The 137,132-nt window shown below is 42.2% G+C and overlaps 14 protein-coding genes across 26 annotated transcripts in view; 6 read left to right on the top strand and 8 right to left on the bottom strand.

Moving 5' to 3' along the window:
- Positions 1-6,628, bottom strand: part of ids (iduronate 2-sulfatase) — a 7,615-nt gene extending 987 nt beyond the window's left edge. Inside the window, exons 1-13 of the mRNA XM_028416745.1 lie at positions 6,392-6,628; positions 5,920-6,056; positions 5,658-5,835; positions 5,482-5,570; positions 5,156-5,356; positions 4,305-4,475; positions 4,091-4,217; positions 3,499-3,669; positions 3,036-3,142; positions 1,453-1,569; positions 966-1,076; positions 652-777; positions 1-575 (exon numbers count right to left, since the gene is read on the bottom strand). The exon at positions 1-575 is cut by the window's left edge and continues 987 nt beyond it. Of these exons, the coding sequence (XP_028272546.1) occupies positions 450-575; positions 652-777; positions 966-1,076; positions 1,453-1,569; positions 3,036-3,142; positions 3,499-3,669; positions 4,091-4,217; positions 4,305-4,475; positions 5,156-5,356; positions 5,482-5,570; positions 5,658-5,835; positions 5,920-6,056; positions 6,392-6,467 (1,737 nt within the window). The 5' untranslated portion in view covers positions 6,468-6,628 and the 3' untranslated portion in view covers positions 1-449. The remainder of the gene's footprint in view (positions 576-651; positions 778-965; positions 1,077-1,452; positions 1,570-3,035; positions 3,143-3,498; positions 3,670-4,090; positions 4,218-4,304; positions 4,476-5,155; positions 5,357-5,481; positions 5,571-5,657; positions 5,836-5,919; positions 6,057-6,391) is intronic.
- A 565-nt stretch (positions 6,629-7,193) lies between these two features.
- dcps (decapping enzyme, scavenger) lies at positions 7,194-9,085 on the top strand. The gene is made up of 6 exons (XM_028416462.1): positions 7,194-7,409; positions 7,937-8,087; positions 8,168-8,313; positions 8,399-8,512; positions 8,594-8,704; positions 8,812-9,085. Exons 1-6 carry the CDS (start codon positions 7,215-7,217, stop codon positions 9,076-9,078), a joined length of 984 nt encoding a protein of 327 aa, XP_028272263.1. The 5' UTR covers positions 7,194-7,214; the 3' UTR covers positions 9,079-9,085.
- A 1,393-nt stretch (positions 9,086-10,478) lies between these two features.
- Positions 10,479-41,090, top strand: LOC114442327 (uncharacterized protein KIAA1211). 4 transcript variants are annotated; one of them, XM_028415774.1, is made up of 17 exons: positions 10,539-10,636; positions 24,280-24,329; positions 26,333-26,415; positions 29,209-29,383; positions 29,891-30,017; positions 31,554-31,694; positions 31,795-31,854; positions 34,235-34,390; positions 34,785-34,896; positions 35,310-35,586; positions 35,676-36,168; positions 36,249-37,467; positions 37,554-37,657; positions 37,984-38,146; positions 38,298-38,416; positions 38,502-38,595; positions 39,813-41,090. In XM_028415774.1, exons 2-17 carry the CDS (start codon positions 24,280-24,282, stop codon positions 40,247-40,249), a joined length of 3,810 nt encoding a protein of 1,269 aa, XP_028271575.1. In that variant the 5' UTR covers positions 10,539-10,636; the 3' UTR covers positions 40,250-41,090. The 4 variants fall into 4 exon arrangements, with proteins under 4 accessions (XP_028271576.1, XP_028271574.1, XP_028271575.1 ...); XM_028415775.1 differs by lacking the exon at positions 24,280-24,329 and having other exon boundaries at positions 10,479-10,636; positions 38,502-38,572; positions 39,811-41,090; XM_028415773.1 differs by lacking the exon at positions 24,280-24,329 and having other exon boundaries at positions 10,479-10,636.
- Positions 41,091-46,344: 5,254 nt separating this feature from the next.
- Positions 46,345-53,530, bottom strand: LOC114442723 (LON peptidase N-terminal domain and RING finger protein 3-like). The gene is made up of 12 exons (XM_028416501.1): positions 52,669-53,530; positions 50,592-50,710; positions 50,378-50,500; positions 50,127-50,243; positions 49,831-50,035; positions 49,667-49,745; positions 49,322-49,436; positions 49,109-49,230; positions 48,645-48,803; positions 48,397-48,559; positions 48,145-48,294; positions 46,345-48,052 (listed from the first exon to the last, which is right to left on the bottom strand). Exons 1-12 carry the CDS (start codon positions 53,402-53,404, stop codon positions 47,894-47,896), a joined length of 2,247 nt encoding a protein of 748 aa, XP_028272302.1. The 5' UTR covers positions 53,405-53,530; the 3' UTR covers positions 46,345-47,893.
- A 3,826-nt stretch (positions 53,531-57,356) lies between these two features.
- On the bottom strand, positions 57,357-60,336 carry commd5 (COMM domain containing 5). The gene is made up of 7 exons (XM_028415450.1): positions 60,112-60,336; positions 59,693-59,853; positions 59,540-59,568; positions 59,409-59,459; positions 59,108-59,203; positions 58,804-58,879; positions 57,357-57,958 (listed from the first exon to the last, which is right to left on the bottom strand). The coding sequence occupies exons 1-7, from the start codon at positions 60,230-60,232 to the stop codon at positions 57,857-57,859; spliced, it is 636 nt and encodes a 211-aa protein (XP_028271251.1). The 5' UTR covers positions 60,233-60,336; the 3' UTR covers positions 57,357-57,856.
- A 37-nt stretch (positions 60,337-60,373) lies between these two features.
- Positions 60,374-66,375, top strand: fam199x (family with sequence similarity 199, X-linked). 2 transcript variants are annotated; one of them, XM_028415447.1, is made up of 8 exons: positions 60,374-60,460; positions 61,704-61,882; positions 62,181-62,400; positions 62,528-62,686; positions 62,813-62,974; positions 63,075-63,258; positions 63,893-63,996; positions 64,238-66,375. In XM_028415447.1, the coding sequence occupies exons 2-8, from the start codon at positions 61,716-61,718 to the stop codon at positions 64,409-64,411; spliced, it is 1,170 nt and encodes a 389-aa protein (XP_028271248.1). In that variant the 5' UTR covers positions 60,374-60,460; positions 61,704-61,715; the 3' UTR covers positions 64,412-66,375. The 2 variants fall into 2 exon arrangements, with proteins under 2 accessions (XP_028271248.1, XP_028271249.1); XM_028415448.1 differs by having other exon boundaries at positions 60,401-60,460; positions 61,679-61,882.
- Positions 66,376-67,193: 818 nt separating this feature from the next.
- smim19 (small integral membrane protein 19) lies at positions 67,194-68,413 on the top strand. The gene is made up of 3 exons (XM_028415452.1): positions 67,194-67,446; positions 67,672-67,796; positions 67,893-68,413. The coding sequence occupies exons 1-3, from the start codon at positions 67,313-67,315 to the stop codon at positions 67,967-67,969; spliced, it is 336 nt and encodes a 111-aa protein (XP_028271253.1). The 5' UTR covers positions 67,194-67,312; the 3' UTR covers positions 67,970-68,413.
- Positions 68,414-69,929: 1,516 nt separating this feature from the next.
- pld7 (phospholipase D family, member 7) lies at positions 69,930-76,388 on the bottom strand. Of its 2 annotated transcripts, none has more exons than XM_028415445.1 (12): positions 76,049-76,388; positions 75,523-75,618; positions 73,626-74,534; positions 73,276-73,463; positions 73,008-73,188; positions 72,814-72,928; positions 72,606-72,733; positions 72,293-72,493; positions 71,934-72,073; positions 71,254-71,419; positions 71,056-71,155; positions 69,930-70,820 (listed from the first exon to the last, which is right to left on the bottom strand). In XM_028415445.1, exons 1-12 carry the CDS (start codon positions 76,163-76,165, stop codon positions 70,618-70,620), a joined length of 2,544 nt encoding a protein of 847 aa, XP_028271246.1. In that variant the 5' UTR covers positions 76,166-76,388; the 3' UTR covers positions 69,930-70,617. The 2 variants fall into 2 exon arrangements, with proteins under 2 accessions (XP_028271246.1, XP_028271247.1); XM_028415446.1 differs by lacking the exon at positions 76,049-76,388 and adding an exon at positions 75,746-76,009.
- A 13-nt stretch (positions 76,389-76,401) lies between these two features.
- Positions 76,402-80,430, top strand: gpr137 (G protein-coupled receptor 137). Its single transcript, XM_028415449.1, has 8 exons — positions 76,402-76,568; positions 77,753-78,225; positions 78,456-78,511; positions 78,630-78,870; positions 79,002-79,151; positions 79,270-79,395; positions 79,471-79,589; positions 79,703-80,430. Exons 2-8 carry the CDS (start codon positions 77,860-77,862, stop codon positions 79,797-79,799), a joined length of 1,155 nt encoding a protein of 384 aa, XP_028271250.1. The 5' UTR covers positions 76,402-76,568; positions 77,753-77,859; the 3' UTR covers positions 79,800-80,430.
- Positions 80,431-80,891: 461 nt separating this feature from the next.
- syvn1 (synovial apoptosis inhibitor 1, synoviolin) lies at positions 80,892-87,322 on the bottom strand. 3 transcript variants are annotated; one of them, XM_028416799.1, is made up of 16 exons: positions 87,135-87,322; positions 86,099-86,250; positions 85,910-86,002; positions 85,669-85,821; positions 85,317-85,365; positions 84,879-84,982; positions 84,494-84,620; positions 84,270-84,369; positions 84,094-84,159; positions 83,798-83,914; positions 83,460-83,617; positions 83,016-83,183; positions 82,696-82,842; positions 82,266-82,449; positions 82,031-82,137; positions 80,892-81,912 (listed from the first exon to the last, which is right to left on the bottom strand). In XM_028416799.1, exons 2-16 carry the CDS (start codon positions 86,228-86,230, stop codon positions 81,701-81,703), a joined length of 1,917 nt encoding a protein of 638 aa, XP_028272600.1. In that variant the 5' UTR covers positions 86,231-86,250; positions 87,135-87,322; the 3' UTR covers positions 80,892-81,700. The 3 variants fall into 3 exon arrangements, with proteins under 3 accessions (XP_028272600.1, XP_028272601.1, XP_028272599.1); XM_028416800.1 differs by having other exon boundaries at positions 82,696-82,791; positions 83,097-83,183; XM_028416798.1 differs by having other exon boundaries at positions 81,701-81,912; positions 86,099-86,253.
- A 693-nt stretch (positions 87,323-88,015) lies between these two features.
- Positions 88,016-96,129, bottom strand: smad5 (SMAD family member 5). Of its 5 annotated transcripts, none has more exons than XM_028416041.1 (8): positions 95,895-96,129; positions 95,247-95,433; positions 92,183-93,073; positions 91,107-91,397; positions 89,988-90,095; positions 89,561-89,782; positions 89,200-89,456; positions 88,016-89,100 (listed from the first exon to the last, which is right to left on the bottom strand). In XM_028416041.1, the coding sequence occupies exons 3-8, from the start codon at positions 92,583-92,585 to the stop codon at positions 88,957-88,959; spliced, it is 1,425 nt and encodes a 474-aa protein (XP_028271842.1). In that variant the 5' UTR covers positions 92,586-93,073; positions 95,247-95,433; positions 95,895-96,129; the 3' UTR covers positions 88,016-88,956. The 5 variants fall into 5 exon arrangements, with proteins under 5 accessions (XP_028271842.1, XP_028271841.1, XP_028271843.1 ...); XM_028416040.1 differs by having other exon boundaries at positions 95,247-95,428; XM_028416042.1 differs by lacking the exon at positions 95,247-95,433.
- Positions 96,130-97,235: 1,106 nt separating this feature from the next.
- On the bottom strand, positions 97,236-102,470 carry ap1ar (adaptor related protein complex 1 associated regulatory protein). 2 transcript variants are annotated; one of them, XM_028416997.1, is made up of 10 exons: positions 102,274-102,470; positions 101,052-101,100; positions 100,947-100,973; positions 100,587-100,612; positions 100,406-100,502; positions 100,148-100,246; positions 99,570-99,634; positions 99,306-99,379; positions 99,084-99,206; positions 97,236-98,757 (listed from the first exon to the last, which is right to left on the bottom strand). In XM_028416997.1, exons 1-10 carry the CDS (start codon positions 102,342-102,344, stop codon positions 98,492-98,494), a joined length of 897 nt encoding a protein of 298 aa, XP_028272798.1. In that variant the 5' UTR covers positions 102,345-102,470; the 3' UTR covers positions 97,236-98,491. The 2 variants fall into 2 exon arrangements, with proteins under 2 accessions (XP_028272798.1, XP_028272799.1); XM_028416998.1 differs by having other exon boundaries at positions 99,570-99,631.
- A 400-nt stretch (positions 102,471-102,870) lies between these two features.
- Positions 102,871-108,501, bottom strand: cfap100 (cilia and flagella associated protein 100). The gene is made up of 14 exons (XM_028416648.1): positions 108,422-108,501; positions 106,032-106,067; positions 105,854-105,931; positions 105,661-105,758; positions 105,340-105,538; positions 105,203-105,267; positions 104,867-105,030; positions 104,719-104,799; positions 104,462-104,625; positions 103,837-104,050; positions 103,634-103,763; positions 103,348-103,550; positions 103,136-103,229; positions 102,871-103,003 (listed from the first exon to the last, which is right to left on the bottom strand). The coding sequence occupies exons 2-14, from the start codon at positions 106,048-106,050 to the stop codon at positions 102,878-102,880; spliced, it is 1,635 nt and encodes a 544-aa protein (XP_028272449.1). The 5' UTR covers positions 106,051-106,067; positions 108,422-108,501; the 3' UTR covers positions 102,871-102,877.
- A 12,682-nt stretch (positions 108,502-121,183) lies between these two features.
- Positions 121,184-134,034, top strand: gabra4 (gamma-aminobutyric acid type A receptor subunit alpha4). Its single transcript, XM_028415651.1, has 9 exons — positions 121,184-121,292; positions 121,424-121,542; positions 122,750-122,817; positions 122,996-123,216; positions 124,160-124,242; positions 126,208-126,351; positions 126,879-127,031; positions 130,918-131,174; positions 133,498-134,034. The coding sequence occupies exons 1-9, from the start codon at positions 121,204-121,206 to the stop codon at positions 134,032-134,034; spliced, it is 1,671 nt and encodes a 556-aa protein (XP_028271452.1). The 5' UTR covers positions 121,184-121,203.
- Positions 134,035-137,132: the final 3,098 nt, after the last annotated feature.

Raw genomic sequence — 137,132 nt, 5'->3', positions numbered from 1 at the left:
ATAAAATATCTGTGCCATGTTTAGTTTTGACTGTTGACTCTGAACTTCTACACAGAGCTGTGCTAGTCTTTTCCCTTTGCTTTCAGTTTTAATACCGATCTACTAAATGTAATTAATGACACTTCCCTTTTGTCCACATCTGTCCACTGCTAAAATCTGGAGTGATGTTCCTCCATATAAGATGACGGTAAATGCAGACGTGACATAACCAGACAATAAACTCATAGTGTTTATCTGAGAGAAATGAGGAACTTACACGTTTCTGTTCATCTGAATCAACACTACTTTGCAAAGCCTGAACTGTTTTCCAGGAGGAAGCACATTTTTACTCACTTTGTTAGCGTCGCTTTCTGCCTGAAGTCCAAACGGTTAATATGACTTCTACCTGATACTGATTCATGTGCGTACTACAGTAAAAACAGCGTTCAAGCCTTTTTCCCTTTCATCCATCAATCTTCCCTTAGTACTTGTCCCCATCTGTTGCGTTTCATTCTCGTCGTCGCCTTCTCTCTTCTCTTCCTCCCTGCTGTGAGGTAGCTGAACTGCAGCTTCATCCTCTTCTGCAGACTCACAGTCTGTACAGCGGGACACTTGTCAGTAAATGAACAAATAATTAAGTCGGAAATGTGTTGGATCTGGATTCGTGCTTACATGAGGAAGGCTGGCCATCTTCCTCATCATCTCTCTGTGTTCAGAGTCACTGTAGATGTTGTTGTCCTGCGATGGGTCGTCCGCCAGCATGTACAGCTCCCCGGCATGGACGTCAGATACGTTCACCTAGACGGACAAACAGTTGGATGATGCAGACTAATATAATCTGTTTCTCTCAGGGAAGATGTCTCCAGCATATTGTGTGAGCTAAGATGGATGGGTCCATCTGAACATAATACATTCACACAGAGCAGAATAATAGTGTGAGGCAGATCAGACAAAGATGGCGGTCATGCTCTGCAGGTATGTGATACCTGAAATGTCTTGGGGTTGAAGCTCATCCACAGAGTGTATCTGTAGTCCCAAGTGCGCAGAGAGTAGCCCATGACCTTTATGTCCTTAAGGTCAGGGAGGTCAGAGTTCACCTACAACAGAGGTATGTGGCATTGTTTTAAAACAGGAGAAACGTTCTGCAGTGCTGTCAAATCTGCAGCAGCCAACTCGTTCTGCAGCAGGTGAGCTAATGTCAGGCCGCCAAACCATGGCAGATTAACCTGCAGCAGGCGCAGCACTCGCCTGAATATTTTAAATTCAAAGATCAAGTGCTTGAAGGTGGCAGTGTGTAAGCAGCTGTCCAACACTAAATTTCATTGATTTTAATAGAATTCCATTATTAAAAAAATAAAAAAATATACCAATGTGTTTGAAAAAAAAAAAAAACATATCTCTGCTTCCTGACAGAAACACAGCTATAATAATTTAACCTTTAGCCAGCTCAGGGAAGCCTTTTAAAAACACAACCTGTGGTGTGTCAGCAGGTCGAGGGTACTGGCTGAAAGCAGCGATCTCCTCATTCACTCCTCTTTCTCGGTGTCGAAAGGTGTAGGCCAGGTTGTTTCCCTCCGTACACAGCTCTTCCTGGAAGCAAGAACACACACCAAAGACTAAAGGAAATGGATGTCAGAGTCAATTAGATCACTGGCATCTCTGGTATGCTGGGGCTCGTTCATCAATGCATTTCGTTTGACTGTGTTAATGGTGCAGCACTGCTTGGGTTTTCTACTTCTTGTCGAGTAGGCGCCTTGGTTCACCTTATGTGCACGTTAAACATTTGTTGAGGATGAGTGGCCTGTGCGGCGGTGGACAACAGAGGGCAGCAGCAGCAGCAGGGGGCAAAGATGGAACGCTTACCATCCAACAGCCCTCAGTCTGAACAAAGCATCAGACACACTCACAACCTGTTACATCTTGTTAGTTAGACTCATCAGTTTGCACGCATGAGGTTTCTAATAGTTATCAGACCAAGCTCTCCTGTAACTGAATAAAGCTAGTAACCACACCAGTCCCTCTAAAACTAAATAAAAACTGCACAATGAGGGAGGAGAATATTTAAAAAAAAAAACACTACCTGTCAGATATTCAGTCTGTCTCACATCCTGCTTAGATGGTTTTTGTCTCATAAAACATATTTCCATCTCATAAGTCCAGTGTTACTACAGCTTTGATGGATGTAGTGTATCAGCAGTAATAAGAATGATTTCCAACCTTTGTGAATAATACCTTACTATCAACCACACATATAAAAATAAGCATTTTAAGGATTCTAAGCATACAAAAATCAAAACTTCCAACCAATCGAATGTTGGATCAGGTGAGAGCCAGGTGTTCTCCATCATGCCCTGAAGCTGAGATCAATCCAAGTGACCATCAGCAGGGTCTGACTCATCTCAAACAAGCCTAAAATCCAAGTCTACCAGATGCAGAAGAATCTGCAGTCCTGCTTCCAGCTCTGTCAGGTTGCACATAGACAGAGTGATGCTCTCAGCAAAATGCTAACGTGTTAGCAGACTCTTGTAATCCTGATTTACTTTCTTTCATCACTGTATAAATTGTGACACTTCTATAATGAATGAGAAGTATGAAGGTGCTGTGGAGCTCCTCCTAAATGAGCTAAATTGATCATTATTCCAATTGATTAGGATTTAATGTTTGAAACTGAGGGTAATTGTAACTTGGCAGCTGTATCATCAGCAATGAGACATTTCTGGTGTCTTCACCTCCAATTGCCATGTTCACAGCATAAATGGCACCAACCATTTGTGTGCTTTAGTTCATTACATCAGCATGCTAACACTGAAGATAAGAAGCATTATACAGAAAGTACATCTTTGGGAGTGATTACTTTGATGCACGAATTACATAACAATCAGTCGAAACAGCTCTCGCAACAAATATAAATATCATATTGGAGGACGTGTCTGGAAATGATCAGAATAATTAGGATTAATTAATTAAGGATTTAATCTCTGGACACCATAAATGTTAGAGGAATCCAGAAACTGGTGACCCTTTGTGTGAAATCTGGGCACTTAGGTTTTTGATACCTGGAATGAAACATCAGGACAGGGTCTGGGTGCTCTGAGGCCAGCCATGTGGGAGACGGTAGGAAAGACATCCACCAGCTCCACCATATTTCTTATGACTTTGTAATCTAAGAGAAGAAGGATACTGAATTCAACCACTGAGAGCAAAAACATTCAAAAAAAAAAATCTACTAAAACTTACTAAACGTCATGCACTAGAGTTTCATCATCATTGCACCACATGTTCTTGAAGTAAAAACTGTCCGGAGGTAGAATATCAAAGTGCGTCCCTGTCTAAATACTTTTGATGCTCTGTATGTACATCAAAGACAAGCTGGCACATTAATAAATGTTTTAACAAGGTTTATAAGGCCAATTAAGACGAAAAAATGTATTCGAAAATTAAACTCGAGTTCCCTCTTAAGGCTTCTCACATAACGTGTTATTAATATTGATTAACTCTTGGCCAGTGGAGGGGTCTTACTCTTGAAGCTCTGCTCAGAATGGCTTAAGACATCTACAAACGGGAAAGTTGGTTGTCCCAGCCAATTACTGAGACCGGTCACATAAGGGATGAAGATGATGAGGGGCACTTGAGTTGCCACATCAAAATTTGAGTATTTTGCCCATTCACCGTGTTCACCTAAAGACCAACCTATGAGAAGACAAGATCAAACATGTTAGTGCACGTGAAGACAATTCAGTCTATAGGGTTTAAAAAAATCATCCATAAAATACAAAAACTGATTTCTGGCCACAATTAACCTGGTATTTGATAACAGCATTAGAGTAGAGTATTCAGGCTGTCAGCCTCCACTGAGGGAAAACACCGAAAGAAAGTTTGAGTCACAAACTTTAAAACAACAAGGAGGTGATGAAAAAAGAGCTGTGACGAAACCCACACAGACTTCGCTGTTACAACACTGCCATCTGGTGGTCAGACACAGCAATTCAGCTAAAGTAGCACAATAGACATCCACTAAACACATGTACGACAACCTCATGACTGCATAATTAGCAGAATAAATGATTCAAATATAAAAGAGTACTTGCTGTGACAGCATGTGTCTACTGACCATGATCAGAGGTGAACACCACTATAGTGCTGTCAGCCAGCCTCAGCTTATCAAGGGCACTGAGCAGCCGCCCAACCTGAGCGTCCATGTAAGACACAGCAGCGTAGTAGTGCTGACGAATACGCAGCTGGAAGACAGGACATACAACACTGTGGGTTTAGTATTGATTTTAGGAAGAGGACATCATTTTAGTGCTGAAGCAGCCAGCTCATACCTGGAAGTCTGTTGGAATTGGTCCATAGGGGAAGCTGATGTTGAGTCTTTGGACATCCTCCCTCTTTCTTACATCTGTCCAGGGGTTGTAGGCCACAGGGGGAAGCCTTTTGGGGACATCAGGGTCAGGAGCCAGGGTCATTTGATCCAAGGGATACAAGCTCAGATACTCCTGTAAAACACAGTCAGAAACAATAACATAAAATAAAATACAGCCTCTGAACTCCCACTGACCTACAACCCCAAAGTCCTTCTTCACCGACTCCTCTCCTGTTCTGTTGTGTCCAAATAAACACTGCTAAGAAAAACAGCAGGACAATGAAATCCAATATTCTCACTCCATATACTCAGCTGTATTTGTGCCACTGAAACACTTCTGTAATAAAAATCTCAAATCTCAATCTCAGTACAAATTTTCTAAAGATCTAAAAGCCTGGGTGTGGACTGTATCTGAGACAAACACAGCATTATGTTGCTCACATTAGATTGATTTGCTATGCATTGCTCTTTTTACACAGCACTCAGTGTACCACACAGTCACTGCTCAAACCTCTGTCCAGCAGCACCGGTTCTGATTGTTCAGCTAATAAATATAGTGAACAGAAACACCCATTAAACACAGAGCATAACTGCATTTTCCTGTTGGTATATGTGCGCCTGATCATTATGCTTCTGTTTTACTGGTTTTACAGTGATTGTACTGTGGCCGCCAAACCAGGTGTGACCCTCAATTGTACTTTAAGAGTACTGCAGAAAGTCAGGACCAGCGAGTCTTAAAATGTTACCAATTCCTCTGAGTAACTGTATTGCTTATTTAGCAGAAAACTAACATTTGCTTTTCAGCCGGTGTACCTGTGGTATCCTAAAAGGTATGTGTGGTTTATGAAAGCCCACGGCCAGGAAGAAAGGACCGTCCTCATTGACCCGACTCTTCAGTAACCTCAGGGCCTCATCCGTGCTCTCCATGTCAGGGAGGGTCCCTCCGGGCTGCTCCGTCACGTTCACAGCACACAGCAGGTTAGCGTGGAGTTTACCGTCTTCTCCTTTACACATCTGAAGAGAAGAGCTTTCATGATGAATCCACAACAATGAGAAATGTTTATGTTGTTTGTGTGTTTATGCTTTCTTCTCACGTTCCACATCTACTCTGTGTTTGAGGTGTTGCTTCTGACTCACACCTTTTGTTTTTCAAATCTAAATGATGCTGGATGGTAGGCAGGGATGGACCAGCTGTAGGGGTAGTCATCTGTGTGGTTAGAGGCGATGCCTAAAGACAGGGGGGGAATTACAACACAGACATTGTTACAGCTGTACAACCAGACACACACACACACACTCACTGTGTTTCTACTACCTGGATGAAACACTTTGCCCACAGACATGGTGAAGTAGCCTTGTGATTTAAAGTACTGTGGTAGAGTGGTGTAGTTCCCAGAATGGACCCTCCAGTATGAGCGGAAGTCATAGAGCCTGGTGGTGTCTGGTCTGCGACTGGTTAGCAGGGACGTACGGCTGGGAGCACACACAGCTTGCTGAGAGAACAAGAAAAGGATGCAGGTAGTCTCACCTCCAGATCAAGTAGACAGCTTCAGAAAGTGAGGAGAGATGGAGCTGACCTGTGCAAACGCATTAAGAAAGACCTGTCCTTGGGATGCCAGCTGGTCAATGTTTGGAGATTTTACCACAGAGTCCCCATAGCAGCCTAACGATGTCCTCAAATCATCTGCCACGATCAAGAGGACATTCGTCCTCTCTGAAAGCAAAAACATCCTCACATCACACACGTTCACACTAAAACTAAACAGCAACCAGCAGCTTTCACTTCCCCTGACCTCAAACTCAACACAATGAGCAGAACAACTTCCCAAACAAAGTCCCACTCAGTGGCGAAATCACATTAACTTATCGGCTAACTCCAAATAAACAAAACATTAAGCATATTAGCTCTAATGTCCGCTAACCTGGTTACAGCTTCACTCTAACTCTTCCAATTTCTTTACAAATCAAAAACTACACGGACAACCAGCGCGAAAATCACAAGGAAGCGCGTAAAGTGCTGCTAGCATGTAAACCGTTCCCTGTACAAACCTCTCCTGACATTAATGCCAAGTGTCCGAGTGTGCACGAGCAGCAGGAGAAGCCATGTTCGGACAAGTCCGTACATTTCAAATTAGAAAAAAAAACTCGACACAGCTTTCACACAAACACACATAACACACACAGACACACACCGAGCTCTGTCTGTTATCAAAACAAACGAGCATGCCCACTGATCTTTAAATAACTTCCTGATTGACGAGCTGCCATCACTGCTGCGCCCCCCAGTGGTCCAGTCAGCAGCGGGCTCGCCAGGAAGGAGCTCCCCTCATTAGTGCAATGAGCTGTCAGTCATTTCACCACCTGCGACAGGCTCATTAATATTATTAACAGGAGCCGACTCAGGGGGTATGTGCGCCTGCGTGAACACAGGAAGCGATTCATGACGTAGACCATGTATTCAATCAGTCTGTTATTTGTTTTTCTGCTAGCCTATTAATTATGTAGACGAGAGAAGAGAGTTAAAAAGGAGGTCCCACTCCGCAAATTTAAATTTAATTTAATCATTCTTTAAATTGTGTGATTAAAAGTATGGCGGTCAAAGAAAAGGCAAATATTAATAAAATCCTTGCGGGTCAATATAATTTCATTTTTCCTCGGGAGTTGATTTCAGAGGTTTACTTTATTACATGAATCCCACTTTATTTATATCAAAGTGTACAAAAAGATTATTTCTTAAAATATCAATGCACTTCTGAACTTTCTTATTACATGCGCATGCGCTAGATTGTAAAGCCACATTTAGTGATTTGCATTTGATGTTGAGTGTGATATCGCTGCACGCATAGACGATCTTTGAGCAGCAACACGGAACATGGCGGACTGCTTGGCTGGACGTGAATCTGGAACTGATGAATTATCTCAGCAAGTCAAGAGGGCTAAAACTGACAGCGAGAATGGTCGAGAGGCCGAGAGGGAGTCTGAGTGTCAAAATATTCTTACTGGGTTCAAAACATCGAGCGTCTTGAATGATTCTGCTCGGGAGAAAGTCATCTTTGTCCACGGAAAGGTACTGTTCCTGTAAAGATAACTTACGGTACTTTACTTTGTTGACAGAAAGTACTTAGCCAGTTCTTACAGTGGTTAAAGTGTGAAGAAGAGTGACTGGAGGAGGTCTACCTCTCTTCAGTCATTCATTTTTATTGTTACATTCATTGGTGCAGGAAGTTTGTAACGGAAATGCATTTACTTCCGGTTTGTTATTTCAAAATACTAGTCATTAGAGTACCATCGAAAGCTGTACCATCCGTTTGCAGGGTCTGATTTGAGGCATATACTCCTACACCAGAAGAGATTTTTCCACTATAGTTTTTTATATATATATATTTATATTACTTTTACACATTACATTCTGGCAGTAGGGTTGTAGTCCTGTTATTTTGTTGAGGATGTATGTGTCCATTCAGTGGTAGCAGCTTCAAAGACAGTGCCGGCATATAGTAAGAGAAAGTACAAAGTGTGGTGATTTGTTTATTATTTAAAAACTGCTCATTGTCAGACTAGCCCATGATAAACTGTTGGACATGTCACCTTTAGCTTGCAGATCAGGAGGCCGTGGTCATCATGGAGAAGACTCCTGTCAGGGAGGACACCCTGGCTGAGCTCTTCAGCGGGTCCACTCTCAACCTGGAGATGAAGAACGACATCTACAGCACGTATCAGCTCCAAGCCCCCCCTCACCTCAACAGTAAGGTCCACAGTGTATGACTGTAAATGCCGCAGTCCGTCTGGGGATCGATAAGACAACCTGTTTGCTTCTGCTTGCAGAGATTAAGACCACAGTGGTGTGTCCAGCCACAGAGAAACATGTGAAGAAATACCAGCGTCAGGAGCTGTTCCTGGTAGAGGAGACGGGGGAAGACTATCAGTCCATCACTCTGCCCTACATCCAGCAGCAGAGCTTCAGCCTGCAGGTCAGTGCCCTGAAATGAGCTCCCCTGCTGCCTCACACACTTCGCAAGGCACAGCATCATTTTTGCCCTGATCTTTCTCCTCTAGTGGGTTTACAACATCTTAGAGAAGAAGGCTGAGGCTGACAGGATAGTTTATGAAGATCCAGACACCAAGGACGGCTTTGTCCTCGCTCCTGATTTTAAGTGGGACCAAAAGCAGGTGAGATACCAGGAGCACTGATAACTGTGAAGGAGCCTTATGCCTCTCAGTAGTCTCACAACATCTGTCCTCACCTTTCAGCTGGATGATTTATACCTGCTTGCAATAGTAAATAGGAGAGACATCAAGAGTCTTAGAGACCTGACATCAGAGCATGTACCACTGCTGCAGAACGTCTTTCAGAAAGGAAAGGTGAGGTTACAATGATCCACCATCTGCCACCCTGTTTGGGGAGAAAAGAACAAATGGGTTCCTGCCAAAAAAAGGATAATAATAATATCCATGTTATTGTGCTTTAGGAGGCCATCCTGCAGCGCTACAAGCTTCCAGCCAGTAAGCTGAGAGTGTACCTGCACTACCAGCCCTCTTACTACCACCTGCACGTCCACTTCACCAAGCTGGGCTTCGAGGCACCAGGTTGCGGTGTGGAGCGTGCCCACCTCATCGGAGACGTTATCCAAAACCTCCAGTCTGACCCTCAGTACTACAAAACCCGGACGCTGTACTTCCAATTGAAGGAGAACGACGGACTGCTCAGCAAGTTCAAGGAGGCAGGAAAGCTTTAAAAGACTGTTTCAAAGTGGCCGCCCATATTTGTGTTTTTTCATGTCTCGTGTCAGAAGCTGCTTCTGTACATACATCTGGTACAAACAGTTTGAAACATGTTTTCATTTATAATGTCATAGTGTTTCATTAAGTCTGTATTTTACTGTGTGTTTTATACATTTGACTAAAGGTATGTTTGACATGTTTTTTTTATTACTCATGCTCACCTGTTTTCTGATGAAGGTTGAAGCTTTTCTCAGTTTTTAAAGTTGTAAAATTCACAAATAAATGACATTGATAAGTATGACGTTATCACCTCATCACTGAAACTGCATTAGAAAAATGAAAGTTACTGTGCATGCAATAGCAATTTATCAGTACTTTTTATCTTTTGTACTTTTTAATTCTCACTCATGTTGGTACAATAAAATACTCAGCAGCAACACTAGAGGGCAGTCCACAGCCTGTTTAAAGTTAAAGGGATTCTCCATGCCTCTGGATAACATGCTGCTTCTATTTGTCTTCATTATATAAAGACATTGATGTGCTACAGTTTTACAGCTTATTTAAACACGAGGCCATCCTTCCCCACTAAACAGTATTTAACTGATTCTCTGTTTGCATACTTTTGGTGCTAAAATACCATGTTTAGTAGAACTTGTACCCACACAATTCCAGATACTTCCACAAACACTGTTCCTCCTCCTGCAGTGCAACAGACAGTAAAGTAAGAAGACAAACACTCACTGTCAGAGCTGCAGAGCTGTTTATTATTATGCTCTCTCTCTCTCTCTCTCTCTCTCTCTCTCTGCTAAAAATGCTCGGACTGAAAACACATTCAAAGAGTGTCTTAAAAAGCACATTTCATGCAGCAGACGTTATTTTCTTATCTCATCTAAAGTCAGCTGGGCGGTGCTCCGCTTTGTGCTCACGATGCATTCGAGTGTCCCTCGGAAAAATGCAAACTATTCAACAAAATTAAGTTGAATATGTAAAACAAAGGTTGTGAGTAAATGAACATAATAGCACACAGACAACAGTGATTGAAAAGTTGGAAAAGTGAGTGTGTGTAAGAATGTTTGATTCATGTGACTAATGACTAAACTAAACTAATGATTAAAAGTTATATCCTGAAAGCAACACTGTAAACAATAGGCATTAGATGTGGGACTCGTCTGTTAAGCAATGTGAATGTGTATACTTCTGTGATGGTGTAACAGATTTGTTCAAAAATTGACCCATAGACTTCTTAATAAAGCAAAAACATTATTATGAATGGCTCAATCTGCCAATAAGTCTCTTTAGTCTCCAGGGGAGTAGCACCTAATAGACTAAATAAAAACATTGTGTCTGGATACATTTCAAAGCCTGCGAACAATAAATCACATTTGCCTTTAAACTCATAAGGGTTTAAGATTTTCCGAGTCGGCCCCTGAACGCAGCGCTGTGGAGCTGAGGACGCCAGCGCAGGACTGAGACAAATAATCCAATCATTAGTCCGGTAACAGCGCTGATGTCTTGGTTCCAGTCTCTGAGAGATGACTTCACTCTGAGACCGTTTGAGATCCAGCAGACACGGTGAGTAAACCCGCATCCGAGCGCCTTTATCAGCGCCTCATCTCTGACAGAGAGCAACTTCAGCGCTGTTTATGCCCGAGGATGAGTTAATGGTGATTGGTAATCGATACGTGTGTTTGATACAGTGCTGCTGTAGTGCATTACTTTTTGTTCAGTGCGTGGTGAAGTAGCTGAAGGAGCGTGTTTGGATCGTGATGTACTGGCAGTGAGACCATGTAGCTGGAGTTTCTGAAGTCCTGTAAGCTTGAATGATTTCATTAAGTAGTTCCTGACGTGTGTTTATGATCTTGTTTTACATTCGTTTCCCAACCAGAGAAATAACTGGTTTTCCTCACAGTGAAATTGCTGCTTATGACATGATCCACTACTAAAGTCTGTTGTGATTTATTCTCTATACATTTAGAATAATGTGCATGTTATGTAGAAGTCTGGTTAACAAATAAGTTTGGACTGATCAGCAGACATCATCTTATTTGTCAATGGAATTATAATCCCAGCTGGGTTGTATTGCCTCCTATAGCTGCTCACTGCACACTGATACACTCCATAGTAGTTGCACACCATGAGGCAATGTCTAAAGGCGTATTCCACCCTTTTCCCCCTCAACCATCAGTCATTCTTCACAGCTCTGTAATGCCATCATATCTCTGAGATCATACCAACACATACACACACAGACACAACAGTGTGACAGTGTGTGTGTGAGAGAGAGAGAGAGAGTGCAGTGTTTGGTACTGTAGAGGCAGGTCAAGGACGGCCCAGATTTAACAGTTATCTTTCACTGTGTGGGAACTGCTGTAATCCTGAGCACAGACACTGACTGATTCAGAATAGTCATGTTGGCTGTCAGTGTGACAGGATGAAAGGCTCTATTGATCCAGGATCAGCTGATGTGATCTGCATGAGGACACAGTGTAAAATAATGGAGTCTCCTGATGGCGGTGTTGTAGAAGACAACAAAGCGAACCCACAGTCCGTTCCAGAGCCCCCGACAAATGATGATGATGATGATGTTGTGTTAGGCAGTGGCAAAATTGAGTTAGCATTATCACAGTGGACGAGGATGCACGAGCTTAAGGGCATCAGTGCTGGTAATCTGACAGAGGAGCTTGATAAATAGCTTCTGTATTTGTGTGTGTGTGTCCTGTCAACTGTCAGAGCTCCTCCTGATCAGGGGCTGATCAGGTCATCTGTCACTGGGTCACTGAACAAACCCTCTGAGGTTTTACAGTGACGTCCATGGGATCACTCCATGCCATCGTGATAATTCACTGACACATTATTAGTCAATAATTTACCGATACATAATTAGTCAACTAGTCATGTCGCTGTTATTATTGCATCCTGCTCAGTGCTCAGATTTTTGTTGTTATTTTGTTCATTAAGGTCAGTGGTCTAGAAGTCATGCACTCACTTTAATCCCAGGGTGGAAGCATATTTGTTAAGTAGAGGTTTTATTTCATTATTCAGTTAAACACTCCTCAGCAGCTTGTGTGCCTCCTGTTGCTTCACTCAATAGGTGTGTGTAAGTGAGCTAAAGTTGAAGAAAACAGTTTTGTTTTTATTGCTCTATAAACCTCAGCTGGGACCTGAGATAGAGAGAAAGAACCTCAGCAGGAGTGTGTTCGGAGTTTTCTCTCACACACCACCCAGTGCGGCAGTGTACAGGCAGCAGTATGATTACAGGGCTATTTACATTATAGCATAGAGTGACAGAGAAGAGGGGAGAGAGAGAGAGAGAGAGGGAAGATGGTTTCCAGATGTGAGGTGGAATTCAGTGACTCCCCTCCTCTTCCTCTGTGCAGATCTGAATCAGCCTGTGTGTTGTAATGGAGAGAATAGGACCTGAGGAGAGCGTATTGCACTGCAGGGGTGAGGGAGAGGAGCTGGAGCCGCATAGGGAAAAGATGTGATGGAGACGAGGAAGGGGGGGTGGAAAGTGAAGAAGAAACGAGGGCTTCTTGGTTGACCACAATTTGAGAAATGTATCTGGAGGGGGGGGGAGGTTCAGCTCAGTGGAGGCTGACTGAGCATCATGCACTGCAGGAAAAAATCCCCTCCAATAAAAACCCTGGTAAATGCAAACCTAAATAATAACTAATCCAAACATATCTCTGCACAACAAACTAGATTCAGGTGTTTTTGCACAAATATTTCACAGTAAATCTTTATCCAGTTAAAACCTGTGCATGAATGTTTCTGGTCATTGGACTATAAATCCCAGACTCATTGCCACAGTGACCTCCGACCACCAAACTGTAATCACTTCATCCCAACAAACATTTGTACCAACACCGGGTTAGTTTCTAGAGCATGGCTAGTTGCCATGAATAATACTCTCCAAAACCTATCGATGAGTCAGAAGGGTTAACTGGAAGGGCCCATCTTACACCAAAGGAACCCTGGTCCTTATGTGCAGAATATGGTTTTGCCAACACATGTATGTAATATATGTAAAATATATGTCACACTGTGACCATGTGTGAGTAGGAATCTCCTCCCTCTCCCTCTCTCTCTCTCTCTCTCTCTCTCTCTGTGTGGATCGGAGTCTGGGTCATTTCAGGAAATACCAACATTTACTTTTTTTTTCTCGAAGGGAAAACTGACCGACATTCCTCTTGGCTTTATAAACAGAAAGTCATATGATTGATACATGCGCACACACTCACATAGAGAGTTACGCCATGCTCTGAGACCCACTGTGACATGCCAGCAATGAGAAAATGATACACACACACACACACACACACACACACACACACACATTGGATAGCTGTGTTTTGAAAAAGTCCTGCTGTTGATTTTTGGGAAGTAAAAGGAGTGAGAGGCCAGGTGGTTCATACACTGACATGGAGGACATAAATCTCTACAGCAGGCGTGTGTTTAGATTCCTGAGCGAAAAGACTTTCATTTTAAAAAGTACAAGGAGAAGCAGCAGCAGCAGCACGCCTGGAGACGGGTGACTGATACCTGGAAAAGAACGTTATAGCTGCACAAATGAATGGATCATATTACTGTGTGTTGTTTATGAGTTTCAAACCGACTTTTTTATATATCTTTATGATACTAGCACACTTACAGAGTTTCTGTCACAGCTGCTCTGAAATGTATCACAATGGTGCTGTGTGTGTGTGTGTGTTGCTCAATCATACCTGTGTATTGTGTCTTCTCTGCTGGCAGCCAAGCACCAACTTGACTTGCCCCAGTTTTATGTGAGAGGATGTGTTTTACATGTCTTTTATTTTGAAGCTTTTTGTTTGCAAACTTTCCCTTTAAACTGTGAATCATTCGAGGGCCCTCTGGGGACCCCGAGAGACTTCAATAGCTAACCGAGCAACATAAGGATTTAAGGATTTACACTCAGGACACATGTGTCAAAAGTTAAACACAGGCCTACCTGCTGTGGTTCTATGTAGCTTGTTTATTTTTTTCCGAGTGTCTCCACCAGAAATGCAGAAAAAGAACTACAAGCAGCCTTGTTCCTGATAATTAATCTCAAGTGAAGCAAAGGCAGCTCTGAAATGTATTGGTGGAAACGCTGATTAAACCATAGATTAGAATGGTGGAAGTCCTCTGTCACTGCTGCCCGAGAGGGTCCTTCCTGATGGTTTATTGGCAGTGACACAAGGTAGACTCAATGTTATTCAAGTGAAGAAATTTCTCAATCCCAGCGTGCCAAAACTGGTCTTGGCATCTGTGTGTTTGTGTATTATGCTGTTGAAATGGAGCTGCTGAGCCCTGGAACTGATACAGACTGACTCTGTCTTTGTTTACACTGACACACACACACACACACACACACACACACTGTAGTGATTTGGACAGCTTCAACATGTCTGAAATGAACACTGAATCACACAGATAACATTCAGTCTGGGCATGTTGGGGTTGTGAAACTCATTCCATTCTTCTGTGAATGATTTGATGATTAATTAATGTGATTTGTATGTTTTGGTCCGATTTTCACACAGCTCCTCTGAACGTAGATAATAGGCTTCTCTGTATAATAGGATTCACTCCAGAAGTCCTGCTGGGTGGGTGAAAAAAAAAAAAAATTTTTCCGATCATACGTGAAATCTCATGAATCCTTGGAGTATTGAAACATGTAAAGACATGAACTGATGACAACATTAAAACATGGAAGCTTATTTGTGATCATGTTACGATGGTGATTTAAGTGAATAGGCCACTTAGCTAAAATTGACTCCTTCTCTTCATTTTGTGTGTGTGTGAGAGAGAGAGAGGATCTAGCAGCAGGGAATCTCAGGATTAACCCTTATGTCACCTCACACGTAGTATAAGCACGGAGCCGTAGTAGCTGTAGGTAGTTAAGCTCCCTGCTTATAGTGATTAGCTGTTGGGCAATCGCCTTCATATGAGGCTCTGTGTTTTTTTTTTTGCAGTCTAAGGACAGTGACATGCAGGAGTTGGCCAACTGTAACACATTGAGTAAGACTTGTGACGCTGTTTCCAGTCATACACAGAGGTCCTGACAGTAATCATCACACACTGTGCTGTTGATGCCTTGTGGCTGTATGACCGAGGTCCCAGATGAAGAGCACAGTGCTGCCATTGCTAAGTGCTAAATATTGATTAATCCAGAAAAAAACCCATCAGCTGAACAGGACAGGGCACCAATATGCCACACTCTGAATGGATGCCTATACTCCCACATCTAACATGTGTGCTGCTGGATAACAGCTCGATGCAGTTTATTTTATACATTTCATAAGCATGAACAGATAAGTTCAAGGTGTCTGTAACAGAGATGACTTCTCTGAGTGCTGTAGCTGCCATGAAAGTGCCTGCACTCAACTATGGAATTAGGCCACAACATGATCAACGTTCTGTCTGTGTACGATTCACCATGTTAACTAGTGAGCTTTGATGGTACTGGCAGTTGGACTCTGTTACCTTACAGCCAGCAGAGATGTAAAGGACTACCTCACTGCTGTATTTAACCCTTGTGCAACATTCACAAACACTACCCTTTCATAACAGTTAAAAATATATCAAATAAATATTTATTTTATTTTTTTATATATATATTTTTTATATATATATTTTTCATATTTTTTGCATAGACCTTTTAATTAACTTCAGTTCTAATCAAAAGTAGTGAAAACATCATTTTCCCCCAGGATTTTAACCCTTTAACCACCAATTATATAAGGGGTGGTGCTGAAAATTGGAAAAAAAACACACAAAATGGCTCATTTTTAATAGTAAAGGTAAATGTGGACTGGATCTTTTTAACCTTTATCACAGTCTTGGTCATGTCAAACATCAGTAACAACATTGACTTTATTGCATTATTAGTTTTTGCACAGCACTGGATTTTCATTTTTTCTCCCTTACGTGTTGTTCGTGCCCATTTTTGTCCATTAGGCTTTCATTGTAACCACATTTTTGCATGTTGCACAAGGGTTAAGTATTACAAAGTCAGATCTGTACTTTATTGTATAGTATTTTTTTTCCTAAGTACAAAAAATATTGACTACTTTAATACTTCTACTTGAGTATGATGCCTAAAGAACACTTCTTCTACTCAAGTATCGGTGCTTTTTCTCAAGTAATGGTCTCTGGTAGGTTTTAGTACTGGCACTGCTGCCATCAGCTGTGGTCCCCCAACATGGCCGCCAAAGTTACACAAAGGTAAAGCTTACTATACTATAAATGTATAGATGTGTGCATCTGTTTAGACCACACTGAACAGTATGCAGACAGTGGAGGATAAGGTCGTGAGGGGAGTAGCCCTGTGCACACATGCCTCCTCCCTCACTCCTCCCTCTTTATCTTCCTCCCTCTCTCCCTCTGCTGCATTACCAGTCGCGGTGACTGGGAGGAGAGGAGTGAGGCACACAGCAGCCAGTCTGGTCCATTGTTTTCATCTGAATTTGTTCTGCTTTTGAGAGTCGTGATCTCTTTAGGAAAAGACATTTTCCTGTTTTCGAAAAGAAACTCTGATTCATTAGAAAAGCACTTTTTTTAGGCATTTATCTCATTATCTCACTTTGGCCTGCTGGTGAATGTGAGTACTGTAAGGGTTCAACATTAGCTGGCTGTGGTGGCTCTGCTGCCAAAAAGAAGAAGGGATCCTATCTGAAAGTGGACTTTAGTGGAGCTCAAAAGGAGGAGGAACCTCAGAGGATGGTTTGACTTGGAAGAGAGCGCGAGCTTCCCCCGTGGAGTGGCATCTTCTCAGAGAGAGAAGTTCAAGGTGTAAGATCTGACCTCAGCAGTCAGAGGATCGTCTTCTTGTTTCCAACTTTTTGCTTCACCTCGTCAGGCGTCAGACATGGCGGGCATGTATGGATGCTTTCGGGGCCGGAAGTAAGTTTGAATCATGACATATCACCTGAATGTTTCAACATCTTTAACTGACAGCAGAGTGTTGCTCATGGCTGGCTGCTCACTCATCAGTTAAATAGAACATAGAGACCACTGCTACTGATCTCTCAGAACATTCATAGTTTGACTCTTTGTGTTGTCATTTACATGTGCATCTTTTTGCTGGGGTTCAGACTTTGTCTTTGTTTACTGAGACAGCTGATGGCTTGTTGTTGTGACCAGGAGAGGGGGGGGGGTGACTCACAGTTGAAGGGACTGATTTTAACTGGGGAGTGAATGATTAGTCAGAACATCCCAGAACTGAAGTGGCTTTTGTTTTAAGTGTTGAGCAGGAGAATTAAACACAAGAGCATGATTTCCTGTAAACTTCCCTGGCACAGGATGAGGTCATGTGGTTGATCAACTGATGCTCAATAGCTGTGGATACATCAGACTCTCTGCTCTTTTAAAAGCCAGTGTTTCTGCTCTCGCTGATTGAAGTCCTCACAGTGATTTTAGTGCTTTCAATTGGCTAAATATGGAACTTTTGGCTTGGCAGCATGATTTGACCACAGAGGCTTAGCATAATGACAGCCTTCAGCTTCTTGACTACAGTAAAGTATCTTTTTTTTTTTTTGCACAGCGCTGAGTAGATGTGGGGTTGATACTTTTTTGTCCTTTCAGTCTCATGACAGGTCAACAATCCAAGCTTTTATGCCTCACTCAGCGTCAGCGCTGACTTAGACAAACAATTTGTTTATGTGTGTGTGACACACAGAAAGAAAGTGAATGATGAGTTGTGGAGATGAGCTACAAGACACAGGCACACAGATTTAAGTAAAGAACCACCACTGTGTCTGAGACTATAGCTTCATTCATGGCTTTGTCAGAGTGGCTATATGTCCACAATATGATCTGTTGTCTTCACAATGAGCTCACAAGAGAACCAGATGATAAGATCGACATTTAACAGGGCGCCATGTTGTTGTTTTGTTGTTATTGATCTATGGAATAAATACTTTTTTTTCATTCTGAAATATGATGTTGTGCATCTGGGTCATATTGGCAGCAATAAGGCTGTTAGACATACAGTATTAGGGAGAGACAAAGCACTGTGTACGAGACACATGATGCCATGTGACACTGGATTGAGCTGTAAGTGAAGATCGTGCTGTGGAACTTCAACCTATGTGGCTAAATTTGACATTACATTCACATGATGTTCCCACACAACTGCCCATCCGATTTAACCTGCATGAACATTACCTCCATGTTTATGAAGCTACAGGACAGACCTGCAAATGAGGTGGACCATATCACCATGTTAAATATTGTGGAAATCTGATCAGTGCATCCCTACCACTGCTTTATGATAACCCTGTTTACTCTCTGAGTGCGGCACTGCACTCACATAGTTAACCATTTGTTCATGGGGCTGTAGCTGTAATCATGTAAAAGGCAAATGTTAGCATGCCTAGCCAACTAGTTGCTACTGCCTGGTTACAGTCACAGGTCTGAGGCTGACTGCTGGCGTCTGCTGAGGTAAATCTGCTGTTTAAACAATTCATGGACTTTTAGTGGTAAATAGGCATAGTGTCAGCCTGATCTGCTCAAGAATGGAAAGCTGTGCAGTCATAACAGAGACAAGACACACACTTACTATTTTATACATATTTGGTTTCAGCTGACCAGTAGCAAACATCTTCACATCATAAAAATGAAAGCTGAGTGCATGTCTGTATTCTCTCACCAGGCCTCACTGTGTGTGTGTGTATCTGGTCCAAGAGCCATTATGTAACCACGGTAGGTTGAATTTGTACACCAGGAATGGTGATGCAGTTGTAAATGAATGTGACTGATGGAAGTGTTTGGTCAGTTTCTGTCTGAGAGTCCATGTAAGGCTTGTTGCTAAGAGCTCAGCCCCCTTTCACACAAGAGGGGAGGAAGTCCAATGAGAGGAGAGTGGCAGAAGAGCTGGAAGAGAACGGAAACCCCCAAACCAGTAACTAACTAACTAACTGTAACTAAACCTTGATGAGTAAAAAAAAATATTAAGGGACTTTGACTCAATTATCATCCATCTGACGCATTCACATCTAGTGATTTCAGCTGCTCAAAGGAATTTGAGGAATGACGGGATGTGTGTGCGGTTTCGACAAATCCTTCAGCTGGAGAGAATGTCCATGAAAACATCTGAGCTCTGACTCCTTTACCTGCACTGTCACAACACTTATTAGACCCTGGTTGTGGCCCATTACTCACCACGTTCAGCGGGATTACTGCAGTCTGCAGATAATTAGCACATCAGGCGTGCTGAATTAAACAGTTAAACTCTCTCCTGGTGTTGTTTCAGGACAGCTGCGTGCAGCCGCTCTGCCGTTCCCACTTTTTTAATTACAGGTTTTTCTTGGCAGACGTTCAGCTTAAATCAAACAACGTTTTAGGACTGTGATCTCCACAGACACGGCCTCAGGCAGGAAGTGACAGGATTCATACAGTTTTTCTATTCATTACTGGAATAGGGGAACGTTTTGATCTGTTCTTGGAGAAAAAAATTGTACGTTTTCCAGTTTTTTCTTCCATTTTCACGTTAAAAAACTAATTTCTTTATTTTCTGCTGTGCTATTGGAGAAATGCTCTGCAACATTATTAGACTACATTTACTATGTCTATTGCTGAAGTTACCTAAATACACAGCCTAGCAATATTCAAGTTCAAACAACTTTATTAGTCCCCAAGGGGGAAATTCAGTTCAAGCAGTTCCCGAAGGTACAACAAAAAGAGGTTAGCAACAACAACATGCAGCAGACAGGAGACAGGAGTGTGTCTCTGACATATTAGATATTTTGTTCGTGCAGCAGCACGCATGGATTTCGGTGGGATTAAATCACTAATCAGCAGCAGGGGTGGAAGCATTGTCTTTCAGTATGAGTATAAGCAATGTGTTGGAAACTAGTGTCCGCTGTCCATGAGACATTAAACGTGCATTTTAAATGTGCATTTAACTCCCTTAGATCAAAGTGCAGCATTCATATCTGTCACATTTAATACATAATATCCTTCTTGGTCACCATCCCCTGCTGTCACATTGGTGTGGAATCATTGAATGGGTCCAGAGGAAACACCATAGTTCTTAAAGCCATGTTCCCAGTTTGGTATGTGCAGCTGGACCAGAGACAAAGAGACAGACAAAGAGCCAGAGAGGAGGCATGGTTGGATAATGAGACAGGAGGTAAAAAAGAATGAGGAGAAGAAACACTGGTGTGGACCCGTCTCATCGGGCCACATTCTTTTTAACTCTCATCCTTTTATGGCTCCTCCTTGGCTCGGGTGGAGCTCCTCCATCATGTAAGAGATGAGTTTGACAAAAACAAAACTCGCCTAAAAGCTTTTTACTCAGAAACTCAAAGATGCTTATCCTGTGTGGATGCTGTCTTTTTTTTTTCAATTAATGTTTTATTAAATAACATAGACATGTTGTGACAAGATGGCGGACTGAACGGTCAGACTGGACCTTGTGCCGCATTCAACGGTGCATCAGAATGACCCACATCCAGAAGGAGGGAATGTTCTGGTGCACATGACACAGACCGAAGACTTGCCTATAGGAGAATATTGTTTGTTTGTGATGTGACTAAATACAAAACTGGAATCTTTCTGTAGTTTACATTCGTATGCATAACCACAAAAGTCTTTCCAACCACTACTTGTTGTTTTCACAGACACTCAGATATATCATGTCAACAGAGCCATAATTTCCCAACCTTTGCACACACTTTATGCTAAGCTGTGTCTTCGTCTTTACTGTACAAGAGTGACATTTATTTTAAAATTTGTACTTGTCCCCCGATGTGTTGGCAATAGACCTGCTTGGCTGATGACTAATCTAATATTCTGTATGACCCCCCCCCCCCCCCCCCCCCCCCCCCCCCCAAAAAAAAAAGAGGAGGCTGGCTCATGAAGGACTTCTGAAAAGGACCACATGAGTAGATGTCATCGCTCTGCTACTACCCAGTATGATTCACTGTATGTGCACAGTGAAGTGAAGATGACAGATAAAAAAGCGAGAAGCAGCCAAGGTCATCAGCCCGATCTGAACAGTGCATGCGTTACAGTGGATCCATTTTAAATGAGTAAACACACACCACCTCAGACTGCATACTTGTTGTGTATGCACATTCATGCTACTTACGTCTGTATATACAACATGCCTGCATCTGTACAGAGCGCTTTGTCCCAGTCAGCCAAGGAGAAATCCTTCTCCGGCCACTCTGTCCTGTTCATTTCTGCCTCTCTCTCTCTCTCTCTCTCTCTCTCTCTCTTTGGAAATTGAAGGCTTTCGGCTTGTTACAGACCCACTAACATCATATTACCGGGGCCAACTTCCTCCACTCACCCTCTCATCTCCTCCTAAGACTCACTTTGTGTCTCAAATACAGTAGAGGGAATGAGTTTTTTTTAGCTCTCCACTGGCTACGCATCTTAAAAATAGTTTTGGATTCCACACAGTGATATGTCGTTTGGAGATTCTTGCTGCAGAAATTAGAAGGTAAAAGGGTTCAGATGTGTCACTCACACACAATGAAACAACAAACAACCCAATCCAGACAGCTTTCTGAACATTTTGTGTTGTTTTTAAGGTTTATAAGGTTCTAGAGCTTGCATGTAAACGCTGCACTGATGTGAATGAGTACGTCTACTTCAGGGAACGGAATGTACGACAGAAAACAGAAATTTGATTCATAGACAGTTCGTTCAGGACTAACAGCCATCACATGACTTTGGCTTAACTCTCTTACCGCACAGCTGACGGGTTGGTTTGTTCTTTTTGAGCCCATAATAAAAAAGTTGCAGTGATTTAATTATGTTATCTGAAAATAGAGGAATTACAGAAAACCCTAGCAGAAGCAGTCATGGCTGCAGTGATTGATGACTGATTGAGCGATTGATCTTTTACTTGCTTTCTACTACAAGCTGTATTGTATGCTACGCCCTTCTCCCCTGTCCATGCTGAGGCAGTGTAAGCTCTTTACACTGCAGCCCTGTGTAATCAGGTTGAACAATTAGGACCAGAGTGGAATGGATTTGTGTGGTCCAATGTGGGACCTACAACATATAAGTAGATTAGATTGTTCATCGTAGAACGACTACAGGTCCTACAATACACAATAATGGCCTGCAGCTGCAACTTCATGGACAGACCCTTTACCCTCAGCCCCTCAGCTGGTCCATAGTTTACCACTGCCAGCTGCAGTCCATGGTATATTTGGAGTTAGTTCGTGGGCCGACAGACTCACAGGAGAGGCAGATTTGAATCAATACTCTCATAAAGCTTTCAGAATCTGTGCCAAAACATGTAAAATAGATAGAGAGTATCAGGCCAACATATATACAACTAATCATGCGATCAACTAAATCTGTGGATCATCATATTATTTCATATGCTGGCTTAATGCTTTAATCCATTTCTACTATCTCTGTAAATCCTTTACAAGCTTATTTTCGGAGTCCAGAATCACAACCACTGGGGATCTCAGTCAGACGCCGTGTCAGGCATCCACATGTCGGTGCTTACAGTAGCCAATTAGTCAGCACCGTGAACCTGTGGGACAGTGAGTCTGGTAACACTGGTTTCCATTGAGGGATTAGAGCTGAACTAGATTAGATTTGTTTTTACGTCAGAAGGACAGAAACCCTGTGGACAAAGTCAAATCAGAGCCATCAATGACAGGAGGGCTCACTGTTCTCCGTCAGTCACTGCTCTCTCTAGTCCACATACACCTGAGTTCTTTTGGTTTTCATACAGCGCACTGACACTTATTTACTCATTATTGAAGGTTGTTTTCACATAGACCTGATGGATTTGTGTGTCTAGAATTGGACTGTGTGTGTGTGTGTGTGTGCTCACTGTAAAGAAGTTATTTCAACTGTCTAATACAGGCAAACCTCCTGCTGGGCTGCAAACCTCTACTTGCTAATCCATTCTTATGTAATACTGCACACACACACACACACACACACACACTTTCATCCACACACTCATGGACTTCCAAATAAAGCTAATGATGCGCTTGAGAGTGTTTACACCGCATGCAGAGTAATGCAGCAACAAGGATTAGTTCTTGAAATAAACAGCTGACACAGAGCGATGCAGACTGGAAAGAAGTATGTAATATAAAGTGTTCTGAGAGAAAACAATGCTAACAATAAGCAGATGCAAAGAAGTAATTAAGGCTTTAGGATCGCTGTTGTGGTTCGGCATTTTATAGTTCGGATCCGCTGTATGTCAGAGCGTTCCGAGAGCAGACTCAGACACATTAAAGAGGGTGTGAAGAACTGTATAAATCTGTGTAATAACATATGACACACTCGCTATTTACACACAACTGCACACAAAACAAATCTATTACAATCGCTGTGAGGGCGTTTCCTTTAATTGTCAGATGCTGTGAAGCTTATATTGCTCACCCAGAGTCCACTGACCAACATAGAATAAAGCTGCTGGAGTGAGATCCCGACAGACATTATGGTGTCAGACCATTGTTATTTCAACCACTTCTCACTAGCTGCTGTTCTCTTGGTTACCATAGTGACAGGTCTTGCACCCATTACATTGCATGAAGTTTAAAAATGTAACAATTCGAACTCAGCTCTGCATGTGAATGAGCAGTGCTACAGTATCTCAGCAGAACAAATGCTGATCACGACAACGCCAGACATGTATACGCAGTGTTTATACAGTGCCGTTATACATTTTTTTCCAGACGTTACATTGGTGGAACTGCTTACAAAGACTGGAGCGAGGCAGCGTTGGCTAATGAAGCCTGCTGTCTCTAAATATTTACAGATGGTTGAAACATGAGTCATTGTTTGTGCTCATTCTGATTAGAGAATATGTCTGCATCAGGGTCAACATTTTCTATCAGAGAACTTTTCAAGGCCTTTTGTTTGTTTATATTAATGTGTGTGAATGAGAGAGTCATTTCACTAAGCTTCTTACTGTCTTTGGTTGCTGCTGGAAGGGCTCTGTGTTTACTGTAAGTCTGTTTTTTTCCCCTTTGTGTCTCTTTGTCCTAATATTCTTCTGTTTATCTAACAGACTCTTCTTTCCTTTCATGCTGCTCTTTCCCACAACCCCTCTCTTTGACCCCATCACTCCCTCTGTCTTGTGTTTGTCCTCTTTCCCCTGTTTTTTTTTTTCACTTTTCTCCTCCTCACTCTTTATTTATGCGCTCCTCGCTCGTCCTCTTTATCTGTAATATTCTCTGTCTCCTTCCTGTCCTTCCCCTGTCATCCCTCCATCCTTCTCGTAGATGAAGCGGAGGATGTCACCATGGGGATCCAGCTTTGCAAGTGGGCGCAGGTCAGTCACTTTGACCCCTGAACCTGAGTGTAAGACTAGTCCATGATACCAAATTAAAAGTAGTAGAAGATGCCTTTGCTGTATGTAAAACCCTATGGTCTAAAAACATCTGCATCTTCATCACAGAGCAACTTTTGTCTCAAAATGATTTAAAAAAACGTCTCTCTGCTTCTGTCTGAGATCCTATTGGCTGAGATAACTGTGTGTGTGGTGACCTCTTGGCTGTACTGTGTCCCTGTGGCATCAGGCAGGAAATGCATCAACAGTCGGTGCGATCAGCTCATAACAGCAGCAGCATGTGTCAGTTTATGTTCATGTGAAGCAACATTTAAAATGCTAAATAACACCCTGGTAGATTAGGAAGGTTGTCATTGATGGTGATGGGTGTGTGTTAGGCATTAGCTGTTGATAATAACTAGTAATTACATAATATTGACGTAAGGCCCTCTGCATGTTAACAAACCCGCTGGAATTTTCCATCTGTTTTTATAATATACTGTACCACGCAATGTAAACACAGTTGACAAGAAGTTCTCCAGCCGCTTCCCTAATGGAGAGAAGGAGGCTGTTCACGCTGACAGCAGACACATAAAACATGGCGGACCTGTTGGACAGGAGTCAGCAATCATTTATCTGCTATATTAAAACAGATACGTTTTACCAAAACAACCTCAGGGCAGGGTTGTGTTATCAAAGACTCTCCATGCTCTCCATAAACATAGATTGCTTAGTTGTCATGGAGACCGGTGAGCTGAATGGCTGTTATGATTGTGTTTAAAGTTTTAAGGGCTTCTCATCTGCAGTTAAGTAAACTTTGGGGGTTCAACCGGGGTCATCAGTTACATAATATGTGAGAAATAATATTAACACATATCAGTCATTCCACATTATATTTATATATTGCTTAATATATGTTTTAATCAATGGATCAAGTCACTTGAAATCTTGGAAAAAAAAGGGAACACGTCCATATAATCCAATATTTATTAAAGTTTTTTTTATTTCCGAGGACCACATGACCTCGTCTTCATGCTCCTTACTCTCTGAGTGCTTTCGTGAAAGTTCCCGTCAATAAGTGTCATGTTTTGTTGAGATATTTCAGTTCAAAATGGTGAACCAACAGGCTGCCCTCCATAGATTCTCCGACTGCACCAAATTATTGGCAACAATTACTCTGAGATATCAATTTACTGAAAACCGTATCAGTAAGGCTTCAGCTTCCTGCCAAACTGCACAGGAAATCCTGTACATGCAGCACAGTGCATAGCTAATTAGATCTGAGACCAGAATAAAACTTGGTGAATTAATGGTCCCTCTGTATGAGAGATCAGCTAACTGGCTCAGCGTGCTGGAGCTGTATGCTCACATGGCCTCCAACTTCCTGCCCGCTGCAGTGGGCTCGGCCTCGTCAAATGAACTGAAAATGAGTGATTAAAAAACTCAAAAGAGAGCAGATGATGCCTTCTAAATGGACTGCAAGAGGTGGCTCGGAGCCTGCCATCCTCCACACGCTGCTGCACAGTCAGACAGCAGTTTATAATGTGATTCCATGTCTGTTTGTGTTGAAGGTTGCTGGGCAAACTTGTAAGTGGAGGCAGAGCAGATCACTGGAAACATAGCTGAGATGCCTCTGTAGAGACTGTTTGGATTGTAGGGAAGGATCCGCCTGCAGAGTGGATTTGGATCAGACTGGAACACGTTTTACAGCACACTACACCAGTTATACAATGCAATGATTTATTGAAGTGGCGACTAGTTGGACTTGTCTGTTCAGTCCTTTTGCAAATTCAGTGTCCGTGCTGAGCCGCAAGCCCACTTCTGTTCAATGGGTCTGTGAGTGTTGGCTGACACGTGAGCGAAACAGAGTCAGATTAGGTCCAACAACACAGACTCTTTCTCAGTATGTGCCAGAATAAAAAAAATGTGCCTTTCTCTTTTTGTGGACCTCATTATCATTAAATTACAGGGAACATATCTGACCTTCTGCTCTGTCTCCCTCGCAGCAGTGACAGCGCTGCCATGGCATCAGAACCTCCAGACGTGATGACCAATCAGGAGCCTGCTGAGGTCCAGGAGGAGTGCTCAGGTAACCTTTGATCAAATGTTGGTTTAATGTTTGATTAAAGGTGTAGTTACACTCATTATGAGAGTGCCTTCTTTCAATGGAAAGGTTTGTGTCCAATTGACACATTTTTATCCTTTGTCTAGTGTGCAGAAAATGACCTTTATGGACGTCATGTTAACCCTTTCCTCTTCAGCAGATACCAGCGTGTACAGAGCTTTCTACTTATTCCTGTTGTTATTTAATAAGATTGTTAGGATATGACTTTTGCCCAGGATCAAAATAAGAGAGGATATTAGTGTCAGAAGCTGTCTGATGGTAGTACACAAAAGTCTACATCATATCAGTGCTGAGGTTTTATACACACAGCTGGTGGCAGGAAATGAAGGAGGCTGTCATCATCTCTTGCACATACACACACACACACACCCACAGTGTCTGTGCAGATGGACTACAGCACATATGCTGCAGATAGAATGGGAACGAGGAAGACGTGCATCCGAGGGTCACAGTGTGTGTGGGTGTGTGTGGAACTTACGGGATGTAGATGCAGTTTTGTGAATCGCTTCTGTGGGAGAGTTATCCTGTGCGTGTCACTCTCCCACAGAAGCTCCCTCACTTCCTGTCTCTTTCTTGTGTTCACCCGATGTGCAGTTTTAATAGATCTGCAGGCTGAGACCGCTTCAAGTCTTTGCAAGGGTGGACAAACTACGGACTTCCTTCACTTTTGTTTGTTGGGGTGTTTAAGCCCACATTTTTAGTCACTGTGGGCTCAGTTTTAAGATTAAGATTAAAATTATGAGATTATGAGAAAATCCTTTAATTGTCCCATAAATAATACAATAGAGCTAAAATAAAAGTTTAATGCAGCATAAAATTAACTACCAATATAAAGTCCTGCTTATCTGGGGGTCACAGCACAGTCTCTGGAGAAGTAGATTGTTATCTATGTAAGTTTATTTTTTTCATTGATATGTGGAATAAAGAGGATGAATTATGATATTTTTGAGCCTAGATTTTTTTAACACTAAGCCTAAAACATAAACCATTCGTCACACATTTGAGCATTAGTTCAGGTCTATGAGTCCATGTCCCATACACAGTGTATCAGCTGAGAGCTGCTGATCTCACAGCCCCCCCCCCATCAGCTGATTTGGTTCTACATCATCTCATTGGACAAATCCTTATTTAACCTGCTTTAGCCCATCTTACTGCAGATGGCTCTTGAACTAATAAAGCTAAGCTAATGCTAGCCAGACCCCTTCATTTCGTATTTCCCGAGTACAAATGACTTTGCCTCCCGTGCCGTCCACAACATTGTTTCCCTGTCAAAGGTCACCATCTTCCCAAAGTGTGTAAGCTGAGATCAGTTCAGTTGACTCTGACCTTAGACTGCACAGAAGTCCCCACGCTGCTGCTGTTCTCCGCCTGATGCACATGGGGAAGTTAGAATGTCCTGTAGCCCAACAATGAACATAGAGCTATACTGACCTTCCACTGAATCAGTGGCCTTTGTCAGCCCTCTATGAGTTCAGACCTTTAACTTAATAGTGCATTGTGCCTAAAATAGCACAATAAACGGCCGTGTCGGGCAGTACTTCCCCTGATATTTCATCTCAGCCATGCAAAAAGGGGCCTCTGAAGCTTCATCAAAAACCCAGGCTGGAAGCTCCTCAAGTAAACGCAGCAGTTTACTTTGTGGTGTCAGATAAAAGAGGGGCGGATTTGTCATCTAACACAATTACATCATAATCTGTGTAGTTTAATAGCAACTGATCAAGATGCTAAATTTAGTGTTGATGCAGAGAAAAACACTCTGTGACATCCATTTGTGAGTTCTTATTGTCATTCTGTTTAGTACCTAAACTAAAATCCTTCCAGAACCGAACATACATATACACACACTGCAGGAATGAAATGAATTAATATATAATTATACGATATTAATATACTTATATTGATATTATTTTTTCTAATTAATTATGTAGGAGTAGGAGGAGCTTAGCCTTTGTCAGCTTTTTTCATGTGACCATAATAAACTAGATCTCCTCTTTTTATTACTTTATTCTTATATATTTAATCATCTCAAGATAAAAAGATTTTTGATACCAGTATAAAATGCCTGACACCCTCTTAAATACATCACCCAGAAATCTTAGACACGTTGGCCTCAGCGACATGTTCAAATGCCAGACAGCTTTCAGTTCTGATTCAGCTCCAACCAGAAAGCATATTTTTAGATAAGCAGGAATGCTGTAGGATTCCCCCACGGGGAGTCACACAAAAATGACACAGCTTGTATTTAAAAAAAAAAGTCACATTCAAAGCTTTTTTTAAGGATGGCCAAGAGATGAGAATTCTTAGAATAGTTTGATCAGTTCACAGCTTCTCTTTTGTCCTTGCTGTGTCAGGACATTTAATCCATGTAAACAGAGAAGATGCCTCAGTCTGCTCTGAACGTCTCTGACATTTTTTGTTGCTAGAAGTGCCTGCTGTTGTTTATCTGCTCAAATGTGCACATGCACATTCGGCTTCAGTATAGTGTCAATAAAGCACTACAAGAATAAACGTAGAGGGGACCGGGGGGCGTTTTAAACTCTCCATGAGCGCCTTAGTGACTAAAAGCAATTAAAGCTGTTTGTAGCCGTTTTGAAGGAGCTGTTGAGTTTTTTCCACAGTGGTGCTAATGGACATGGAGGTTTACAAGCCAGAGTGTGTGTGTGTGTAAGTGTGTATGCTTCTGTCCTGGTTGCTGTGCGTCTAATTTTCTTGTTAATATATCAGGGAGCTGTAATGATTTACTTTCTGTGTTCTCAGGAAAAAAGAAGTCCAAGTTTCAGACGTTTAAAAAATTCTTCGCCAGGAAGAAGAGGAAGGATCCGACAGCTGCGGGAGCGGATAGCGGCCTTAAAGCCAGCCAGTCCAGCGACAATGTCAGCAAAGCATCAGAGAACAACACACTCACTCGATCGGAGAAGGAGAAGGGCTCCGGGTAAGAAGTCATAATTACACATACAAGGTCAAATATATGTTTGAGAACAATCACAAGCTTCAATCTCTTATTTGTAGTTTCTCATCACACTTGTGATGAGTAGATACTAGTTTAGTTGTGTAGTTTCTACCCACGATGAATATCTTCTGTAAAAACAACAGGAGTTAATTTAAGAAAGGAAGATGTTATTTTAACATCCATCTCCTGTTCTGCCAAACTCACCTCAGTGGAGGCCTGTGACTTCCTGTTTTTGTAAGGAGTGGAATGTCTCTTCCTGTGAACAAGACCTGAATTTCTTTGTTTTTCCTAAGCTTTGCCACTTCCTGCCATCTCTGTGTCACAGGACAGCAAACCATGAGACAGAAAAGCTGCATATGAGTTAGTCGAAGTTTCTTCTCTGAACCCCTCTACCAGCCAGTCATCCAGATCTCGTTATTTTTTGTTTTTAAGAGATGTGAAGCATCACTTTTTTTACTCCTGTTTATTTCTTCCTGTGTCCCCTCCAAGGTCAAAGATCAGTCTGGGCAGCAAGGCCTTGTCACATGACTCCGTCTTTGTTTCGGACTCTTCGGAGGCCAATGAGGCTCTCGGAGCGTCTCAGGACAGCATCCATGGAAAAGTCAAATCACTGCAGGTAAATGCAATCGAACGCAGGACTTTAACTCTTCAACTACAGGATCAACGTTTACCAGAGCAAATGTTAAACCCGTCTCAGGTCGAGGATGCCTCTGCGACCCTGAGCTCTGACCTTCCTGTGCAGCAGGAAAGAGAAAAGAGGATTGACTGCAGGGGTTAATAAGGAATAATAAACAAGAGAAGACTCACACTCTGGCACTTATTTTAGTGATCCCACCCTGATCCCAGCTGCTCTGATGTATATTTACCTCATGACCACACAAGGTAGCATTAAATGAGGTTACACTCAAAGCTACTGGATTCATAATGAATCCTTAAGTGTGATGTAGTAAATGCAGCCATTCAGAGACAGCGCTCATCTGACTTTAAAGCTCTGTCAGAGCACAATGAGAGGACGGGCTGATGATAGGAAAAGCAGGCAGACACTACAGATATCTGTCACAACAATGGGCTAAAACAGGAAGACATGAGACCCAGACAAACAGACAGACTGACCTCCAGCGAAACTGCTTCTCTGAGCTAAAAGGGAATGAGCCTTAAGGGGATTTGCTAATAAGGAAAACTTTCTCCTGCAGCTAAATGACAGAGAAGTATTTGATCATACTGTTTGCGCATGAGACAGCACACTGAGACGTAGGCAGAGGGGTTAATAATTAATGGAAGGGGACACAGCTCAGATATGCAGGCCGTGTAAAGTGAATTTACCCTGGAAAACAGTCCGAGGGAGGATTTCCTGACCTTAATCCTGACTCTGAGCTGTGATAAGCAGAACAAGCCTGTGAGCCAGAGAGCCAGATATAAACACATTATGCAACGATCAATACGTTACTGTAACATAATGCTGCTCAGTGCATGCTCTGTGACACGTCACCTGATGGGTTATTATGGAGAGGTTTCTAACAGGATGGTGTCATGGAGGTCACAGAGTTCAAATACTTAAAAGGCAGCCGAGTGCATCCAAAAGATATGCACACATAATGTGAACAAGAGGAAATGACAGCGCATGCTATCAGTAAATGCTGTTAATAATGTGACTTATGTGCTGTTATCTCACAGACCCCCTGATAGCTTTGTACAGGGAATGTTTAAGCTCAAACTGAGTATAAACTACGCCTCCTATAACTTCAGGAATACAACTGAAAGCTCCATATACACCTAATAGGAGCTCTTCAGTGTCTTTTTTCTTTGAGTATAAACATTTAAAATATCAGAATGTTAAAGTGACATCTGCCCTTTTATCAAGGACTTGGTGTGCCAGCCTCTATATAAAAAAAACTGTATTGTTTGATATTTACACACGAGTAAATGAATGTATGAGTGACTGTTACAGGGAAACACACACTGATAACAAAACTGTTTGAGTTTCTGTGATACCCGCACACACACACACACACACACACACACACACCTACACACACACACACACGCTCTTCTTTGAGTCATCGTCTGTAATCATACTGTTAACCGGTGACTCTGTGTGTGTCTGTGTGTGTGTGTGTGTGTGTGTGTGTGTGTGTGTGTGTGTGTTCTGCAGCTCCAGCTGAAGCAGGCCATCAGGCTGGGCTCTCCTCCTTCCCTGATGTGCGTGAAGAGGACAGAGGATGCTGGAACCATGTCTGAGGATGACGGTCTGCCCTGTAGTCCGCCTGAATACACAACACTTCACACAGTCATGGTAACACTCTTTCACACACACACATTCAGTAATCATGAATTCTATGGAGCCTCTGCTGCAGAAAGCATTGCCGATGCGTCTATCTTTCTTTGTGCATCAGAATCAGGCTGAGAGGAACAGTTCCATCAGTCTGGAGGGGATGGACAGCGACGACGACCAGGTAAACAAACCGACAGGGAGAACTGACGTATGACAGTGTAACTGGACATTTTAATGCTCACTGGATCTGCTAAACAGAAGTGCATGATGCAAATTAAAACCGGTGACCCTTTTTAATTCATTTCATGGTGTAATGTGTGATTTGTAGAAGCCAGGAGGAGGCTGTAGGCCCTATGAGTATGGAGCTTTGTGCCATGTTGACATTTCTCCTCATGTGATGGTAGAAAACATCTCGTGATCCGGGTAAATCACTACCCCTGAATCTAAATAAAAGCATCCTTTGCGTAAAGCGACCTCTTTGTTTTTGCCCCCATCCTCTCCTGGCCTGTGTCTGAATGAGTCCATGTGACAAAGCTGTCACTTCAAACTTTTTTTTTTTTTTTTAGATGCCGTACTAATTTGTGATAAGACAAATGTCCTGAAAAACCTCAACTATCTATTTAGTCTCCTTGGCAATAATGTAGCCCAAAAGCACAGTCAGCAAAGTATGACAAATGAGCATTTAATGATAGTGCAGTGTTTGCAGTTTCAGGAGGGTTTTGGCCGGTCATGTTCCCACTGGAAAAAGCCACAAATGGCCAGTTACAAAGACGCTCACACAGGAACCTGAAAATATCCCTTTTTAAAGTGCATTCCACACACAGGAATTTGGTGAAGGAGGACTGCAGCGACTGATGAGTTTCAGTGTTCACATTCACTGAGAGTTCATGACAGACTGTGTGGAGAGGCGAAGTGCATTTTATTGCAGTGCATGTTAATATGAGCTGACTCTGGACTCTGGGGGCTGTCTTCATATTTATTGTAAATCCAGATGTTGTCTTTTGTCAACACCAGCTCTGACAGCGAAGAGATTAAAGCTGTGACATCAAAACACTTTCATATTAACAACTGGTTAAATAACTATGTCTAAGGAAAAAGGAAGTTGCTTCTTGTAACTGCTGTGAGGATCATTTTTAGCTTCTTTCAGCTCTTTATTTTGGTTTCTCAGCACAATCTCACGTCTCCCATCATTCCCATCTTTAGACATTTCCAACAAAAACACTGTGATGTACTCAGAAAGTCAGAAAAGAAGTACAACCTAGCTTCTTATGATTAGTCTCGGGCTTGAATTGATCCTTTCAGTGCTGGTGTTTCCTGATCCTGTCTGGGTATAAACAGAATAATTTGATGTTCAGGCTCTTCTTCTGAGCATTTCATTCAGCCTTTCAGTTCCACTTCCTGCAGTAATTTATAAACACAAAAACATATCTGTACTGTAAATACTTTCATGTGCTCTGAGTGTGTGAGTTTGTGTGTGTGTGTGTGTGTGTCTGTTCGGTGTGGTCAAAATCAATTCACTCGCTGCTCTTCAGCCTTAAATGGAAGTCTGTAGCCTGACCTCTTCTTCCTCTGTGTGTGGCTTTCTCTCCTTCCTTCTCTCTGTTTTTTTGACCTGCTTTTTCTTTTCTTCAACCACGGTACTGTACGTTATTCCACTGACCTACTGTGTGTGCGTGCGTGCGTGTTTTTGTGTGTGTGTGTGTGTGTTTAGAGTGCATTCCAATGGTTTCTTTGGCAGTCACCATGTCTGCTTGTAGTTATAGCATTCAGCCTCAGTCCGCCTCTTCAGCGGGCACGCAAACACACACACACACACACACATATGTCATCAAAGAAGAGACGAGAAGTGTGTTTATATTCTACACGACCCCTGAGTCCAGATGTACAGTTGTGAAATGTGACCCCATTTTTTATTTTCTGATATTTGACTGATCAAAGCATGAAAAAGATGTATGCGAAGGTGATCTCCTCATACATGACTTTGCTGTGTTCAGTGTAACATGTTGCAATGTCTGGATTCTTTCTAATGGCTCAGATGAGCAACACTGTTACTGTGGCTTTCTGCTGAAATGAAAGTGTGAGAGAGGGCTAGTTCTCCAGTGATGACAGAGCAAGTGTTGGTCCTGCAGATAAGGACAGCTAATATTTATACAGCTGGACTCCCTCTTTCTGTCTCACCGCCTCTCCTTTGGTTTCTGTATCTGCTGCTTTCATCATTTAAGTGAAAATCCACCTTCCCGAGGCACTATGCTGTCTTCCTCTTTAATGTTCTGAACTGTTGAGTTTCTCAAAGAACAACACAGAGAGTGATGACTCAAGTCTGCGAGGGTGACTGCTCTGTCTGGAGCTGATCTACCAGGAAAGAATTGAGGGCAGACTTTACAGAGGCATGTGGGTATCATTTCCCCAGGACAAGGGTGGACAAATCCAAATTTGTGTCAGGGGGGCTTCCCCAGAGGGATGTCCAGATGTAGCAGGGGTTAGTTCACCTGCATCCATCCTGTGTTAATTACTTAGCTGTGAAAGTTTTAGTGAAACCTCCTGTCTGCTTGTCTTCCCAGCTGTCCTGTGCAGCCTCCAGCAGAGCTGTGAGCCCCCTGGTGGTTCCAGGAGACTTCAGTCAGCCGGCCAGTCCCTTTGGCTGTCTGGATAACTCTGCTGCCAAACACAAGCTGGGCCTGAGACATAAAGCCTGCAACAAGAGGAAACCTGCCAATGTAAGACACAAAAACGACAATAACACGAGCACACACACACACACACATGCTCTAAATGATCTTTATTGCAACTTGGGTCTTGTTTTCATTCTTGTGGATATTGTTTGTTAAAAAATTGGACTCAGGAAAGGAAGTGCTCTTTAAGCCTGTAAAGTAACACAAGCACTGGGACATTGAAAATGTTGGTGCTAATTTGCTCTTTATACAATGCCTGTCAGACAGTTTAGCCATGTTACACGTGTGCAACGTAGTTCCGACCTCTTCCCTAAGAATAACAAAGCTCGCCATGAAACCGGTGTCCTCTCCACACTGCGGGGTCAGTGGTTGCTGAGTTTGCATCACCATGTTCACCTGATGAAACTAAGGATGTTGCTAATGTTTTGTGTTTGTACAGCGGCTGGAGGGGAGAGCAGAGGGAGGCTCTGCGGTGGAGGACATGCTGACAGCCTCCATACCAGAAGCAGAGACAGAAGCTATGGAGGAGCAAAAACAACTGAGAACAGAAGGTCAGAGCTTTTAAACAGTAAGACTCTGTGGAGGTCTTTGAATGCTGAAGCAATGTTGTAATCTATTATTTTGAATAATTCTCAGCTCATAAAAGGTGCTAGTCCACTTCCTGTATTTATATTGCCATACACAAAAACAATAAAACGTCAGCTTGAAAGAAAATTGCTGCAATTATTATTAATTATAAATAAATAATAATAAATTCAAATAATACAAAATATAATGCCAGGGGATGTGCCAAGGAAAATTCTGCGTTTCAAAGTTTAAAGTGTTTTTATGTATTTGTCATACATAAAAACATCGTGATCAGATTGTTACTGCATTAACCTGTGTCATTGTTAAATCATCTCAGACATCTGCTAGTGTTGTGTCTGATTGAAGTGTGACACTTTTGTTTCTGTCTATGATTTAGATGGAAGTGGTGATAAGCTGAAACCAAAAGTAGAGAGCAGAGAGGAGGAGGAGGAGGAGGAGGAGGAGGAGGAGGAGGCGCAGCATTCCATACAGTCCCAGTTGAGAGATAAGGAGCAGAGGGAGGAGCAAGAGGATGAGTCTGAGGCAGAACAGGATGTTTGTCACAGCCCAGACACTTCCTGCCCTCCTGAGCCGAGCCTGTCAGAGGAGGGAGGCTCAGACGCTGAGCCCTCCTCCGAGCATGACTCCAGAACCTCCTCTCCGGACAGTCCCAGGTGATTTCCCCCTCCCCTGGTCTTTTCCTCCCAGCACTTGTACTTGTTTTCTGCTGCTAACAATCTTACTTCTTAATTTCTGCATCTAGTGTGACACCAAAGCCCCCTGCTGGTCACAGAGAGTATTTGCTGGACCCTCCAGGTATTTCCTATGGAGCAGAGGAGAACAAAGTGCACAGTGATTTATCATCAGGAGAAGAAGAAGAAGATGAAGGCCAGGAAAAAAGAGAGGAGGAGGAGGAGAGCTCCCTCTTACAGGAGGTGCTGAGCTCCTTGAAGACGCCTCTTGCATCTCACTCACTGGACGTGGAGGCTGAAGGCATCGTCCTGGAGATGAAGGAGGAGGAAGATGTGGAAGACGGAGAAGAGGTGAAGGAAGAGGAGGTGGAGGAGGCAAACCATCAGGCTGTTCCATCATGTGCCATCATGTCAGGTCAAACAGCAGTGGAAGAGGAGGAGCTCACTGCTTCCTGGAATGTAGAAGAAGCGCTGAATGGTAGCAATGAAGAAGAAGAAGAAGAAGAAGACAAAGCAGAGGAGGAGGACGAAGATCCAGTTTTGGAGCGATTCATCCAAGACAGTGTATGTAGTTTTAATTATTTGCTCCATTGTGCTCTCTGTAAAGATGAAATTGTGACATTTGTCTTTGTGTATTTTTTTAGCCTGATGAAGAAGAACAAGCAGAGGACATCAAACCTGAGGAAGAAAAGGACTTGTACACCAGGCAAACTGTCAGCCACACGGGGGAAGAGGAAGAAGAGGAGGAAAGTGAGGGAGAGGAGGAGGCTATAGAGCTGGAGAAGGAGCCAGAAGTGGAGGAGGAAGGGCAAGAGAAGACGGAAGAAGAGGAGGTGGATGAAGGCAGGGGGGTGGAGGAGGCTGTGGAAGCAATGGAGGAAGAGAAGGGCCATGCAGATGAAGTGACGGAGATGTTTCCATATGTTCAAAATGACACGCCAATCCAGGAGGCCGATGAAGATGTGGAGCTTGAAACTGATCCCACAAAACATGTGAATGATGATGGAATCCCAGCAGAAATAGGCGATCAAGTCATGGAGGAAGGGCAAGAAAGATCTGGAGATGAGAGGGAAGAGGAAGAAGAGAAACAAAAGTCAGATCAAGAGGAGGACATAGAAGTAAACCGAACCGGCACGGATCAAACTGAGGAGGAGCTGAAGCGGGAAAGTGTGACAATAACACCTGATTCATACATGAAAGAAGTAAAGATGGATCCAAGTGAAGCTAGTGAGCAAGCTGTTGTTTCCCCAAAGCCTTCCTCTTTGTCTCTCTGTGAGTCTCCTCCTGAGAGTCACCCACAACACAATGAAGCCAGCACTCCCAGTAAGACCAGCACCACCAGTATCCATATAAATCTGGTCTCTCCCAGCTCAGAGAAAGCCACATCTGTATTTCAGCTGCCCCCCACAGCTGCAGACCCCCGGGACAGTGCCTCTGAGTCACCTTCACCTGATGTAGAAGCACATACGGCATCCACCCATAAAGAACAAGTTGACTCTGTGGAGGAGAGCCGGGCCACACAGGAACAAGAAGCTGCAACTCCCGTCTCTGTGGAGGAAACGGTTAACCAGCCGCTCAGCACTGTGGATCAGAGTAAACCCCGCTTCACCATCGCCCCCGCCTGGCAGAGATCACAAAGCCTGACCCCTCCATCTTCCCCACCGCCCTGCGACTCTTCATCTTCAGAACCCATAGGTGAGGAGGTGGAGGCTGCAACTAAGAAGGATCCAGGGATGAAAGCAGAATCGGTGAGCCCAGCTAAGGTTGAGTTGGTGTTGAGCCCCAGCAGGGCGAGGAATATCACTGCTAAACCACAGAGCAGCGCAGCACTGGCCCCAGTTAAAGCTCAGACCTCAGTTGAAGGTAAGATGCTGAACACGTTCAAAGCTTCCTGATGAAGATTGTTATTGGTCTGTAATACATCATTAACCACCGTCCTCCCTGTGCAGAGAGCTCTGTGGTAGTGGAGGGAAACCCTGACAGTCCCTTTGGAGTTCGGCTGAGGAAGACGTCAGCTCTGTTCCGCTTCAACTCAGAGGAGGAAAACACAGAGGTGATGCAACATGCAGATGTTTTCTAAACTAAACCATCATTTCAGCAGAACTTCTGGTACCTAAAAAAACCTATGTTTAAATTCACCCATCCAAGTAAGATGTAGGTTTACCTGGGTCACATTATAGGTACAGTTACACATTTAAAGGATGTAGTGACATGAAATCATCAGTAACTAGTATTTCTATACTGACAGTGGATCGAATGATGTAAAAGTGACACAAAAAATCACCAAACACTGCTGAGTGGACAAACACAGGCAGTTCATGCAGCTTTAAAAGAGCAATGTAAATGTAATGTATTGTTTCTTTGTGTTTGGTTGTTTAGCCTTCTGTGGAGTCAGCGCCTCAGCCAACCAGCTGTAAAGTTGACTCCCCACAGCCAGTCAGCGTTAAGCCCTCTGTATGCCCACCAGTCAGCACCAAACCCGCCCTCCCAAAGAAACCTGAAGTACACGGAGACAGTGGAGGGAAACCCAAGTGGATCTCAGGTGTGTCTCTGCATTGAATACACCACATACGTACAGACATGTTATTTTCACACTTTTCCAAATAATTATTCAGAGCAGCCTTGGAGTGTGAGCAGGCTCTGATGCAGTGTGTGAGGTAACAGTGTGTGTGTGTGCTGTGTTGTTGATTCAGACCCAGCTGCAGGCCGGGGTGCTTCCGTTGGATCTGACGGTCCCAGCTGGATTTCTGTGGCCAAACAGAAACAGAAGATCTATAAAGAAAACTCACTGGATGACATTACTGTCAAAAAGGTAATCTTGTGTGTGTACTTCTGGACTTCCAGGTCCGCAAACTGTACGAGTGACTAACTGTCCTGCTGCTATTCATCGTCACCAGGAGGAAGAGGAGAGAAAGTCCTCTCTTCCTATGTACGTCAGCTCAGCCGCAAGCCGCGAGCTCAGCAGCAAAACAGCTGAACCCAGCAGCAAAGGTCAGAGCATGCACACACACACACACACACACAGACACACACACAGACACACTGCCACACACAAACAAAATGTGCTGCTACTACCACTGTATTTGAGCAGCACCTCAACTTGTTGCATGTGGCATATTTCATGGAGCACTGCTGCCCTCATCTGGTCAGCCACCACCAGTGCAATGCTGATATGAATTTGATTCAGTCCGTGTATCAGCCACACATTATGAACACTCTCTGTGAAGGTTGTTATTATTGCACATATAACAACCAACGATGAGAAAATAAATCATTTTGGTTCCTCATACAAAGTAAGTTACAGTTACAGTCAAACTGCTGACTGCTCACTACACTGTGTAATAAGTTGACATTACTAATTACCGATTGCCTCAAAATTATGGAAAGTAAAGTATGTCAGTAATTTTAAGTCATTAAAGCCGAAAAAAGCTGCGTTTAGACTACTCATGCCATGACAGTAAACTTCAGTATAGTTAAGTCAAAATAATTAGTTTGGTGTACTATAAAATATCAGTTCAGATTACATAAAAAGTATGAGTTATTTAAGTAAGCACTACTCAAGTATGAGGAAACTGATGCCTCAGTCTGTGAATGGAGGACTTGCACCATGAGTGAAGGTGGGAGCAGTGAAATGTGTACAGAAAAAAAACAATGATTATAATTACCTTTAATTTAATACTGTCTTGAACATAACATTACACAGATGAATTCAACTTTATGACCACACTTTTACAGTGTCACTCAACATGCCTACAGTGTCTTCATGATATTTACCAACACCCGTGTGTTAGTATTTCACCAAACTGGAGACTGCAAGACTTAGAGATCCACCTCAGTCTGCATAGCCACATAGGTGGGGAGGAGGCCTTAGCTCAACCACCCAGACCTCCACCTGCCTTACTATTAGCACATACACATATAAACACCCCCTAACAGCCCTCCTCACTGATGGTGCAAATCATGACGTGTGTCTTGTGGATCGGTCTTCATCACTCACAGTTTTTCATTTAACTGAACTCGAAGCTGATGAATTTAATACTTTCTTCATTAGAACGTTTTATTAACTGAATGTAACTTAGTAGAGTCAACAAAGTAAACACATATCAGTTGATAAATTACATTTTACAGTGTACATGTCCTTACATGGAGTGCTTAATAGTGTAAAGGTCACTGAGTTGCATCAGCACTCATACACATTTGTCTTCCAGTGGGTCACTTGGAGATAACTAAGCCATCAGCGTCTGCAGAAAAGGAGGCCAGGAGGTCTCTCTCTCCTCCAACTCCGGTACCACCTCAGCCTTCGAAATCACAGCCACTCCCCTGCCCTGTTGCCCCCAAACCCCAGCCCCCGCCTGTTGCAGCAAAACATCCATTACAACCCACTCCACCCCAGAGATCCCTATCACCCCCAACTCCTGTCCCCGTCTCCCAAAAATCTCCTTCTTGCACAAGTCCACAATCTCCATCCAAAACTGCCACCTCCCCCACTGTCACCTCCCCTCCCTTCTCATCAAGAGCCGCCCCCGAGAAGTCTGCCCAGCGAGGCATTCCCGCTGCAGCTCTGCCTCAGGATGAGCCCCCGTGGATGGCCCTGGCCAAGAAGAAGGCCAAAGCCTGGAGCGAGATGCCCCAGATAGTCCAGTGATCGGCCAACTTTACTAAAGGGTCTGGTGCCCGGGCCAGATCTGAAAGGGTCTGGATGGAGCAGAACGCGTTTGCACACAGATTTGTTATTTTCCCGGCTTCCAGTCACACAGCTACACACAGGCCCTGTGTAACGTTACGTCCTCATGTTGTACAGTCGTGTTTTCTAAATGACAGGGTAGGACTCGAGACGCTGATGCCTCTTACTTGAAGCAGATCAATATTTTTTCATTTGTCTTAGTATTTTAAGGTGTCTGAATGAGAGAGGATACCCATAGTCTCACTGCAGAAAATATTAACTTCCATCTAACTCACTAAACATTTCAGGACCACTTCCCCTCAAGCTCCAGTGTATGCAACAGGTCGTTTCGTCCTAAAATGTTCCGCAGGCACCTAAAATGTTTGTTGTGTTAGCGAGTGCAGAGTGTGTCCCTCATGTTTCAGGCTGTCAGTGTAAATTATATTTTTAATTTCCTCTTTTGATATTTTTGAATTCTCTTTTGATATTTTGAATACTACAGCTTATCCACCATAAATCTATGATTTACATAAACTGTACAGGAATCAGTAGGAGCTGTCATCACATCCACCTTCTTGTGTTTTTAATAATGTTTTGGATGACACATTTTTTCCGATGTAAATGACAACACGCGTCAGTATAAAGTCACTTTGGTTTGCTGCAGGATGCAAAGCATCACCAATGGGAAGAGAGTGTCACACTTTCCTCTGTATCCATTAAATCTGTCTTACAGTAACTATGTATGGATTTTGTCTTGTTTTGTATTGCCTTTGGATAATTTGTCTTGTACATACAATGTGCAGTAAAGAACAAATGAAATCACTTTTTTCTTTCTTTATTTTTTCTCCTGCACATTTTCAGTCAATATTTAGAGGTTAAACAACTTCATCTTCATGTATTTGTTTTCTTCCCATGTGTCTGAGCCAGGCTTTCTTTATTTCCATATGCAATAAAGCTCCCGACTGAGCCTAGAATAGAAAAAGTAATCGATGGCCCGTACGGGGATCGAACTCACAACCTTGGCGTTATCAGCATTGACTGAGACAGGCCTTATTCTGTCTTATAATAAGAAAGTATTATAAATGAAAAACAATCAAACAGTGAAACCCACTTTGTTACATTTGTATGACTTGCATTCCAAAAAAAAACATTTCAGTAGTTGACAAATGTGATCAGCATTATGATTATTTTTGATTTACACGAATAACTGTCATAACAACGAATAATTAACAGAGTACTTTGAAGCCTGCATGCATCCACGTGTGTGTGTGTGTGCATGAGACTTTTCCCCTCATGTTTGTGCGTTTGCTTTGTGAGAAATCTCCTTGAGCCAATGTTTGCATGTGTATGATTGATGGTGGAAGTTTGTGTGCGCACAGGAAGCTGTAATCAGTGAGAGGGCTGCTTTAAACTCCCCAGATGTCTTTTCTGGGTGAGTTAGGTAACGCCGCTGTGGCTGCCCTACTTCTGATACACACACTATCAAACACACATGTAGCTCAGAGGTAGTTGAGCCAAGATGTACAGTGTGTGTGTGTGTGTGTGTGTGTGTGCACACGTGTGTGCCAAGTATCCATGGTGATGACTGCTGGGTGCTGACCTTCTCTTTTACAGGTTATATAACCAACCAACTTGGCAGGAATCAGTAGTGAGGAGGGGGATATTAATGTCAACTCAGGTCACTGTGACCAGTAAAAAAATAACCGGATCCTTCGGTGACAAACAACAAACAAAAAAGCCCTTAATCTTGTTGATGTCTAAATGGTCCCATATGTATTTAATTATTTATTTGAATGAATTTGTAGTTAAACCACATATCTGATTAAATTTTAATCATATGCAACAGAAAACATGAAAAATACAACTTTAGAGCAACTTTTTTTTATTTATTGTTGTCACTCCAGAGCTTACAGTGAGAGCAACATATTTAAATGAACACTTTGATACCTTGGCCGTTTAAAATCAAGCTGAGACATAACATTAAAATATTGTTTTGCTTTCCTGATACATTCTTTCTCTTTGTCTATAAGAGGTTGCTGTCTCCTGTTGTTTTTCTCACATACTGAGGCTGCTCTGCATGATGTGCCATGCTCATGCATTCTTTTGTGACTCATTAAATCAGTGTAGAGGCAGCTTAAGGAGCAGAACTGTATGAAACTAGTATTTTAGCATCTCTCTAAGCAGCAGCAGCAACACAGGCCTTCTGAATATGTCACACTAATGTAACTGACCTTAACACATGGACTGGGATGACTCTAAACAGTGAGGTCAAATTCAGACTGTCTTTGTTTCCAGGGACATTGTAGCTGAGCGTTTGATCGGCACTGTGACAGTGAGTATCAATTAAGGCAACAACCGGGGTGGTTTACACTGACAGGAGAGAGTGACCTGTCTGTCTATAAACTCTGCTTCTGACAATCCTCTCACAGTGTTTTCCCGTCTCATCACACGCAAAGGTTACTCATTTTGAGTGTAAATTACTGATCAGGACATACCGGTGCTGAAAATGTATAAAATACAACATGGTGGTCTCATTAAAGCCTCTTCAGCTCTATATTTAGAGGCACTGGGACTGGCATAAGTAGGGCTTTAAACCTCTAAGAGTCCTTATGTGATTGCAGTGAGCTAAATGTGCTAATCTGCAGTGTAATTATACTGAAGAGCAGAGTAAAGAGCAGGCCTAAAAGGAACCGGGCTGATTTTGGTACTTTTGCCCACCATCTCCGTCTCTTTTCAAAGTTTCTGACTCTGACCTACATTTGCATTGCTTGCATAATCAGTCTTCCTGTCTGTCCAGCTTCCTTTGCCTGTTTCTGTCCATCGGCTGAACACTAACAGTGTGCAGCTCATACATGTTACAGTCACTTTTTACTGGATTTGGTTACATGAACACATGAACGTGTCTTTCTGTCCCTCACGTCCACATTCCGTCTGCATCATAAACGTATTTTCTCTGAGTGTCAGGTTGGTTCTCTTCAACAGTCTATTCTTGGCGACGCATTCTTGTTCATTCCGCCTTGTTTTTCTCACTTCCTGCACGCACATATAAACCGCCACCCTCTTCTTACTAGACAAAGTTCTCCTCTTGAATTTGTGCCCATCAGTATTTTGCTGCTTTTCCTCCAGAGACCCTCGACCTCACAGAAATGTTCTCCACATTGATGCACCTGTAGCGCAGACATACTGCATCATATCTGAAACATGAATTCTTGGGCTTGAATATTTCATCGAAGAGCTGAAGCATGCTGATCCCTGACACATGTTGATGATAAATATGGATGTTGTGCAGATAAACACAGTAACTAACTAACTTCATCACACCTATAGGCTACTGTAGTTAGCATGGTCTACATGGTCCCTCCAGAAAGTTTGCTATAGGTCCCTGTGGTCATGTAAAGTGAACTATTGGCTCGTCTATGTATTTGACTGCACTCGGTCTTCCTTAAATTTATCTCTACTGCAGAGAAACAGTTCCAGCAATGATGCTGCCGCCACTATACTCACCATAACACTGTTATCAAATGAAGACAGATGGAGTCTGCTGTCCAATAAAATCAAGAAAGAAAGATGTGACGTGTTATGTTTAACTCCTTGTAGACGAATGTCGCAAACATGCGACAAACCACAATGCAGCTGAGAGCATCTCCAGTTGTTAGTTTATACATTTTTATGTAGCTTAAAAATTCTAAAAAGTCTGATCTTGAAAGTGATTGGGGACCTTTAGAAAGACTGAAACAGACTGATCAGATTTATCTTAGTGAGGATGCATCAGTGTATGATTGGGTTTATGGAAAAGTGTCCCCCTGAGTGTCTGGCTTCATAGTGTTGAACTAAAACCTAAAAATATAACTGTGAGAGTGTATAGATGGACCACACATAATCCAATATAATCTGTACTGTTTCTTTAACTCACTGTCATTCACTAAATAAAATGTGCTTAATTGTCTTAGTGTTTATCACTGAGGGCCACTCCTGATGTTTTTGTAAAGACATTTGTGATGATTTTGGTCAAAAAAAAATAAAAATTGTGGACAAATTAAACCTGATTCAGTCATTTTCTTTTATGTCTTCACTTGAGACTAAGCTGGTGATTCATCTTGTAAATTATTAAACATAAACCCTGTCATGTAACAAGTAATCTGAACTGCCACTTTCTTAGAAACACAGCCGCCTGTGAAGTACAGAGACAAGGGAGGCAGCAGACTCATGTTTGCTCCGGTTTGTCCAGAATCCCAAACAGGATCAACACAAACCTTGTGGTTTATTCACAATGATGTAGCTTCAGACTTCTGCAAATGAATGCATACTAAAGTTTTACTATCAAAAACAGACATGAATAGAAAACACCAGAGAGATGTTAAGACACACATACATTCATCCTTAGAGGCCATTAATAATAATTTAACACACGAATCAGACCATGTAGCAAATATTTCAAAATGTTGCTTCCTCCAAAGAACTGCTCATTCCATCAGGGATGATCAATGACTCAAATATCTGGAACACTTGTTTAAATATATCACACAGAAACATTTGATCCACAGCTCTGAAGTTGATGTGATGTTTGTTATTATTATTTTTTTTTTACAAATTAGAAAGAAAACAAAGCAAAACATTTCAGGGCTCTGATGATATTTTACATTGCTTATTTAAATTACACTCATGTATACAGACAAAACAACAATGATGGGAACGGGAACATGAGGAAGCATCATTTCTCTTTACTCCCCATGTGCTCCTGAAGCAGAGGTAGTTCGTCTTCCTCTAAAGGTCTGTGGTTGAATTCTGAAAGGTCAGGATGTCAATGGGCAAACGGACGTTCATCCTATTGTTGCATAGACGGACGATCAGACTCTAAAGATTCAATTTATCGTATCTGAACAGAAAGCTGATGCTGTGCATGTTTTAAGAGGCTGGGGGGGGGGGGCAATAAGGTAATGCTGGCGCCATTTGTCAGCTACATCACAGCTACAGAGTGCTACAATATGTTAGCCCATCCTGACCTTTAAGGATTCAATGCTGAGACAAATGCCACCTTACATGGATCAGAGCTCAAAACGTGTGTTGTCACCTAACTAACAACAGTCTTTCTGAATTCACCTGCAACAATCCAAACCTATGGGGACCTCAACATTTGTCCAATTCTGTATATTATAAAATGTAAGTTGTAGTATTTACTGTTATTTATAGAGTCAGCCAGGGGTGCAGTGACAGACGTTATGCATGTTTGACTTAAGCACATCAAATACCTTTAACTTGTGAAATGGAAGCATTGTTTGGACATTTCAGATCATGTTTCTTACCAAATTAACACCACTGCAGTTTACTGAAATGGAAGAAGTCCAATTTAAGGCACAAAAACAGTTGTCATAGTTCAGCAATATTTCACAGAGATTGTTGTTTTGAGTGGGGAAAATTTCCTTGAAAAAACACCGGCTCCTTATTGCTGTTTAGAACCGTTTCCCTTTACTTCAACCTCCTCCTTGTGTTAATAAAAAAACACATTTGATTATGATTATGATTAGTTGTGCGATTGTATTCCCTTTCCAGTCCCAGTGCAACATTACAAATTCTACTAGGGCAGCTTTTCCATTGTCACTTACAACATGCCTGTTTTGACACACAACCCTTATATTAGAATTAAACACTGAGATCATCGGCATAGTATTGCTGACTGATGTCATATTGCAACCATCTGACTGGGGTAGTGTATGAATACTATATATAAACACATTGTTTTCTGTATGACATGTTTTTGGCCCTTTAAAAATAATAAATGCGCATGGGTTGATGTGACACTCCCTGTAATATTACATAGGAAATAAGGAGAAGCAAATACATCAGTAAGTGAATAAAATCATAAAATACAAAGAATCTGATTGACATAGAAACATGTAAAATCAAACGCATGTATATAAAACAGAAGATTTTAAAGGCAAAGCTCAACAATCTCTTGGGGTATTCTGAGATTAGCTTATGCCGTGTAAAAAAAAAAAAACATCTCACACACATCAGCAAGGCCTCCATGTTTTTTAACAGTACATTTTTTTCCCTCTCAAAAAATATGTTTGTGGGTATTTTTTTTAAAGGGTCATCTGTTGTGAAGAAATGTGGGGGGTAAAATGTAAATAGATCCATGTCTGTGGATGGAAGGCACTGGCCTCATCATTAGTTATTGGCCTGCTAAGGTTGCTTCCCATTGGAAGATGGAGTTACCGTGGTAACTCTAACCACCAGAGGATATCTGACTGCAGCACACTGAGGCCTGCCTGCACGGGTTTTTTTCCCTTTACATAAAGTGGAGGGGTCAGAATAAATACACAGGATCCAAATGTTAGCAATAGGGAGTCCACTGCTTGGTGCCGATAAGTCTCTTTTTATGTCAGTGCAAGCAGAGAGGCTGCTGGCAGTGAGGGAATCCAAATATGTCAACAAAACTCAGATTAGGATAGGCCAATAAAAACTACTAAGATTTGGGTCACCAGTGATCTGTCACCAGTGAAGTTTCTCCTGTGCAGTTTGTTAGTGGCATCTCCAAGAGGTGTTTTTGAGATCAATGTATCATCATTGATAGGGTCAGATGTTAAGCAAAAACAAAAAGCCTTTGGAAAAAGTGAGCAGCTCAGCATCTCTCTCTGTGAAATGTAAACAATGTCACTGCATGCATAAATAATGACAAAATAAATAATGGAAAAATAATCCAAAACATAAAAAAAATGGATGAATTAAACACAAGAATAAAGAGCCTTAAAGCACGCCAATAAAAAGTTCAGTCCATTGTTGTTGAGGTGGATGAAAAGACATGGAGGGAAGTGATGGACAGAAGGAAGACAGTCCGAATGATTACTGAGACAGGGTGACGGGAGAGTGAACACTCTGACAGGTCTGTCTTTAGATGGGATTCCAAATGACAAGAAATCATCATATTTAATCATTAGAATTATTCACTCAACTTTACCGAGTGCATTTATACATAAAAATGTAGATTTAAAGTTTGGTCTCTTTAGAATTTACACGTACATTTAAAGACACACTGCACTGGGTTAAATGGTTATTGAATGGGTTTTGCTTATAGCTATCTTCAGACAAGATGCTCAGTTATTTTTCACATTATTTCCCCACTTTCACCACTCTACTCGCTCAGAGTGTCAGAAGAAAGAGGAAGAGTCATGAGGCAGAGCCAGAAAGGCCACAGTGGAAGCTGGACAGATGAAGACACGTTATCACAACAGCTTATTGCTGTACACATGCTGCTCTAAAACGTGTGTGCGTTTGCGTCGTTACAGTGAAATACAAAGATGTAACGAAATGATGACTCAACAGTCAGCTTAAGAAATCCGATTCCTCTCCTGTCTGAGAGTAGCTTCAGCCTGCCATCTGCTGTGGTGCCACCGTGACACATGGAAGATGATGTTTTTTGTTTTCAGATCTACTTATTTAGTGCATGCTGTTAAATGTTGCCGTTGATGTGTAGATAAAATCCACACTACAACAACAGCCAAGATGCAACAATGTCGCCATCGGTTCTTTGGAAGGAAGAACAGGTCAACTGCTGCTTTGGGGGAGTGTGTGTGCTGATGACAGCGGCTACTGTATTTTTTTTTTTCTTCTTCATTTTCCCCCACGTCACCGGTGCTTGCTCTGCGCCATGAACAGCAGCACTTTGCGGATGCCACTGAGACGATCTTTCAGTGACGTGAGGGCAAGGAAGGGCATCTGGGCTCGACCCTCTAATGGAAGAACAGCTAGTAACCACCAGCACCAGGAGGGGCCGTTAGGACTGGCCTGAAAGAATCCAGAGAGGGAAAGACACACAATGAGGTCTTGTTCTCGTGTTTGTCATTCAGACTGTTGACCATGCTAGTGTGTGAATATACCTGAATTTCAGAGTCTTTCTCAGGCATGGGTCCAAAGTGTCCTTCAATGCGCTCCTTCTGCTCGGGCTTCAGAGAGTTAACCCAAACCAGAGCCTGGTCATATACTGCATCATGCAGAGACTGTAGCTCCTGCTCTGCTTCACCTTCTACCTGCACACACACACACACACGCACATGAGCTATAACTAACATCCAACTGAATGGCATCTCTTTATCTCTGTCCCACTCATCACACCCACCGCTAACTCATACCTTTATGTCTTCCAGGTATTCTATGTCAGCCGTGTTGTAGCCGTCCCTCTCTCTGTGCTGGATGACTTTAAACCTCCGCCTGCCGATCGTGTCCACCACCGAACGGCCATCGGAGAAGAACTTCACATCCCGGATCTCCAGCAGGCACCCATAGTGTGCAAACCTGCAGCCAGAACAGGCCGATATAGTATTCCATTTCCAAAATTCACACTTAAATGTAAAACGCAGCTTTGCAGCTTCACACTGACCCTTTGAGGTCGTCTCCCAGACACATGCCGAAGCAGTTGGTTCCCGTCTCCATGCATCGGCGAATCATCAATCTGTAGCAGGGCTCGAAGATATGGAGGGGACACGGCACAGTGGGGAAGGCCATGGTGCACACGAATATAGGCACATTTTTGTTCAGACTAAAAAGAGACACAAAATAATTTCTGTATCAGCGTCATATTTCTTGCTACACACGCACCAAACAGAACACTGCAGCAGCTTAGGTCCATTTTAGGTGCAGTTATTTATTGTAGTCACAACTGTGGCTCAGCCTCCAGGAAAGTGAAGCCTGATGCCTGAGATGACGTACGTTAGGAGGTCACTGTGTCAGACATGTGGTGTTATCTACTGTAGGTCAGTAGGTCAAACATCCAGAGGGAGACACTCCCAGTGTTGACGGCGGGGGTAGGTAACATTCACCAGCATTAAGGACGCACAAACTTACTTGGAGAGCTCAGCCATCTCGTCATGGTGGATCTTCTGTCTTTCCATGAGGTCAAAGGGAAGATACTTCGATATCAGTTTCTCCATTAAAACGGTCTTACAGTACTGCCTCTGGACCAGGTACTGCAGAGAGAGACAGAAAATAACTTTATTAGGAAGAGCAGAAGTACAGACTCGGATAGAAAAAACACACTGAAGGACATGAACCACCTACCTCAGACAGTTCCTCTTTACAGAGTGGACACTTGGGGTTATGGTCCAGACATCTCTCCAGACACTGAAGACAGAATGTGTGACCGCATGGCGTCGTCACCGGCTCATAGAACAGTCTGGATGGGAAACGCAGCACCGTTAAAACCATGGAGGCAAAACTAAAAGCTGACACACTTCACATATTTATCAGCTACTGTTTATCATATGATTTCATTACAGGCTATAACTGTCAGCGACAGCGTTTATGATGCATTACACAACCGCAAACTGTTTTATTACATCGTGTGTTGCTTCCACCCAGATTAAGTCACACCTTTTAAAAAGCATGCTGGGTTGTAAAGCTCACCTCATGCACAGAGAACACTCCAGATCTGCTGGGTCACCAACATCTGAACACAAAGAATCAGGGCCCCCCTCTCCTGGCTCTACATGGAGAGATGATCAGATAATTAATTCAAAGCTAAATGCCATTTATGGGCAGTGTATGTTTGTGTATAGCTGTCAGCTCACCAGATTTGGATCTCTTGCGATTGCTGCTCATCTCCCGTCCTCCTTCCTCCACCTCCTCGTTTGTGTACCTTCTTTTCCTTTTGAGAAGCAGGCAGTGGTCAAACCTCCTGGGCTCTGTCTTTCTCTGACCTTTGACCTGGCTCCCCATTGACGTCTCATTTGCGAGGGGACCAGACTCTAAGAACAATGAGCCCGAACTAAGGTTCTGAGAGACAGAGAAAAATAAATGGGACAGTTATGGGGACTGGTCAGACATTTTGTTGTCACACTTTGATTTGGACTATTGCGTGTCCTACCAGGAGGGGAACACTGATGCTGCTTTTGATGTGTGCTCTGGAAGACAGTATATTGGAGTAGTCTGAGATGTGTTCAGGAACCTGGTCTGTAACTGGAGCCAGGAGATCACTGAGGAGCTGAGAGAAGACAAAAAAGGAATCTGTGTTGATCTGTGTTCTCACAATGGTGACAATTACACAACACTCAATAGGTCTGAGAAAAAAATATAATGAGTATATTCATGTAAGAGAAGAAGAAAAAAGGTGTTTACCTTGTAAGCCTCGGTCTTGGCCAGTCTACAGTCAGGCTCTATGGACAAACAGACCAGGTACTCTCTCAGAGCCTCCTCAGTCCTGCCCAGTGACACTAGGGCCTGGGCCTTACGGACATGACCCTGCAGGCAGACAGACAGGAAGGAAGAATATATTGGTTTTTAAATGTTACTTATAAAAACTTTTAAATTACATGTTGCGTTTCTGCCATACCTTGGACCAGAGGGGCATCAGCCTGCAGGCGATCTCAGCGTCTCTCAGAGCCTTTTCATAGTGCTTCAGACTGGAGTGGATCTGGGAGCGGTTACTGAACAGTATGTGGTCCATGGGTGCTGAGAGGAGCAGGAGGAAGGACGGTGAGGGGCACAGAGTGAGCATGTTAATACATTTTGATACAATAAGAGATTTAATCTCTCTTAGCACTCTTGAGAGAATCAACTGAGATTATTTCACACCAAATATTTTGTGGTTTCAGCTGCTCAAATAAGACTATTTCATTGATATATTTATCATACTCATAGGATTATTTTTGTACTGCTGATCGCAAGTGCATGCCTGTGTGGACAAGATTAACTGATTAATCTATTAATAATAACTTAAAAAAGAGAGAATGGGATTTTTTCTGGGCTCAAGGAGAGCTTTCCGAAAAAAATTAGGTAAAACTGTTTTCTATAAATCATCATCATCATTCCGTTATTCACCCTCAGCTGTGTGACTCCTGACCCCTTTACAAAGGCAATAGTTTTCTTTCCAAGTAAGATAATATTTAAGAATTAAAGTCTCATGTGGCAGACTGTAGGGTCCACAGGCATATGGCAGATGGTATGTTTAAAATGGATCATTGTCTGCATTATAAAACACGTTATGAAAACGTTGCTGTCTTACAAAACCATGCAGCACTATCAAGGTCACCCACATTCTAGGTTTCATAACTACAAAAACTTATGCAAATGTCACAGTTGGCCTATGGGGACCACATGGGAATTTTCTTTTTCTGGCTTCATACAGGCACAGGTAGTAAATCACTCACAGACATAACAAAACACGGGAAGTGCAGCACCAGCCGCAGGCAAAAGAGAGTATTTTACAACGACAAATTGACTTTAGGTAACGTATGGAATGGAAACACATCCTAACATTCTATAACAACACACACACAGATATCAGGTACAATATTTGTACAAGCAGCCAGAAGAAATATTGATCAGCACTGCAGTTCATGCAAGCTGCGTTATTACAGGCTCACGCAGACCTGGGCTAATTATAACTGCGAGCCCATTGTATTGATGTTCATTAATTCCTCAGGGACTTAAACCTAACATGCCCAAACACAGCCCGATTCTAACCTAGATCCTAATCTAAGCTTTACTCTAAAACCCCCTTACATGTTAGACCTGTGGAGGCTGGGAGGACAGACTGAGGGCAGATTACACAAACACTATGAAAGCTAGTGCAGCGTGCTGCCAACATACATCACAGATTCTGATAGTATGACGAGCCAAACACAATTTGCACATAATAGTTAATCAGTCTGTGACACTTATTGGCTTTTTATCATTTATCCTTACTTATCAAATAATAAAGTGTTATCCTGTGCAGGACAGCAATCAAATGATCAGAACATAACTTCTTGGAAAACTTGTCAAAGGAGCTCCTTCAGTGAATAGATTTAAACTTACACAACTGGCCTATAAAGTGACTGAGCCACAGCAGCACAGAGCTGTTAAGTCAAATGAGGTCAGGACAAGTATCCCAGTCACAGAGGACTGCTGGCTGCACCAGAGGAGGCCGCTCACTACCTCCTTTATATTCAAGACAGCATCAGAAAACACAACAAGCTACAGAAAAGCATGTTTATATTCTAATGAATGAATGTGTGCGTCATTTGGAGCAGATCGTTTCACGCTGAAGAAGGTCACAGTCCACCAGCTCTGCCCCCCCCCCTCTGCTGTGCCTAGCGGTGACCTGCAATAATACCCTTGACACACATTTGCCTGATTCATTATTTGACGTTACACAATGAGAGAGCTGAAGGGGGCGGGTCCTTGCTTACGCAATGTTTGGTCCACTGGCCCAGCCTACATAACCCTGTTATCCAACGCATGGTGAAATGACGCTCAGGTGCCAGCAGAGGCAGCTGGCCTCAAACTCTTTTTATTGGCACACTTATGAAACTAATACACCGTCATATTGTTTTGGTACATTCTTAACTGCTGAAAACATGAAGTTGTAAAAGTGTTCCTACAGACACACACACATAAGAAACACTGCTGTACAGCAGCTGTCCTACCTATCAGTATGGCTTGGTTGTATTTCTCCAGCGCTTCTTCCATCTTCTTCTCGGCGTACAGCCCGTTGCCCTCCCGCCTCAGCCGGCCGGCCTGGTGCAGGGTGGGGAACCACTTCGCCAACAAGTTACTGAGGACCACATTGACCCGGTAACTCTGGACGTCTGCTATCCTGGAGCTGTCCCTGCACTCCTTACACATAGCCGGCCGCTCCTTCTCCTTCCTCTCCCTCTGTAGACACCTCTTACAGAAGCAGTGTCCGCACGGCAGAGTCACAGGCTCGAACATGAAGCTCAGACATATCCGGCAGGAGAAGTCTTCATTCCCGAGACCCGCGGCACCGGCACCGGCGCCGGCGCCATGGCACCCGGCCGCCCCTGCCTCCTCTGCCCTCCTCGTGCTGCTGTGTTGACTCTCGCCCCCGTCTTGCTTCCTGGTGCTACCCGACAGGTACTCTATGAGGTTCGCCAGGTGGACAGGTCTCAGTCTTTCTATCTCCGAGGCACGTCGATACACATCGAACGCTTCGGTGAAGTTCCCCCCGAACGCGAGAGCGTCAGCCCGCTTTACCATCAGCTCCTGCCGGCTCACCGGGTCTCCCACACAGGCCAGCTGACACTCGTAGATATCCGCCGCTAGGTCGAAGTTTTTCGACTGAAAAGCCTCCGCTGCAAGATGCAGCATGCTCTCACTCTCTGTCCCCATCCAGAACAGGCTGTTTGTTGCTTGTCCCCTCATCTGTGTGGCGCATTTCTGCTCAGGACCACAGCTGCCATTCACCTCGGCGTCCTCCGCTGAGAACTAGCGACTACTCTCACTGTGCACGTTCACGGTCTGGTCCAGGAAGCGCCGATGTTATTCTCAATGGAGCATGTGGAGGGTAAAAAAACTGTTATGTAAAAGTTGTGTCATGTGACGCCGGCCAGCTGTTCTCATTGGACGAGCGTAGAAAAACAGTTACAAAACAATCTGCCATGTAACATTTTCAGTGTCGGGGGCAGGAGGCAGGAGCCTGTCTGACCTGCATGCTGGATTCCAGTAAACACTGACGGGTCAGTGTGGGACCGCTGGCGGGGGACCGTCAGAGGTCACCACCGGAGGCACCCCCCACCCACCACCACACCACCACACCACCACACATACTAAATCTTATTTTCTGCCATTACACTAAAGTTATTCATTTCTTCAATTACAACCATAAAAAAGTTTGTTGGATGTGCATACATAAATGAGGCATATTTAAGATTTCAGATGCATGACAAAAATCAGCTAAAACATGATGAAAAATGAGGCAAAAAAAACTTACAGAACATTTTCTTCCTTTAAATAATTTATGTTCTAATATTATATGGTAAAATAATTAACCCACGGATGGGTTTTATGGACATCCTGTTCCTGTTTCAACTGAACTCTGGAAAAACAAAACACATCCACCCCATGCGCTCTGTTATGTGACTGTCAAACACACAATTAGAAAATTATGAAAAGAGCATTGCTTCTAAAGGACTTAGCTGAACTGGATTCATTTTGGCTGTCTAGGGTATAATGAAAGTTTGTTTTAAATCATCAATGTAAAGAGGAACTTACACAGATCTGACACCAGAGGATCCTAACACAGAAGTTACTCCTTGAAATGATCAAACCTGAGATGACAGCCCAACAGAACTTTAAACATTGGCCAGCCATGGCTCCATAAGAGATGTGACAAAATCCTTGATGTAAGTTAAATTTACACTAACTTTTGAGGAGGAATACCACAATATTTCTTTCACAAATGAATAAATCGGTGTATAAAACATTTGCCCAGTGGCTTATCAGCACTTTATATAGATTTCCTCGGTCTGTTTTTGGCTTCCTTTGTACTTAAAGCTCTGTTTGACTACATTAATTGCCACGATCCTGTAACTGAGTTCACTCTAAGGCTAGAATTAGAAAGGTTTGAGTTTAATTCATGACTGTGGTTAAGAGATTGTCCTTTAAATGCTCCTGATGCTCGCCTACATGTTATTATTAGCCTCACCTGAAGCCTATCAGTATTATTTCCTGCAACCTTGAAATAAAACCTGCATGCTGAAGGGAGCTGTGAGTAAGGATTACAAGCTAACCAGTCAATCAGAGTCACAGTAGTAGCCTAGTGGCTGCTGCTGGTAATATAGGTCGGCTGGTCTAGCCCGTGAACTCAATCCCACACACAGACACAGACGCTGACTGACATATACACCGCGGCAGACAGACTGACACACATGTAAAAAACAAACAGATTGACATATATGCAAATCAGGACGGGGTATTATGTAAGCACATAAACTCACATCAGACACCGACACAGTGCCCAGACACATAATAGTCAGACCGCCACTCGTTCCTTCACACCTTGAAATTTAGTACTGTGTGTTTCTAAATAGGCCAACGGTGCAGTCTGGGTAGCTCTTCCAGTACAGACTGTCTGGACATTGTATATGGGTTGGGACAACCAGTTATCCTCCAAGTCGCCCCACCAGACGATTATACAAGGTCTTATACTTGGCTGGAGAGAAGATGGATTTTTGTGTTATATCATTCCAAACCTGCGCTTGTATGTTTTTAAATCCCTCCAGGTAAATGATCTTTAAGTTAAAAATATATTTAATGGAATTCACTGAAGGAATGAACGGCCTGATTTGAGCACTGTGTGAGCCACAAATGAAAAAGTAAATAATACATTTACTGCTTCATTGAATAATTAATAATATTGTGGTTATCTAAAGTAGCACCATTTAATTTCTGTTAGCCTTAGATAGCAATTATAAATGGGGTAAGTCCACTAATGAATGGATTAAGAATGCTAACATGCTAAAAGTAAGCATGTGTGATATGTGCTGCCATTTCTATTGTCCATCGTTAAGATGTCTAGAACACCAGCAAGTACCAAGTATATGTACTAGTATTTCTTTACTTCTACATTCTATACTCAGAATCAGAATCGTGTTTATTGCCATGTAAGTGAAGAGGATTCACATTACTAGGAATTTACCTTAGTGATTGGTGCATACATAAAACGTAGAATAATTAACCTGAAATAAGATAAAATTAAGATGAAATAAGGTAAATAAGATGAAATAAGGTCAAGTAAACAAGGTAAATAATGTAATCTAAAGTAAGGCTATAAATTGACATTACAGACATACAATGAACAGAACAGAACATGAGTGGTGGTTGTAATGGCAAACATGGACCCTGATATGGACAGAGTGTAACAGTGTGACAGGTACCACGTGGATCAGTGAGTACTAGTGTCCAAAGTAGTACAAGATGAAACTAAACAGTGCTGATAGTCATGATTGTGCAGTGACTATACTAAAGTGTTTTAGAATTACAGTTCAACAGTCCAACAGCAGAGGCGAAGAAGCTGTTCTTGTGGTGTGAGGTTCTGGTCCAAATGGGCCGTAATCTCCTGCTTGAAGGGAGTGGCTCAAAAAAAAAGAGTCCATGTCCAGGGTGAGAAGGGTCAGCTGTGATCCGACCTACACGCCTCAGAGTCCTGGAGATGTACAGGTCATGGAGAGATGGCAGGCAAGAGTAAAACTACCAGTGCAAGTGACTAGTATGATATATTGTACAAATTGAGGTGTATTAATGGTTTAAAGTGCAGAGTGTCTGTGCACAGAGGTTTATTGCTCAGTGTTTTTGGTGGGTGGGATGTGTATGGGAAAGTGGGGTGATGGATTTCACAGCTCTCAGCTCTTGGAACAAGCTGTGTCTCAGTCTGTTGGTGCGAGTTCTGATGCTCCTGTACCTCTTTCCTGAGGGAAGAGGTACAAACAGTTCGTGTCCCGGGTCCTTGCTCACATGCACTGAGCTGTAAGGTCCTATACAGACAGGTGTGTGTCTTTCCTGATCAAGTCCAATCAGTATCATCAAACACAGCTGGACTCAGATGAAGGTGTAGAACCATCTGAAGGATGAGAAATGGACGCACCTGAGTTCAATATATGAGAGTCACAGCAAAGGCTCTGAATACTGAGGACCATGTCATATTTCACTTTTTTTTTAAATAAATGGGGTGCTGTGTGTACAATAATGAGGAAAAAATGAACTTAAATGATTTTAGCAAATGGCTGCAATATAACAAAAACGTGAAGAATGAGTGAAGAGGGTCTGAATACTTTCCATACCCACTGTATATACTACTTTGCATATACTAGGGGTGGGTCGATGTCCATGATAAACAGGCACCGCCAGCACTCCCCCTGTAGTGTTATAGTCGTTAACTGGTCATTAGACACACCTGAGTCAGACCAACACAGGTAAGCATGGAGACATTTAGAGCTATTGTTTGTGGTTTTTACAAAGACCCACCCACCACATATAAACCATGTTTCCTCACCAAACAGAACTGATGAAGCTGCTTGGATGAGCAGCAAAATGTCTTCAAGAAAACTCACTTCAACCTTTAGAATGAAAGTCATTAATATGACTTAACATTAAAAAGACACTGGTGCAGCACCTGAGTAATTTTCTGCACACCCATTAAAAGTGTGCCTGTTTGGGTCACAAAGCTGAATCAGGATATTATTTCTATATTTTCATTCAGCTGTAACCTGAGACATAAAATGCATCTGCGTCTTCAGTTCTGCGTTGTGTTAGTGGTGTTACACAGGCGGCATATAAATCATTACCCCTATGACAGCTTTAAAATCTGAACAAACCATTTAATATTGTCCAATCTTTATTAAAGAAATGAGCTTCAAGACAAAAAAAATGTGTTAATATGAAAAATGTACAAAATAACACAACAAAATATTTGTTACATTTTCTATATTTATGCTATACTTTAACCCCAGAATCAATAAATCGTCTGTTATGTGGCTGGTTTCATTTTGTGGGTTAAAAAAAATCACCATGTTCATTCTTTAACTTCTTTAACATCATGTTTCCAAAGCAGCGGAACGCAACGTTCAGACTCAACGATGCACATGACACCAGTTAAAGTGGCTGGCCACCGAGTGCTCCATACACTGCATTCGTATGTTGGCACAATGCAGGCAGGTGTCTCAGATATCAATGCACTGATTAATGCTAGAATGTATTTCTATCATCTGTCAAGTATGTTGGACACCAACACCATCAGAGCATGAGCAGAGTATCTCTCATAGTATCACATTTATGTACAAAAGTCCATTTGATCTCATAACCTAAGCAGAGTTTCGCTCAGTCTTGGATCTTGAGAATGCTCCTCTTCTCCAGATCATTCATCTCTTTGAGAATCAAAGCCACATTGTAACGGAGCTCATGGAATTTAGACACAGGCACCTAGACAAGAAAATACAACAATTCACTGACAAGGAAAGAGTTCTTAAACATTTCATTGACAGCCTGAGTATCTCCTCACTTTCCAAAATCAAAACAATGTATTCTACTCGACCATTTATAGCTCCATTAATTTGCCCTTCTTATCCTTGTGTTAAGAGCTGTTAAGGGTTTCTGTGTGAGTCATGGTGCGTTTGCAGCTGTAAAAGACGCATCTGCTAATTATCAGAATGCTGGAGCCGCCTCTTCTGTTTGTCTTTTTTTTGCCTCCTTTTCAGTGCCACTCAGAGATAATTCCTGAGAAGCACATATCAGGTAGAGATAAGGTACACCCATCAATAGAATCTGTGCAGCGGATGTTGTTGGTACTAATCTTCTAATTCAGCTGTAATCTGATTATGTAACCACTGCACTAGGTTCAGCGTCATCTGGAGTAGGAGTGCTCCCCTCCCTTGCTTCTGTTCACATTAGTAGCTTACTTTGAAAACAGTTGTAGCTTAAGTCTCAAACGCAGTTTTAATTCTATGGTTATGATGCAGACATGGAGTGTGGCTCCCCCTGCTGACTGAGGCCTCTTACTGATTTGTTAAACATTTCCTTGTGTTCGCCTGTTCCAAATCGTATTATTAAAAAGGCTCATTAGGTTATGCAATTCATTTAGTTATGTGGAATTTATTTAGTATAAAAAGTAAAACCTACATTTTGCTGTATCTGACTCTAGTCCATGTATATGGTGTTTTATGGCGTCAAATTGTGCAGATGATGATGGGGGCAAAAAAAGCCCCCAAAACTGCTTCATGGAAAATGCTCATGAACGTATACCAGTGTGTATAATCAGGAACAAGTACCTCAAAGCGGTTTAAACTCCCATCTGATAGTTTCATCTGCATCAGAACAGAAGGCTGCAGGGCTCTGGCTAAAGAGCTGGAGAGACACAAGAAGACACAGATATTCATTGTTACAATATGTGAATTCACACTATTGTGTCAAAAGGATTTCCCTTTCAGAAATCATTCTAGGAAAGATCTATCAGCCAGCAAAACAAAAGGTTTCAATCAGCTGGTGGCCACTAATATTAGACTATCCAGTCATTCAGAATGACAACATTTTGCAGAACAGTCCCATCCATCAGTGTGTCTGTCACCGTCTTACCTTGTAGAAATGGCAACATCCACCCGCCACTTAAATTCTTCTAATGTAGGAAGCTGAGGGTCGTTTTGTGAAGCAGCTGCTTCAAGTACAGCGCGGCTAAAACAGACAGAGAGCAATGTAACACAACAAAAACCTGGAAACAACAACTACATCTGCATCCAACATTTTAAGAAACACATATAACAGACATTTACATCTGTCTTTTTGGTGTAGTGAATATTCTCCTTAGCATGTCAGTAAATACTATATATTAGATGTACGTGTGAAACATGTACTTTAGCCGGCTGTAATTTCATCGTACCGATTTCCAAAAACCACACTGCAGAAATCTGTGATGAAGTCTTCAGGTATCCTAAAGCATCATAGAAACAACAATTTCAGCATTTTGAATGAAAAATGTAGAAAGTGCTGTAAAAGAATGAAGGCCCCTGCCTCAGTTCCCTTAGGTCTTCTTTAAAAGCCTACGGGGAAACAAACAAATGTTATGCGTTACAAATGCTGTATTTCTTTAATGAACTTTTATACAGATGTAAACTTGTGTGACTACATCTGTCCCAGATGTTCCTCGTTTTAAACCTAACTCACCTCCTGTTTGAGCAGCGGTGTGGGGATGCGGATGGCCTCAGATAGCACTCTGTGCATACCGGCTATGATGTGACTGAGCCTCTCCTGTGGGATCACACTGCCCTCTGTGATGGACTTCAGGACCTCTCTGCTGTCCTTCCCCTCCAGGGCACTGACCACAGCTACAACACAGGATAATTCAACGACACGTTAAATTCAAACTTCAAATGCTAGAGCTGGTGTCTGGGCTGGCTAGAATGCACAAACTGGGAAGCTGGAGGAGGTCACAAGACATTCCTACCGACATTTACCAACACCATTCACAGAGTGTAAATGTTTGAAATGTCAACTGTACATGTACCTATTGCAAACATTTCAAATATATGGACGTTGTTTTAGAGATAGAGTAGTTATATTCACCGCACAGAACATTTAATTACCTTTCAGTATTTTCCTGAACAGCTCCTGGTCCACATCCTTCAGGTTTTTGGACATTGACTCGATTTCTGGCGGTACCCTGCCCCCCAAAAAGCTGGAGTCTTTTGCATGACTCGAAAACATGACTAACTATACACTGGTATTCAGTATAATCAATGGCAAACGGTGAAATGTACGCGCAGATGTATCTGCCGTGTTTGAGCAGCTTTCTGTTTATGTGACGACTTCCGCCTTCACGTCACATGACGCGCGCCCTCTCTCTAGAGTCTCGCGGTGACAGCTTCGTCGACAGAGGAGAAAGGATTTGCAAATGGAGGTGGCAGAAATGGTTACTCTTTGAACGACAAAAAGGTTGGTGATATAATGTTGATCTTCTCCTAATTCAAGTTTTAAAATGTTCGTAATCCGTCCAGATTAGTTATTGTAGGGAAGCGGTTAGTTAGGTGACGTTAGTAGCTCGATAAAGCTAGAGATTGGCGCTTTAGCAACCAGCTAACAATGTTAGCTTGTGTTGTGTTGTCACAGGATTACGGTGTTACGTCGCACGAAACGGTGTAAATTTTACGGAAGCTAATCTGGCTAGCCTCACGGATAACAGGTTTTGATTTTGTTTGTTGACCTTCTGTTTACAATAACTTTCAGCATTTCAAACTATTTACAAGAGTTTGTGTATACCGTCGAACTGCGTCTTGTACATTAATGACAGATAGATGTTGTTTGTTGTTTTGTCACTAACGTCACAACTGTTAACTACCATAGACACATCAGCTTTTATATAAGTCAGCTAAACGAGAACACTTTCATTTGCTTGTCTGTGTGCCCTCTTTATGGATGCAAAGATCGCCTATAAATACTATGCTCAAAAACAAGGTATCAAAACATCAGGACTTTATTTTCTTCATGATTTATTTACTCTGTGTGTGAAACCTTTAAACGTGTATCATCTGTAAGGTTACTTTACCATTTGTAGCACTATTGTCTATTCACATTTTGTGTCATTAAGAAAAAAGAGGTCCAATGTTTTTTTTGTTTGTTTACCTTGATACATTCACCAAAAACCACCAGCTCACCAGTGCTTGTGTTGAATAGACACAGCTTTGGGCCCATACTCACTGTGATTGCTCCTTGACTGTGATCGGCTGCCACTGTGTCAGTAATTTGAGGACACAGTAGCAGGTGACTATGTCCACCAGCCCTTGTGGAATTATTATTTATTATTAAAAGCAGAACTAACTGTAGTGAAGAGGATACGAGCATAGATGATCTTCCTCACGGGGTATGACAGCATCAGGTGGAGTGTAGTGGAGACAGGATTCTTTGTGGACCAGCTAGGTCGATACATAAAGCTGTAAGGGATCCCGGTTTGCAGGGAGACAGTTCTTTCTGCTTGACCAGCACCTCAGATTTTATTATTATTCGTATGAGGGCCTTATTTATGCAGGTTGGGTTTGGCTTCTTTGGGACAGGAATGATGATTTGATAATGACACTTTTGCAGGTGGGCATTGAGATTGTGCTGTTAAAAATGATTGCAATAATAGTTTTATGGACAAAGTTATGGTTATTGTAGTATTTGCTCTTTTTTTCTGTGTCAGGTACATCAAGGCATGTCTGATTCTCTGTATGAGAAGTTTTTGGCTCCAGAGGAGCCTTTTCCTCTCCTCTCCCAAAGAGCCAACCTCAGTGATGTGGGAACTCTGGACGTCAGCGACTTTGGCTGTCAGCTCTCATCTTGTCACCGAACAGATCCTCTGCACCGTTTCCACAGCAACAGGCAAGCAGAGAGAGAACAGTTGTGTGTTAATACTGGCGTGTCACCTGTATGTAAAGTAAGCTGACTAAAATGGTTTAAAATGATCCACCTTTATGTTATGATAAGCACCATCTTAAACAAATCATTCTTATGTCGTTTCTGTGTGTGAGCTCAGAAAACGTGTAGTCACCCACTGTTATATGGTACAGCTTTTCCAGCTGCTGCTGTCCTTACATAGAAAGTAATTGTTGCACTTACGGCAAATGCATCAGTTGCATCACTTTCAAAACAATACTAATGTCCTTTACTGTTTCATCAGATGGAACCTGACTTCCTGTGGGACCAGTGTTGCCAGCTCAGAGTGCAGTGAGGAGCTCTTCTCCTCAGTTTCTGTGGGGGACCAGGACGACTGTTACTCCCTGCTGGATGACCAAGAACTAACATCACTGGATTTGTTTCCTGAGGGCAGTGTTTGCAGTGACGTCTCCTCCTCCATCAGCACATATTGGGACTGGTCTGACAGTGAATTTGAGTGGCAGGTAGGTTATTAGCTGTTTGTTTGTTTCATATATATATATAAATGTATTAGTCCTTTTTCCAACAGTCTCCCCTTTTTTGCTGTTGCCATCACATCTCATTGTTGATCTGCCTTTTCTGTCTCCTTAGTTGCCAGGAAGTGACATAGCCAGCGGCAGCGATGTCCTCTCTGACATCATCCCCAGTGTCCCGAGTTCTCCGTGTTTATTTTCCAAGAGGAAGCCAAAGCCTCACCCTCACCGCAATCTGGATGAACTGCCTTGGAGTGCCATGACAAACGATGAACAAGTAAACAAAGCCAAAACCGCCACTCAAACCACTGTTTCAGACATTTACAGGCTGTTACAAGATTTCACGATTAGACTGGTAGTGGCTGGACATGAGGAACAAACCTTTGTGTCTTTTCACCTCCAGGTGGAGTACATCGAATACCTGAGTCGGAAGGTCAGCACAGAGATGGGCCTGAGGGAGCAATTGGACATCATCAAGATCATTGATCCTTGTGCTCAGATCTCTCCCACTGACAGCGAGTTTATCATAGAGCTCAACTGTCTCACTGATGAGAAACTCAAACAGGTGAGCAGCAGAACAAAACGATTGAAAGTTCACATATAATTTTGTCATTGGTGTTTTGACAATGCTGTGAAACATTTATGAACCTGTGTAATATTAACAGGTGCGCAGCTACATCCGGGAACACAGTCCCAGGCAGAGAGCCAGTAGCACCAGAGATGGCTGGAAGAGGAGCAGTCACAGCAGCGCCAGCACAGGTGGTGTCAGCGGAGCAAGCAGCAGCAACGCTAGCATGGTCAGCTCCGCTAGCTCCTCCACTGGCTCCACAGCGTCCAACTCTGTAGCAGGTCAGATGTTGCCTTGTTTACCACGAAGTACCTTTTAACAAAGTTGCTTGCCGTTGCTAGGCAATCAAACCCTCTTTCTTCTTCTTCTTCTTTTTTATTCTTCCGTAAGTTTTTTGGCGCAGCGTATCTTCTGCATACATTGACCGATTTCAGCCATTCAACTATCAAAATGTTCATCTCACAGAGGACATTCCGGGTCAACTTCAAGTTTTTTCAAAAAATTATAGTTTTTCAAATATTAAGCAATTTCTGTGTCATCTGCCAAATCTCCTCCTACAAATTTAAAGCTACAGACTCCATTTTGTCTTAAAACGCTCATTAGATGCTGCTCTATCAAACTTGTATTCAGACTTTTCTAATTCCGAATCGTTTCCGCATGCCAGGCTCTCAAAGTTGGAGTGGTTTTTGAGGTCTCCTCTGCTGTTACCATGGTGACAGGCTGACACACAGAGGCATACAAAGCTCTGAATTGCTCTGATTCTCCAGCAATTCAGAGCAATCCTTCACATCAGCATTCAAAGCAATGCTTCAGCTGCAGCAATCAAACTTGCATTTTCTTCAGGAAATGCCCTTTTCTAGTTGTAAATTGTTGTAGTAGTAACACAGTGTATTATGACATCATGTTGTGATGCAGGTGGTACAGCCTCGGCCTGTAGTGGAAGCAGTGCTGCCAACATCAGCAGAGCTCACAGTGACGGCAACCTTTCCAGTGCTGCAGAACGCATACGAGACTCTAAAGTAAGAAACATGAAATGGAGGCAGTCTCTGTACTATACTGAGTCTGATCCAAGTAGCAAATTACATCCAAATGCCCTAACTTGAGGCCCTAAGCTAATGCAACATTAGAAGACATTTGAAGGGCTGCACTGTTTGTCTGCCACATGCAGTACATGTCAGCTTTTCTGTAACAAATTCCTTCCGATTCTTTGATAATAACTCCCTGCTTACCATCCCTAACTTCTCTTTCTCTTTTTTTCAGAAACGCTCAAAACAGCGTAAACTCCAGCAAAAAGCTCTCCGCAAGCGGCAGCTGAAAGAACAGCGGCAGGCACGGAAGGAGCGCCTGAGTGGCCTGTTTTTGAACGAGGAGGTGCTGTCACTACGGGTGACGGAGGAGGACGACCATGGTGACGACCTGGACATACTAATGTGACACCAGTGAATCAATCAGTGCTCCCTCTACGCCTGCTCTCTCACCACGTAACACTACCACAAAGCTTTCAGCTATGGCACTAATCACTGCATGCATAAGCTCCGAGTAGGCTAACATGCTTAAAATGCATTTTGTAAGAGTTATGTGCTTGGCAGTAATAGCTTCTAGTAGCTTACAACATAGATCGATATATTGCTTGCTTATACTAATGTAGATTTCTAGCTCCTGCAGTTGATACTAAGCTAGTCACCTTTAATAACGCTGGCACTTCTAATGCATTAAGAGATTGACTTTAAATGAGCCTGCTTTATCGCAAAGGGCTAATTGCCTGGAGGCTTGATACAGATGAATAAACACTACAAGGGACACTTATTTCACCTTATTACAATTAGCAAGAGCTTATAGATGCTAACACAGCATACAGCCACTGCTACTAATGCAACACTAGCAGAAGGACAGATCTGGCAATAGAGGCAAAGTTTGGCTATGTTATGCAGACAATCAAGTATTTCTAAGGAGTAACTGACTTCAAGCTACATCAACAATCTGTGGGTTATGTCTGCACCGACCAAACTCTGTTGACCTATCTTTAGTTGAAACAGCTCCAGCAGCAACATGTCGATGTCACTGTGAGTAAAAGGTATCAGCATTCCCAGATATAAAATGGATTCTTATATCAGGACCAACTGGGGAGATAAACAAAGGATCAAAATGTTTTCCTCAGTGGAGACCACTTGAAGTCTGTTTTAAAGATAAAACATCATTCACCAAAACACACAGTAAGAGTGATTTAATTAAAGGCGGCTGAAGTCAGCTGATCTGTCTTTCTCTCCGCTGCATGTTGTGGTCCCATTTCATTTCTAAGGCTTAGAGGGAGCACTGAAACACTGCATGTTTAAGTCGTCACCCACACTGAACTCCTGTGTGGCGCTGTAACTGACCACATCCCTTCATTATTTGCATAAAATGGCTTACCTGTGGTGTAAATAATAACGTCATATTTTACTTCTTGCTTTCGTGGTTTCTTTGATGATAAAAGATTTATTTCTTTTCGTTTGTCTTTTCCTTTTGTGTGTATATATTATGACAGCACAGTGAAGTGATTTGTTTAAGTTGCCACTTAGAGTCTTATTTTCATGCATTTGTTGTCTCTGACCTGGTTAGCACTCCTACATGAACGATTTGATCGGATGTGTCAGAATATTTGATTATTGGTAAAGTCTTATAAGACCGATTGTACTGTAAGGCTAGTTTGGTTTTGGTGCTAAACTTGAGTTGGTTTCTCAAATTTTAACTTCTAGTATTGAGCTTGTAACTCAGATTGAACTGAGATGCTCAATTCGCTCTGTTCAGATACTTTCTGTGGAGTTGTAGCTACCATACCCTTTTTTCCATATTTGCTAGATCTACATTCTTTATTGTGTTTTTTTTGTTTTCCTTCTTCCTGTGTCATCTCGGCTGTAACATGAATAACCACTGCAGTTTTTTGGCTTCGAAGCCTTCTGTTGTTTCAGATACTTTACCTGTACTGAGCTATAGCTCTTGTCCTGTATATATATATTAATTACAGCAATTCAAAATGTAAGTGTATGTATTCTGTAGAAATGAATTAGTAAAACTCTATTTTGAAAAAATAAGCTAATTTTGAAAAAAAAAAACAAGTGTGATGCAATAAAGGTATTTGTACGGAGATACCATGTAACTGCTGAACTGAATGGTATTAAACATGCTTAAAAATGTCAATTTTTTTGATGTGAGGGATATCTGTCAGTTTCATCATTAGTATTTATACATCGAACACCAACTCTTTTTCAGGTAATATTTTAACCATTACCAACAATAACAGTGTTGTTCCATGTTCCATGTGCCCTTCTTGTATGATTAAAAAGCAGTTTGGGCTGCAGGGGACACTTAATTCTGATTCATTGTGACCTTGATAAATAAAGACACTGATGCATCCTAAAGGTATTTTCTACAAGTCTGTGTATTCGGGACATGAATACTGTTTCGCCCTGGCTTGATTAAAAAGATCTTTTATTATGTACATACTTGAATAATGATTTTCAGGCGTCTCATCTTCGGCAGTCAGCTTTTACACGATCTTATCAGCCAGAATCAACCTGTTCACTGTGTTGATCTGAACAACACCAGCTTCCCTCAGCTCCAACTTGAGTTTGTGAATCTCCTCCTCATAAAGCGTGGTCTGAGTCTGGAACCCTGAGGCCTGCCTGTGTGTTTGCAGCTGGGATTTGGTCGTAAAGCAGCTGTTGTCGGTACCACAGTTGGATACTGAGAGCATAATTGTCCGCCTGCAGATTAAATCTATATCTGGGTTGAAAATTGGGCCTGTTCTGGTAATAGGAAGTGTTGCCATATTGCCTCCTGTTTGTCTCCCGGGGTTTTTGCTGGGTCTACATGTTTCTTGTCTTTGGTTTGACAGCTGTGCAAAGTAAAAGTTTTTTCCCCCAACATTTCATCTAAGAATGTATTGGGGTTTATAACAAAATAGGTTGTTGTATAGTTTTAAATGACTCAAATTATATAATGTACCTCTCACTTTATTCTATTTTTGTTTACAAATTTATTTTTAAAAAATGTTCTGAGTTCCGTGGAAGCGAACCTGCCTGAAGTGCAAAGCAATAGACGTGGAGAACAGAAGGATCAAAAGAGGGAGAACGAGAAATACAGCTGTTTGTGTGGTGTTGACTTCAGGTTTGGAGCTGTAGGGGGCAGCAGTGCGCTCTGGAGCAGAAAGTAAAACCCCACGAAAAAGAAGAAACGCGGAAGTGACGCGATTGTTTTTACCATACGCAGCTGAATCGCAAGCTAGTGCTAGCTGTTTGCTGTTGTCAGTTGGACAGTTTTACCCGCAGAGTTTTGTCGTAGTTGTGCGTTATTCTGATGGGTGCTCACGGGGTTTTAGGGAACGAACCCGAGTCCTTAGACTACTCGGTGCATGAAGCCTGGAACGAGGCCACCAATGTGTACCTGCTGGTTATCCTGGTCAGCTTCGGCCTGCTCATGTACGCTAGAAAGTAAGTATACATTTATTGACTATCATTCGCTCTTATTACTGTGATTCTAATGTCACACGACGTAACTTGATTGTATTGTCTGTAAATCTAATCCCCCAAAATCTACTGCATTACAATTACATTTGGGCTTTAAATATTCATGTTGACGTGTTTCTGAAGTGTTTTGGATAAAACTGCATCTCCCTGCGCCATCTCATTTCCCTGCGTTGTTCTTGTGTCACCTAGAAATAAGAGGAAGATCATGCGCATCTTCACTCTTCCTCCGACCGCGGGCAGCAGCCCAGAACCAAACTTCTATGACAGCCTGCAGAAGGTCCGCCTGAGACAGCAGCTCGAGATGTATTCTCTGGGTGAGGATATCTTTAGATTTACACAAGACACATGCGTGTCTTACATATGTACGTTTAATCACATGTTGTACTTTTCTTCTCTGTTGGTCCCCCTAGCCAGGAAGTTTGAGCATCAGCAGCAGCATCAGCAGCAGCAGGGTCAGACAGACAGTGTGCAGCTCTCCATGGAATGAGGACTTGAATAGAAAAGAAAGGAAAAGACTTGGATTAACTGCAAGATCAGAGCAGAAGACTCTGCTCCCATCCGTGCTGTCTGTTTGTGTCTTCATTCACCCTCTCATCTTCCTCCGAGGCTTGTGCCACAGATGCAGTTGTGCTGATAAATATGAACCAGGGAAGCTTTGAGGAGGGTAACGTATTCCAGGTCTGCGGTCTCACAGAGCAGTGACTCTGGTGTGAAGTGATGAACAGCATACTGTGCGTCACAGAAGTAGTTTCATCAAGGCTTGAGGGGAAAAACGGCCGCTATGTCTTCTAAATGGAAGGAGGTCCTACAACTTTAACATAGACTGTAGATGTTTTTGATTCTTTTCTTTTTACTAGTCAGACATGTATAGATATGTAATTAAGAAAAATGAGGTTCTTAATGTGAAAATAAATGAATAAATTCTGTGTAATTTTTAGTGAGTGGATCAAGTTTTACAGCCACTATAAAAGTACATATAACAAGGTGTGCTGTCAGGATGGTTGGTAAAACACTGCTCAAAAACATAAAGACTCCTAAAATAACACAGTTATAGTATTCCAGTTGAAAATCTTTATTCATTACATAGTGGAATAAAATAACATAAAAATAATCAATGTAAATCAAAATTATTAACCCATGGAGGTCTGGATTTGGACCCATACTCAAAATGAAAGTGGAAAATCACATTACAGGCTGATCCAACTTGAATGGAAGTTCCTCAAGACAAGTCAGAATGAGGCTCAGTAGTGTGTGTGGCCTCCATGTGCCTGTATGACCTCCCTACACTGCCTGGGCATGCTCCTGATGAGGCGGTGGATGTTGTCCTGAGGTATCTCCTCCCAGACCTGGGTTCAGGTCAGGGGAAAGGGCAGGCCAGTCCATAGCATCAATGTCTTCATCACTCCACTTGTGGACGTCAGGCCCTCATACCACCCTCATGGAGTCTGTTTTTGACAGTTTGTGCAGAAACATGCATATTAGTGGCCTGCTGCAGGTCATGTTGCAGGGCTCTGGCAGTGCTCCTCCTGCTCCTCCCTGCACAAAGGAGGAGGTAGCGGTCCTGCTGCTGGGTTGTTGCCCTCCTACGCCCCCCTCCACGTCTCCTGGTGTACTGGCCTGTCTCCTGGTGTCTCCTCCATGCTCTGGACACTGTGCTGACAGACACAGCAAACCTTCTTGCCACAGCTCTCATTGATGTGCCATCCTGGATGAGCTGCACTACCTGAGCAGCTTCTGTGGTTGTAGACACCGCCTCATGCTACCTCTAGGGCTGAGAGCACTGACAAAATGTAAAAGTGAGCAAACATCAGGCAGAAAGGATGAGAGCAGAGAAGTGGTCTGTGGTCAGCACCTGCAGAGCCTCTCCTTTATAGGGCTGTCTTGATAACTGCCTCTCATTTCCACCTGTTGTCTGTTCCATTAGCACAACAGCAGCTGAAACTGATTCAGTCAGTGTTGATCCTAACTGGACAGGCTGATTTCACAGAAGAGTGAGTGACGTGAAGTTACATTGTGTTCTTTAAGTGTTCCCTTTATTTTTTGTCTGAGTTTATATCTTTAAAGGGGAGTTGGCTTAAAATATTAGCATTCACATTAATCCTACCATGTTATTTATTTAGTTAGTTAGGTTGTTTTGGTGGAATTTTTTATCAGTATAAACTTGCCAATATACACCAAACTGATCTATGAAAAAACTAAATAAGAATATTGATATTGAGGCAAATTATACCTTAAAAAATACCAGTACACAGAGATGTAGCTGTGGTTGTTAAAGTATGCACAAACCAATTGCATTCACTTTTGTCATTGTGTGTCAGTAGAAGTTTTGAGAAACTCCAATCTCCATCAGCAAAAGCAGCATTATGGGAACAATTTTAAGTGCTTTCTTTTATAAGAAAGAAGACACAAAATCTTAAACACAAGATAATAACCCAAGAATTCTGTCGCCAGCTGGGGAGCAGATTTTATTTAAACATGTAGTAAACGGTTCTATTTGTCAGGAATCATGTGAATTCCAGATTCAACAGTGCAACAGTTTGAAGTAACATGTTCACTGACAACAGGAGGAAGAGAACAAACATACATAGATAACCCTAAATTAAGAAAGACCTACTGATGATCAATACACTTAGATGCGTAACAGAAGAAAGAAACAAAACGTCCTCACTTTGAGTGATCTCTATTCATCCTAGTGATGCTTGTTCAAACTGGATCTCTGTGAGCCATCCAATACTATTTACAAAAATCTGACAGATAGTCCAATGAATGAATGATTACACACAATCTGCCGATAGTGTCAGCAGTATAAACATGGCTGTGGACACCTTTCATTTCCCGCATGGGATTGTTAAAGCTCGACACCAAAAATGCTCCAGGCATAGAATAAAATTGTACAAAAGCCAGCTCCCTTGCACCTCAGCTTCTGAGGAAATTGAACATTAAAGTATAAAAAGAGCACAATTTTAAAACTAAAAAATGCCATTATATACAGAAAAATATGACCAGCCAGTTAACAGCATAAAAATAAACTGTGTTCACTCACAGCAAGCTCTTTCTGCATTCAGAAATTCAAGTGACAGGAACAAGCAAGATGCTCATCTAGAATGCAATGCACTTTGTTTGAAGGACAAGCCCTCAGTGTGGACTGTGAGGACAGACGTCCACGTCATCAACAGAGAGTGTGCTGGCATAGCTGGAAGTCCAGTCTCTGAGGAAAAGCTCCTCTGCCTGGTTTTGCAGAGTTTGCTGGCCTTCTTTAACCACAGAGCCGGTCTGGTTCACCACCAAGCCCACACCAGCAGTGTGGGTGAAGTAGTTTTCTGACCAGTTAGATGTCCCTGTAGACACAAATGTCAACTGATTATAGGATTTATTTAAGAAAATATAGCTTTAATGTGATAATGTGATGGGATTATTACACAGCTATGTGGAGTACTTGGATCTGATTGGTCAATTGCAGCCTGTTTGCAAATTTGCACAAGATTCTGCTACAGAGTAATAAAAAATGGTGGACAAAGTGCATATGAATGTAAGGCGCAAACTACTTCTCAGTATGTAGAAAGAGCAGCCTACCTATATAGACCACTCTGTCTGTAACCATGTACTTGGCGTGATTGACTCGGGCAAAGGGAATCTTCTCCTGCTCTGCTGTTGAAGGCACGTGGAAGATTTTCTACACAAACAGAAAAAAGAAAAACAGCAGGACTTTAACATTTGTAGGTTTGTTTAAGGTCGTTTCAGCTGTGAAAGAAGTAACATCTCCATACGTACCACGTCAATGTCACACTTCAGTGGAGGCTTGTTGAGCACCAGCAGGGACTGCAGGAAGATGAACATGGAGGCAGGTGAGTGCTGCCAGCAACTCACCATCAGTCTAACCTGCACCCTTCTGGTGCACGCTGCGGCACGCAGGGCTGAGTCGATGGCAGGCCAGAACCTGAGAGCAGGAGGCCGCGACAGACAGACAAACAGAGAAGTATCACAGTATAGTAATAATAATATGAAAATGTCTGCCTGTTTGCAGGCAGGAAAAACACATATTGCATCACTGTCATTCCCTCCACTGGTCTATATTTGTATCCACGCATCATATATTGTGCTCATACTGTGTACTCTGAGTTGGATTTTAGTGACACTTACACTCTTATACTCTGTACTTAACTGCATTTAATGTAACTTGATACCTCTGGAATTTCCTTCGGGATTAATAAAGTTTTAGCTTTTTTTTTTTTAGATACTTTAGTAATCCCAGAGGGAAGTTGTTTAAGGCTGCTGCCAAGCAGTGTCATACATTGACAAGCAAGGCGCGCCACAGGCACAGGTGAAGTGTCTTGCCCAAGGACACACAACAATGACTAAGGGAGGAGTTGGGATTGAACCACCAACCTTCGGTTATTGGACAACCCTGCTATCCCACTGAGACACTGCTTATATAAAAAAAACAAATATACCTGAGTGGCTCTGTGTACTGAGACAGTGGAAGGTAGTCCATGACGGAGATGTAAACGAACTTCTGGGCATCGTTGACGACGGACAAGATGGTGGAAAGATCGTCAGAGCGGCCACGGGCTGAGATTTTTGGAGGGGCGCTCTACAATAGTCACAAGCAAAGAGGATCAAAATGTCATGAATCTTTATTTTTTTTTAACCTTGCATACATCCCTGTAAATTAAGCTGACATTAGAAATTTACAATAATTTCATGTCACATATTCCACACCCTGTACATCTGGAAAAATGCACCATAGCCAGCGCTGTACAACTAGTCTCACCAAAAAGCACATTTTTAAGCACTTCAGTGTTGGACTTACAGATAGGTAGACATGAGCAGGTACTCCGTTGAACTTGAGGTAAAGGGGTTTCTGGGAGCTGGACAGGGCAGAGAGTCGAGCAGGCCAGTAGGGTGGTAGAGAAGCGTTGAGGCCACCGATGCTCCAGTACACCCCAAAGATTCGAAAGGCATCCAGAGCCAGGCAGCTGCAGTCCTCTACTGACAGGCCCACCTCCTTCACCTTGGTTCAACAAAGCACACAGATTAATCCAGCTGTAGAAACAAGGGATTGGTTAATGATAGATAAGAATGGAGTTTGTTTTTACTCTATTGTCCACCAAAAGCTCACGTACCTGACTCAGAGAGCGCCAGTCCATGTTTGCACTACCCACGTACAAGTGCTTTTGGTCAACTACCCACAGCTTAGTATGAACGATGCCTCCAGTTAGAGCGTGGAGGTCTACCTCTCTTACCTCTGCACCTGCGGAACACCACACATGAAATTCACACAAATATATTCACAAATATCCTGCCCCGAGAATATCATCCTTATCATCCTACCCGTTGCAGCAAGTTCTGCTGTGTCTTGAGTGGAAGTCTGGGGGGAGTTGACAGCAATCTGCAGTTTTACACCTTTGGATTCAAGCTGCTTCAGGTGCTCGAAGACCCTTCTTCCCTGCCAAATGTGTAGAAACACATCAGACAGACTGACGGTTTAAATCAAGGTGTGCTACATCATAAGACACTGTCCTCACCTGGGAGTCAGTAGAATCAATAATATCGAGATCGCTATTACGCAGGGTGAAGTAGAAAGCGGCGATGTGGACTGAGCTGTTGGCCTTATCCAGAAGATGAAGCCAACTGTCTGCAATGGTCCGTTTGGATGAAGAAGACAACTCATGGAGACCGACAGGAATACTTTCCACCAGGTGTACTCTGAACAGAGAACGGCATCCACATGATAGGAAGAATTAAAGAACCAAACCCAGCCAGAGAAATGTAGGTTGCATTGATGTTACTTACCGGCAATCGGTGCTACAAGGCTCTGGCACTAAGCCAAAGCCTTCCAGCCAATGTAGCTCCAGGTGCTCCGTGAGCTGAGCCACAGACATGGGAAGCCCATAGTGCCACACATGTTGACTGAATCCTCCTAGGAGCAGCAGTGTGGTGGGCAGGAAGCAGAAGAGGATGAAGCTGGAGTAGCCTGAGCTCTAATGAACAAGATTTAGACTGTATTTAAACTTGGGCAAAAAGCAAAACACAGCTCAGGCAGATGTTGCATCCTAAGGCTGTTACTGCATGGTGTGGGAGAACCCCTTTATATATTACCACTGAATGTGATAGGTGATAGGAGTATATACAAGATAACCCACCTTAGTTGACTTGGTTGATCTCACTTCATCAGGCTCCTCGTGTGCTACAGAAGAAGTGGATTCATCTCGTCTCTCTGCAGGTTTTGGAACCTCAGACTGGTCTGTCAGCAGCTGATGATGTTCTGTCACGTCCCCTGAATTGAGGCCTTCAGATTCTTCACCTGCTGAATCATCTTCATCATGTTCAACATCTGATGAAGATCTGCTGTCCTTTAATTCATCTACATTTGTCAGCTTTGTTTCCCAGGGTGGGTTTTCGCCCATAATCTCCTCCACTTGGCCGTCATCAGTGGCATGAACAATCTGTGCAGACTGTGCGGTGTCTCCTGAGGCAAAGAGGGAAACTCCTTTAACCTCGACTTCTTGGTACTTCTCTGCTGTGTCTTCATATGGTCTTTGGTTATCTGTTATGGTATCAGCTTTGGTTTCTGAGGTTTTGCTCTTGTCTTCTTCTGCTCTCAGGGCTGGTCTTGGGCTTACTGCCATAAGGGGGTCCTGCACAGACTCAGACAAACTCAAGCTTTGTGTTGTATAGGTCACAGAGGTTTGAGCGGTTGCAGTGGGTGGTTCTGTGCTGCTTATTGCAGAAGGTGCTTCAAGGCCAACTTTGGGACTGCGGACTGACGGTTGGGGGAGAGCCGTCTCTCTGACCTCGGACGACTTTGATTTCAATGTGTCCACACTTCCTGATTTCTCAGGAGGCTGAGATACATGAGCAGGAACATCTTTTTTTGGAAGAGGCAGCTCTGTGATCTGACTGACACTGGTGGGTCGTTTGTGGAAAGTAGGGATTCGGGAGACAGATTTTCCACCTTTGCGGTTCATGTCTTCTTTCTCCTCAAGTTCTTTTTTTGCAGCCTTGTTATCAGCCTGGAGGCGGTCCAGCACAACAGTGCAAGATTTCAATACCTGAGGAACACAAAACATGTTTCTTAACTTTGTATCTTATTCAGCGTATAACACACACGACTGTATATGAATAACCAGAGGCACATAACACACATAACAGCATCTATTTTAAAAGGCAGCAACTAAATATCAACAGTCATTTCTGAGCTTAATATTTTTCTTGTTGTTACTGATTGTACCTCACGTTCAGTCCAGTACTGCAATGACTAGAATAGCCACGCCTATTCAAATGACCTGGATGAATGATACACCTCATCATTGCCACCACAAATAGAGTGACCATGGCTACAACATCATTGAACCTCACCTCTAATTTTCATAACTGCATCCACACACTCATTATGTCAGGAACCACAGTATTTTATGGAATGGACAATATGTATTAAAGTCTGTGCCCTGTCTTCTTTTAAGATGGGGGTAAACCTCCATGTTTGATATGGTTATATATGAGACAGAACATATTTTTATATCTTTACAGATGTGATCCACAGCATCCCTTACTTATGCTACTATGGACGTAACTCACCTAGGATCTCATTTTTACTTTCACTTAAAAAGGGATCATTTCCTTCCTTGCTCGTTTTTTTGCCATCTTGACGTATAGAAACCGAATGACACAACATGCACATGATAGAAAAACTATTTTGTCTGACTTATATGATAATGTAAGCACTTAGTGATATCTGCTCCTGGAACGGACCACATATGAATCTATAAATCCAATTCATTTATCAGACTTAGTTATAATAAGACTATTTGAATCAGCTAGATTAGGTGCAAGCCGTTTCAATGAGATTAAGGCACTGACCTGCCATTATTTCCTTCTAATGATAAAAGCTGCTGCACTAACACAGTTACACAGCATTACTCCTCTCAGCCACACCCAGGCCTCATGGATCCAGCTGGCTGACTGTTCCTCCTCTGCAGTTTGTACCTACCGGCGAGTGGACTGCGTGTTTGCAGCTGTGGAAGTGAAATACAGCCTTACCGTGTTATCTGCCTCCTCAGCAGCTTCCTCCTCCAGCTGCTGATGTGTCTCCATCACTTGGTTTTGGACAGACTCCGAGTCTGACTCATCTGTCTCCTGCCAGGACAGAAGAAGCCGCAGTGTAATAAGCACTAGTTATTAGTATTTCGGCTGCATCTTAACAATTAAGTTAAGCAAATAATACGGAACCAATTTTTCCCCAGTAAGTGAAAACCAAACATACCATGGTGACAGAAGTTGCGGTGCACGGTTAACGGCTTTGGTTTAGTGTGGAGTTCACGCTAACGTTAGCTCGTAAAACTTATGCTAACCAGGTAACTACCTACGACACAATAAACTTATTACAACAGCATATGTGCGGTAATTAAACGCAGTACAGGCGCTTTATGTCGCCTCTTTGTCTGTATTTCGCGGGTTTAGCAGCTAACGTCTCTGCAGTTAGCGAGCAAGCTACGTGGCCGTCTGTAAGTTTTCAGCAGCGGAGGAAGAGGAGGCGGAAAGGCTGACTAATAAAAAAAATACCCACCTCGTACGTAACTCTCTCGTGCCGGCGAACCGACCTTCTCGGTGTCGTGTCCGGCAACTCCTCCTCACTCATCTGAGCCGGGTGTATGGACCTTCTGGATCGGAGTATCATCGGCATCTTAGACGCTTTTAATAATGCAGCACCTTCGTTACACAACGCTGCTGCTGCTGCTAACGGACGGAGCAGAGCGGCCACTGCGCTCACGTTTGTCTGCAGTTCAGACGGGAGCTCTGCTGAGGAGGTGTGCGGAACAAAAGCTGCACTCAGTGGCTACTGCAGGTATTAAAACACAGTTCTATTCATCGGCCTGTAAACACCCGGTGCATTGAGTCTGTTTAGAATGATCCTTCACAACAACAGGTAAACAATAAATTGAAGAAACCGCGATTTCCTGTCATCGCTGATTGGCGAATTGGAATCAAACGGGAGGCTCCGCCCATCTGACGTCACGCAGCTCTCACAACACGGAAACGGGGTCAGTGTCTTCAGCTGCGTATCTCGGGAGATTTACCTCAACAAGGTTTGTTATTATCGTTAAAGGTTACTGACAGCTTAGGTATTTGAAGGCGTTAGAGGCAAACAAAGCCACCGACCAGTGTCGGTTCACATGTTTACAGTAGGTTTTAGTTAGCCTAGCTGTGGCTGAGCTCCCTGAGCGGAACACAGCAGGTTGTTGTTTATATTACAAAGACTGGAGACTAGCTAGCTGTGTTACCGAGTTTCAAAGCGCGATGAAGTTTACCCAAGAGCTTTGACACTTTTAAAATATAATCTACGCTCTGCGATATAGAAGTGTTAAATATAGTGTTAAGGTATGTAGAATAGAATAGAATATACTTTATTAATCCCTTTGGGAAGGTCCCTCAGGGAAATTTGGGTACCAGCAGCAATACAACACCGACAGTCAGAGCAAGCAGCTAAAATAGAATAAAATAGAATATAGTACAGTAAAAAATAAGAGATAAGAGGAATTATGTACATGTAGTGTATGTCCAAAGTAAAAGAACGCATTTGCTAATGTACTTTTACATTAGAACACTGTACACTGCGATTAGTGACAGCCATGTACCATAATGATGTGTGGTTCAGATAATGAGGTTTTTCAAATATTAAATATAACATTAAATTTCAAGCTACAGACTCCATTTTAGTCTTCAAACGTTCATTAGATGCTGCTCTATCAAACTTGTATTCAGAATTTTCTCATTCTGAATCGTTTCCGCACGCCAGGCTCTCAAAGTTGGAGTGGTTTTTGAGGTCTCCTCTGCTGTTACCATGGGGACAGAGGCGTACAAAGCTTTGAATTGCTCTGATTCTCCAGCAATTCAGAGCAATGCTTCAGCTGAAGCAATCAAACTTGTATTTTCTTCAGGAAATGCCCTTTTCTAGTTTGAATCAATATCAATACTTCAGCAGTAGGACTGCAGTGTTGTTACATTGTTATGACAGGTAAGCCATCTTTAAAATCTCAGGAATGCACCTGAAAATGAGTCAGCACAATCCACAAAAACCAGACCAAGTACACCATTGTTGAGCATTGTTTTTGTTCGTTTATGTGTTTTTAAGTATTTACTACATTGTTGTAGAATTCAGCCTCATGTCGAACACACAAATATTAAGTGGTGTTACAGTGTTTGTGTCATAATACATGGTTGTTGTCGTCCATCATTTGCTGACTTCTTGTGAATGTCCTTCTGCCCTCAGGTGTCTCATGTAAAAACGCTTTAGGAGGAGGAGAGGATATGGTCAGACGCCTTCTGTGACAATGAGAGTCTATTAGTCCCATCACCCTTCCAGTGGAAGCTCAACTCATGGCGGCCCCTCCACCTTCCAACTCCACTCTGCCTCCACCAGTCCCTTTGCGTCCAGCAGTGGCCCCGTCAGTGCAGCTCGGCTTCACCATCCTCTATACTGCTTTATATGCTGGACTGTTCCTGGTGGTTTACGTCCAGCTGTGGCTCCTCTACCTCTACAGACACAAGAGATTTAGCTACCAGAGTGTCTTTTTGTTCCTCTGCCTGCTCTGGGCTGCACTCCGCACCACCCTGTTCTCCTTTTACTTTCATAATGCGCTGGAAGCAAACCACCTTCCTGTTACAGTCTACTGGCTGCTCTATTGCTTCCCGGTGTGTCTGCAGTTCTTCACTCTCAGTCTCATAAACCTGTATTTCACTCAGGTAAGGCTGGGGAGAATAGGCTGATGGGTTACTTACTTGACTTTTGGACACATTAGTTCATTACTTCTCATGTGGAAGAAAGAGAAAGTAATAGAAATGTAAAAAGATCTGATCTGTTGCAACCATGTCATGTTTCTTGTATTGTCCCAGAACAGGGGAATTCCTTTCTGCAGCATGATAGTGAAAGTGATTGTTGTAGTACAACTTGTTGTTTCCCTCTTGCACTGCAGGTGTTATTCAAAGCCAAAGCGAGAGAGACTTACAGCTTAGAAGTGAGCAGAAGACTGTAAGTTTTAGAAAATATTACTTTTCTCTAGAATAATGCTGGATCAAGTTTTGATTATCTTCATGCAAACTCACAGTTTGAACTACTAATTTATTAACCCCCCCTATGTCTTCTACAGGTGGGTGGCACGGTGTCTATATGGCGTATTGTGCACTATCTTCCTCGCTGTTAACCTGGCGTGTGCTGCTCTGGGGGACCGAGGCAGCAGTGATGGGACAGGGGTCTGGACCTGGATTCTAGTCCTTACTCGAGTTCTAGTCAACGACTTGCTCTTCATCTTAGATGCCGTGTTACTGGCTGCCTTGCTGTTACTTCTGACCCGGCACTCACGCTCTACCAGCCCATACCTGATCAGCAGGGTGTGTTTAAAATGAAATGCAATTAAATGAGACACCACACATTTTAGCATCAGATGCTCTATAATAAAATGACATTGTAATGAAAATCTCTCACTCACTCTAGACTAACTGTCTTATTTTTACCTGAGCAGGGGACCACAGTGTGCCGGACAGCTGCCCTGGGAGCAGCAGTGATCTTACTGTTTGCCAGTCGAGCCTGCTACAACTTGACCGTGCTCATTCTGTCCCAGAACTATCGTGTAGAGTCCTTTAACTTTGACTGGTACAATGTCTCCGACCAGGTAACTGACTGAGATAACCATCAGATAATAAAACCAGTCTACTAGTGCGAGACTTGCATTCTTTTGTTTGACCATGAGCAAGTGAACATCCGTAGCCTCTGCGTTGGTTTGTTTTTAGGCTGATCTGCAAAACGATCTTGGTGACAGAGGCTACCTGGCCTTTGGTGCCATCCTCTTCATATGGGAGCTGCTTCCCACCAGCCTGCTCATCCTCATCTTCAGAGTTCGCCGGCCTGCCCAGGAGGTAACTAGTGCTGACAAGCGCTGGACTCAATAACTGCAACACAGTATTAACTGGTGACATGACTTATTCTTACAGAACATCAGCAATGCCATCAATAACAGGCCCCTGCCACGTCCGTATTTTTTTGATGACCCTCAAGGCAGCGATGAGGATGCACCTGTTCCATGGGCGCGCAGTACACATTCAGAATCAAGGTACTATCATCACAAACCCTCTGACATCTTTATTGGCTACATTAAATTGTAATGTTGAGCGACTAGTAACACAGTGTGGTAAGCAAATCTGTCTTTTCCTCTGTCTTTTCCAGCTGGTATGAATCAGAGACTGCTCCTCTCCTGTTTGCCAGCAACGCTCCAGACCAGAGCCACCAGCACCACTCTTTTTACTCCACACCACAGAACTGAGCCCAAACCTCTCATCCTCTCTCAGGGTGTCCTTGATGATGTTCATCTCAAGGACAAGCTACACACATTCAGTCTTACCTCCCATTTTAAGCAGATTTGCACTGAAGAGCTCAGGAAATCCTCAGTAAGCAATGACTTTGCACCTTGTAGTGTAGATGTTTAGTGCGTCTTGGTTAAAAGGGAACAAACTTAGTGGGTCATTGTCCCATTGATCAGTGAATGTAATGTAAACTAACCTTACAATTCCTAAATATGGCCACTTACATTCATTTATATTCCCTAATGTGATGCCATGGAGTTCACAAGCATAGCCCAATTAGCACTGGTTATACTTAGGTCTTTGGCACATTTAAGTACATCACCCATACACTGCTGCAGGTGTTTTTTTCCTTCAGGTCTAGTACATATGTAAAAAGTGTAATTTTTCAAAATTAACATTCTTATTTCATTCCTGTGTGATTGTATGTTGATGTATTTATTTTGGAACTATGGTTCTTCATTTAACTGTAGCTAAAAAACTAATGTTTACTCTCTGTAAAGAACTTCCTCAGAGTCTCTCTCCTGTTGTATGACTCAACCACAACTGACATTTACTATGTAAACAACAAACCAATAAAAACTCCCAAATGAACTTCCCCAGTCCTTTGCTTAGGTAGGTGAGTTTTGTATTTTTATATTATCTGCTTTAAATTTAGCATGTAATTCAGTAGTGATCATCAGCTATTTTAATGTATGTCTTCTTTTATTGGTGCCTTTACGTTTACAGTACTGCTTTTCAGTGATGTTTCTGGTAACCTTAATAAGCCTGGAGCCAATTATATGAATTGCAACATATAGTTAATATAAGATATTTGAAAAAAAAATACAGGGAAGAAAACATATTTAAAAAATATTTTCCCAGGTAGGGAGAACAACAGGTTACCAAATGCAGTTTGTTCTTGCACCTAGATGTGTTTTAACTTTTGGTTTTTAACAACTGTGGCCATGTATGGGTTTGAGAGCAGTGTCAAACTATAGAGTTACCAAAGTAAGAAGAGCTGGGAGGTGAATGCTAAATGTGCATCCTCTAAAAGAAGTGATTTCTTAACAGACTTAAGTCTTTAAGACCAGTTGTTTTTTAATGTAACAGCCCATTCCTTAACTTAAAGGCAAATATAAGTGCTGGGATAGAAAACTAAAGGAAAAGTCCTCACAGTTAATAAGCTTCACTGTAACACATTCCACCTCTAATAAGGCATCCATTTGCCAACATTCAAACCAATACATGTGTCCTGTGCCACTGCCAATTGAGTCAAGTTTATTCTCCATTATGTACAGATCCTATTAAAACTCTTTATACAGTATGTACACATTCAAATAAATCAGTATGTTACAGTGTCTGCAGTGGCAACATAGGAAATCCAGGAAACAGAAGAGCAAGGTATGTAAAAGGAAAAACCAGTAAAGCTGTTTGGGTTCCTTCCATCTGGATTTAGTGGATCTGTTAATGATCCACATGCTGTCTTGTATTGAGGAAATGTCATCACCTTGTAATGAGAAGAGCTGAATTAAACAGAAAGTGCAGGCAAGGACATTATTGACAGTAAAACTAGCAAACACAAATCCAAACATGGCCTCGTTTGTTTTGACAACAAATGGTTTTAAGACGCTTCTTCTGACTTCAGCTTACAAACACCTGCAGTACAACTATTACGATAGTCCTTCATAACTGACAAGTTGATGGAATCAAAACAAAATACAGCAGCACTATTGCTTCTGTCCAACTCAACACAGTTAGAAACCTGAGCCTGTGGAAGGCAAGAGCCACAAAAAAGGAGAGGCAATGAAGAACCAAAGCAACCATGTGTCAAATCAGAGTTCCTGTAAATCCATCACGTTACATCCGAACCACAACGCATGGATCAGTTGTCTGGAGGGGGGGACAAAGATGATGATGATGATGATGCTGTCTCTAGTTTGCGAAGGCGGCGCCGCCTGAGCTCGGCAGCATTTGGCTCTCCATCCTCATCCTCCACCGCTCCGTCGTCTGTCGTGTCTTTTCTTTCTGTGTCGAATGCAGCCGAGGAGGAGTCAGCGGGTTGAGAGGAGACAGTAGTTCCACTTGCTTGATCAGCTGAAGACAGAGTTGTCCTTGTTAGATCTCCCTTTCTCAGTGCTCCGATTTAGACATAATAATTTTGATTAGGTGTCTTTGCTCATTAGCTACAACAAGTGAATAAACAGTTACATACAGCTAGAGGAGTCCTCCTTGCTCTCTGTGTTACTGCCGGCTGTAGGAGGCGCTGCAGTGTGGTTGGTCCCACTGGCTTCTCCAGTGTTGCCCTCAGGTCGTGGAGGACTGTGGAGAGCGAAAGAAAAACAGACATTTCAAGTACAAAGTACAAATTTAAAATCAAGTTACTTTTTAAAGAATAACAGAATAATAGTAACATGTTCATTTCCCAAAAATCTGTAAGGCTCAGTTACGTGAGTGTGGCGACGGTGCTGAGGTAGTGGTGGATGTTGAGCATGGCAGCGTCTAGCAATGTGTGGATGTTTTGGAGACACTGGAGCCTGGCTTCAAGGCCTCGCCGACCTTCTGCCTCCAACTCCCTCAGCTCCTCTTCTGACAGCCGGGACAAAGATGGAGGAGGAGGAGGCATGGATGACACTGGAGGACATGACAGGATAAACATCACCTTTCCCTAAATTCAACAGCACTGACATGTTGACTAAACATACGTTTCAGTAAAACGTGATATGTGAGATATGGGACACATCTGCAGACAGTGTTCTGCAACGACAGAAATAAGACGTATAATTCCCTCCATGATTTATAGTCTGGAATGTAAGTCTACTTACTTCTACTTGTTGTTGCTAAGTGTAAAATAAGTATTAGCCTGCTACTAAAGCTTACCAAAGGGAGGAGGTGGTGGCATGGGCAGCCACGGTGCAGTGGGGAAGGGTGGAGGGGGGAAAGAGAAGGGGAAGCCTGGGATTGATCCTGGAGCAGCTGCTGCTGCAGCAGCAGAGTCTGCAGTAGAAGATGATGGCTGGGTGGAGCCTGAAAGAGAAAAATACACATTTGCTTGTAAATGATGTTGATATTGTTTTTTGTTTTTTTACCTTTAGAAGTATGCCGAGTGCCTGTATATTGCTACTGCCCCCAGCTTGGGATGAATAAAGTACATCTATCCTAATATCCTTTATTGTGCACAATGTGTGGTGTGAACTTACTGGCTGTCTGTCCTGCCTCTGTGCTGCTTTGTGGAGCTTCACCAGTGGCACCGGGAGCTGGAGCAGCAGCTGCTGCAGCAGGAGGAGGTGGAGGAGGGGGCACTGCAGGGAAGGGACCCCAGAAGGGGAAGATGCCAGGAGGAAAGCCAGGCAACATGCCTGGAGCCACTGAAGAAAAAGTAGATTAAAAGACATCAAATCAAAGATTTAATACTTCACCAAACATGTTGTGTATGTTTAAACCTATACATATATGTCTGCAAAGTGAACTGAATGCAGTCCCAGGCACTGGAACATGCAGTATGGCTTTCACTTCCTGCAAAAACATGTTTGTCTACTCTAGTAGCTGAGGGCACAGGTATTTTGTCCACTGTCAATAATTTGGGTGTAGGCAGCAACAGAAACGTGTGGGTTGTGTTCAGGTATTCTAGTTTTGACTCTCACCATTGGGAGGTGGGGCAGCAGGAGCGTTAGCAGGGGCTGCTGGGGCAGCGGGTGGAGCCTGGGCCGGAGCCGGAGTATGATTGTTGTTTGTAGCTCTAAGGACATCCATGCGACAGGTAGGGCAGGTCTGCTGTCTCTGGAACCAGGAGCGCAGGCAGCTGTGGTGAAGAAAGGAGGAAAAACGGCAACATTTAAAGACGTGCACTACCAAAAGGAGTTGTTTGAAGTCATATTTAATTTCCCCACACCAACTCAGATACAGATTTTCTGTATTACCCTCGTCTAAGATCGAATAATTGTTTTTCCTGCTGAGTAAGGCTGTTCACCACAGGACTCACCTGGAGTGGAAAATGTGATTACAAGGTAGTTTCTTGGCTCCAGTGACCATTTCTTCTCGACAGATGATACAGACATTGTCTGAAGTTTGCAAATCTTCAGGGGTAGCATCGGGGTATCTAAACACAGACAAAAAGGACAAGAGAAAGAAGGCCTGTTACCATGTCCACCTATGTCTTACCAACACTGAGGGGATGGGGATTAAATAGGGCCCTGTTTTACAACCGTGTTTTACCATTTTTGGAACAGAATTTGTGCATTGCAGGTTTTCTCAAGTACAAACCAAAATTATACTTACAGTGTGTTCATATTGCGTATGGCTCTCCGGGACATTATAGCATCTGTTACAGCTTTCTTAAACTGCCTGAGAGGACAACACAGAAGTTTAAGAAACCCTTAAAATACAGATGCAACCAATATTGAGTCTTATCAAGTGCAAGATCATCATCAAACATGAGCTATGAAGCTGCTCACCTCATTGCCAAATACATGGGCCGGATGGCAAACAGGGGGAAGGTGTGGACCTTTATCATTATGGTCATAAAAGCGATGTACAGGAGCACTTTGATGAAACCTAAAATAAACAAAGCACCATTTCAGTTTTATCAGTGATGTTCCAGCTGGCACCATTTTGCATTTGACCTCACACACACTTTCTGGGAAATGAAAAGTTCAGCATCACATTTGGAATACGGTACCTGTGAAGAGCTCAGTGTAGAGCATATAGACGGCCTTATTGTCCCAGGGATTTTCACTCTGCAGGTCAATTGTGTGCAGAACATACTTGATGAAGGTAGTCAGCACCATGGTGAGCAGGATGGCATACTGAGGAGAACATAACAAGTACTTACATTAATAATGAATTTAGTTTCACTGATCAATCTAAGTGTTTTTATAAACAAAGACCTTATGACAGGACAGGTGTGATGCGGTACTAAATATTTTACACGCATCCTATTATATACCACTGAGCTTCAGTAATATATTCTATATTAACTTACAGTCAAACTAGTGTGGTGGTTTGACACGTTTGTTTCCAGTTGCAAACACAGAAGTCACAGTTTTCAGTCAAGTATGACTAACCTCAAATCCAAAAACAAGCTGAACTGAAGCTCCTCTGGTGATGATGCTGTGACAGGCATGATTGACAAACAGAAAGTCCATGACACTCAGCAAACCCATGAGAGCTGTAGAAAATAAACAAAATACACATCACTGTTTTGGATGGATTTGAATGGAAACGGCCACGTCACACTGACTGAGCTAACCAGCTGCCCCGTATTAAATACACATCAGGCTAACAAAAGTGCTGAGAAAAAAAAACAGGTTTTGCTACAATGTTTAAGAAACTGTGAAGCACCTGGCCCCATGTCCAAATAATAATATTTGCATAGTTTCATTTAGCTGAAGACTTGCTTGTGCAGTCGGTGGAGAAGAAGGAGAAACCGAGAGAGAGAAAAGCAAAAGCAAGAGTAGAAGTGCAAGAATAAATCATATTTGACTTGGCTGACAAGTACTTACATAATACTCTTAAGTGGAAAATCCATGATATGTTTGGACTCCGTTCCATCTGACAAATAGAAGACAAAAAAGCTTTTTAGCATGGGAAGACATACATCTACACAATAAATGATTTGGTCTTTCAACTTTCAATATGCACCACTACTTGATGACACATATTACTGTCTTGTACAAGCAGTTTGATCAAGCTTTCTGCTCGTCAGTTCAACTAAGCAAGACTGTTTATAAATGGATTGAGCTTAAAGTCATTAGTGCAGAAAGTACTGCAGTGTAAACCCTCAACCACCATCGTCTGTTACTTCCTCCGTCTCTCACTTGCTCACTACTGTTAAACGATAAGTTCTGCACTTACAAAGTCCACCCGGTCCTCAGCCAGCCAGTGGAAGCACTTAAGGAAGAGCAGTAGGGTGAAAAGGGCAACAAAGCGAGGGGAGAAATCCTCCCTGAACACAGTGAAGGCCAGGCACGTCTCAGTCACTGCGTACCAGGAGCGTTCGATCAGATGCTGGTGGCAGAGAGAAAGAATTGTGAATGAACAAAGGTTTTTTTTTTCCTCCATGGCCTACCTCAAAGTCAAATAAAGTTAACTTTACCTCCATTTCTGCAGCCCTTAGTTGCCCAAAAAAGACCTTCCTCATGAACTTTCCCAACAGAAACACCAGCACAAAAGCCTGAATGTAAAACACCTGATACCAGAAAACAAAAACAAAGTAACACTTGAGTTGCTTGAGAGATAAGTTTAAATAACTTAAACCAAATCCAACAATCTGTTTTGGTCTTACCGCCATGCTGGGGCTGCTCTTGGTGAGGTAGACCACAGTTGGATAGAACTGGTGTTTGAGGAAGTAAGCGTGTGCCACCACAGCCCCAGTCAATGCCAGACTGGTGGCAGTCACCAAGGCTACTCGCACCATTTTGGACTCAGCTACAGATACTGCTGAGAGGAAACAGATAAAGGAACACGTTGCTGCATGTGAAAGTTGACTGATGTAGTAGAGAAACAAGCAAATAATAATGGAGGAGCAATTTTTATGCTCACATGTTAGGTGTACATATTTAACCTTGCTTTTAGCCCAATGACAGTTAGGATACACACTCACCTTTTGCAATCCTGTACAGAATAAAACAGGAATAGCAAATGGGGAGTAGAGGAATGAATATTATCTACACAGCTGCTCATCCATAATGAAATATCTTCTCAGCAAATTATTTGATCATCAGCAGTTGTAGTGCTGACAATGCCACCACCCCCCTACTTAAATGCCAGAACAAAACTATGTTCAAAATAAGTACATACAAATGTTTTCGAATTAGGTCAAATAACTAAATACACGACATAAAAGTTTAGCCCGTTGAAAACGTATTGTATGCATTTCCTCCGTATAGTTGAAGCATTAAAGTGTGCACTGCTGAAGTTAACTTGCAACACTCTCTTTTCACAGTTTTCTGAAATTGAAAGCAGTTTCACAACATAAGCTCACTAAAAGTACGCACTTCTCAGGAAAACATGTTCTGTTACGGTGAGGTCCCTGCTGTTATAGCTTATTAGCTTTGAACCTTTAAAGCTAATATGGTAAAATTAAGTCTAACTAACCTTCTGACAGTTTTCCCGGAAATAGCGAAACTTAACTCTTTAAATACGCTAGCTAGCTATATACTGCTGAACCAAAGGGACTATGTATTTGTTCCTGTGTAAGTAACATTACCTACTGTACAGACTACCTGCCCAGCACACATAACTGGGTTACTTAGCCAGTCTAAGCTAGTGTTAGCTAGCTAGCTTGTGCGTTACAGTTGTCACTACTCTGCGGGACTCACCGACTCGATGTCTGCGGAAGACTTGCTCCTTCGTTAAATCTCCTTCTCTGCTTAAAACTGTATATTCTCAGCAGCTAGTCCATTTCGATTATTTCTCTGCAGCCTCACTATAATATTTATTATCTCGCCCCTGTTCGTCTGTCTACGTGTTTATCTTTGGCTTGCTCCTTGGGAGCCACCTCACATCCGGTTGTTACGGTAATTTGACGCAAGAACAACTGTATGAATCATTGACGCGCTACCACATGCTACAAGTCGGTCTGTCACCGAAATACCAACTGTTAATAAAAATCAGTTTACAACAGTTAGCCAAGAATTAATATAGGTCGTCCACTGCCAGCGTCTTTAGCGGTGTTTTAAAGATGCATTCTGCTGTATTGCATCGTATTCTGTATTTGTGACTGACCTTTCAGGAGATTTACGGTAAACACATACGTGGACCAATGGAAGGTGGTCTGCCTGGTTCCTCTGGTCCCATATGGCTCGATGAAACCATTCGCAACTCCTTTTTGAAAGGATTCAATTAAATAGATAAAAACAATTCCGCTTATTTAGTGTCATCAAATCAACAGAAACATATTGATGAATGTAAAAAAAGTTCCAATAATTATTATATATAGATATTATAAGCAAACTATGCTGTGAATCCAATTGCTTTGAATTATACTCTTGGATATAACATGACCTGTATAATCATCTTCAAAGACATCATCTACCTATCTAACTTTTCAGTTGCAACTTATAATTATATTAAATTCGTTATCAACTTTATTGTATATTTCACTAAATGCTATAAAGCAAACAGAAATAAGCAGTAGCCTGTACATACTCAGCATTACATGAGAAAGACCAGAATAAAGTCAGACAAATGGCAAGCATTGTTATCAAATAACCTGTTTATTTCATCGAGCTAATGAAGTCAATTATCTATCAACATAATGCCTTGGTACCCACGCCAAAAATTTAATATGCCTCCACAAAATTCATGAGTGCACAATATTGTTAATACAGTGAGTATGGAAAATACAGTCACTCTTACTTGAACTCAAGAGTACAAACAAGAATCAATAATGATTGTGTCCATTTTCTGATTATATCATAAACGACTACCTCTATTGCAACAGATGTAACATTCATAATGTTGTTAGCTTATGCCATGTTAAACTTGTTCAGTGATTGCTCTCCCATATCCAAAACTATCAGGTTGGCATACATGACCTTCTTAAAAGGCAGTAGCTCTGTGATCATTTCTAGCAGTAGAGTCTATAAAAAGAAAGCATTTGTTATATCGGAGCCTAATGGTAAACGATGTCTATGTCTTAATTGTAAATATCTGACAAAGACAACGATGTAAGAAGTGTTCTGTAAAATTCCAATTGCCTGTTGGACATAAGGCAGAGTAGTGAAACAGTCGGCTTCCTTAAAAACTAAGAGAAATAAAATCATTTGTCAAAAACAATAAAACTTGATGCAAAAAATTAACGTTTAACAAATTCAGGCTTGACAACGGAGGCCTCTCTTCTTGCAGGTATCGCAGCATTGTCAAGCAGTAGTGTCCACATTGTTACTGCTACTTGGGCGTTCCTCATCCATACTCCAGGTATTTTCTTCCCACACATTATGGTATATGAAAGAACTGGATTCTGGCTGCAGCTGCGGTTGAATTTCCAAGCCAGTGTTCAATATCCCTTCCCAAAGTAAGTGTAAACAGTTCAGTCGTAAAGACTGCTTTAAATTATAAATCATTGAGGGGGGGGGGGGGGGGGGAGAAAGGAAAAAAAATATAGTAAAAAGCATCTCCCATGCTCCTACAAGTCCACCATTAGGACACAGAGGAGATTGGGTTGAGAGGTGAACCCATCTGTGTTAGCACCTTATCCAGCCACTGGAGGGGACCGTGCAGGTGCACCTCAATCCAACAGGGGGTGCTGGTGACATCCTGTCGGTGATACTCGGCTCCCCAGCCCTGTGAAGCAGCAGAGCAAAATACACATGACAGTGATGAATGATGGATGTTTGTTCCTAATAAACTTAATAGCTGAATTACTTTACCTGAAGTGCTTACCTTGACAAAACTCATCCTAATAGTACACATCTTGGTAAGCTCATACACGGCCTCAAAGCCGTGGTTCACAGACTGAGCTAGAAGCTGAGCAAACTCCTGGTTGTTGAAAATCTTGAGACTACATCCACTGGGGATCTTGCAAACAGTGGTGGGGTGAAACCCATGGTGGTAATTACAGTTACGACTCTGGACAAAAATGCTGGTGTCGCTGAGGCACTCTGCGTACACCTCCCCTCCCACGTAGTACAGGTGCACTCCTGGTTACACAGGAACAGAAAAGTCATCTTAAGAACACATTGCCCTACATTTACAAAATCGTGTACTTTTCATTCATTCATTTCATGTGATTGTTAGTTATCACCTTTGCCAATGTGTCTGCGGGTGTTCTCGATTGTGGAGTTGCGGTTAACGTTGGACAGCAGTCCGAGGCAGAAGCGGTTTTTGTTGTTTGAAGGGTCAGTGAAGCCATCCACAAGCACGCTGGTTGACGAGGCATGGTAAGCCTCTCCTACACGATTGTTAAGTTCATAGTAGACAATAGAGCACCAGTGGCTTGGCTCTTCATACTCCACTGGTTGAACATCTGTGGAAAAAAGTCCCATTAAAACAAGGTTTTACACTTAGCCAACACAAATATTTTAAGGTATTAAGGCACTGATAAAAAACAAACAATCTAACAGAGCTATGGGTTTTTAGTTACAGAGAATTCATTAGGACAGAATGGCATACATCTTCAAAGCAGTTAATTGTGTAATGCTATTGTCAGTCCAACTGCCTGCACCCCTCACCTCCTCTGGCCATGTTCTGCGCTACCAGGCTGCTGCTTGTTTCCATGGACTGGGTATCCTGGCCCATCTGCTCATCAGGGGGCATGTAGGCTGGGGGTGGGGTGTCAGCTGAGATATTAAGAGAGCAGTTAGTGAGGATGAGACCAGTTGTTGCTGGCAAATGGTCTTGTGCAGGCACACAGACACACACACCTCCCTAGACTCAAACAATCATCACAGGATCTATACCCCGGAAATGGTGTCAGATTACACATATCCGTCATTTGCTAAGCCACATGCTAACCCATTCCCGACAGACATGCAATATGAGCTTTTCAACCCCTCATCGAAGCATACAGAAAAACCTTAACAATGCTGAAAAACTATTTTAATTGCAGTGAGGACGTTTTAATGATTATGAAGCTTGTGAGTCTACAAGCTCTCTCAGCAGAGCTTTGCACGACAAATAACCTCAAATCCTGAAATGCCAATAAAAACCTTTTCTGCCTGCATGCTTGCAGCTTCCAGGTGTGTTACCAGATCTGGACTGCACAATAGTCACCCGACCGACAAACACACAAAGTAGTAGCAGTGACAACTCCCAGATGCACACTAAATCTTAAGCATGGTCTTCACAGTCAAGGCCATTTGTACAATATACCCAGACTACTGAATAGGACAAAAAAAGAATGTCTCAGTTAAGTGCACCATCATGTTGAATGTATCAGTTCTGCTGTGAGCCTAACAATGACACAGAGAGGCTGCCTGGTGGACTAAGTGCCTTAACAGCAGCCAGCTGCCCTGGCTCTGGTGGACACTGCTTAGCTGGCATTTTCATTGTTCTCATTTAGGGGTGTAGCTTGATTTGAATGAATATAATAACCAACCGGATAGAGTGCTGCTGAAATGCTTGTATGAACCAAACCTTGCACTGGTTTAAAACTACGTCAGTGTCTGACTGTGTCGAGATGGTAATGATACAAATGCAAACAACTATTTTTCTTATGTTATACACCCTTTTAAGAGACCAGTGTTTATCAAATGTTGGCCTTCTGCTGGCTGCATGACAATAACAATTCAGAAACACAAAATAGTTTGGCATGTTTCCCAGGGTCAGGTACAGGAGTGTATTTGGTATACCTGGGAGCTGGAATGGACTGGAGGGTCCAGAGCTGGCAGGAGAGTTTGGATAAGTACCACTGCTGGCTGGAGAAGGAGGATATGGAGAGTTGGGAGAAATGGGAAAAGAGCCACTGCCTCCACCACCTCCACTGCTGCTGCCGCCCCCACTGTGTGGCTGTTGGAAGGATTCTGGAAAGGTGGCATTCAGGGGCATGTGTGGCTCGTTGTGGGTGAGGTTCCGAAACTGTACCAGCAAGCTGTGCTGTGGGTTGAACTCACTGTGCCGTGGTACCAGGACAGGAGGGAGCACTGGATGATAGAACAAAGAGGGAAGGGGAGTGAAAAAAACAATGAAAAAGAGCAGGAGAGAATCCTATTATAAGGGATAGACCGTTTCCCCATGCCCGAGTTTCATCTGCTGACTTAAAGCGTTTAGGCTTCAAGGCTAACCCTCAAAGAACTATACAGCAGCTTTGCTTTAAATGGTATGACCGGCAGTCTTTACCGACATGTGATCCACATCCCTAAACTGGTCAATACAGAGCTGGCAATCTCAAACCAGCCTAGTGTCAGAAACGCCGTCCCCTCAGGGTCATGCATGCATGCATCTGATGGAGTGTACAAGTGACAGGACACAGAGAGAGGGTGTATTTATGAGGAAGGGCTGGGAGTCAAGTCTGAGTTGTTTGTGCATTTAGTAAGTGCTCTCGAATGCCACACCCATCTGGAGTGTCTGAGGCATATAATCTAATAAGAGTCCTAGAGCTAGTGATATTGATTTTCTGTGAAATGGAGGGGGCGGGTAGAGGAGGCCTGTGTGATGACAGCCTCCTGACCCTTGTGGATTTGTTTACCAGCTCTGGAGTTTACTCGGATGTGTATCTGTATCATCATCTGTATGTTCTACTAATGTTACAAATTAACACTGGCCACGATCACCATTTTTAATATCGCAAAGCAATCTTTGTTCTAGAGTTAATAAGTATGCCCTCAAGGTGTTCCATATATAATACATACAGCTTTGTAAGAGACTGTGTGAGTATGAGAAAAAAAAACACACACATTACCCTGTTAGAGACACCACAAGTACCTACCAGGGCTCTCCACTCGTTTGTAGTGATATGGGTTGATGCAGACCTCCTTCTGTTTGGAGCCAAAAGGGTACTCGCACACCTCCAGGGGCTTTAGCTCGTGGTGGGACTGGAGGTCTGGCCAGCGCCACACTCTGCAGTAGATAACATGAGGAAGACCTTTCCTGTGGGACACCTGCAGCCGGCCATCCAGTGATCTTGGAATGGTAACGCACTTGCTGGGCTGTCCAGGACAGCTCAGGGCTTTCTCTAGGTCCTCCATGGCACCTTTCTTCTTCTTTAGCTTTTTAACAAGTGCATCCACGGCCTTTTCGGCCCATTTCTCCTCCTCGTCACCCTGCTTCCAGCCAAGCAGACGTTTAACTGCTGGGCTTGTGAAGGAGAAGAGGCTGGACATGGAGGTCATTCTGTACGCTGTAGTAGTGTAGGTAAAATAGGTAAAAGTAAGAAGCCTGTGTGGTATATAGTATACAGTTACTTCAGGTCTGCCCAGGGGTTTACAAGCGTTCTGTTGATGATCTGTGTGTGTGATCACGAAAAAGAAGCGTGTGAGTATGAGGCTGACAGAAATGAGGGGTGGGGTAAGGGGAGAGAAGGCTTTAGCCTTGTCTGACCAAGGACAGGAAGCAAGGGAGGGACAGGAGTCTGCAAGCAGGACGCAGCTGCTGCTGCTCAGGAAGGGCCCTCCAGCAAGCTGTCCGGAGTTGGGTCAGCACCACTGATGGAGGGAGGGGGTAGGGGCTGCAGGAGCGGAGATCAGGATCTGTGTTGGACTGACACACTGCACCAGGTCTCAACTGTGCAAGTCTTAGGAGGAAGTGATCATTTCAACACGAGCTTCTCTTCAGGCTGACCTCTCCAGCCAGCGCAGTCAGAATTGTGCTCTCTACTCTGCTGCAAAACAAAACAAACAAAACATACAAAGATCAGACAAAAGCATATATTCCTTATATCACTCAACAAGCCCATTAGTTGATAATCATGCTGATATATCACAAAAATATTGTTTCAGGTTACAATTACAACATTAATATCACCACAGCATGTGACAAACACCTTTCTCAATCAATAGGGATGATCAAAAAGTTCTTTGTTCCTTTATAATCTAATATATTTCCATCAGTCTTGCTGAAACTAAGATGACTTAATTATCTGATTATAGCCAGGCATACATACAAAAAGCCAAACATTCCTACAGCCAAACATATGGTTCAAAAATAGTAGAACTGTCCAACTGAGCTGCTAGAGCCTCAAATCGTGTTAATAGGTGTTAATAAGTTACTCAGGAGACTGAGGGAAAGGAGTATTTATTATTAATATAGCTAACAATCTGAACATTTACAGAGCACATGAATAGCATGTTCCAAGTGGGCAAAAGGATGCTTAAGTGTGAGCTGAGACAACATGTTGGCATCCTCTTTAGCATGTGGACAGGAACAGAGAGCAAAAAGTAAAGATGACAGATATACACTTGCTCGACTAAAGAAAAGCATATGGTGCCATTTCACACATGATTTGGTGACTAGTCATAAAATACTATGAACTGGTTTGATTATTCATATGGTGATATTGTATCTAAATGCAATTCTAATGATCGTACAAACAAACTGAGAATACTATGACAGATGACACTTCAAATCCATACGGTGCAGACCAAGCATCCAGAGGGTCAAACACATGTAGCTCCAGCAGCAGCAGCAGCTGTTTGGGGGCTTGAGAAACTAGCCTGGTCAAAAAGGATGTAACCACAAAAAGAGCTGCTTCCTCCCTCATCTTATCCCTGCCTGATCCCTCCCTTCCAGCACAGCTGTCCGACACAGCACTGCACCCACTCCCACTGCTGACTGTTCATCATGTACATAAAAGCGGATGGACACGACTTAAAGGAGGACATGTAGGCATAGGCAAAAATGACTAGCCTGTAAATATTATGAGTTTCTGCATTCACCAGTCTACTTAAACAGAAACAAGAGAACCAAAATAATATTTACAACTCAATGATATAATGATCATCATTACAAACTTGTGAAATACAATATACATTTATAGGTACAAACAAAATGACCTACTTATTCATCAGTAGTTAAAACAAGACTACTAAGGCTTCCTGTTCAAAAATGAGAGATTTTCATTTTCTGATGGACAATTTGTTTTTTCTTTTCTTTGCTACTGTGACATAGATATTACCAGGAGAATTACTGCACCCCTGAAGCTCTTTCCAGCACCCAAACTACTCCATACAAAATGAGTATGAAGAAACTAGAGATAGTAAACAACACAAGAAAATATATACAGACAGATGATCAGGCCAAATGAAAAGTTCTCTTGTATCATCTGAATTCTGCTGGTGGCAAATTCTGTCATTTACGCTTAAAATGGTCAACAAAAACCCTTAAAACAAGACACCCCTAACAGATTACCATGCACAGTGTGGAATCGGACAGAAATGCTTGCCATGAAGTACAACGAACAGACAATATGGAAGAACGATTCGGTGAGAAGTGAGCACCCCCCACCCCGAGACAGAGAGGAGAGGGATTTAGAAAGACGCATCTAATGTTACACAAAACACCAAACATTAGGAAAAATAACTCCTAATGTTGCTGTAACATAACTGTGTCAAAAATACTGCGCAACACTAACATAATACATTATTTTTTTGGCACTGGCCAACTCTGGTATGTAGCAAGCTAATGTAAGTAACCTCGAGTTTGCTAACTAGCTTAGCTATCTTTAACAGAACACCACTAGCGTAAAGTTATAGTTTAGACGGCTCAACTACAAACATCAACATCTTCAGGGCTGTTATTCAGGGTGACGTTTCGTCTTCACAATACAAATTCATAAGCCGCAGTTTTTACCTCTGAAAGGTTAGCCTCAGCAACTTCTCCCTTTCTCCGCTTCCTCCATTCCAGAAACTTTTTGAACTTCTAACAACTAAAGCTAAGCTATGCTAGCTGTTAGCCCAGCCCTCCGAGTTTTAACGAAGTGCCGAGCCTCTGACCAGCGTACCCTGCTAATGAGTTCTCTTTTAATTAACCTGGAAGGCAAACATTCAGTCACTTACATTTCTAGAACGCACACAGGTCACGCCAGTGCTCTTTCTCCTGACCGTTAATGCAGTAGTTCCTACTTTTCTTGACAGATTTCTCTAGTTATCCACCGCTTCTTCCCTCCGTCTCCCCGTGCCATGTCCTCCCCAGATCCCGGAGACAAGTAGATTGGAGAGGCGGAGAACATATCCCTCCGCTGTACTGACAAAATAGTACTCGATGTAGTATTGAAGTTTTTGAGTTATGTTAAACACATTGATTAAAAATATTGCATTATTACACAGTACAAAATAAATACAAATAAAAACATAAATACTTATTCCAAAATCATTCGATTTCAATTTTAAATTCATTCGTCTTTCTTACGTACGCCTCAGTGTGTTCCGAGGGAACAAACTTGTTCTTATATAATATATATTTTATATATATTATATAAATTGTTCATATATATGAATAAAATAATACTTTATTCATATATATGATCAAAACATTTTCTTTGACTTTGACGGTTACAGATAGATTTTCATATGGATAGCATGACATACAAAATCAGCAGCCGTGGTAAAATAATAAAATTATAAAATAATAAAACTATAGTAATACAAATCATTCCTTTTTATCGTTTGTGGGTGTTGTGTAGTGTTTGGAGTTGGAAGTCTTACGGTGGTCGTGCTGCGGCTCCCGAGCGTCTCACAAGTCGCTGGCTCCACTCAGTCTGGAGTGCCGCGGTCTGTTGTGTATTGTTGTGCTTTGTAGTCAATTGCTCGAGACTTTAACATCTCTGGCGTTGTTAATCCGTTTAACCCTAATTAATCAAACTAACTCTTACTATTCCACACCCATTTCCGCAGGCGGACCTCTACGCTCTGTCTGACAGGACAAGGTTTGGAGTGATTCTTCATCAGTCTCTGAATTCCGGATCAAATGCAGGAACGGTGTCCTGCCGCTAGGGGGCCATGATAAAATGTCATATTATCATAATGCTGTCTCAACAGTGAAAGAGCATGTTTGAATATACAAACCGTTGAATTTTTACATTTTTCATTTTTTCAGGATATTAAAAATATTAAAGAATGAGCTTTTATTTTATTTAAAAAAACATACTGCAATTGAAGCGCATATCATCAGGCGGAGCCCTGAAGTTCATCTTTATAGTAATCAAAACTTCAGATTACACATATATAAACACTTTTCCTTAATCAAAGATAAGCTTCTGCCCATTCACAGAGGGAAGGACATCACACGCATCACTGTAGTATCACTGTGGTATTTAACCCTTTGGTATGTCGCATTCCTCTTTGTATTTTTGTTTCCACTAAGCCTTCGTGAGAGTGATATTCACTCAGTGCACATCCCAGAGATCAGCTGTCAGTTTGATTGACAGGTGATCAAACAGGTAATTAATCAGTGTTCAGGTGTGTTTGATGTCTGTAGGAGATAAGAGACACATATTACATGAGTGTTCAATGCTGGCATAGTTTGATGTGTCACACTATCAGCATCTGTGTCTGTCATGGCCTGTGAACACATTCTTTTTCCAAAGTACACACACTGCACTGCCTCACTTCCTGCTTACAGATCTCACAGCATAGCTACACCAGGTGGGCACAAAATGTTCAGAACAGCCAGTGAGTAACACTTCCTCGAAGTGGCGGGAAGTTGAATCACGGCTATATTTTAAACACGGAGCTGTAAAAGTGACGTTTAGACTTAAGCAATGGCACAGATGTGTTGTTGACAGACTACTCCAACATGGTGAAGGAAGTAGAAAACAATTGCAGATGAAGAAAAGCTGATTTGATTGCCACCTGCTGCTGGTTGTATGTTGCCAGTTTCTGCTTGGAAATGAGTGTACTGTACTGTTCATTCAGTGTCTCCAATTTACTGGCAATAAATAATCTAAATCCCATGTGTGTTTGTAAAATCAGGGTTCCTTCTGTACTCTCAGTCAGTGTGAAAGGGACTGTCAAGTTTACAGTTTATTTACAGTGACTGATCAAAGATCACAGCAGAACATAATGTGTTTAATAAAAAACAAAAACAATACAATTTGAACACACCAGTAAATATTAACAATCAAACATGTCTGCAAATTAACCAGTGTTTCGTCTAAACACTCAGTGCGCGTTTGTCAGATCAGTTTTCTTCTTTTTCATACCAGGATCTTTTCTATGAGATGATAACACTAAATAAAGATAAACATCCACACAGTGTGGTGCAAACGGTGAACTAATTGACTGTTTTTATAGCGTGCGGTGGTTAAAAAAAGTGATGCATGTGAATTAGGAACACAGTGGAGAGCAGCACTGGATCACTCAGGAAACACAACAGAGTCATGTTTGCATTGTTCACACGCTCCTAAAATATTGCTTTAACTATTTGTGGTTTAATCAGATTCAGGAAGTTTGGATTGGATTTCATGGCAGATTAAATGTATATTTATTTATGATTTAAATAGCAGTCATTTGTTATTGTAAAGACGCCAAACTGTTAAAGTAAAAACTGTCACATGTTATATTGAGTTCCTGCTGTCTGTCACCTTTATTTCCAAACAATGGTTCACATTAACATGTGAATATTATTTCTGTACCCAGGGGGGCAGAGCAGGTGTATTTCATGCTCAGGTAGTTTGTCCTGACGAGTCAAAACATTTAACCACAGGCTATTATCAAATATTTGTTTGTTCTCATTTGATGGACACCATATGGGTAACATCAGGCTGTATCACACGACTGCAGCCTGGTGCAAAAGCACAGCTCCCACTGTATATAACATCCAGGCTCCTGCCTCAACCTTTTGCAGCCAATTTGAAAACATTTTTAATGATTCTTCTCAGCCCACTGAGACTAAAAATGTAAAACCTAATTAAACGATTCCTCGCATTTCCATCAGTGACTACAACAAACAGCTCACACAAGAGTGGCAATGTATAGGTTGATGAGCCTGGGCACTGTTTGTTGAAAGTAAGCACTTCCTGAACAATGTGTAAAAGGGTAAGGATGCATGTAATTGATCAGTTACAATGCATAAATGGTCGGCTTATTTAATAAATGAAGGCACTGAAAAATGAGTATTTGAAAACAAAAAACATCTCACAGCACTGTACTGCAGTGCAGAGAGACACAACGTATTTGCCACAGCGTCACAGTCTCATGACACGACATGAGAAGATGAAGAGCATGTGAATACATTTCCGTTTGGTGAGGCAGAAAGCTGGTGAGCTTTAAACATGAAGAGGCTCTTCCTTTGGTGCTGGACACTATCTGTCCTGGTTGTCCGACCTGAGGCCACAGTCCGAGGCGTCCTCAGACGGAGTGTCTAGGACGGGATTGACGAAGCCTTCAAATTCTGCATTGTCCTCTGGGTGTGTACTCACAAAGTCATTCTCCCACTCGAGTGCATTAGAGTCCTCGGAGGCTGAGGTTGGCCCGCTGTTCATCTGCTTGCCACCAGGCTTCAGTGCTGCGCGCAAGATGTCCTCCTCTGTCCGAGACCTCTCCCAGACCGGAAGTGCACGATTGATTCCTGGAATGCAAGAACGGAGATGTTATTGTAACGGTAGAGTTCAACAAAAGTGAAATCTGAAAACGTCTTATGAGTTTATTTCTGCATGTGATGTCTGAACATGTACAAATATACAGTTTCTGCTATGTAAAGCAGCCTGCTCTGACTCCACTCAGATGTAATGTCACTAATAACTTAATCAATCTTGGCCATCAGCAGGAGCAAAGAAAGCAGCAGATCAAACTTAGAAAGCTTAGAAAGTCAGAAAATTAGAATGATTTTAAATGTATTTTTAAGTAGATCCGTCATATGTGAAAAATGATTTAAGTCTACAGGTGACCTCCTACCTTCCTCATCCTCCCACTCTAAGTCCAGAGAGGTCCCGTCGTCATTGGTGGAACGGGTCTTAGTGGTAAAATCCCAGCTGCACTCTGTGTTTGGAGTCACCACGTTTGTGTCAGAGGGAAGTCCTGGTAACAGAAAGACAATTATTCAACGTATCAATTCCTTTCCCATTAAGGCAAACAGGAAAAAAGTGGTTTATTATTAAAGCTAGACAACACGCTTACTGTTGCTCCTGAAAGCCTCGGACTGGGCTTTAACATTCTGGAGGTAGACATCAAAATCCTCCCCACCAGTTTGCCTGAAACAAGCAGTGACATCATATATTCAATTTACCAAATGTTTTAATTTTTTTTTAAAACCTCTCCACAGAAGACACATTATGACTGTCTACATGAATACACCCACAAAGACCTGTACAGAGCCTTGTGACCACAGTGTGTTCTCAGCTCAACAACCATCATGCTGTCTGATAAACTAAAATAACTCACTTTCTTTGCTGGGTTTCACTGCCGTAGCCATCTGCTCTCCCCCTTGTCCTCTGGCCAGATAGCTGCTGACAAAAACAACCACAGATCAAGCACAGAGATCACCATCATCATCACATCTGCACAGGATCCAAACGCAGACTAGATCAATTCTCACACCTTCAATAACTGCGGGTTTGTCAAGAAATGAGCAAATAAGCAGTGGATTGTGGTATGAAATGGAAGAATCTGTGTTCAAGTCTCATTGTTATGATATTACTTCCTTTTCAAACTTTAATTAAAAAATTGGTTGGTTTTAATATTATTATTTAAGCTGAGAAACCAAACTTGTTCATACTAAAGTTTAACATTAACCCACTTAAGACATACAACAAATTAAAAAAAAAAACAAACTGGTGAGAAAAAAAAAAAAGATGGCCGATCAGATAAAACTATCACAGTGTCCCTTTGAAACACTGACAGCTGAGGACTTGAAATACAGGGAAGCCTCTGCACAGGGCCAGTAGGTTACAAAGGAGGAGAAGTTGCTTTAGCCATCAGTGAGATAAACTGGCAGAAGGGAGCGCTCAGTGCCGCCTCACCTCCTTCAATTTTCGTTCACGTGCCAGCCTGGAGGCCTCACGCTGAGCGGCATTTCTAGCCTCCTCTTCTAGTCTTAACTTCTCCTCTTGTGCCTCTAACTGAGCAGAGATAACAAAATAAAACACACACAGAGCAACAGAAAATTACAAAACAGAAAAAAAACAATGCAGCAAATGAAATTAAATAAGCCAAAACAAGTCTCCAACATAAAATGAAATCATATCGGGGGCTGTTTTGACCTTTAAAGTGGGTCTTACCTCGGCTTGTATCTTTTGGTCTATCAGGATCTGTTTGTCTGAGATCGCAGCGTAGTGGTGTTCTCTGAGGTGCTTGATCTCATCCTCACTGATGGGCCTAATGAACACACAATGAAACACTTTAAGTATGTTTTCAGACTTTTCTTCCGCTATTTTTTAAGATTAAATATAGTTTTCTCACCTCAGACAGGGCTGTGGGCTCTCGGCCTGCAAAGAAAACAACAAAAACATCTTATCAGCATTATGTTCCACTGATCTTGAGCACTGTGTGACTCAAGTAGTACTGCTCTGGGACTGTGCAGACACTAATCAAGTTATATCATGAAAAGGAATAATGGAAGATTGCCATGTAACAGTGAGGGCTGAATAGTACCCCACTTTCCATCCATAAGAAGATGGTCTGACGGCAGTCTGAAAGTAAAAAGTGTCCAGGGACCGCAGGCAGAATGCAGCTTTTAATTAGACTGTGCATCTTATAATACATGAGCACTGAGTAAAAATTCAACTAGGGCCTCAGCTCTTAAATACTGATCAGACTTACCTCATCACTTTCTACCAGGTTTTCAAACTGCAAAATGAAAAGTCACAGTTAGTCATGTAACATGATACTCAATAGTTATCATTAGAAATAATGTGTGACTCTTACCTCTATTGTATAATGTTCCCCTATGGTGCTGCTGCGGAAGTATTTTGATCTGTGGGGACAGATTGAGGAGATGTGAACACACAATACAGATAATTTCAGACTGTTTACATTATTGACTTTTATGATCACGTCAGTGTTATTCTTTTTTTTTTTTCGTTTTGGCTGGAAGGAAAATAAAAAAGCACCGTTGTCTGCATACACACTGGTATCACTTTATTTGCCAACATCATGCAGATTGATTTATTGGTGTCTTTTTTTTTTTTTTTTTTAGAAAATCGATGTGGGCAGTTTGAGCCTTAGCAGATAAAATCACTCTGCAGTGCCTCATATGTCTACAATGCTCATAGTAACCGGTCAAAGCAAGTCACATTTACACCATACACTTATAATAAATAACTGCATTACTGTAAATGAGAGATTGTGACTTTCTGATCAGGAAATGACAGTTCCCTGTTTAAGTGTAATAAGGATAAGAGTTGACACAGAAGATCATCCTACTACAGTTAACATGATATACACTTAATACCCAGAAATGATGGACCGAATGAGATGAGGCCATGATTATGATTATTGATCACAGCCTTGTTATTGCTGCTCTATATATTAAATGCTAAATGCTCACATTTTATAACAGATTTAAAACTATGCTCAACCGTGTCCTCCTGCCAAATAACACAGAGTATTGCAGCACTATAATTAAATATACGTACTGACAGCTCCAACATGTGACTCTAGTCTTAGTGCTGATGAGCCAGATCTTTGTCTTAACAAAGAATAAGGTAAGTCAGACTAAAGCCATCAATTATTAACACGTCAATTTGGCGACACAACAGTCAGTAACAAACACAACAGCTCAGAGCCAGAAATATAAATCACAATCACACATCAGTCTGCAGCCACTAGAGGAAAAACCTGTTGAGGATCTCATGTATGTTTTAGATGCTGTGCTGTCATTAAATTAGACCCGACTGTTGACAATAGGGGTGGGGTCTGACTGACTGGCCGCAGGTTAGACCCCCTCACAGAGCGTCCACCCAGGGGCGTGTTGTCTTCTTGGTGTCCCCCTCTCTCGGGTCCTCCATCAGACTCACACACAGAGAGCTGTGGGCGCTGCGGTATCAGATGACTGCTCGAGCTGTTAGCTAACTGTTTGCAGTAACCACACACGTAGGTTCAGATGATGCTAGTTAGCTCTCCGAGCTAATTTCTAACATTCACTCACCCGCCTCCTCTCTGGATCCTGTTGGCCTCTCTCCTGAAGAGGCCGACGCAGTATGCCCAGCAGTTACCCATCGCATTGTCAAATGTTGCTGTAAAGTAGCTGCCTGGCTATCTGACAGCTGCTAGGGCACTGGAGTTAGCCGCAACATCTCCACGTCCAGTCCTCAGCTCCAGCCACTTCCTCATCCTCCTTCCTCCTCCTCCTCTCCGGCACACAGCAGAGCAGGCAGAGCTGAAAATGAAACACCGCCACCTACTGTCGTCTTCCTGAAGTGTCGCAGCTTCTGACGGTGGCTAATGTTTGAACGTTTCAGGCAACGAGCTGAAAGAATGGACTGAAAATACACTTCCAACACTATTCAGCAGTATTAACAGATTTATTGATTTTATGTGATGATGATGATGATGTTCACTCTGAAACAACTGTCTTCAGGCCATGGTTGCATTTTAAGTCTTCTTTGCATAAACATAATTCCCATTGTATCTGTGGATGCTCTCATTCATCCAGGTCATAGTCATTTCCAAGAGTTTAAATTGAGGAATCCTTGAGTCCAGTTGCCTCAATTTAAACTCTTGGAAATAATCCCCATTGTGTCTCCTCTGTTTTACTCTGCGTCCTCAGATCCAAACAGGTATTCATTGAACTCCTCTTCAGCAGGGATGGTGTCCACATTGCTGACTTTGACTTTCTGGGTAACAGGCATACATCGGGGCATGAGCTTTCTCACATTCTAAAAAAAAAAAATTATTAAGTGTGCAACTGGATCAGATTATTAGTCATCAAGAGTGAATGCCATTATTATGCACTATAAACAAAGACAAATGGATAAAGTATGATGGGATCTAATTAGTGCTAAACTTACAATTTTCTTGGAGTCTGCCAAGGATCTCTCCAAGTACCTCCTCATCCGTTCTTTTTGTTTCTCTCTCTGCTCTCTCAGCTTTTCTTCACGCTGCCTGCACACATGTATCCATACAACATTATTTAGTGACCAGATACAGACGAGATAATACTGTTGTTGTGCTATTGTAGTCACTTTCACAGGAGGCCTGACTTGTGGTCACTGAGACGTACCTGCTCCTCCTCTCACTGTCCTTGATCTTCCTCATCAGCTCCAGTTTGTCCTCAGGTATGTTCTCCAGGGCCTGCAGCAGCAAAGACAGACGCCTCTCAATGTTGGCCAGCTTCTCCAATATGCTGAGGTTAGCAACCCTGTCATCCACGCAGCTGCGATGCACCTCTGCCACCTTCTCACTGAGATCATCCCACATCACATCCTGAGAGAGAGAGAAACAACACACACGATGTGATTTCTGTCGTTGACGCTAGTTTAATGCATAAAATGTGTTTGTTTTCTTACTTGGTCCGCTGAGTTTAGTGACACATGGAATTGAACTTTCTGTTCAAGCTTGGCGCTTCTTGTCTTTTCCTCGCTGATCCTCTGGTTCATGTCAGTCATCTGCGCTTTAATCTGCTCTTCATCCTTTTCACTTGAGACAAAAAGAAATCAGCACTACAAAAAAAAACAACACATCTAAAATTTAAGAGAATTCTGATCCTTACATCTCCTTCCTGGTTGTCTCCATGGACTGTTTTAGCTCCTCCAGGACCTCTTGCACCTTGGTAGAGTTCTGAATCAGGGACAGGTTCTGGTCTGTCAGCTCCGTCATCAGATTCAGTAGCTGCTGAGGATCAGTGAAGTACAGCTCTGGTTCGTCCTGCAAAGAGGTGACACAGCCAGGTGGGTAAGATTTACAATGCACTGCACAAGATGCTCCTCCAGCTATGTGGCTTTCAGTGAAAGAAAGTATGACCTCATAATCCGAGCTGTCGCCATCCAGTTTGGAATCTGTGACCCTGAAATGAAAAAGAAAAATATATATTTTTTATGGGAATAAGGTGGACGAGGTTCCACATCTGACTCCAATAAAGAGTTCTCTGTAACATGAATTATGTCAAGTGAGGTGTTGTTTGGTTTATCTATTGTGACTGATGTGAGTGTGTGTGTGTGTGTGATCTCATACAGAGTGCTGCTGTGAGCTGAGGCCAGCCTGCTGACGGAGGGCCGCTCTCTACCTGCACTGGACTCTGTGTTCTCTAAACCTAAAATAAAATGAAAACAACATCCACATACTCAGAATCTACATGTTTTACCTCACTGTTACTTGCTCTACAGTGGACTACTTGCCGTTCCTAATAGGATTCTGCTCCTGTGAGTCCTTGTCGGACAGGACGTTAGCTTTGGAAGCTTTTGTCCTCTGGGCCTCCTGCCACTCTGGTGGAGACAGTTTGAATAGAAGCTCCTTGTATGTCTTGTAGTCTGTTAGGATTTCTTCAAACTTTGCAACTTCACTAAGAAAAAATATTAAAATACACACACTATAACACTGTTTTATATAAAAAAAGAACCCAGATGATACACAGGCACACGTCAGAACACTTTACCTCTTAATGGTCCCGACTTCAGCAGCTAGCTTCTTGATCTCAAGGTTCTTCTCCTGTTTAGACTTGGCCTCCTGTTCGAAACTAAAAAAAAACACCAATTGCAATGACACAACAATTTAAAGAGGAGTAATTTAACATTTTATCTTACAGGGTTCTGGCCTCCACAGACTTCTTCTCGTTCTCCCTGAGAAACTTTTCAAAGTTGAGGTTGTCTGTCTCGATGATCTTTTCAAGCTCTTTCAGCTGTCTCGTCTCTTTTGCGACGGCTTTGTCCATCCTCAAAATCTCGGACCTCTTTTTCATCAGGGATAACTGAGGAAAGGAGGATGATGGGTAAACAAAGACATGGAGGTAGGGTAGGTAGGTACCAAGAACTACATGTGAGGAGCTGACCGCTTATATTCTGACTTCCTGTGGTCTTAGTCTGTCTCATGCAGTGCAACGAATCTTTAACACCTGATAAAACGCTGGTTGTGTCATTTACCTCCATCACGGCCTTCTCCCGCTCCATAAATATTAAGTCATGTTTGCTGTCCTGTGTCATGTTTTCTGTGAAAATAGCACAAATGTTGATGCCACATTCCTGTTAAAGCTGAAATCACCACTTTACTTTCCACTTACCTCGTTTCCTCGCGGCCGTCTTCAGGTCACCTTTGCCTGTTTGTGGAAGAACTGTCCTCATCTTCATCTTCTCTTTTCCCACCGCCGCCTCTTCCTCCTCCTTCAGCTCTCCCACCAGCTCATTCTTCATCTCGGTCATCATTCTTACAGCGTGGGTTGTCTTCTCATCAATCGGCAGAGCCAGATATTTACGCATCTCCTGAGCACAGAGGAGAACAGCAGCGTGACTTCAACGCAGCAAGGATCCATTTCACACACTCTCACTGATGCCTTCATAAAAGTATAATACAGTGGATACAGACACAGTATAAACACACCAACCTCTCTTCGGTCCTCTTTTTCATTTATGCTCTGTAGGAAAACGATGTTACTGTCAGGCACTTTGAACGGGCTCAGTTGGGTTTTCTTCCTCCTCATCCCTGCACACATTAGGATGAAGGATAAAACAGTGCACAGTTATTTGTTGCTTCTTTATTTCCTCTCTTTTTCAGTCTGTCACTTTGCCCAAAGGTACCTGCTTTTTGTTGTGATTTGGCAGCAGCACTATTAATCTCTGAAACAACGAGGCTGCCCGAAGAAATCTCTGTTCCCTCTGTTGAAAAACAGAATATTGTAGATTAGTCCATCAGCCAATGAATGAATGAATGAATGAATGTTCTTCTGTTGATATGTGTGGTTACATAACCACTTACTAGGTTGTGGTGACGACATCTCTGAGGAACCGGCTGCTGGAAAAACAAAGCAACTTTAGGCAAAACAGCATGATGCTACATTCTTGCAGGCCCAGCCCGGCCCGGCCCGTTGCATCGCAGTAAATTCCTTTGCTAGTGTACATATACTCATAAGAATCTTAACAGCGTTGTCTTGGACATTCTTTTATTTAAATAAAGCAATTGCACATTCAAAATAATGAAGAATTAATGAAACAAATACAAAAAATAAACTGAACAATTAATAAAGTACTTCTGATTCCGATATAATATAGAGAACAAGTGTCCTGTTGACTGCTCTGCCACGAGAAAGCCCAAGAAATGCTTTTACTTGAGGAACGTCTTCTTGTGACACTATCCTGATTCTATAATGACAGAGAGCTGCTCCTTAAGACTCAGATCAGGGGTGCAGTCTAAAATGATGGAGAAATATTTGGATCTCTGTCATAATGTGTTCAATGTGTTCACAATTATTTTAGAACTGATGGATCTATCAGTTTATTTTGGATTGTTCTGCCAAGATAATGATAATGACTGCCAGCTCCACATTGCACTACTGGAGCAACAGAAGGTCCGCTTGATGCTGCTGCATCAGTGCTGGGTGGTGCTGCTGAGGTGGAGGTGACAGGAGGAGCGCTTGAAGCTGCTGCATCAGTGCTGGGTGGTGCTGCTGAGGTGGAGGCGACAGGAGCATTGATTGAAGCTGCTGCATCAGTGCTGGGTGGTGCTGCTGAGGTGGAGGCGACAGGAGCATCACTTGAAGCTGCTGCATCAGTGCTGGGTGGTGCTGCTGAGGTGGAGGTGACAGGAGGTCCGCTTGAAGCTGCTGCATAAGTGCTGGGTGGTGCTGCTGAGGTGGAGGTGACAGGAGAAGGAACCTCAGCAGTGCCTCTGAAGACAGAAGAGCAGTATGTGACAGCAGTCTAATAATAAACACATGATTTCAAGAATAAAATAACATGAAATAATATAAATGAAAAACCTATATACAGGTATGATGCAGACTATACTGTATAATATACAGCGCACTTTATCTGATATACTATATAATATTAATTCATATATTAGTTTTATTCAGTTTAGTAAAGTATTTCAATGTCATTGTCTTTACAGTGAAATGCTAATTAGCCAAATGCAAAGAATCAGTAACCTGCAGTATAATACAGCATGTGGGAATGCTAAGTTATGTTCTGACATTAATGTGCACTTTAACACTCATGTAAAGTTTGATAAACGCACGTTAGACTATGAACTATGAACACAACAAACAGCTAGACTCACAACTATAAAGAGCTTTTTGATTGACTATTCCAAGCTGGGGGATGTGAGATAACCACGTCGATGCATCACCTGCCTGAGGAAGGAGTAATGGGGAGTTACATGACTATTTCCATTACAACTAGGCTCGTCTATAACATTAGCTGACGTTAAAACTATAGCGCTGGCTGTTTATAGATTAGCAAACCATGTTGCTAATGCTACCATGCTAATTGTTAATAACGTTATTAATCTTCGTTCTGCAACAGCAAAATAAATAAAATAACATCACTGACATCATCTTTACTGTAACATTACCTCTGTCTTTGTGGCGTTTTTCCTCCTCTTCTTTTTTTCTCTCCTGGACATCAGACAGTTCGGGAAGTTTTGACATGTTGTGTCTTGTTGACCAATCAAAACACCGTGTAGCAGGTAAAGTGCATTATTCAGAAGGAGGAGGAGGGGGCGTCTTATATATTGTTACTACTACTACTATTACTACCTTTGCTATGCAGGTAAATTAATGTGGCCTATTCTTTTCTGAAGACATTATACCAACTAGTTTTAAGAACAGTGTAAGTTACCCCCCCCCCCCCCCCGGATGTACGGCGCCCTCAGCCTATGCCAGGGACCGGCCCTGCATTCTTGACCATGCAACCACCTTCCAAGCCAGACTCAGGTCATCCGGTGATTTGTATATCACCGGATGTATATTGTGTATTGTTGTATATTGTGCCATTTGACTCGTTGTGTTGTGTTTTTGGGGTCAATGCCAATAAAAATCGATGTAGAAATAACAGTGAGGAACGACCAAAGGACATTAAAGACCAAAGATCCACATGATTTAATTTACTTTACTGGATTTTAATGACTTTATTATAAATTTGTCCATAAACAAGGCAAAGTTATATACTTTTCACTCTAACATCTCTGTAAGACTGAACACACGCGTGAGTATCCGATGAAAACTTATGAGTAACTGAGAGTAGCTTGCCAGCTAGCCACCTGCCATGTCCGTATGCTAACCTGAGTTTGCCTCACGATAAACAGATGTGCAGGATAACATGAGGTGAATGTTTTATTTCGGTTTGGTGTTCGTAATGAAGCCAGCCTACCGTCTGTTGATGCAGCGCGCACACACAAAACAGCCAGAAAAAAAAGCAGCAGCCTGTCTCGTCCTCCAACCTGGGCGACCACTGGGTTTGTGTACCGTTGTCATGGTAACTGCTGCCTTCACGGTCTTTCTGAACCTATAGGCTCATTTCTCTGCATTGTATATGAATGGTTTACTTATATACGTGAACTAAATAAACAGAAAACTTAAATTATAATACTTGGACTCTTCTTGGAGTGGAAGGTGCTTCAGTTTATATTATATATTCTCCACTAGGTGGCGTAAATACATCAGCCAACATTGTATGTATTTCCTTTTTCTGCTGAATTGCTTTTTTAACAGGAAGCTCTATTTTAAGATGTAAAGGTTTCTATGTGAAGACATGTAGACTTGTTTGTATTTTGAAGCAGATTCTGCATCACTGATCAAGTTAACGTTACTTTATAGCTAACACTTGTTTTAGTTCCACGTTTCTTGTGCCAGTGAATAAACTTAGAAGCTGATACTGTACATTCCCTCCCACGCATCCACACATGACCCGCAAAATCTCAGCTCAACAAAGCAGCCCACACATACAAGCAGCGCTTGCTTGTAGGAAATCCCAGTGTCAGATTGTGGGGTTAAAGTAATGCAAACACGTGGAGGAGTGTTTGGCTCATGCAACAGTAAAGGGCACATTGTGTAAGACAAGAGGATTGGTGTTTTGTTGAGATTTGAAGCAACAACCTCATTGTGGATTACAGGACACCCAACACAAACATGACCACAGATATTCAACATCACACAGTTCCTGGAACAACTCGATTATATTTAGCACAATACACTGGAAAGTTGTTCATACATGAATCACTGCTTTGCATTGTAAATGACACTGATTGACGTCCTGTAAAAGCAGCTGCTTTCTTTCTTACACCATGTTGCTTGGGTTTTTTGAGCATTACTGATTGCTTCTACCTCCTCCGCTCGTGCAGCCCAAAGACGGTAGATATTTGGTATTATGTAAGAGTTGAAGATGGGAGCCCTGTACGCATGATGAGACCAGCAGCTTTCCTCAAAACACATTCTACACCAATATCTTCAGATTAAAGAATGCATTTCATATGAAACACAATAATAATGTAGGAGAGTAGGTTTTTAGAAGCTACGTCTCTCCTCAGGTCTGGCAGTCCAGCACTGACTTCCTGCACCAAACAAACATTAGAGCAGAGCTGTAGCTGTCATGCTATCAGATTGAAGTGACTTAGAGATGCAGACTGCACTCAGGTCCATATGAGTGCACTGCAGGGCTCCGTGTGGCTGCTTTACATGTCTGCCAAAAGCAAAATGTTTTGACTTTATGTCTTAGTTTTTCTTCACAGAATCAATATTTACAGCAGCTTGCAAAGCGTCTGGACACATTATCCAAGCACATATGGATCAATATGAAAACTCATTCTCTTCAGTAAGTTATTCTGACTAGAGAACGTTCAACCACACATTATTCATTATTTGTTAAAACACACATTTAATGTTTTTCAGTAATTACATCGGTGACAATACATTATCTCTACTTACATTAATACACATGTGTGTGCATAGTATGTTTTTTTTCAGCAGTGGTGGATCCAGACGGTGGTGGGACGTCAGCACTGTCATGTCTCTTCACCTTAGAGAAGACGTAGTAGTGTGAGGATGACTAACATTATGTCCTGGATACACACATTAAGACGTCTTGAACAATGGTGACTTGCACGAACACTCAAGAGCTGTAAAACCATCCACCCTTAACTCAAGCCATAAAATTGTAATGTCAATATGAGCCACTGCTATGTGACCACAGACCCACCTTCTGCCACTTTTTGTTGAAGTGAATGTCCTCTTTGTTTCGCTGCTGTTACCAGCTGCCTTTTTTGTTGTTGTTGTTGTATCAAACCTCCAAGGAGAAGTCTTTGTCTTCACTTTATGACTCACACATGCAAATATTTCTAATAATAATCATGCCGGTTGTAAATATGTAATAAAACTTGGAAGGCTGGGATTGGCAAAAGCCTCAAAATTTAATGAATTTGCTTAATTGATTGTGTTTGGTATTATGATGATCCATGCATGTAGACTCAAACAATCTGTTTAATTGAATGAATTATTGCACTGTGAATTGGGACTTTGGAAAGGCACTTCCTTCCTAAATATAGAACACTCAGAAGCATGTCTAATGCTAGTTTACACAGAATAATTATTTACTGGGGAAATGAATGAGGCTTCAGCTTGACATATAGAACCAAAATTGAGACATTATTCAAATCCTCTAAATGTCCGTCTATCAGCAGAGCCAGTCCACTTATACTAGTCTTTCATGCAAAGAAGGTCTGATGAAAGGTAACACTCTGGATGCTCTAATTTCCTCTAAATGAAAGAGAGCATTATGTTTACACACATGCATTAAACCTGGATGGGAGCTGTTAAAAACAAAGACATTTATAATGGATCTAGATTGTAGCTTGGTTATGTTCTATGCCTTGTGGTCACTGTCCCTATTAAGCCGCTGAAGCTGTGAAATAGAAGATAACGCTCAGCCAGCTTTTATGGACAATATACCTCAGATTGCTCTAAATTTATAGATTACCGTAGGTAAAAAATGCCACGGAAAAGAAGCTGAAAGTGTGTGTGCAGGGCCGGAAAATAGGTTTTTAATCACTGGGACATTAAGGACTGTCCACGCTAATATCAGTGTCTAGGAGGTAGCTACGCTGTGGCAAGACAAAATATAACGAATTACATGAACATTTGTGAAACAAATAGCAGCAAAATAAGACACCCTTTGCTTGTTGCTATGTAATTTCCCCATTGTGGGACAAATAAAGGTTTCTTAATCCTAATCTTAATCTTGTTTAGGTTTAAGGATTAACACAGTTTAGAACAAAACTCATACTTTGCTGTGAGGTCTTTCCGGGTGAGTATGCAGAAGCGTTCATCACTGTACAAAATCACTGTAGTGCTCCTTATCTCACCAACGTGCTGCTAAACAAATGCACACCTTCCACCAGCACTTCTGTCCCCTAACCAGAAGTGTGTCCTTGTTAGTCCTGTAAGCCCTGATAAATTAATACTTCTGTGTTGTTCCATTTGCAGATTTAAGAACTTGTGAATGATGTGTATTTCTGTCAGAGAAAATGTATGGAAGAATATTTGGGGGGGGGGGGGGGGGATCCGTCCATGCTTGTCAGCTTTGATCCCAGCAGAATTAATCCTCATATAATTAAAAACTCGTTAGCTGACAGACGCCTGGTCCTGTCTGTATTTGGATAGCTGGGTGACGACTTGGCAGGAAAGGGACATCTTGAGGGACTTCTCGTGTGGCCACAGTATAACTAGTGTGTTGCCTCTCCCTATTGAACAACATCTTGAGTTTAATATACCAGGAAACAGTTTAATTGTATCATCACTGTGTATTGGATTGTACCTCAGGAAAGTTAATTGCCATTGAGACAGCAGAGAATTATTGGATCCACCTCTTGGACTAAACCTCTAATGACAAAGGATAATGAGATCTTTCACCTTGGCCCACAAATTTAGTTCATTGAAACCATTAATTGCTCTAAATCCGGAATAATTTACTCCGGGAGGATAATAATAGTCTTTAATGCTTTTAACAACACTTTGATATTTGTTTGGTCCTCCACTGGGATTAAAGAGATAATGTGATTGACTTTGATAATGGACATTTAGATCCATTTACCACCTGCTGTCTCCTCTGAGGTGTGTCTGGCCACCGCAGGACAGTTTAAAGCAGGACAACATGATGACATTTGGGATGCACTTTAAGAGAGTTATAGGCAGGATTGCTTCAAGGACACATTAATGAAGCTAAGCGCCAAACCACAAACCACAATTTATAACCAGCTCATCCCAACCACTGCAGGCTTTGGTATCAAAGAACAAAGAGGTGCCAACCTGAAGTCTGTAATGGCTGCATGCGACCATGTAAGGTGGCAACAGGTGGTGTGCTAATGACTGTCATCTTTCAGATATGCAATTTAAAAGAGGACTCACAGTCTCATCCTTGAGGTGTTAAAATAGATTAGGATTTAATCAGAAGACAATTGCATTTAAATTATTTTCCCTTGAAGTGCTGGGCTACTCAAGGGACAGAACATGAAGGAGATCTGGGTTAGATTCCTTTCGGCAGCCATTTTACTCCTCTGAGAATCCCTCTGTTTTTTTTCTTTTTTTTTGTTCCTCTCCCTCACTCCGTTCCTGCCAGTAAAACACCACAGCGACTACATTGACTGATAGAAATAACACCATTCATCGCCGAACCAAGGATTGGTTTTCTGAAAACATGATGAAAACAATGTGATCAATGCTGCTACACTTTTTTATTTTTTGGACAGGTGTTGAAAAAACTGAAAACATGGTCACCTTTATTTATAAAAGTATTTCTGAAGCCGTCAGTTTTTATTAGATTAGAGCATCTTGATCTAAGCAAGTTGCCCTCATCAGGAACAGACAGGCGGTTGAAACGACCACAGTTCTCTACCCTGCTGTGGTCACCATGGTAACCTAGACAAAGTGAAGAAGCTTGTTGCAGATGCAAAAAGTTTGCCTTGTAACATATCACTTATTTTGTTAAAAATGTTTTGACCTAAAACATTATTATTATTTATTATTTTTTTTACAATGATGGGACATGAGTGTTGTTTTTTGTTTTGTGCTGACCTGCTGTGATAACAAAGCAGCATTGTTATCTATCTAAATATCTATCTATTTAAATTTTAAGTTCTTTTTTTTAAAAATGAACCCATGTAGTGTTCAAATGTTCAAATATCATTTTTGTTCAATAATAACAAGTGATGGTTGTTGTTCATCTAAGGTTGTCTTTACTTAACTTCAAATCTGCTGAGAATCTGATGATTTTTCTTTCATTGTGTCCTGATGAATAAACCATAGATCATCTTTTCATCATGACTGTGCTTCATTCTTATTTTTATAATACGAAAGGTAAACTTTAAATGAATCGATGGATCTATATAAAATCCTGAACAGAATAAAGAATTCAAATAATGTATGGTGTTTTCTCAGACATGCACAGTCATGCCATCAACATTCATTAGCACCCTGTAAATAACATGGACGTCTTTGGGGGGAAACGTGTCTGTTCATGCACATGTAATTGCAACCACATTATAATTCAGAACAGGGACTGAGAAGAACAAATAAACAGACCTGCACACACAAGTTAACAGCTATGGACGCCATGAAACACAGTAAATGAGGCATAGAAGGGTAAATGGATAGTAAATGAAGAACGGTTTTAGCTTCAGGAGGTTCATCTTTTTTGAAAACTTCAGTGCATTAAAAACTGTTTTGTAAAAGACAAACTGATTCAATACATGTTATCTGATTCTCTGACAATGTGGAGGGATTCCATGAAACAATATTATAATCCAGATGTGCATACCGTTCTGGCCTATATCTCAACGTTGGAAATCTGGCCATTGGTCCAGGCCCTCTCCTGAGAGGCTCCTCTGAGAGGGAAAGTCTATTTCCAGTGTGCCTATTTATACAGCGCCTGCCTCAATAGAGAGGCAAAATGAAGCAAGATCTTCCCAGCAATCAGGGCAGGAAAGTGAGGGCTTCGGTGGAAAAACATCCCACTGTGCAATGATCCCAGCAGCTCAGGATCCATTGAATCAATGCAACACTCCATTCATCAGTACTAGAATACCGACTAAATGCCGGGGTACAAGTGGTGGTGACGCTTTTAACATTGGCTTTGAATAGGTAGACCATGTTATTGGCTGCACAGGATAAACAGAGCACTGGTAAGCATGTTCTTTATAAGTAACTTTTGATAGTCATGATAATTTTCAGGTTTGGTTGCCCTCCTGAAGTACTATCAAACTAAAGAAAGACACCAAAAAAACTGGCATCCAAACTCAGTCTTGAGTTCTCCATGACTTCATGCTGCCTGCAGAGATTAAAATGATGACATGGTTGCCATAGTGACATGCTAAGTTTGTCCTTGTGTGTGTGTGTGTGTGTATCAATGACACCAAGGTTATCTAGTGTCACCCTCTTTCTCTTGCATTTGTCATGGCTCAGCAAAATGGTTCAGCAAAGTGTTGTGGCTGCATCTGCTGCTGCTGGTGGGGGGCCGGGGCTGCTGTGGAGAAGACTGAGAAAGCGAAGCAGGAGCACTCTGGGACCATGTTTTCCATCATGTCCTCCACAAGGAAGTACCGCACGGCCTGTCCAGAGAAAGGGTGCCAACACAGAGTGGTTTTCATTGTATATTTCACACTTTTTTTTTTTACTTGTGGTGTTTTTCTTTATTTATTTTTCCACACCTAGATATTTTTTTAACAAGTATTTACTTTTATAATCTCCCCTTAACTTTATGAAAAAGCTTTTCTCTGTGCAGCACAAGTAATTTATTCATGAAAATCACACTTGCATATACACTGCATGTGCAGAAGAACACACAGTCACACATGCACTCGCACATCATTTGCTGCAGGGCAAACATTCTTCCACCAACATTCATGCCTCTTCTTGCATCTCCCACCGGTCACATCCCCTGCAGACGGATTTAGAATCATCACCAGAAATGATCTATAAATGTGTGATCGCCTCATTTCCGCCTGTGTGTATTGAAAAAAAAAAAATTACCACTTATAACATCTGTGCTTCTCTGCGTGCTGAATGTCTGTTATAGTGCTAAGAATAAAAAATACATTGACATTTTTGGAGAATAGTGAAAAAAATGTTTTAACTAAAAGTGAGATCACATTAAAGATTAGATTATAGGTGGGCAATACAACGTACTTTAACATAACACAGTTGCTATTTTCTCCATATTCTGCCATGTGAAATTGTTCCTCTAAGACGAAACTGCCTCATTACTAAGTTACATGTGCTTGTTGGCAGCAATGGTCCCCATTTTCCCCTTTAAACACGTATAAAAGAAGCTATAACCTCTTAGAGGGAATAGAGGATGCATTCATGAAGAAGGCCCTAAGATTTAATCTCACTCCAGGTGAGTGGAAAAAATAGCATACTAAGAAAAATCCACAAAATCCACAGCCATCCCTTTAAATTAGGGCAAATATCTAAAATTAGAAGCTGGGGCTTCAGACAACACGGTTATGGGACATTGGGTTCATCAAGTGGACACTCTACTAGATCTACCTTTCACGAAGCTGCTTTGAACATGGTGTGCCTCTCTGGCTGACTTTACCTCGCTTCATACTCAGACCTAAACTTCCTATAAGTGTGACAGAGCCCAGAAATGTCTAGAAAGAAGGAAATTGCCATCTGTACATCACAGGGCACTCAAGTGTTGTCAAGTACTTGCAGGTAATGGGTGGGCAGGCTTACTGAAGTGGATGAGAGGGTGCTGGGGCACTGCTGAGCCTAACTGATTCCCAATCACTCAAAGTCACAAGTGGATAATGGTTCAGGATGATGTCTCCTTTGCATTTGGATGGGCAACTTCATTTTCCATGATAGTGGACTGCGATAGAAATGAAGAAAAAGCACTTCATAAGACATAAATATTAAGCCAGTGCAAATGCTGCTCTGAATATGCCTCGCTCCTGGAGGACTCACACCAGACTTGAATTCCTCTGGGCTGACGGAGAGTCTTTCAGAGGTTGGACAGTGTTGGAAAACAGTCTGGTTAGATCTTCAAGGCTTCTCCTGTCCTGTTTTTTAACAGCTTCCCATTAGTCTAAGTAAAGGTAGGAACTGCCCAACAGCGATGTGGGCTGTGAGGTGATAACTAGAATGCTGAAGGAAAGGATTTATGTCAATATTTTTCCTTCTGAACAAGGATGTGTGAAAATTGTTGTTATTTTTACAGTCTCGAATGTCAGGGAAGGTGTCTATTTTATGCTATTTGAACCCTGAGGGGAGACTCTCTTTTTGGCTCTACCACCGCCTCTACAGAGGAGGTCAGGGATCACGGTCAGCTCCTGATCCTCCAGATGAAGGGCAAGCTTGTTTGAGGATGTTTGCTTGAGCAGATACAAAACCAAACTGAGTATCCCACGTGCTGAGCAAAGCATGGAGGCACAGACTCAGTGAATATATTTCTCCTTTATGAATGTGAGCCAATGAGAAGGCTGAGCTGCTCTAGAGGCAAACATCATGATATTGGCTAACTGCAGAGGAAGAATTAAAGTGTCCAGAAGCCTTTCAACAGTGCTTCCTGAACTTCATCAACACTCAAATTACCTCCCTGAAGCCTTCATCGTGAGGAGGTGGTCTAGATGGAACAGGGGGCTGGCCAAGCCCTACACCATAGTTACTGTTGCTATGCTTGTCAGCCCCCCCCCCCCCCCCCCCCCCCATCGTGGCATGCGGTTTACAATAAACTGTATAAAAATAGATAAAACGCACAATAAAACAAAAGCCTGTCAATCTCTCTGCACTTGCATGACATGCAGTTTCCAATGGCAACAAACGGAAATCCCATCATAGCACTAAGTGATCAGTGCTCATCATAATGACACACCTACTTTCACCAAACTCAGCAACTTCCACACTTCAACTTTTGTTTCCCATCTTTGTGTTGTTTTTTTTTTTTTTTACGACCCACATCTTTACTGTTTTGATTGCGACTCTGTGCTCTCATTAGTTTAGATTTCAGCTGTAGGCAGCTGTAAGATAAACCCACTGTGCGCTGCCTGCCCTGCACCAAGCAGCAGACAGTATCTGAACATAAAATGGCATTTAGAGTGTTTGTGTCAGCTGGATGAAAAACTGTTAAATAGACATTTGCTAAAAACTATTTTAAGGTGATCAAATGTCATGAACATTTAACATATTATTTTATTTATTACAATATTGTTTTGAGACTTTTCAGAACTGAAATTATCAATGAAAAGAAGTGCCTCATAAAGCCCTGTGAGTGTGGGTAAAGGTAGGGTAGGAGGTTTTGAAAACTCAGTGAGAGTCAGCCAGATTTTGAAAGTAAACACACGCCCCATTCTCTTGGCGCTCACCCCGAAGCCACGCCTCCCAATCGCCTCCCTCGCATCACCTGAAGACGAGCTGCGGTCTGTGACTTCATCCATCAAGCACGTACCTCTCTGGTGCGAGCAGAGCAGGAAGAGAGTGACAACCAGCCAATACTCCGTGCAGGGTCCACCCGGAGGATTGGCTGATGTTTTTAGCGTTTTATAGCTTCCACAGATGATTCATATTCTTCGTTTTAATGTGAAACTGCCGAACTAATCGGTTGCTATCGGATTGTAAAGAGAAGTTACACTAATTTAACAAAAAGTGAAATCTCCTCCACCTTTAATAAAGCAGGCTCACCCTTCTTCAGACATAGAGGATCTGGAGATGAACCCTGGAAAGAACAATGATGTCTGTATCAGCAGCATAACATGTGGAAGCCATCAGAGCTGGAGATGGTCTGATGAGTGACTGACACATGAGATGTGTCACTTTATGTGTGTATTTTAAAAGACTGCTTTTATATGTTTATTAGATGTCATCAGATATTTATTCCAGGTGTTTGGAGCCACATATTAATGTAATCTCTGTGTGTAATCTGCTGAGTGTGTGCATGGTTCAACTCAAATGTTCAAGACACAAACTTCTGTTTAAGTAAAGCAGAGACACAAAGCTCTCCTCATTTCCAGCCAGTCTCTCCAGCTGCATTTTTTTAGAGCTGAAGATGTCATGTTGCACTTTTTATTTGAAGGGGGTAGTGGTGGTGTGATTTCCCGACAGCTTGACTCGTGGTTCTGACTCATTAGCTTCCTGCACTGCCACAATGAGCCTCATCAATCGTATCCCCCAGCGCAAAAGAGCTGCTTTCTCTCTCTACCTGGACATTATGCTCTCTCTTTTTTTCCCACTAATGTAACAGGAACAGAGTGTCTTTGTTTGTCACAGGGATGCGATAAAACACAGATTTTTTTCATAAATGCTGTTAAAAGTGAGAGTATTGTGATTCCCTAATCATCCATTTTAAGCTATTATGTAGGAACATATTGGAATTATGCACAAGCTGTTTAGTTACAGACATGTGGCTTAAAAAATATTTATTGGTAATAAAATTCAACTTTTATTGTCATGATCCTAGGTTTTGTTTGTGATGTAATCCTTTGTTCTTCGTCTTTGTTGTCTTCCTGGTTATTTTAGTATTTTTTTGCACTTGTCCTTTCTGCTCGTTGGTTCCCCGTGTGTTTGTAGTTGGGTGTTATGGTTCCTGTTTTATTTTGAAAGACTCGTGTTCCTTGTGTAGTCCCATGTGTTTTACTTCCTCCTGTTTCCAGCCTGTTTTGATTAGCTGCTTCGCCCTAATTGTGTTCACCTGTGTCCTGCTATCAGTGTCTATTTAAGGCCTGTGCTCCCCTTTGTTCTTGTCAGGTCATCTTGTGTGTTCCCTGGATAATCCTTGTGAGTTCCAGAGTGCCTGTTTAAGTTTTTCAGTGTTTTGTTTCGGTTTACCTGGTGTCGGCACCCATTGAATAAATCTCCTTTTGGACGTTACCTTCCTGCCTGTGCCTGAATCCTCTCGTCCACCAAACCCTGACATTTGTTGTGATGTTGAGACAATAGGAAAGATGCTGCTGTTACTTAACCATGAGATGTGCTTTAACTTGCTGTGCTGTGTAAGAAATAACTTTATGGAATAGTTGGCAGAAAATGTATCATTAATTAAAATGAAATCATTTGGTAAGACACACTTAAGTAAATGTTCCTTGCCACCTCTGCTCCAGTAAGAAAAATAATGATAGATGAGCTTAGTTGGTTTTACTGCAGAATGTGCTGAATTAAAGAGTTCTTGCTGTTAGTGGCACACAGTAAAGGCAGCGGTCTTTCATGTGCGCTGAGCTCCAGCTAACAAGCTCTGCTGCAGCAGCTGTAGGTGTGTGTGTTTGTGTGTGTGTCATCTGGCTGGGACTCTGTGAGACTGTGAAGTCAGCAGACCCTGCATGGCTCCTACAGGGGGTAATGTAGGGACCCTCTGCTGCCATGCCCCCCCCAACCCCTTTACATCACACACACACACTGGCCATCACAGAGTCACATCTCACCTCTTCTACCTTCACACAGGCACTCACACTGATACAAAACTAGGTTATCATAGCAGTTATTTCTGCTGCAGGCCATATAGCTTACAAAGCAGAAGAAACTGTTTCAGGAAAAACTGACAAACTGGTTTACACACACACACACACACAGTAAAGCCACAGAGCAGAAATGAAACCTCTAACACTTCTTCACTATTCTGCACCCAGTGTGTGTCTTTAGGGCACAAATGTTAACACAATTCTACTTCATGTAGGTTCATGTAAACACCGGCACACACTTACAGGAAAAGGTCAACATGGCATAATGAGACTAACATGACTCCCTAAAACTGTACATCTGACATTTCAAGTCATTTGAATATTATTACAAATTTTTGTACAGTACGCCTAAAGTGCTACCATTAAAAGAGCATGTTGTAATCAAATGTCTAAAAAGAAACAAGAAAGAAATCAGTCGGACGAAAGCCTGCCCCCACAAAGAGCATGCGTATTACTCATCCCCCACAGAGCCGCCTTGCTCTAGTGTGTATTGTGGGAGGACTGGGGTGGGTGGCTGTGCAGGGGATTGGGAGCTGCGTTTTTAGGCTCCATGACTCCTGCTTGCATGTTATATACTGTATCTACATAAACAACATTTCTCAGCTTCCCTCCACACCAAGTAGCTTCTGTTTCAGCAAAGTGTCTGTGGGTGTCACTGTGTGTGTGCATGCACTTCAAAACTAATCAGGAAAGCCACTGTGGTGGAACCCAGACATCTTGTTTATCTTGAGATTTAGCTGCACTTCACCTTCAGAGCCACACACATATTTACACACAAGCGCACACACGCGCACGCACAAATGAAGGTCTTGTACTTGTCCCAGGTGCAGAGAAATCTGTGAAGCAGCATGTGGCTTGTCCCAGTTCCTCTACAGTACCTGTGTGTCGTTGTGTGTATGTGTGTGTGTGTGATTGCGTATTGCGACAAGACTGACCCATTTGAATCCTAATACAGGCACTCACCAGTGCATTCCTGAAATCTAGTTCAACATGTAGGCTAAGCTGAGTATGACACTTGTACACAGCAGTGAGTGAAGGCTGGTGCTGAGGTCAAAGGGCACGCTACGAGTTCGTCCAGATTTCTGCCCAAGCTGGAGACAGGAGAGGAAATATTTAAAGCTAAAAAAAAAAAACTTAATGCAAAAATGCACTGGAGGAGTGTGAATGGCGGAGGGAGGTCACCCTGTCAGGCAGCACCAAATGCTGAGATGGGTGCTGAAGGAGATGAACAGGCCTCTGGGTCCTTCTTTTCCACCTCCGATGGCAGGGTGAAGTCAGAGATGTGACTCTGTTCAAGTCATTTTAAAGCAGCGCACGTCTAATCTGTGTCCTGACCAAAGCAGGTGTGTGTGCCAGAAAGAGGAGAAAGCAAACAGAGGAGGAGAGTGGCGGGAGGGAAAGAGTGTGAGACACAGAGGCAAACACAGAGTGAAGAAGAGAGAGGGAGGATTGTTTCTTTCTCTGGACAGCAGCAGCAGCAGCAGCTCGGATCCGGGCGGAGAGGGTGACCGGGGCTGGAGGTGAAGGTGTGTGTGCGCGGGTGTATGTGTGTGAGTGCGAGAGACTGCATGAGCAAGGAGAGAGGCTCACAACTTCCCTCCTCTCTGCGCCGCTCTGCCCTGTGTCGCCGCGTCTCTCTCCCCCTGTTTTTTTCCCGGGACACAGACAGCTGGCGTGGTGAGATGTGAAGAGGCTTGAAGTATGGCATGCAAGGATGGTTTCTGCCAAGAAGAAGGAGATGGTGACAGCGATGCGCCCCGCTTTTATTCGGACACTCGTCTACTTTTTCTGTTTGGCGACTTGGTGAGTGCTCCACAGTGTCTCTGTCCGTGGTGCTGAAACCTCCCGCTCGGATCAGTTCGACCCTGATGATGAAGCTCAATTTTTTTTCTTCGCTCTTAAGTTACAGTCTGCTGATTTGTTTTTCTTTATAGTGTGAAGAAAAGCTCAGGACAGACAAGGAAGGATGAAAAAATCTATCCGGAAAATTTTACGCGCATTTTGGACCGACTTCTGGACGGCTATGACAACAGGCTGCGACCTGGATTCGGAGGTATTGAGAGCACTAATTTGCGCACCACCGAGCCCTATTCCACGGGAAAAGTCTCCACGGCACTTATATGACACACCAGAAACAGAACAGAACATCAGTATTAAAACAGAGCGTTGGTTTTATTCGACTTTTCATAAAACAAGGCGTTAAGTTCGATTAGGCACTTCTGCGCACCGATCTGAGAGTAAAATGAGTTAATTCTGTGACATCTCTTGGTCTCTTATAAAATGTAAGACTTAGATTCTTATTTTATTTGACTTTTTCAATGATAGGTTGAATAGACTATAAATGAACGAAGGATCTGACAAATGTAGCCAGTTTTATCGTTTAAAACCCCCTTTAATAAAAAAGGAAATAATACATGGTATTGAAACATGCCATAAAGTCCAAAGAGGCAGCTGTAGACTGTCTGTGAAACACCAAATTTATTAAAAAGTCATGTTTAATTGCTAAAATGTACAAAACCTATAGGCTCCTAAGGACAGCAACATTAGAGGCGGGATCCAGGACATGTCATGCATTAGGTGGTTTATTGCAGCAGCATGGTTCTCCTGTACTTCTTTTTCTGTGTGGGGGACTTGTCTTATATGTAACATGTTGCTTGCTGGTCCAGTGTTTTTACAAGGCACGCAATGCTGAGTCGTGTGTCACACTTGAGCCTGAAATCCTGGTAGTTTTGCCTGTCTGAAGATGAGGGGAGGGCGGCTCGAAGCTCGCACGTTTGAGCGAATGTAGTTATATAACGGTGTGTATGTTGCGGGACAGACGCTTAATGCACAGTTCAAGTACAAATGAAAAAAAGTACGGATTTGGTTACACATGGTGTCTGTGACTGCAGCCTCTGCACGTTAAGAGGCAGCGTTATTCTAAAGGAGACTGCTGGTTGACTGTGCAAAGCAGCCTGTCAACAGAAATGTGCAGATATGTGCCTTTACAGTCCGCTTCCATGTTCATTCAATAAGGGAAAAATCAAACAGGATTATGTTTTTACATCTTTTAAGCTATTTTTTTCCCTACTTTCATTACGCAAAGGCTCCACAGCTCTGGCAGAGATAAACTATTGCATGTCTTCTGGGTTTGATCCTGATGGGCTGTAGGCCCATAAAGAGTTTTAACACACATGTGTGATTAGGACTGCTGCATCTGAGGCACACCAGGATTTAAAACAGGAAATGGTCATTAAATGTCTGTTTCATTTACTCAAAAGGTCCTGTGACTGAAGTCAAGACTGACATTTATGTGACAAGCTTTGGGCCCGTCTCAGATGTTGAAATGGTGAGTACTCCCTGCCATGTAACTGCATGTGTTTGTTGTTTTCACGCTGTTTCACACAACTTTGGTCCCAAGTTTGGACCAAAGTTGGACAACAAGTCTTCATTGTGAAGTCATGTTACATCCTACCTTCCTGCCCACCTCCTGACCAACCTACCTCATGATATTTTTTCTGTCTAAGGAATACACAATGGACGTGTTCTTTAGGCAGACATGGGTGGACCGGAGGTTAATGTACGAGGGCCCCATAGAGATATTAAGGCTGAACAACCTGATGGTGACTAAGGTGTGGACACCAGACACCTTCTTTAGAAATGGCAAGAAGTCTGTTGCTCACAACATGACGGCCCCCAACAAGCTCTTCCGTATCATGAAGAATGGCACCATCCTCTACACCATGAGGTAGGCCTTCTACTTTCAGTGTTTACACACCTGGTCAGCCTATTTCAACAGTTTGGTGTCTCTTTTTTTTAATTAATGTGAGGACAGATGACAGTCTTTGTTGCAATAAAAGAGATTTGCTGTGAAATCAAAGGCTCACAGTGTAAACAGGACAGAGCTGTGTGAAGGCAGTGCAGATGCCACATTTTGAAATCTTTTCAAGTGTGCATGAATCACAGCAACTTGGGCTTCTTAGTGAAAATTATCAAAACCAAAATTTGGGATTTTGTTTTCTTTTTTGGAGCAACATTCTGTTGCTTGGCTGTTTGAATGTTCTGTAAAGGTTGTCAGACTCTTCAGCAGTTTGGCACCATTTTCTGATTTCTTACCTGCTTCTTTATAACATTTAAACAACACAGTATTAAGAACAAAGTTAAACTTTATGTCTAACATTTTTGAAACCAAACCCAAATGCATTTGGGTCTATCACTCTGAAATGTACCGGTAAGTATTTACATAGTTGTGGTTAACAATCAGTCTATTAACATAGTTAATATGTAACAATATAAAGATTGTTAATATATGATGATTAGATTTCCAACACAGTTTAGATAATGCAGAATTTAGCACACTTATTTCTATCCAAATATCATCCCAACTGTCTGTCAACAACACAACAGTTTAGGAACTGCATTTTTTATTGTTATTATTATGCAAGCTAGCTGTTTGGAGGATTTTATTTTAAGGATTAGTAAGAAAGCAACAAAGAAAAAAATGTCACAGGATTGCATAGTTTCTGACATGATGCTGTGGAATATTTAAGGGAAAACTGGGTCTTTATCCTTTTCAGCAAAACATCACTGTCTGTCGAGCACTATTATGATAATCACAATGTTATGTGTTATGTGTACCAATCAGTTTGTTATGTTGATACTGATATGTAATGTGATTATAATGTCTACAGGCTGACTATCAGCGCAGAGTGTCCTATGAAGCTTGTGGACTTCCCCATGGATGGACATGCATGCCCGCTCAAGTTTGGAAGCTGTAAGTTTTTGTGTGTGAAATAAGAAAAAAAATGCACAAACATCCATAGATGGAGTCACGCTGATCCTGTTTAAATGTGCTGCTTACATAGCCAGTAAAGAGGGCTGCTGAACTGCTCTGAGAGGAGAACGTAAGCCAGCTGTGCACTTAGCTGGTGGCTAATAAATCTGTGGTGACTACTGAAACTCCTGTAGTGAAGAGACGCCAATATTACTCCAAAACACACACTTATATCAGAGCCTCGCACATATTGCCATTAATTTGATGTAAAAAAAACATGATAATGTTTAAAGGATTTTCAAAGGGCACATAGTGTGAGTCACATCAAATCTGTCTGAGTCATTTTAAATACCTGTAAACAAGTAAAACCTTTGCTGAAAAGATTTACGGCCTTTTATATTTAATGCATCCTGATGTCATGTCACAGAAGACCCCAGATATTACTTTACATTAGCAAACAGGAAGCAGCATAACTTCAGATCAAATCAAGTAAGTTCATGCTAGGGCGTCAAAGTAGCGTTTATAATAAATTTAACACACACACACATACACACACACACACATATATATATATATATATATATATATATATATATATATATAGTAAGGAAGTCTGTTATAATTAAAACTTTGCCCTGGCTTGGTGAAAAAAGACAAATGCTCAGTCACATGATTCTCCTCCTCCTCTTGGCAGTGAAATGGATTCGGTGCTGAAAAGGATTGCTGAAGAGCTGCGCACAAAGTGACTGAATGCTAATTCTAAATAATGAAATATTTCATTCTTCACTGTGAACAATAGAGCTCTAATTCAGCATCAGTGTTTATAGGAGTGGGCCTACTGGTCAGCAGAAATGACTTATCTCAAATAAAGGAGTTTCTCAAAGAGAGCAACTCCGTCTTATCAGAGAACAGCAACGATTTGAAGATTACATCTGCAAGAGAAAGGGAAGGGAAAAGACAACGACTTTGACGTTACACCCGCCCGATCCGCCGTCAATTACCCAGTGTGGTGACATTGCAGAGGACAAATTCACATATCTCAGTTATTGTCATCCTCCTTTCCTCGTCCTCCTCCTTTCACCATCCTGCTCTGCTGCCTCCAGCCTCCAGTTAGGAGGAAGCAACCATGGATCTGATGTGGCCTGAAGCGAAGGAAAGGTCAGAATCCCTTCCTCTGCCTCAGGCCAGCACAGACCTATGCAGCTATTTTGCATAACTGCTGTGTGTGTGTGTGTGTGTGCCTGTCTGTGTGTGTGTTAATTTTCTCGCCGTCTACCCTGCCTTCATTTTTTTCTCCATCACTCTCTCTGTCTCTCGCTCTCCCTCTCTCCTTTTCTTTTTCTCCATCTGGACTTGTGTGCACAGGCACTGCGTTCCACTCCATGACACACCAGAGTCATTTCATTTTGGCAGCACAGTTGGTATCCTGCCGATGTGGAGTCCCATAGGGAGTGGCAAGCAAAGACAACTGGCATTTTGTTGTGCATATACAGACCGGTCGACCTCACCAGTTTGCATATGGCTATACACAGAGAGAGTGCAACAGGGGAAATAAGAGAACTTACTATCATTGAAAGTATCCTTAAGAGTGGAGCTTGAGGTTGGGCTGTCTTTATGTAGAGGACACTTCTGATAAAGGGTTTCGTAATTTGACTGCTTGTTTACCTGAGGTCGAGTGGGTCAGGCCGTGATTAGATGGAGGCTAACGGAAGATGGTGAGAACACAGCATAAAGTGTCCAAGATTGTTTTTTTATTTGTCAAAAATGTCTTCAACCCCAAGTCACTGTAAAGAAACAGCAATCCTATCCACAAACTCATCAAACAGTCAAGCGAAGACAACAAATCTACAATGTGAAGACAAACTTTCCTTCCTGCTTTTCGTACAGTATGCAGCACATATTTTTTGCATTTCATAACTTCCGGTAAAGTGAGTCACTCCATGTGTCTTTGCTGTGTGCCCACAGATGCCTATCCTAAAACAGAGATGATCTATACTTGGACTAAAGGGCCTCAGCATTCAGTGGAGGTCCCTCCTGAGTCCTCCAGCCTTGTTCAGTACGACCTCATCGGCCAGACGGTCTCCACTGAAACGATCAAATCTATCACAGGTAAGACTTGATTTGTTGCTATGAAAAAAAAACAAAAATGGGAATTATTTCCTTCCTGTTGAAGGTAATGATTTACAGCTGTCTGTCTTATTATATGACCTCATATTTGGTAGATTTGCTGTGTCTGTGCTGTAATTTCCAGATGAATGACAGGGCAAATAGGGCAAAGCTCGATGGGTAGACAGTGGAAGGATTTGGAGCTCTGACATGGCAGATATGACAGTATCAGTTTATTGGACCGTGACTTGCACACAGCACCAGCCTCATGAAATTAGACTCTGCAAACCTCCTCCTTTGAGTCCCTTTGGAGGGCCAGTTGGGCCACATAAATACTGAAGCGTCCAAAAAAGATTTTAGCAGCAGAAACCATGACATGTGTCCATCTAGGTGAAAATGGATGTGGCTTCCAAACCATGAAAAAATGATCAAATGTGACGTCTGTCTGCAGCTGCATTAAGTGAAATCTGTCAGCCTGCAACATGAAATTCTTTGTTAATCAAAGTAATTCATTTCTGTTGATCCTCCAGGTGAATATGTGGTGATGACGGTCTACTTCCACTTGAAACGCAAAATGGGCTACTTCATGATTCAGACGTATATCCCCTGCATAATGACAGTAATCCTCTCCCAAGTGTCCTTCTGGATAAATAAAGAATCAGTCCCTGCACGCACCGTTTTTGGTATGTAGACTTTACACATCCCTCATCCTGCACAGCCTTTCTGCTCCTTTCTGTCTTGTTTACTTGATGCCTGCACACCAACAGAGCAATCAGAGCTGGAGTGTCTCTCCACTCGCCACAACAAGGTGATGCTACACTGTGTGGTGATTATGGGAAATTAAATTGCGGCTGTTTGTTGATCCATTTTCAGAGCAATTTCACAGAAATATTTTGCCTCAAACAGTGGCTGATACACACCAGCCACAGTTTGAGGCAAAATACTAAATACAACAAATATAAATGTTTATAAAGATATAGTCATCCAAAAGCCTTAACAAAAAGGTGTGATCATTGTTTTTTAGGTTTTATGTGTATTGTTAAATATGGCTCAGCCCTCATTTTTTTTTAATTTGTGAATGCTTAGTTACTGCTTGTAAGTCATTCTCAATGGTTAGAGGCCACATGCACAAGAAAAAAGGAAAATATTTTGTGTAAATATTATATAAATAATATAAAAGCTTCCCCTGTGTTGCTGTAATGCATTTTTTCAGTGATAAATAGTGATGCACTAATTGACAAAATACCCATTCAATTTTAGGGTAATAATGTGTCCTGTAGATTAAATGCAACTTAATTTTCCAAGTCAAATGAGTGTGTCAGCTTTGAAGTCTTCTGTTGCTAACCAGGTTTGTCTGAACCCAGTAGTTTTGGGACCTATACATAACAAACCAGACACTCACGTATAGGTCCACATTTGTTAGTAGACGTCATCAGTCTTGTGACTTCCATCGCAGGGTATATATGTGTGTTTAGGAAGAGCATCATGGTCCTAAACCCCCAGTTAATCCAAATACAGCCAAAGAGACCATGCACAAGTGGAGCTGAGGTAGTTGCAGAAGTAGGAGATGTCACAAAAAGAGATCAATGGAGGCCACAATGTTTTTTTTGTAGGTTTTTGTCAGCAGGATGTGATCATTTAAACATTTGAACATGGAGGTCTATGGGGAGTGACTTGCCAGAGGCTTTTTGGGGGGGAGCTGGTAGTTTTGAACACTTTCACATGGCATTCATTTCTCAGAGGTTGCTGCTTCGGTAAGGCAAACATCAGGCTGCATATAGGCTATTCACAACGTCACAAGCAGGTTTCAGTTTATGGCCTGTGACCCAGTTGCGTTCTTTCCCCTGGTACAGTGTTTGGGTCAGCCCAGAATAGACTGATCAGTGCTGAAAGTCTCACGGAACTGCTGAAACCAGACTTGTGTCGCCAGGCTTTGTTGTGATATTGTTAAATGGCCGTGTCACCATTGTAGTTTCTCCAGTTGTAGTTTCTCCACATCATAATCACTAGTGGTAACCAAACAACCGGCTCCACTTAATGCTGCCGATGACACACCCACACTGTATTTTTGTACCGTGCAGATGTCTCTGCGGCATCATAAAGCACTGGAGGATCAGTGCTGGTCTTCTGCAGCCACCAATGTATCTGTCAGTCCAGCTGCACTGCCCTCCCCACCTCCCTGCCTCCAAAATATCCAGCATGACAGAGCCGTCACAGCAGCACAACTATTGTTGCCTCAGTAGAGCCTCTGAGGCAGCGGATTTCTGCTGTTATCCGCTGTGTTTATGTGTGTGTGTGTGTGGCTGATGGGAGGAGGGTGGTCGGTGTTTGGATTTCTCCTCTTCTTCCCTGCAGCCACACTCTGTTTTTGACTTCCTGTCTCAGTGACTCAACTGCAGTGAAGAAGTAGTTTGTCATGAACACAAATAGGAATGAAGGGGGGATTACAGAGGGAGCTTCTTGGACTCAGAGAGAAATAAAAGCATGTTTTTAACATTTACAGTATTGAGTTACTGGATTCTATGCTTCTGACAAGTGACACAAGTTTGAAGTTGTCTGGATTGAGAGAATGTAGGTGTACAAGGAGCTGAGTGACAATAAGCTTAGCATAGCATAAAGTGTGGATTCAGGTGGAAACAGATAGCACGAGTCTCTTCTGAAGTAATCTGTGCACAGACAGTTTACTTAACTGGACTGTAAACAATATAATGTAATGCATAAACAGCTGAACAAAAGCAAACAACATTAATTTCCCCCAAGATCAGGCAGTTTGTGTCTGAATGTGGCTTTTTGGAACGTGTAATAAAGTAGTGTATAGTAAATACAGTAGTAACGGTGAGGAAAATATCCCCCATATCAATTTCTGTGTAATTTGAAATATGACACATTTTCCCTGAGGCCACTACAACATCAGTGGAAACCAAGGTTGTGTTGTTTATGTTGTTCTCACAATTTAGGATCGGAAATTTACAGCTTACAGCCTATATAAGATAAGATAAGATAAGATAAAACTTTATTAATCCCGAAGGAAATTCTTGAAAATGGGGCTTCAGAAACATGCTTTATGCCAAAAATGCTGTCAAAGTACTGAGTGTAGAAAGAAATGGGTTCATTGAGGTTCAGCTGCTCTCACTCCTAATGTGAAGCTAATTGCCTCCTGACACATGAGAGAAAGTACTCAAATCTGATGTAATTACAGTAAAAGTGTCACTAATGGATAGCGATACAAAGCTTAAATTTCATTTCAGCCTATGCTTTTATTTTGATAGTTGGCAGCTGTCCTGGCTCTTGCTTCTGTTGAGAGCAGCTTTGTATTAGAGGTTAATATCCTCAGTCTGTGGCCTTGAGCTGCAGTTCACCTATCAATGTCATCCAGCCATTTTTTTTGATTGACAGGTAATTATATGGCGGTCACATCGGGCACAGGGGATGAATTTATGTTTAGCAAGGCACTGTGTAGCACAGATTGTTCCAGATCTTCGAAGTAAAAGGGATTTTCTCCAAATCACATTATTGCTATTGGTTAATAATACCAAGGACAAGCGATGACATACAGGCTTAGACTGTGACCTTCTGTTATTGTGGGAGCCGCACGTGACCTTGCGTGCTGGCCAGATTTTTTTTTGTTGTCTTGTTTTGTTTTGATGTTTTATTTTGATAAATGAGGAACATATGACATTCAGTCCCAGGATGGACTCTGTCAATGTGTCCTCTGGCTTTGTGATGTATAACCTTGCTTACATTGCAACAACAGAGTGCTGAGGTATTCTTTAAACTGCTGCTGGCTTAAAATCTCTTCATACCCATCAGATGGTTTCTTTGACAAACAGTATTTGGAGGCAGAGCTTGTTCACAAGCAGAAATAATCCCAAAAAAAAATGTTTTTGTTCTCTTAATTTGTAGAGTTACAGTAATGCATGAAGCTTTAAACACTTATGCACAGAACAGATATTTACATATTTACACATACACAGGTATGCATGTAGTTTAACTGGCCCTCCATGTTTACCATTAGTAAACAATCGTTAAAGCTGCACTCCAAATAAACTCTGCTGGTTTCATAATGACAGATCAATGGTGTTAGACTGGATTATACAGTACTTTGATCATAATCCAGTGCATTTGTCACAAAATACTCATTTTAAAGCTTGAGCATGGAACTTTTTTTCGTATACATACTGTACATTTAGGTTTTAATTGGCTATGTTCAAACTAAGCTGGGTTTTGCTGGAGTTTTAAATCTGATGACGCTCTGGTAGCAAATAAAAGATGTGTAGCTACAGAGATGGAGCCTTCTGTAAACTACAGCGGTCCTGTGGTCCTTTTAGTACATGACTCTCATTTCAGAGAGAAACCTATCTGCTTCATTATCCCTCTGCATTCAGTTAATGAAATATGCTGATGAGAGCAACATAATGTACACTACACGGGTTATTGAACGCCTCCTGTTTTTCATTTCATTCATTTCGCTTCTGTGTTGAAATATATGCAACATCCGATGGAAAGCTGGGTTTTCACATTAACCTCATATGTCTGTTTTCTTCTTCGTTCTCTCCACACACCAATAAGGCATCACCACTGTCCTCACCATGACGACACTCAGCATCAGCGCTCGCCATTCCCTCCCCAAGGTGTCATACGCCACCGCCATGGACTGGTTCATCGCTGTGTGCTTCGCCTTCGTGTTCTCTGCCCTCATCGAGTTCGCCGCTGTCAACTACTTCACCAATGCACAGATTGAGCGGGCCAAGAAGAAGCCGGCCAAATGTCCCCCGGTGCCCCAAACCACGCCTGTCAAGGTCAAGGACGGGGAGGAAGTGCTGCAGGTGATTTTAGTTTCACACAAACAGGCTGATAATCTGATCGTACTTTACTTCAAGGAGCACTTACACAGCATGCCCCTTATTATGTGCTTACTGTAGCTGGCCTTTAGCCTAGACCTTTGACTGGACAGAAGTGGGTCTGCCTGAGGACTGTCAGTTGTGTTTCTGCTCAGAAAAGCTAGAAAAATGTGACCCATGAAGTTTAGAGACTGCTGTTTACCACCAGGTATTCTTTTATATATTTTACAGAAACATTTTGTTCTGTCAGTGTCCTTACAAGTTTCTTTTACTCGATGGGTCTATCGACTGTAACTTAAGTTAAAACAGCTTGTTAAAATTGCTAAGTGTAGCAGAAAATTAGACGCCTGAAATGTTCCATACGTGTTACCCTCCAGATCAGCCTGGACGCATTTAGTTGTTGCTCTGGTTTAAATTTAGAAGCTAATTTGTTGACTGTGGAGAAGAGAAAAAAGTGAAAAATGAGAAGATGGAGTGTCTGAAAACACAGCTTCACAGCGCAGATGTTTGTGGATAATCAAGAGGTGTTTCTCAGTGACGACATTTACAGTGGAACCTTTATTTTGAAATTCTACTAGAATAAATTGTAATAATCTTCTATGCAGCAAATTACATTGACAGCGTGTTGGCTGACATATGGATTGAATCAGAATTCATGAATATGCCATGAAGCTATTTTGGAGCTCTTAGTCAGACATGATGAAGTGTGTTACAAACCATCATGGAGCTGTGTTTATGGTGCTGTTAACAAACACAAACACAGATATGGTAGCTGTGAAAAGTGTTCCTCAGGCCACGTATTGCTCCTAACACATAAAATTAAATCTATATGTCTGCTGTTAACTGATCATTGAAGCTGACATAACCCAGCAATGCATATGTCAGTTTTACGCTTTAGGTCGCCCCCTCCGGTCCAAATCCCAGTGTGACGTAATCATGCATGAATGCAGTATAGTGACAACGGCACTTCAGTGGATTAGTAGGTTGCCACGGCAACAGAGCCTGAGTACATCTGTATAGGTTTCAGAGAGGCTCTGGCACTAGGGGGGGGGGGGGGGGGGGGGGGATTAATACTCTCTTCCTCGAGAGCAGGTCCTGTTCCCAGAGGGCTTGGTGCACGGGTCAGGGTGTGTTGATGGTTCCAACTCCTCAGTACCTCTTCAGTGATGAAACCCCACCATTAACACACACACACACACACTTCCTGTTCTGCACATGGGACGCAGTAACATTGGATGCTTTCGATTTCGTGGTGGTGGATTATTTCTGCAAATGCTTTACTACCAGCATCACACTCTCCCTGCTTGAAAACATCAACTCTCAAAGGATAAGCTCCTTTGACGCTACACTGCATTACCGCCCCGATGCAGTGCTACCTACTTACTGTCTTAAGCTTGTGCGAAATGAGTGAAATCCTTGATAAGTGACATCTGTATTGCACACACTCTTTCGTCTGCTTGCAAATGAAGGCCATCTGTGTCAGGGGGACTGTAATCAGATGACAAGGTTTATGTTGCTCTGCACCCAGACAGGAAGTGAGCGTTACCTTTCCTGCAAGTATCTTTCAACAGGAATGTTACTGAAAATCTTGGGAATCCTGCAAGGGCATAGATTTGCTTCCAACATCTGTCTCGCACTCGCTGTCTCGCATGGGTTTACCAACGTAGTTGCACATGTGACAGCAGGGAAAAGAACAGCCAATCACATGGTCATATAGGACCAGAGCCCTTGATATGACCCAATCAGAATCAGAATATCAAGGGCTTTGAGTAGGACCAATGACAGGAGGCTATCTATTGGTAGGAATGTAACCCTTCCTGCACCCAATAAGAATCTGTTTTAGTTGTTTGGGTTTTTGTTTGGATGTGATCAAATTATTGGAGACGCATCACCTCCGTCCATGCTAAAACTCGCTCTTGGAATCCTGATATTTTAATGTTGAGGGTCCAGGTTTGAGCTTTTCTGACAAGAACCTGGTTATTAACGTGTTACATATAGGTGTAACCATTTATTTACTGGAAGGCTGTTTGAGGATTTTTGGCTTTTACTTAACCTCTAACACACTTGAAACGACACAATAATTATGTTTTTCAATGACACAGGTATCAAAATTCCAAATCTGCATTCTGTACTAAGACATGTGGGCCTGTTTGTCAATAGTGATGTGAAGCTAGCTAAAATATGATTTAATGATCTTTCAAGTTATAAATAGTTTCTAAGTAATGAAGTAAAACACATTAATACACAGTATCAGTATCAGTAAATGTTCCTGTCAGTGCAAATAAATGTTTGCTCGCCTCTGTTACAGCAAAATCCTGATACCAATGGTAACCTGAGGAAGCGGATGAACTATATTTCCCAACATGAGGTGAGCAGTCAGCAGAGAGCGCAGTCCACCACTAACATTTCAGGAATAGGAAGAGGACGGCAAATGAGAGTGTTAGCAGGCGGAGCCAACGGCAGCTCCTCCACCCTCTCCCGCTCCAGCCCCAAGTCTGAGAGCCTGCTCAGCGTGGCCTCCTCCTCCGCACAGCTGGTGAAGAGCACGCCCCAGGCTGCGGCCTCCACGCCTGATGTTATGGCGGGGACGCCGTGCAAGCAGAACACCAGCTCCTCGTCTCTGCAGCATCTGCTGGGGCCCAAGCTGGAGCGTATCCAGATGATGGGGAACAAACTGGAGCCAAAGCAGACGCCATGCTCTCAGCCCACCACCGCTGGTATGGGTGGGACCAGTAAAATTGACAAATATGCACGGATCCTGTTCCCAGTGTCCTTTGGTGCGTTTAACATGGTCTATTGGGTGGTTTACTTATCAAAGGACACAATGGTGGCTAAAGGGGGCTAGCTATGGCAGCAGAGTGATTCTTCTAACACATAAGGATTATGGGAGTTTGCAAACAGTTGTTTTTTTGCCAAACAGATAAATGTGCTCGACCAGCACTTCCATATCCTGGAGAACACACTCTGAATATATATTTTTTTTTCTTCCTAACTTCCTGGAACAGTAAGCATGGGAACAAATCAACCAAATTAGAAATGTCTGACTCAACACAAGAATGAACACCTGCACACTGGATATATTCGACTGTCCTCTTTCTATGACATTGTGCTTCATCTGACTGTAAAGGTCTTCATCGGCTTCAACTGCCTCATGATCCCTTTTTGGCCTGAAGTCAGGAGACAGCGTGTGATTTTTTCATTTTCCTATTTTTGTACCCCTGCACCTGGCGAGATGTGGGTGTGCGCTTCCTGACATGAACGGCACCAACTCTGTAAAATATGTACATTTATTAGGATAAACAGATTTATATTTAATTAATACTGTCTTGCTTCCATTTGAATTTTAAGACGGGTTGCTTTAGTGCCAGCAGTTTGCAGGAAGTTAAGACTCAGTGTGGTGGTCCACACACTGAAACTAAAATGATTTGGTCAGAGCAAAAGTCCTCCACCCAGGCTCCAAGAGTGGAGCTTTGGCTGGGACCTGATCAACCACCGAAAATCTTCTCTTGTACAGTGTCTACTTGCAAAGCATCTTTCTCGTACAATGCGGATTAACAAATCTGAAATACTGAAGATGAAATTTTTTGGGATGATTCTGGCAGAAAGAGTTATTAATTCTTGTAACAGTAGAGTTTAAGCTTCTTTCCTGCTAAAAAAAAAACAAAAGGTTGTCCAATAGCAGAGCAAGATTGTGATTTAAAAAAAAAAAAGAAAAAGAAAAAAGTCGCAGCATGACTAAACACAGTAAACAGAGAGTAGAGCTTACATCATGTGGATGTTGGTTTAGGGACATTTGGGCATGCTCTATAAAAGAATGTGATTTAACTGCAGCTCCAGGGGAGAAACACAAGAGCCACAATCATTTTTATATGCTTTCATTTTGAACACATATTATTATTCCTCACGGGGGAATCGTCTCTCATGTGTGACTGGAGTCTGTCAGAAGAGTTTTAATGCGGTAGTGACATATTTTGAAGGTTGATTTTTTTTTTCTTAAATAATAATAATTTCAGGTGTTCGCTGATGTCAGTCATTCCACAACTGTTTAGTTTGTCACTTGGCGATGTGGTAAAAGGATTTATTAAAGTGATACAGTTTTAATAGAGACAGAAAGAAATAAAATCCAGCACCGCTTCTCTTTCTGATCCTTCTGCTTTTCAGACTAAAAAAAGTTTTGGAAATGAAGTTAGAGAAGAAAGATTACATTTACAGAAACCATAAAGATGGAAACACACACACACACACACACACACACACACACACACAAATGCATCTAAAAACGGTTCCTGCTGGTATGCAGGTCATTAGAAAACATCAGCCATCATGCAGGGCCGGCCCAAGGCATATGCAATATATGCGGTTGCTTAGGGCCCCCAAGAGCACCAGAAGTCCATGATAAAATATATATTTTACATTTTAAACAATAACATTGATTAATACAAATGAGATGGTAATGATAGTGGGTATGTTACACACTCAGTGCAGCCTATAGGATGATGAAGCATCTGATGCTGAGGTGGTGGTAGGAAATTTTGCTTAGGGCCCCATAAAGGTTTGGGCCGGCCCTGCCATCATGACACCTTTTATGATGTGGATGAATATAGCCGCTATAAAGCTACACATTTTGATGTTGGACCAGACATCTAAATGCTGATGAACTGATGAAATATGATAATTATACATCATTTGAAAGCATAAAGATTCAAACTGTCAACTATTTAAGGACTAATATGTAATACGAGTGTTTCTACAAGTATTTCATATTTCAGTGTTTCAGTGTTCCATATCTACTTTTATTAGCTCCACTAATTCTCTGACTCAGAAAGTTAGCTAACCAGGCTGTTCAGCATCTGTTCTGCTACACTGACTAGCTGCTAGCGCCTTTAGCTTCATGAGGGTGACATTTATCTTCTCATCTAATTCTTAGACAAACAAATGGAGTTTCTGTCCCAACTTAAACTCTGTGACGTCAGCCGTAATGAATTATTTTCCTCTCAGCAGTTTTCACACAGATGCATGATGATACACATAACATGTGATCCAATGTGATCAGACACTAACGAATGTGCTGGTAAATGAATCCTTGATAGGGTAAAGGACGCTGCCGTCTGGATAACATGACAACAGAAAATTGTCCTTGCTGCTGTTGTGTAACTGGCTGGTAGAGGTGAAGTGAATTCATTGTCATTGAGTCCTTTGTTAGGACAAAGTTACATTGTGTGATGATAAAGGAAAATGAATGAAACCCCTGCTTATAGGAACCATCACAGAATCACAGGTTTGCTCTAACTGTAGAATACATCTTATATTTTGATGGAGGAATCACAGAAAATCTGTCTTGACGAATGGATCATGTGTCTTCGTGGCCTCATTTTTTGTTGGCGAAGCTGAAGGTTAAACAGTTGGTGGATGAGCTCAGCTCCACTGTACACCTCTGCAGACAGAGATGTCATGTACGGATGTGGTGTATGTGTGTGGGGACTCATGATGTAGTAGGTGCTTAGTTTCTTGCTCTAATAGCCATATCATCCATGTAGTCATGGTTGTTGGCCCTCGTTGATCTGTTAGTCTAACAGGAGTTATGATGCTGCCACGGCGACGACAAACGCTCGGGCTGATGGACAGATCAAGATGCCCGGCGCCACTCACCTCTCCTAAACGCAGCCATGTGTGAAATTGATTTTGCCGTTATTACCTCCCTGTTGGTCTCTGCTCTCTCCCACTTTCCCCATTTCTCTCTGTCTGTCTGTCACAACAAGATGCAAAATATTTCTCATCATAAAATAAACACACAGAACATGCATGTACTAATGAGGACCCTGTCAACAACAGATTGATGTTCAGTGTTTATATGCTCTGATTCTGCTGCTCTGAATGTGCTCATGATTGATGGAGCTGCCAACAGCAGGTTGTGGGTTTTTTCTTTTTTCTATACAAACATGC

This window comes from Parambassis ranga, chromosome 10 (genome assembly GCF_900634625.1).
Source record: "Parambassis ranga chromosome 10, fParRan2.1, whole genome shotgun sequence".
Lineage (NCBI taxonomy): Eukaryota > Metazoa > Chordata > Actinopteri > Ambassidae > Parambassis > Parambassis ranga.
Note: the sequence above shows the minus strand (reverse complement) of the source record. Positions and strands in the feature narration are given on the sequence as shown.

What these genes read in the sequence shown, in the direction of transcription:
- dcps (XM_028416462.1), top strand. Translation starts at nt 7,215, where the DNA reads ATGGCGGACTGCTTGGCTGGACGTGAATCTGGAACTGATGAATTATCT. An exon ending in TCATCTTTGTCCACGGAAAG is followed by an intron (nt 7,410 to 7,936) that starts GTACTGTTCCTG and finishes TGTCACCTTTAG; the next exon opens with CTTGCAGATCAGGAGGCCGT. An exon ending in AGCAGAGCTTCAGCCTGCAG is followed by an intron (nt 8,314 to 8,398) that starts GTCAGTGCCCTG and finishes TTTCTCCTCTAG; the next exon opens with TGGGTTTACAACATCTTAGA.
- LOC114442327 (XM_028415773.1), top strand. Translation starts at nt 10,572, where the DNA reads ATGTCTTGGTTCCAGTCTCTGAGAGATGACTTCACTCTGAGACCGTTT. An exon ending in TCCTCTCCGGACAGTCCCAG is followed by an intron (nt 35,587 to 35,675) that starts GTGATTTCCCCC and finishes TTCTGCATCTAG; the next exon opens with TGTGACACCAAAGCCCCCTG. An exon ending in AGCGATTCATCCAAGACAGT is followed by an intron (nt 36,169 to 36,248) that starts GTATGTAGTTTT and finishes GTATTTTTTTAG; the next exon opens with CCTGATGAAGAAGAACAAGC.
- LOC114442723 (XM_028416501.1), bottom strand. Translation starts at nt 53,404, where the DNA reads ATGAGGGGACAAGCAACAAACAGCCTGTTCTGGATGGGGACAGAGAGT. An exon ending in CAACCAAGCCATACTGATAG is followed by an intron (nt 50,711 to 52,668) that starts GTAGGACAGCTG and finishes TGCTCCTCTCAG; the next exon opens with CACCCATGGACCACATACTG. An exon ending in CTGGGAGACGACCTCAAAGG is followed by an intron (nt 48,560 to 48,644) that starts GTCAGTGTGAAG and finishes TTCTGGCTGCAG; the next exon opens with GTTTGCACACTATGGGTGCC.
- commd5 (XM_028415450.1), bottom strand. Translation starts at nt 60,232, where the DNA reads ATGTTTTCGAGTCATGCAAAAGACTCCAGCTTTTTGGGGGGCAGGGTA. An exon ending in AGTGTGGTTTTTGGAAATCG is followed by an intron (nt 59,204 to 59,408) that starts GTACGATGAAAT and finishes TGTCTGTTTTAG; the next exon opens with CCGCGCTGTACTTGAAGCAG. An exon ending in GGAGTTTAAACCGCTTTGAG is followed by an intron (nt 57,959 to 58,803) that starts GTACTTGTTCCT and finishes TTTCTTGTCTAG; the next exon opens with GTGCCTGTGTCTAAATTCCA.
- fam199x (XM_028415447.1), top strand. Translation starts at nt 61,716, where the DNA reads ATGTCTGATTCTCTGTATGAGAAGTTTTTGGCTCCAGAGGAGCCTTTT. An exon ending in CTGATGAGAAACTCAAACAG is followed by an intron (nt 62,975 to 63,074) that starts GTGAGCAGCAGA and finishes TAATATTAACAG; the next exon opens with GTGCGCAGCTACATCCGGGA. An exon ending in AACGCATACGAGACTCTAAA is followed by an intron (nt 63,997 to 64,237) that starts GTAAGAAACATG and finishes TCTTTTTTTCAG; the next exon opens with AAACGCTCAAAACAGCGTAA.
- smim19 (XM_028415452.1), top strand. Translation starts at nt 67,313, where the DNA reads ATGGGTGCTCACGGGGTTTTAGGGAACGAACCCGAGTCCTTAGACTAC. An exon ending in CTGCTCATGTACGCTAGAAA is followed by an intron (nt 67,447 to 67,671) that starts GTAAGTATACAT and finishes TGTGTCACCTAG; the next exon opens with AAATAAGAGGAAGATCATGC. An exon ending in GCTCGAGATGTATTCTCTGG is followed by an intron (nt 67,797 to 67,892) that starts GTGAGGATATCT and finishes TGGTCCCCCTAG; the next exon opens with CCAGGAAGTTTGAGCATCAG.
- pld7 (XM_028415445.1), bottom strand. Translation starts at nt 76,165, where the DNA reads ATGCCGATGATACTCCGATCCAGAAGGTCCATACACCCGGCTCAGATG. An exon ending in CAGTACACAGAGCCACTCAG is followed by an intron (nt 71,420 to 71,933) that starts GTATATTTGTTT and finishes TCCTGCTCTCAG; the next exon opens with GTTCTGGCCTGCCATCGACT. An exon ending in AGACAGAGTGGTCTATATAG is followed by an intron (nt 70,821 to 71,055) that starts GTAGGCTGCTCT and finishes TTGTGTCTACAG; the next exon opens with GGACATCTAACTGGTCAGAA.
- gpr137 (XM_028415449.1), top strand. Translation starts at nt 77,860, where the DNA reads ATGGCGGCCCCTCCACCTTCCAACTCCACTCTGCCTCCACCAGTCCCT. An exon ending in TAAACCTGTATTTCACTCAG is followed by an intron (nt 78,226 to 78,455) that starts GTAAGGCTGGGG and finishes CTTGCACTGCAG; the next exon opens with GTGTTATTCAAAGCCAAAGC. An exon ending in TTAGAAGTGAGCAGAAGACT is followed by an intron (nt 78,512 to 78,629) that starts GTAAGTTTTAGA and finishes TGTCTTCTACAG; the next exon opens with GTGGGTGGCACGGTGTCTAT.
- syvn1 (XM_028416799.1), bottom strand. Translation starts at nt 86,230, where the DNA reads ATGGTGCGAGTAGCCTTGGTGACTGCCACCAGTCTGGCATTGACTGGG. An exon ending in AGCTTGTTTTTGGATTTGAG is followed by an intron (nt 84,621 to 84,878) that starts GTTAGTCATACT and finishes TGTTCTCCTCAG; the next exon opens with TATGCCATCCTGCTCACCAT. An exon ending in ATACGCAATATGAACACACT is followed by an intron (nt 83,915 to 84,093) that starts GTAAGTATAATT and finishes GTCTGTGTTTAG; the next exon opens with ATACCCCGATGCTACCCCTG.
- smad5 (XM_028416041.1), bottom strand. Translation starts at nt 92,585, where the DNA reads ATGACCTCCATGTCCAGCCTCTTCTCCTTCACAAGCCCAGCAGTTAAA. An exon ending in CAGTCCATTCCAGCTCCCAG is followed by an intron (nt 90,096 to 91,106) that starts GTATACCAAATA and finishes TTAATATCTCAG; the next exon opens with CTGACACCCCACCCCCAGCC. An exon ending in CCGCAGACACATTGGCAAAG is followed by an intron (nt 89,457 to 89,560) that starts GTGATAACTAAC and finishes CTGTGTAACCAG; the next exon opens with GAGTGCACCTGTACTACGTG.
- ap1ar (XM_028416997.1), bottom strand. Translation starts at nt 102,344, where the DNA reads ATGGGTAACTGCTGGGCATACTGCGTCGGCCTCTTCAGGAGAGAGGCC. An exon ending in AGCCCACAGCCCTGTCTGAG is followed by an intron (nt 100,503 to 100,586) that starts GTGAGAAAACTA and finishes TGTGTTCATTAG; the next exon opens with GCCCATCAGTGAGGATGAGA. An exon ending in AGAGTGGGAGGATGAGGAAG is followed by an intron (nt 98,758 to 99,083) that starts GTAGGAGGTCAC and finishes CTTGCATTCCAG; the next exon opens with GAATCAATCGTGCACTTCCG.
- cfap100 (XM_028416648.1), bottom strand. An exon ending in GAAGTCGGGACCATTAAGAG is followed by an intron (nt 104,626 to 104,718) that starts GTAAAGTGTTCT and finishes ATTTTTTCTTAG; the next exon opens with TGAAGTTGCAAAGTTTGAAG. An exon ending in GACAGTGAGAGGAGGAGCAG is followed by an intron (nt 103,230 to 103,347) that starts GTACGTCTCAGT and finishes ACATGTGTGCAG; the next exon opens with GCAGCGTGAAGAAAAGCTGA.
- gabra4 (XM_028415651.1), top strand. Translation starts at nt 121,204, where the DNA reads ATGGTTTCTGCCAAGAAGAAGGAGATGGTGACAGCGATGCGCCCCGCT. An exon ending in CCCTGCACGCACCGTTTTTG is followed by an intron (nt 127,032 to 130,917) that starts GTATGTAGACTT and finishes CACACCAATAAG; the next exon opens with GCATCACCACTGTCCTCACC. An exon ending in ACGGGGAGGAAGTGCTGCAG is followed by an intron (nt 131,175 to 133,497) that starts GTGATTTTAGTT and finishes CCTCTGTTACAG; the next exon opens with CAAAATCCTGATACCAATGG.